The 144,179-nt window shown below is 44.1% G+C and overlaps 3 protein-coding genes across 5 annotated transcripts; 1 reads left to right on the top strand and 2 right to left on the bottom strand.

The window, feature by feature from the left end:
• Positions 1-1,532: 1,532 nt before the first annotated feature.
• Positions 1,533-16,611, top strand: GM2A (ganglioside GM2 activator). Its single transcript, XM_012435320.2, has 4 exons — positions 1,533-1,870; positions 8,552-8,704; positions 15,798-15,980; positions 16,360-16,611. The coding sequence occupies exons 1-4, from the start codon at positions 1,790-1,792 to the stop codon at positions 16,513-16,515; spliced, it is 573 nt and encodes a 190-aa protein (XP_012290743.2). The 5' UTR covers positions 1,533-1,789; the 3' UTR covers positions 16,516-16,611.
• A 9,950-nt stretch (positions 16,612-26,561) lies between these two features.
• On the bottom strand, positions 26,562-54,226 carry SLC36A3 (solute carrier family 36 member 3). Its single transcript, XM_064366252.1, has 10 exons — positions 53,688-54,226; positions 49,537-49,627; positions 46,959-47,047; positions 44,149-44,244; positions 39,937-40,021; positions 38,790-39,008; positions 35,590-35,688; positions 35,020-35,186; positions 32,643-32,812; positions 26,562-27,858 (listed from the first exon to the last, which is right to left on the bottom strand). Exons 1-10 carry the CDS (start codon positions 53,813-53,815, stop codon positions 27,590-27,592), a joined length of 1,413 nt encoding a protein of 470 aa, XP_064222322.1. The 5' UTR covers positions 53,816-54,226; the 3' UTR covers positions 26,562-27,589.
• Positions 54,227-65,985: 11,759 nt separating this feature from the next.
• On the bottom strand, positions 65,986-108,460 carry SLC36A2 (solute carrier family 36 member 2). Of its 3 annotated transcripts, XR_010338792.1 has the most exons (11): positions 108,199-108,458; positions 104,415-104,505; positions 103,746-103,834; positions 103,138-103,233; positions 99,380-99,464; positions 94,886-95,104; positions 92,467-92,565; positions 84,525-84,691; positions 81,143-81,312; positions 67,384-68,094; positions 65,986-66,633 (listed from the first exon to the last, which is right to left on the bottom strand). XR_010338792.1 is itself a non-coding variant. In XM_012477309.3 (10 exons), the coding sequence occupies exons 1-10, from the start codon at positions 108,360-108,362 to the stop codon at positions 67,823-67,825; spliced, it is 1,452 nt and encodes a 483-aa protein (XP_012332732.2). In that variant the 5' UTR covers positions 108,363-108,460; the 3' UTR covers positions 65,986-67,822. The 3 variants fall into 3 exon arrangements, 2 of the variants coding, with proteins under 2 accessions (XP_012332732.2, XP_012289616.2); XM_012477309.3 differs by having other exon boundaries at positions 65,986-68,094; positions 108,199-108,460; XM_012434193.2 differs by lacking the exons at positions 65,986-66,633; positions 67,384-68,094 and adding an exon at positions 78,051-78,253.
• Between the last annotated feature and the right edge of the window lie 35,719 nt (positions 108,461-144,179).

Below are 144,179 nucleotides of genomic sequence, written 5' to 3' on the forward strand. Positions count from 1 at the left end.
CCACAGTGTGGGAGCAGGCCAAGCAGCAGCTCAAGGGCCCGGATACAAAATCTTCTTGGGTCTAAATACCCCCTAGAGCCTTCCCATTGGCCACTTGGTGCTCACCTCATGTAAATGAAGTGGTGGCCCACAATCAGGCTGAAGTGAAGTCGCAAAGGTCACACTCCTGTGCAAACATTTGATTGGTTGTGGAATGCAACCAATCAGGCTGAAGTTACAAAGTTGCAGTTCTATGCAATTTTAACATAGAAATTAAAATTTAGCATAGAAATTGAAATGTACTTTCAATTTCCGAATTGCTGCGCAGAAAAAGTGGGGGTTTGCAAAGAGAGTAGCCTCTGGTCCTTTTGTTACTTATGTGTGGAGGGGTAGGGTTTTCCTTTCAATTTTGTTCTAGGAAGTCAGAGTGAAACGGCCTTAGTTTCTCTGCCTCCAGACCTATTCTCCTACCTCAACTGGGCTAGATGAAAGGGAAGAGCTGATCAGAATGGAAGAGTCATTAGGTAAAGTGTGGAGCTTGGTTAATAATAGTGTACCAATGTCATGCTCTCAGCTTTTTTTAAAAAAAATTAATTTTTTATTCTTTTGCAACCTCCTTGTCGCTGGCAGTTGAAGGGGCCCCGGTGCACAAGCACAAGCTCTGTGCCTGCAGCCTGAACCCTGGGCAGGCTACGGGGAGTCTTACTCAACAATAGAGGAACGAAGAGAACTTTGTACTATTTTTGCAACTTTTCCGTAAAACGAAAATTAATTTAAAAATAAAAAGTTTACTTAAAAAAAGATGATCAGGTGAGTTTTAAATTCTACACATGCATTCATGTACTCAACAGATTGTCTATTATGTGTCAGGCACTGGGTATAAATGAGTGCCTAAGAGTCATGATCCCATCCCTTGTGGAGTTCACAATTTAGTGGTAAGTTGGCGGTACCGGTAACAACAGCCCTGTTATTTTCTAAAAGCAAATCTCCAACTCGTGTAGTAACCTGACAAAATCTTGGCTGATGGCGTGTCTAAAAAGAAGCCTTGCTCTATCCCTACCTAGCTGTGTGACCTTGGCAGAGCTATCCTCTCTGTGGATCAGTTTTCTCAGTGCTAAAATTGGGGAAGAAGAAAAAAGCATTCCCTCTTGAATCCTTAGCATGCTTCCAAGCACTTACTGTTAGTTTTTATAAAGGTTATAATTAATAAAGACACACAAATATGGGGAAGCGTAACATGGCAGAGAGTGACATTTTTGTCAAGAAGGACTTGTGGATTAAAACACACAATCCGCGGTTTCCCAAAGGTCCTTCCGGAGGTGACGGTCCAGGCAGGAGTTCAGAAACCACAGCTCCGCCCCATCACCCGCCCGGCCCCACCTCTCCCAGGAGCTCGGCTCCGCCCCGCCCCCGCACTCCGCTCGGCCCCTCTACGCGCCACGGCCCCGCCCCTCCCGCGCGTGCAGCTCCGCTTCGTCCTCGTGATCCGGCAACACCCTCGCGCTAAGCTCCATTCCGTTCCAGCCGCACTCAGCTCCGTCGCACTCAGCTCCGCTCTCTTTCTCCTCGCAGAGGGAAGGCCTTGACACGTACGTTAGAGAGACGGGTTCCAATGAAAACAGCGAGAGGGCGGAGCCGAAGTCTCTTGCGGGGGCGGGGCGAGGCGGGGCGAAATTGCCAGTGTCTGGACTCAGCTTTGCATAACAATACATAGCTTTGTGTAACCAATGCAGGAAGGCATTTAAAGGCTTAAAGGCGCCTCTGCCGCCACAGACCTTTCAGTTAACTCCACCCGGACCGACTCTTCTCAATGCAATCCCTGATGCAGGCTCCGCTCCTGATCGCCCTGGGCTTGTTTCTCGCGGCCCCTGCACAAGCCCACCCGAAAAAGGTGAGTGCACCCTCCTTTAAGAGGCTGTTTGCAGCCTCTTGGCCCAGATACGGGTGTGCGGGTCTGGGTGAGATATGGGGGTGGCCACTCAGTTCTCTAGAGTTAGTTCTTTCCAGTAGAGCCTTCCAAAGTAACTAATTATGGAATTCTGGTCTGTACAGTGAGGGTGGCCTCTAAGGACTTGTTCTGCTCCAGGCCCTTTTTGGAGAGATTAATCTGACGTCTGCATTCTCCCGCCTTCTCTCCAAGCGCCGGTGTGAAAATGCAGACAGCCTTAAAACTAAGGCGTTGCTCACAGAGATTCAGTCCTGTTACCCTGCTCCTGACTCCTGACCCCCACTCCTGATGTCCCCATGATAAGTCTTGCTGCCTTATCTCTTCCTCTACTCGAATGCCCTGAACTCTTCCTGAGAGGTGGGAGGGTTTGATAGCTTCTCCAGGCCAGAGGATCCAACTTTGCCCATCTGGTGACAACTACCGAGGCCTGTGACCCCACTGCCTGTGGTTGAGCCACTGAGACAGCAGTCCCCCTACCCTCTAAGCTTCCTCAATCACTTCTCATTCACACCATGCTGCAGATCCCTGGGACAGGGAAGTTCTGTAATCCCTAGACCTGAAAAAGCCTAGTTCCTGGCTTATTTCAACTAGCTCAATGTCTTCCAGATTTAGTCTATGCTGTTGCAAATGACAAGATTTTCCCCCTTTTAAAGGCTGAAATAGTATTCTGTTGTGTATCTATACCACATTTTCTTTATGCATTCAATTTGACAGATAATTTCTTTATCCATCAAGTGTCTGCTGATGGACACTTAGGTTATTTTCATATCTTAGCTATTGTGAGTAATGCTGCAATGAATATGGGAGTGCAGATATCCCTTAGAAATATTGATTTCAGTTCCTTTGGATATAAACCCAGAAGTGGGATTACTGGTTCATATGGTAGTTCTGTTTTATTATCTCACTTATATGTAGAGTTTAACCAAGTTGAACTTACAGCAGTTGAGAGTAAAGGTGGGGTCTCACTCTGTCACCCAGGCTGGAGTGCAGTGGGGCAATCATAGCTCACTGCCACCTTGAACTCCTGGGCTCAAGCAATCCTCCCACCTCAGCCTCCTGAGTAGCTGGGACTACAGGTGTGGACCACTGAGTTCTGCTAAGGAATAGGCTTTGAGATTTATTTTACACCAGGATGACTATAGTCAGTAATGTATTATATACAGAAGCTCTCTAATTTTTCATGGTTATGTTCTGATAAACCCATTGTAAGTTGAAAATACGATCAAATTGAAAATGCTTCTAATACAACTAACCTGAGCATTATAGCTTAGGCTAGCCTACCTTAAACATACTCAGAACAATTACATTAGTCTACATTTGGGCAACATCATCTAACACAAAACCCATCTCATAATAAAGTGTTGGATGTCTTATGTAATTTATTGAAGACTGTACTGAAAGTGAAAAACAGTATGGATACTCAAAGTACAGTTCTACTGAATATTTATCACGTAGGCACTATTGTAAAGTTGAAAAATTGTAGGCTGGGAATGGTGGCTCAAGCCTGTAATCTCAGCACTTTGGGAGGCCGAGGTGGGCAGATCGCCCGTGGTCAGGAGTTTGAGATCAGCCTGGCCAACATGGTGAAACCCTGTCTCTACTAAAAATACAAAAATTAGCAGGGCATGGTGGCCCCATGCCTGTAATCCCAGCTCGGGAGATTGAGGCAGGAGAAGCACTTGAACCGGGGAGGTGGAGGTTGCAGTGAGCTGAGATCGCACCACTGCACTCCAGCCTGGGTGGCAGAGAGAGACTCTGTCTCAAAAAAAAAAAAGAGAGAGAGAAAAGAATAGTTGTATGTCAAACCTATGTAAGTTGAGAACTGTGTGCATTTCAAAACAATTAAGAGAATACATTTCACATTGTACCCCATAAATGTATACAACTATGGTTTGTCAGTTTGAAAAAAAAAAAAAGCAAGACCAGGCGCAGTGGTGCACACCTGTAATCCCAACACTTTGGGAGGCTGAGGTGGGCAGATTGCTTGAGCTCAGGAGTTCAAGACCAGCCTGGCCAACATGGCGAAACCCTGTCTCTGCAAAAAATACAAAAATTAGCTGGGCTGAGGTGCAGAGATCGCTTGAGCCTGGGAGGTTGTGGCTTCAGCTGAGATTGTACCACTGCATTCCAGTCTGGGTGACAGAATGAGACCCTGTCTCACAAAAAAACCCCCAAAACAAAAACCCAATTCCATTGCAATTTGGCTGCTAGCTGTGGGTAAGACATCAAACATTTCTGGTAGCAAAGGGATAGGTCCACCCTAGATCCCCTCCCTTCTACCACCTTGCTAATGTTTGTCTGAGAGTGAGGGAAAGTGGGTGGAACTGAAAGCAGGGAGGCTTGGCTTCTGATCCTTCCCCTGTGTTAATCCATGGATTCCGTGAGTCTTGGTCTCCTCATCTGTAAGATGGATGTGATGGTGCCAACCTGCATCTCATCTTGGAGAGTTGCCAGTGAAGGGAAATACATTCATTGATGGAAAAGTTCTAAAATTGGAAACAAATAAAGCCATATAAATCTATAGGCTTGGCCTCACTCTGCCCCTGAGGCAGAAAGTCTATTTTGCTTGTCGAATGAAGGAACGTGGACCTTTTGACTTCATTTAACTGGAGAATTTATACCTTGCTCCTGAATGTTGACTGTGAATGTTTCTCTTGGCTCCAGGGCTGGCTGCTTCATAGCGGAGTAGTCTGGCTAGAGGCTGCTAGCTTACCCTACAAACTTGTTCTCCTATATGCTATGGGTATGGATGCCATCTCAAACTAGAAGGTCTTAGATTGGCAGTTTTGAAGAGGCCCTGAGACACCATAAAGGTCACTCAAAATCACACAGCATCTACATCTTCTCAGGGCTCATGTGATTCAGAGCCCTGACCTTAAATCCCTGGGCCAGATAAAGTCTAGGGGGTGGCAGTGAGTGTTTGAACATCAGGAAACCTGAATTTCTGTTCCTCTTCTAGCGTAACTGGTCTTGTGACTCCAGGCTGTGAGGAGTATTAGACAGGGAAGGATATCTAGCCCCATGCTAATCACAGAGTAGGTGCTTAATAGACTCTATGGTGCTGTATAGTGGCTGTCATTTGTTGTACACATACTATGTGGTATGTACCGAGTTACGTGCTTTTTTCCTAAAAAAATTTTTTTGGAATAATTTTAGGTTTATAGAAAAGTTGCAGCAAGGCGTGATGGCCCATGCCTATAATCCGGCACTATGGGAGGCCGAGGCAGGCAAATCACTTGAGGCCAGGAGTTCAAGACCAACCTGGCCAACATGGTGAAACCCTGCCTCTACGAAAAATACAAAAATTAGCCAATCATGGTGGCGTACACCTGTAGTCCCAGCTACTTGGGAGGCTGAGGCAGGAGAATCACTTGAACCCAGGAGGCAGAGGTTGCAGCGAGCCAAGATCTCGCCGCTACACTCTAGCCTAGGTGACAGAGTGAGACTCCGTCTCAAGAAAAAAAGAGTTTCAGAGATAATATAGAGTTTCCATATACTCCTGACTCAGTTTCCCCTGTTAGGATCTTATCATTGTACATATCTCAAAACTAAGAAAACGACATTAGTACATTACTGTTAACTGAATTCTAGACTTTATTTGGATTTCACCAGTTTTCCCATTAATGTCCTCTTTCTGAGCCAGGATCCAGTCCAGGGTACTGCCTAGCCATCGTTGTCATGACACATGTCGTTGTAGCTCCCACTCTCCTCTGGCCTACGACAGCTTCTTAGTCTTTCCTTGTTTGTTTACGAGCTTGACAGTCTCGAGGAGTTGTGCCCTGTGCTTTCTGTATACAAACATCATGCCCTAACAATAGCTCTGTGAGAAGAAATCATTATGTCCACGTAGTAGATGAGGAAATTTTGAACCTCTAGGGGGTTAACTTAGCCATGGTCTCAGCCAACAAGACTGGCTGAGCTGGGATTTTAATTCATACCTGTGGTGCCCATATCTCTGCCTCCAGACCTGTGCCTTTCCCCTCTGCCTTGTGCTGCCCCTTCCCACTTGTTGGCTTAGGCTGGGATGGCAGATATCTGGTGCCCAGCCTGGTCTTGGTAGGGATTACTAATCCATTACATCTCCCTTCCCCGATGATCCTGGACTCAGCAGCAGAATTTGTCACCATAGAGGCAGCTAGCCAGACATTGCCCCCAGGAAGCCATCTTGTTACGTCTCCCCCAGGGCCTGGGGAATGCGGAGCTTAGAAGAGGGGAGGGAATTCTTCTGCAGTGGGCACTCTGGATACCCTACCCCCACCCCCAGCCCGGAATCAATCCTCGGTGTGGATCAGGCTGCCTTAGAATCTATGAAAGCATCCCCACCCAGAAAACGGCTAGCCCTCCTCCTACATAGCCCTCCAGCCTGACTCTTAATTCCAGGTATTCTTTCCCTTGACCATTTTCAGTCTGTTCACATGCACAAATCACAGTGTAGTAGTGTCCTTCAGTGGGTTTCCACTGCACCTGTAGTTAATGCAACCTCCTGAGTATGGCTTGTGGGGACCTACATTAAATGACCCTGCCATCCCTCCAACCTCATCTGGGTCCCTCATCCATGACATTTGGCCCATGGCCTTCCCCGAGTGCCTACAGCAGCCAAGCTTCTTTGTGCCTCGGGGCCTTTGCCAGAGTTCCCTTGGCCTGAAACATTCTTTCTGCACTTACATGTCTGACTCCTCATCCTGTAAGAGTCCAGCTTAAGCATCACTTCCCCACCACCCTATGTAAGCGAGGCCTTTGTTGCTGTCAGCATTACCTTCTGCACATTTCCTTGTGGCACTCACAAATCATAGTGAGTGATATTTATTTGCATTAGACGGTAAGCTCTGCAAGGCAGGGCAGGAGCCGTGTCTGATTGTTTACCACTCTTGCCACAGTGCTTAGCCCAAGGCCTGTCATCATTGCTCCATAAATATTTGTGGAATGAATGTTGAAGGAAACATTTATTGGCAACTACCCTGTCCTGCCTTTCTTAGTCATGACATGAGCTTTCATTCCAAGGGGTAGGAACTCATTCCTAAAAGCTCAGGTAAAGGGGAAGTTTATTACAGAACTACAAGACATCTTATGGTGCTGCTTGCAGGAAGCGGAGGCTAGGATGCTAATGGCTCCCGTTTAGTGAGCCAGCTCTCGAGTTGTGTCTGGCATTGGGTTGTGAACTTTATATACACGCTCTCACCGTTGCAACATCCTGGAGAGGCGGGTAGAAATGCTTCCAGTTAAAAGATGTGGAAATTGAGACTCCAAAGGGGAAACTGGCCGGTAAAATCACATAGTAAGTGTGGCAGAGCTATGATTTCCACCCAGGGTTGTTTGGCTAAAGTCGTCCTTCACCCATGTGTCTCCAAAGCCATACCCTTCACTGCTACTCCGTGCTGCTTTTATAGACAGGGAAGTGGGACTTCATCTGTTCCCTTTTCCACAGGCCAACAGAGCTCTTAGTTCTTATCCCTTCATTAGCTTCCACTTGGTCATGGGTCACAGATCTCGATGGTCTGGCCTCAACCCAAAATTTAGGATCCAGTGACAGCACAAAGCCCCCATATCCCCAACCTTTTATGCCTTAATTCCAAAATTGGGCAGAGAGAATCCATCAGCTTAGCTGAGGCTAGGTAATCCCTCTGGATGTGGTCAGTGATGGGAGTGTTGAAGGTGGGGGTCAGCTTGGGGGTGTGGGACTGGCAGGTTTTCTCTCTGAGGCAGGGTGTGGATGGAGGGCATGCCAACAGTCTTTCATAGGTGGCCTCTAGGGGGCTGGGAGAGGTGAGAGTGGGTGGGCAGAGAGTCTGCACGGTGGGGGAGGTGTTCAAGATCGTCAGACAGGGTCCTGTTGGAGTGGGGAGTGGCGGTCACATGCAGTCACATGCAGATGTAATGTTGGCAGAATCAGGAGACCTGGGGGATGTGGAGGAAGAACAGGAGGAACAGCTCAGCAGAGTGGTGGTGGGTGACCCAACTGGGCATGTGGCATGAGAGGTGGGATGGGAAGAAGCATTGGTTAGGACTGGGGAAGTCCATTCAGTGGGGATTATTCATCAGCAAGTGATCCACTGGGGATCTTTTCGTGGGTGTACTATTCCTTCCTGAGTTAATCACCTTCCCCCTTGAGAGTGGGATTTCAGATACTGTTATCTGTGTTCTGTATTTTCCATTGTTCCTGGCTCTGGGTTGGGTGTGGGGTGTGACATGAACAAGGTCCTGGGTGTGGGCTGCAGAGGTGAATCCTCCAGGAGGCTGCCCTCTGCTGGGATCCCAAGGCTGGCTGGAGAGGAGCGGGCAGCAGGGAGGTGGGAAAGTAGAGAAGGCGCCCACCAAAGGCCAATTAGGTCAGTCTCCTGTTTTGAAGTTCCAGGTCTGTCATATTCTGCCTTATAATTTATAGTATGCTTTTGTGAGATAATGTCTTTTGAGTCTTTTAGTTTAGTCCTGTCTATAAAATGAGTAGGGCAAGTGTTATCCCAGGTTCATAGGTGCGAAACCTCATAGATGAGGCTCAAAGACAGAGGTGCTTCACCCCAGGTCACACTGCCAGGAGCTCGTTTTTCCTACGATCTGTGGTAGTTTCTTTTGTTAACCTTTTTTTCTCCTCCTTCCTTGCTGCCTGATTGTCCTTGGCCCTTCCAGCTAGGTAAGTTTTCCTGGGACAACTGTGATGAAGGGAAGGACCCTGCGGTGATCAGAAGCCTGACTCTGGAGCCTGACCCCATCATCATTCCTGGGAACGTAACCCTCAGTGTCGTGGGCAGCACCAATGTCCCCCTGAATTCTCCTTTGAAGGTGAGCCTGGGGGTGGGTGGGGAAGGGGAGGTGCCAGAGGCTGGCTAGCAGGGGCACTGGGGCACGTATGCTGGGGAAACTGAAGAATGTCAGAATCCTGGATTTCCAGAATAGTATAGGACGTGTAGATTCAGATACTCATTCACAGGTTCATGGAATCTCAGGATCATCAATTGAAAGGAATCTCTGATGTCAGCACCAGCAACTTCCTGGTAAGGGCAGGAGTGACAGATACCTTGAGCCTGGCAGGAGCATCCTGGCCTTCTCTGGGCCTGATGGCCAACTGCTGATTATTGTCTGACAGCTCTGGTTGGGCAATTTGGTTTTGTTGTTAATTATAAAATCAATACATCAATTAGCCAGTAATACATAGTCACTTTAGAAAACACAAGCAGTCAAAAAATAAATAAAATAGGCCAGGTGTGGTGGCTCATGCCTGTAATCCCAGCACTTTGGGAGACTGAAGTGGGAATCTCATTTGAGGTCAGGAGTTCAAGACCAGCCTGGCCAACATGGTAAAACCCCATCTTTACTAAAAATAGAAAAATTAGCTGGGTGTGGTGGCATGTGCCTGTAATCCCAGCTACTTGGGAGGCTGAGGTGGGAGAATCACTTGAACCCAACAGGCAAAGGTTGCAGTGAGCCAAGATCGCACCGGTGCACTCCAGCCTGGGTGGCAGAACAAAACTCTGTCTCAAAAATAAATAAATAAACAAATAAAATAAATCACTAGAAATCTCACTACCTAGTGATAAGGGATAAGCATTTTTAACATCGTATATGACATTCTTTGCAACTTTCCCCCATACAATTACATGTGTAACATACATACTTATTTTTAATGGATATGTATGATAATAGGCAGTGCTCATTATAAATATCCTCCAGCAACCTAAATCCTGGAGATAGCCAGTGTTTTCTCTTTATACATCGCGTCAGAATTTTTATGTGTTTGTAAATACAGACACACTTATACTCATGGGAGTATATGATATGTGCTATTATACTTGCTTTTTTTTGCACGATACTATATGTTCCATATCTCTTTCCAAGGATTAGGTGGCTCTACATAGTCATGTTTTTTACCCAATCATTATTTTATTTTATTATTTTAATTTATTATAATTTTAGAGACAAGGTCTCACTCTGTTGCTCAGGCTGGAGTGCAGTGGTATGATCATGGCTTACTGCAGCCTTGACTTCGTGGGCTTAAGTGATCCTCCCACCTCAGCCTCCTGAGTAGCTGGGACCACAGGCACATGTCACCATGCTTACCTAATTTTTTTATTTTTTATGGAGATGGAGCCTCCCTATGTTGCCCAGGCTGGTCTCGAACTCCTGGGCTCAAGCAATCCTCCTGCCTCAGACTCCCAAAATGTTGGGATTATAGGTGTGAGCCACCTTGCTCAGCCCATCCCATCATTTTTAATAGCAGAAATATTCGGATATGGATCTTTCATAATTTATATGACAAGTCTATTGGTGAACATTTAGTTTATTTCCAGGGTAGTGTTTGGTTGGTTGGTTGTTTTTTTTTTTTGAGACAGGGTCTTACTCTGTTGCCTAGGCTGGAGTGCAGTGGCGCCATCTTGGCTCCCTGAAACCTCCGCCTCCCGGGTTCAAGCAGTTCTTCTGCCTCAGCCTCCCAAGTAGCAGTGGCACCTGCTACTGTGCCCTGCTAATTTTTGTGTCTGTATTGGAGATGGGGTTTCACCATGTTGGCCAGGCTGGTCTTGAACCCCTGACCTCAGGCAATCTTCCTGCCTCGGCCTTCCGAAGAGCTGAGATTATAGGCTTGAGTCACTGCACCCAGCCAGTGGTTTTTGTTGTTTTTTTTTGTTTGTTTGTTTGTTTTTGCTGTAATAACCACCTTTGTGGAAATGATTATTATAGTACATCTTTTTATAATTTTCTGATTATCTAGATAGACACTTTCTAGGTCTTTTGACACATACTATCTAAGTGCCTCCCAATGTTTGAACCAACTTGCATCATTCCTAGTTAGCACAGATGTCTATTCATACGTTTATTTGCCTTTTGTATTTACTTTGGGAATAACCTGTTTGTTTCCATCCATTGACTATTTTAGGGGCAGATGTTTTTATATTTTCTTACAGAATAATGAAGACTTTTCATATATCCATTGCAAAACCATTTATTATGGTCCTTTACTCTCTTGCTAAAATTGCTACGTTTATATGATGTTCCTCTATGCCCTTCAGTCTGTTCCTGATCCAGATCTATTCTGGTACCAGTTTTGGGTTAATCATTTAAAAGAGTACTGATTTGCAATCTGTGTTTCTATCATTACCCTTAGACCTGGCTTAATCACAGCTCCTACCTTATGGGCTTTCCTTGAGCAATACCTGAGTTAGTAAATAATGCACAGGGCCTGGCAGCCAGGACATGCTCAGTACTTGTTAGGTCTTGTGAACATTTCAATGAGTATCTGTCTTATCCTGCAGCCTCTTGACCCAGACAGAGGTCCTGGATATGTGGCAGCTTTCAGCTCCCCTGCACCTCATACTAAGTCTTTTCCTAGCTGAGTCATTATGTTCCTTTACTGTTCCTCAAGTGGTAGGGGATCAAGCCCTGTACCCTTGGATTTGGGCCAAGGGATGGAATTATTTCCTCTATATGGACACGGGACTGTTTCTCTGCCAGGGTCACACACATTTATTTGTGTGACCCCTCTGCTGAATCTGGAGTGTGGGCTCTCCCAGCAGACCTGCCACTGTGCTCCCTCTCCCGCCATCACTGTGCAACCACTGGTGTTTCTAGGGAGGGCCTGTGTAGCTGACTTGGAAACAAGAAGCTGACAAACCCCCTCTTCTGCCCTCACCCTGCTTTTCCTGGCTCCTTCACAGACCATTGAAATGGATTTTACCCCCTACCCTCTTTTTCCATTGTTTTATTACCTGTCATAAATTTGGGCCTAAATAATCTCCTCAGTCTTGACTGTCACTTGTGCTTAGTTAAAATTGGCCTCAGATCCCCTCTGCTCCTTCTCTTTCCCCAATTTTTTTTTTTTTTTTTTTTTTTTTTTTGAGACGGAGTTTCGCTCTTGATACCCAGGCTGGAGCGCAATGGCGCGATCTCGGCTCACCGCAATCTCCGCCTCCTGGGTTCAGGCAATTCTCCTGCCTCAGCTTCCTGAGTAGCTGGGATTACAGGCACGCGCCACTATGCCCAGCTAATTTTTTGTATTAGTAGAGACGGGGTTTCACCATGTTGACCAGGATGGTCTCGATCTCTTGACCTCGTGATCCACCCGCCTCGGCCTCCCAAAGTGCTGGGATTACAGGCTTGAGCCACCGCGCCCGGCCCCCAATTTTTTTTTGAGATGGAGTTTCACTCTGTTGTCTAGACTGGAGTATAGGGGTGCAATCTTGGCTCATTGCAACCTCTGCCTCCCAGGTTCAAGGGATTCTCCTGTCTCAGCTTCTGGAGTAGCTGGGATTACAGGTGTGCTCCACTACGTCCAGCTAATTTTTGTATTTTTAGTAGAGATGAGGTTTCACCATGTTGGCCAGGCTGGTCTCGATCTCCTGACCTCCCAAAGTGCTGGGATTACAGGCATCAGACACCGTGCCTGGCTGCTAGTATTTCTCGTGTGTGTGTGTGTGTGTGTGTGTGTGTGTGTGTGTGTGTGTGTATTCAGTTCTTTTCTCTTTTTAGGGTATATGCATATCAACTATTAGATGAAAGCTCTTCTGATCACTTGCTAGGGAGAAGAGATGATGAGGGACAGAGGCTCTCAGGGAAGGTTGCAGCTTGCCCCAGGTCATAAAGCTAGTTGTTAGCATGGACAAGGCTGGTGTGTTTATCTTGGGACTTGGTTCCTGAGCTTTTACTGGCAGGGAGGTAGACTTAGTGCTTGGTGTATTTGCAGGGGAGGGGAGAGGAGTGCTGCAGATTCAGTTCCAGACCTCTCCCCTTGCCCAGCAGACTCGCTTATGACAGCTGCCCAGAACTAAGCTCTAGATGAGCCTGGAGCACTCTTGAGGCCACAGGGCTTCAACCCCTTGTTACATTAAGGCCCAAAGGAGAGTGACTGCCCAAACCCAAGAAAGCAAGTGCCATCCTCTCTTCCCCTGACCTCGCTGTAGTGAAATATCTTTAATCAAAAGTCAAATCTGGGATCTGGATAGATTTGACCTTAGCTGCAATTTTTAAAAGTTGAATGCCCCAGGTTTCCATGGCCATGGGTAAGATTGGGGCCTGCTCAGGAGCTCCCTTTTCTCTTTTGACTTGCTCCATGAGATCTGGCAAAGTTAATAACTCCCACTGCCCAGCCTCGCCTCAAGTTTCAGCCTGTGGGACTCTGGTTTCACCATCCTCGAGAATTGTAAATTGTCATTGTATTTGTCATATATACTTATTCCAGCCTTTCAGGCCTGATAACTTGGTTCCCCAAGCCCCTAAAATCATATACGTGCCTGGGCTCATTACTCCGCCCTGCTTCCTTTTCTGAGTCATAGTAGCAAATAGATTGAGAATAAGAAATGAGCCATAGTTTGTAATTTCCAAATGGCAGGCATGGCTGCTGCCTTAGAACCCTCTGTTGACTACAGTTCAGTACACTTCTTGTGTCGTGCTTGTCCTGTGCTGGGGGTAGAAGCAGAGATCAGAGAGGCACTACCCCTTCTGTAGATGCACCCCTACAGGTTCCAGCCTGGTGGGAGGAGTGCTGGCAGGACTTGGCCCCTTACTGGCCTCCTCAGTTGGGTATTCTTGCTCAGGGCATAACTGGCTCAAACATTTTCATTAGGGTATTGGAGACACAAGGAGACAGTATTGGCAGAGGAAAAAGGTAGGGCAGAAGTCATGGAGGAGGCAGCTTTTGATTTCAGGCACTATACGAAGTGCTGGTATTTCTCTCTCAATGGGACCTGAGAGAGAGGTAGACACTCTAAAATATCCTACTTTTGAAGATGAAGTGAGGCCAGGTGCAGTGGTGCACTCCTGTAATCCCAGCACCCTGGGAGGCTGAGGCAGGTGGATGGTTTGAAGTCAGGAGTTCGAGACCAGCCTGACCAACATGGTGAAACCCCATCTCTACTAAAAATACGGAAACATTAGCCAGGAATGGTGGCGCATGCCTGTCATCTTAGCTACTCAGGAGGGTGAGACAGGAGAATCACTTGAACCTGGGAGGTGGAGTTTTCAGTGAGCCGAAATCACACCACTACACTGCAGCCTGGGTGACAGAGTGAGACTCCATCTCAAAAAAAAAAAAGGAACGTGAGGGAATGGCCACTGAGAGAGATTAAGTAACTTCCCCAAGGGCACGGTAATACTAGGAAGTGGCAGAACCAGCATTCTAACCTAGGCCCTCTGACTTTTCCTAGGCGGCAGGGTAGAAGCAGTTTTGATAAGAGAGAGGAGGGCTGAGAGGGTGCTATGTGGCCAGTGGTGGAGACAATGGATATATGTCTCAGCAGCAGATGAGGCCAGTGAGAGGAGCAATTTGAATTTGTCCACTTAGAACACATGGATGTGCTGATTTCTTTTTTCTTTCTGGGCCTGGAGGAAGGCAGCTAATATCTTGACATCTGGACATCTGGAAGACTTGAGTCCATGGCCTGGGAACCAGCATGAGCCCAGGTGGCTCTGAAGACATACGTGCCTATCCAGGGTTTATCTCTTAGAAACAGAGCCCCAAATAAAATGCTAGAATGTCAGAGCTGAAAGGAATCCTAAAAACGTGATTTCCTGCCGTCACACCCGCAAGGAATCAGATATTTGAGAAAGCTAATTTCCTATTGCACTTCCCTTAGAGTTTTCCCTTGATACTTTTGGTGGGTGACGGACATGGTTCTAAGGGACACCTCATTTGACTCTAGAGGCAATTAATAAATGGCGACTATTCAGCACATGCCCAGGACAACAACTGGGACTGTCCACTGTGAAATTCTGGCCACTTCCTCCTGGTCAGCTTCGACCTCCAAAATAGGAGCAGAGTCATGACAGCATGGAGGTGTGAAGTGTATTCTAGATCTTCTCACCCAGCTCTACTCCAAGCACAAGAGTCTTTGCAGCTTTCCCAGCTGAGTCAGGGAGCCCACTACTCCTTGAGGTAGTTGTAACCTAGCTGTGATTTTATTCCAGTCCCAAGGTGATCTTTCTGTACATTCCTATTGTTCTTAATTCTGTCTTCTGTGGCTGTACAGAGAAAATGTGACCCAAGAACAACCAGTTGGGTTCATTTTGGTAACCAGTTCATCAGTTGGTAGTAACTACCTGAAGTCCTATGCAGAAGAGGATTCTGGGGCCAAGACTGGGCTCAGAAGGAAAGCCTAGGAAGCAATGCCACAGTTGACCAATTAGCAGTTAGACCACAAGTGCATTTCCGTGCACATGTTAGAACCAATCAATTGGTAGTGAGTACCTACAGAATTCCAAGACTATGGGCTGGGCATGATGGCTCACGCCTGTAATCCCAGCACTTTGGGAGGATTGCTAGAGCCCAGGAGCTCGAGCCCAGCTTGGATAACAAAGTGAGACTCTGTCGCTACAAAAAATACAAAATTAGCTGAGTGTGGTGGCATGTACCTGCCTGTGTTTCCCAACTACATAGGAAGTTGAGGCAGGAGGACCATCTGAGCTCAGGAGGTTGAGGCTACAGTGAGTGCAATAAGCCATGACAAAAAAGAAAGAAAGAAAGAAAAAAAAAATTCGAAGTTTATGTATAGTTTAATGTAGGGAAAAAATTCACGTTTGATTATTAATGCCTGCCATGGGCACAAGTGTGGGGATTCACTCAGGGCGGTGGCAAAAATATTAAGGGAAACATATTAGAGAAAGTTATAGAATATCAGCTGAAACCCTTTTGGAAGGCCTAAGGGTTTTTTCTGTAGTTCTTGGCTGAAGGCAGCCAGAGTCTCTTTGCAGGAGCCAGAGAGATTAGGGCACAAATACAAAGGAATATGAGTAGTTTACCTAGCTAGCTTGTTAAAAATTTTATGATTAAAATATATTGCAGCTTTTTTGAAGACACAGAAGAGCTGGTATATTTGCCCTGGAATTTATACTTATAACCTTTTTCAAAACTCCCCCCCATGTTTTTTTTGTTGTTTTTTTTTTCTACTAGGTGGATTTACTTTTGGAGAAGGAAGTGGCTGGCCTCTGGATCAAGATTCCATGCACAGACCAGATTGGCAGCTGTACCTTCGAAGACTTCTGTGATGTGCTTGATATGTTATTTCCTACTGGGGAGCCCTGCCCAGAGCCCCTACATACCTATGGGCTTCCTTGCCACTGTCCTTTCAAAGAAGTAAGTACTTAGGGAGGAGACAGCAGTACCCCTGTGGCTAAAGAGACGGGGTTTGGAGAGAAGGGTCTTTGCATTCTCCTCTTGCAGGTCTGGATGTCTCTGGATCTGTAAGCCAGTGTGACCTATCTGGAATCACTTATCTTTTGGGAGCCTCAGTTATCATCTACGAAGTGGGAGACTTGAACTTAGATGTGATCTTCAGGGCCCTTTATCTATAATAATCTATGCTCTACAGTGCTTGGCAGTCTGTCATCTTGTGTGGCCAGTTTGAGAATGGGAAGAGGGGTAGTAGTTCATGGCTACAATCCTAGCAGTGGCTCAGGAGAGAGAGCCCATCAGTAGACTCCCACTGACTGGCGGTCCTCTGGCTTTCCCACAGGGAACCTACTCACTGCCCAAGAGCGAATTCACTGTGCCTTCCCTGGAGTTGCCCAGTTGGCTCACCACTGGGAACTACCGCATACAGAGCGTGCTGAGCAGCAGCGAGAAGCGTCTGGGCTGCATCAAGATCGCTGCCTCTCTAAAGGGCATATAACATGACATCTGCTACAGCGGAATGGAGGGGTATGAGGAAGGCTCCTTTTCCTCTGTCTTGTGTTTGCCAAGGCCAAATTCCTACTCTCTGCCCTCCTTTAATCCCCTTTCTGCAATGAGTCCCCTACCCTAACTGAAAATCGTTTTGTGCCACTTACATTTTAGGCTGGGGTAAGCAGCCCTGACCTAAGGGAGGATGAGTTGGACAGTTCTTGATAGCCCAGGGCACCTGGGCTGACCACGTGACCCATCCCCATTAACATTCTCTCTAAGGAGCCTCGTTCAGTCAAGGAATGGGAACCAGCGTGTTTTAGGAGCTGAAGAGTCTCTATGACTTTCTCTCTCACTCTTTTTTTTTGTCACTAAGTTAAAAGCAAAGTGACAGTATTAACATTTTTGTTCTATTCCAGCCCCTGTTAGAATGAAGGGGTGAAATGAAAGTAGTTGCTCTTAGTCTGTTCCTTCCCTAACTTCTGTGACTAATTTTGATTTCCTTTTTAGATTTGCCCCGTTAATACTAGGGTGCAGTGTATCCTGGAGAGGCAGGGTGTGTTGGGGAGGGATCCCTTGGGGGAGATACTAGGAGTGCTCTGTTGTTTACAAACTCAGGTACCCGCAGGGCCTAGCAAGAGACTTAGATGAGTGACAAGGACCATGAGAAACATGTTGTTTCCATGCTCGATTTCGATTTTTCCTTTTTGATTAAAGATAATACTACAGTGTAAATATTTCTTATACTAGACAGAAAGTCACAGCACACGTGCATTGATACAAGGCCGCTGAGGCCTGGTCTTCAGTTGGAAATATAATTAAGGGCGGCAAGGACTGGAGTAGGTTGGAGAGTGCGTAGCCAGTCTGTGAAGACAACCGCTACCTAGCTGTGATCAGTCAGTGCCACATAAGAATGGTGTGGGCCCAGTATTGCCAGATAGTTTCAATGTTTGCTCCTAGGGAAGCCAAAAATCCAGATTTGTATATGAAATCTTACCATTTTAAAAGATCGGCAACTAATTATTATTTTTTAAAACGCTGTGCAGTGTGATGTGTCTCAAATGGACATATCAGTGGGGCAGGCTGGCTCTTGGTGGCCACTTCGCAACCTCTGATCTCACACCGTGCATACCTTGTCCTCTTTTTTTTTCTGAGACAGAATTTTACCTAGTCACCCAGACTGGAGTGCAGTGGCACGATCTCGGCTCACTGAAACCTCCGCCTCCTGGGTTCAAGCAATCCTCCTGCCTCAGCCTCCCAAGTAACTGGGATTACAGGTACCTGCCACCATGCCTAGCTAATTTTTTGTATTTTTAGTAGAGACAGGGTTTCACCCTGTTGGCCAGGCTGGTCTTGAACTCCTGACCTCTGGTGATCTGCCCACCTCGGCCTCCCAAAGTGATGAGACTACAGGCGTGAGCCACCATGCCTGGCCACCTTGTCCTCTTAAGACAACTCCTGTGGCACTGCTTCTCCCTCCACAGGGCCAAAGCAATAGTGTCTGGTCCCAAGGAAAAGGCTCTTCCAGTGCTAGGAGAGGTCTGGGCAGCCTCTTAGCTGTGAACTGTGGGGATCACAAGGCTGCCTGCCCCAGTCTTGAAGTCCTGTTGACTGAATGAGGCAGATGGGAAAGAGTTGGCACCACCAGCAGTTGCTTTTGGAGCAGGGGTCCAAGGAAGAGAGGGTGGCCTCAACATCAGACTGCCCAGATTTGTCCACCACCCTGTTATGCCATGACAACTTCTGAACCACACACCAGCCCTGAGTTCTGGGCTCATTTGAAGCCTGGAATAGCAATAAATCTTTTTAACTTGTTGACAGTTTCTCCTTTGCCTTGACTGCAGATTTCACTGATCACATCTTGGGATTTCAAAAGCGTGTTTGGGATGGGGCTCTTCTGGTTGCAAGTGTTTGTTCGAATGGTACAGGTGAGCCAAGGCGATTCCAGGGATGGGCCCTCTGCTTCTGTCGCAGGAGCTGCTTGTCATCTCTGGTTCATCGCCATCCAGCTCCCTTGTTTGCTATTTTGCTTTCTATCACCTCATGACCTAGAAGAGTGAAAATTGCCTGGTGACCATTGAACAGGTCCCAGAGGCAAAATCTTATCTGAGGAATTTAGAAGGGAGCAAAGACAACCTGGTGACTATCAAACAGGCCATCAGAGGCAGAGGCAAAATTCCTTATCTGGGGAAAATTAGAAGTAATTAGACTTTCCTATTATCTAAAGCAGGCATTTGGTTCCAGATTTCTTTCCCCCCATAAAAAACTTATAAGTAACCAAAATTTCTATACATCTCTGGAATGCCATGCCAAAACTCACTGTGCAACCCTAACATCCTGCTTTAAGGTCCATAAATATCCCTAAGGAAAAATCCACCATGGTACGCTCAGTCCTCTCACCAAGGCGCCCCACCACACTCTGCTGCAGCATTCTTCCTTTCTCATACCTTTCCTTTTTTAAACCTATGCTGTTGTTGGTTAATTATTTTTACCAACCCGTGAGTTGACCACTTCCCAGTGCCGGGGGTCTGACACTTCCGGCAATAACATCCATAGCTGTTTCCCTCTGTTGGATCTGCCACCCTTGTTCTCAGCAGTTGCTTTTTAGTTCACATTCCTGAATGAATCTCAGTAGCTCAGTGTTAGAAATAAAGCTCAGATAAGGAAAAATGAGCACCGAGGTAAAGGATTTCTCAGCAAAGCAAATTTACTTCTGTGCAGAAGGGTGCCTCTCATAGGGCTGGTTGCCACGAGAGCACCCCAAACAAAGGACAGTAGGAGCTTTTATTCCTAACGTGACTCCTGCCTCTGTGTCCTTTCCCCATTGGCTGGGGTCGGGCCATACAATCTAAACTAGACCCGATTGGCTGAACATTTAAACTTTCTTAGATAAGGTGGACACGTGATGGGAGAGAGGGGAGAGGAGGAAGGGGTCATCTGTGGCAGACTAGAGAGCCAGTCCTTTCCCAAATCAGGAAAGGAATATGAGCTGGTGCTGTGACATGCCTGGGCATGTAGTAAAATCAAAGAGAAGAAAAGGAGAAGAGAAGTGGGGGGTACTTGAAATTAAAGAATAAAAAGTTGAGCAGGCTGTTGAAGAGAAACCTTGCCATATTTCACACTCAGTTAATCTTTTTATGCCTGCTCTGCTCTTGGGTCATATGTTCCTTGAGGTTTCTTAGGGGTGGGGGATGAGGAGTTAAAGGTGGTATCTCCAGTCGCAGGTCAAAGCAGACTTTTTAATAAATGGTGCTGAGCCAACTGGAAAGCCACCTGGAAAAATTTGAAATTAGATCTGTACTTCACACTATATGCAAGAATGAATTCCAAGTGCATCCAGGATCCAAATATAAGAAAATGAAGCCATGTAAATATAGAAGGAAATGTGGTGGAAATATCCAGAGGCAATAAAATATTGACACATTTGACTACATAAAGAGAAAAAAAATGCTTGATAAAAACACAATAAAGTCAAATGACTGGGAGAAAAATTTACCCAGCATATATCACAGACAAAAAATTAATGTTCTTACTCTATGAAGAATTAAAAATTTAAAGACAAAGAACCAAAAACTTGATAGAAAAACTGGGAAAAGACATGAACATCCACACTCATGTAAAGACACAAAAATGGTGGCCAGGCGCCGTGGCTCCCGCCTGCAATCCCAGCACTTTGGGAGGCCGAGGCGGGCAGATCACGAGCTCAAGAGATCAAGACCATCCTGGCCAACATGGTGAAACCCCGTCTCTACTAAAAAACACAAAAATTAGCTGGGCGTGGTGGTGCGCGCCTGTAATCCCAGCTACTTGGGAGGCTGAGGCAGGAGAATTGCTTGAACACAGGAGGCGGAGGTTGCAGTGAGCCAAGATTGTGCCACTGCACTCCAGCCTGGCGCCTGGTGACAGAGCAAGATTCTGTCTCAATAAAAAAATATATATATTAAAAAAAGATATAAAAATGGCTCTTTAAAATGAAATGTTCAAACTAACTCAGAGGAATGTAAATTGAGATAATACTGAGATGCCATTTATCATCTCTCAGATTGATGAAAGAAAGGACAACACATTCTGTTAGGCAAGGCTATAGGGAAACACACCGCCATCGCTGTTGGTGGGAATGCAAACTAGTATGATTTTTCTGGAGGGGAGTTTTTCAGTACTTAACAAATTGCGGAAGCATTTACCCTGTGACAACCATTTCCGCTTGCGGGAATTTCCCTTGAAGATGCACCTCCAACAGTACAAACATGCAGATGCACAAGATTTTTCATTGCAGCACTGTGACTGCAAATATTGGAAGCAAAGTCATGTTCATATACAAAAGAAAGGCTGAGTAAACTATGGCATACCCACATGATGGAATATTATTGAGCTGTAAAAAAAAAATGAGGAAGATCTCTATGAATCGGTGTAGAGTTATTTTCAAGGCATATTAAATGCAAAAAGCAAAGTATGAAAAGTAGAATGTGGTACTTTTTAGGTAAGAAAGAAGGAGATATAAGAAAGTACATGTATCTGCTTGTTTATGCAAAGTAAGGAAGGAAAGATTGCCCAGAAAGTAATGAGATCTCTCTGGATAGTGGAAAGAAGGGAGAAATGATGACGGTGTAAAGGAGGTAGGGATGGGACACTGCCGGATGTATCTGAGTATATTTTGTATAACTGTGACTCTTAGAGCCATAGTAATGTTTCTCAAATCCTCCAAAACAATTAAAGTCAGTAATAAAACAACCACATTGAAGAAGGTGGGCAAGAAAAATAAAGCATTTTGATGGGCTACTAGAGCAAGAAAAGGAGCTGTGCCAAATCCCGGAGTCTAGTTAGCCAGTTTTTCACAGGAGCAGAAATTAGCAATTCTAGAAAGTATTTTATGTGTGTACGTTGGAAAATAAATATATTGTAGGTTACGAGAACATGGGGGCATATTGAAAGGGCACAGGAACCAAATTGAAGGTCCCTCAGTGGCCAAATCTTGGGCAATTTGAGCAACAAAATAATGACAATAATGGGTTATAATCCATTGAATAAAAATACACTATAGAATCCCATACACAATGGAATCATAAATGTAGAAGGAATGATAGAAATAGAAAAAAGGTCAGGCATGGTGGCTCATGCCTGTAATCCCATCCCAGCACTTTAGGAGGCCAAGGCAGGTGGATCATCTGAGGTCAGGAGTTGGAGACCAGCCTGGCCAACATGACAAAACCCTGTCTCTACTAAAATACAAAAATTAGCTGGGCGTCTTGGCAGGCACTTGTAATCCTAACTACTTGGGAGGCTGAGGCAGGAGAATGGCTTGAATCTGGGAGGTGGAGGTTGCAGTGAGCTGAGACTGTGCCACTGCATTCCAGCCTGAGTGACAGGCAGTGAGACTCCATCTCCAAAAAAAAAAAAAAAAAAAATCACCATTAGGCAAACACCATAGGAATAGTTGTTGCAGACAAAAAACACATATGAATGCCGAATGAGTGAATAGAAGTATGATGGGAAACAGGATTTTGCCTGGTTTTAAGATCCCTTCACAAGATACTAATTACAAAGGGAAAAAACTGTCACTACAGTAAAGAAACCTGACAGAAACCACCTTAACCAAGTGACCAAGTTAACATCACCTCTAATAAGACACACTGATACCAGGTACCTTCCAATACGATTCACTGAGAAGGGCACAGCGTCATTTCTCTGGTATTGTCAGAAATGTGCAATCTCAGTGCAATCATGAGAAAAGATCAGACAAGCCCAATCTGAGAGACACTCTGCAATATAATTGGCCGGTACATTTTGAAAGTGTGAAGGCCGTGAACAATAAGGAAAGACTGATGAACAGTCATAGACTGGAAGAGAATAAAGAAATATGATGACCAAATGCATGTGAGATCCCAATTTGGATGCTGGATTGGAAAAAGGACCAGAAATAGGATTACACCAATGTCAATTATTTGGTTTTGGATAATTGTACTGTGGTTATGTAAGATGTTAACGTTAGTAAGAGCTGAGTGAAAGGTACTTGGAAATGCTATTATTTTTGCCACCCTTTGAAAGTCTAACAATTTTCAAAATAAAAAGTTTAAAAAATATGTTGCTGAAGTTTTCATTTTGAGAAAAAAAGATATGAACCTTGTATTAGGGTTCTGTAAAGGGACAGAACAACGGAACTGATGCATATGTATATAAAAGGGAGTTTATTAAAGATTAACTCACTTGATCACAAGGTCCTACAATAGGCTGTCTGCAGGCTGAAGAGCAAGGAGAGCCAGTCTGAGTTCCAAAACTGAAGATGTTCAAGTTCCAAAACGAGTCCGATGTTCGAGGGCAGGAGGCATCCAGCACGGGAGAAATATTCTTGCATATATCTTCTCTGCTCCCACATTGTGAGCTTTCCTGAAAGACTGATGCTGAGTTTTCTCTGTAAGCAGTTTATTAAACACCGGATGAAGGAAAGCTGGGGACCCCCCATCGGAGGCGAGATGAACTCCTAGCCATGAGAGACTATGAGTCTCTCTCATGCTCTGATTGGATGTGTCAGAGCAATTTCAGAAAGAGATATTTTTTTAAAGATCCAGCAAGCTTGTACGGATGCTTCCCAGAACAGACTTTCTCTATTTTGCTCATAGGAAAATTATATGATTGGAATATTGAAGTAATGGATATCCCAAGTACAATGATTTGATCTTTAATAATTATATGAGCATACTGAATTATCACATGTACCCCAAAACTATGTACATATATTATACATCAACCTAATAATTGTTTTAAAATAAGAAATTTGTATAAAATTAAGTCATATAAATTATATATTTACTCATTCAAACATTATTGAAATTGGACTCCCTTGGAAAATTGATGATACTATATGTTTACAGTATCCTAAATGTGTATAAGAGATGAAAATTCAGGAGTGTGAAGAGCAAGGAAGAATGGGGGTTGGATAGCCAGTCTCTCTTTTCACATTTTTCAGCCTGCTTATATTCTAGCCTCGCTGGCAGCTGATTAGATGGTGCCCACCCAGATTAAGGGAGGGTCTGTCTTTTCCAGCCCACTGACTCAAATGTTGATCTCCTTTGGCAGCACCCTCACAGACATACCCAGGATCAATACTTTGTATCCAATCAAGTTGACACTCAGTATTAACCATCTCAAACCATCACATCATGTAACTGCAGTACACGAGGAGAGGGTGAACATTTATGCAGAATCTGGGTTAATGGCTGAGGTCAGAAAGGGTTTTCCTGAGGAAGTGATAGCTGAGATCTGGAAAATGAGGAGGAATTAAGCAGGTGAAGAGAGGGGAGAAGAGCATAGATGGAGGCCCAGCAGCAACAGGGAAGTGTGGTGCATTTGGGGAACTAGACAAAGGCTGGCTGTTGTGCCTGGAAGGAGAAGATGTAATTGGGGCAGGAAGAAGCTGGAGAGGCGAGGAGAAGCCTTTTGGTTCGCCTACATCTCCCTGACCAGGAAGCCAGCTTCCTAAGTTTCCATCCTCCTGAGAATTTCCCCTTGAGAGAGTCTATCACCAAAGCAGTTTCACTTCCAAATGGGGTTGGCATGCCAGGGAGATGTTCTGCTCTCCAGCCCCTTTTTTCCCCTTTTGAACTCAGATCCGGAAATTGCTTAAGGGGCTCCTTTGTGGGTTTGAGTCAGGCACAGCCTGGACATGGCAGATAACAAGTCTTGCAAATCCTTAGAGAGCTGCTTGTCAGGGCACTGTGGCTTATAAACCACTGCTCTTGTGCACTGACTTATGTCACTTGGTAGCCAACTCTTAATGCTTCACTTTCACGTGGGTGACTTCCCCAGCCCCTTACATACAGAGTTTATGTGCTTTGCAATCTCAGTTTGTGTTCCTTAGCAATCTCAACTCCTCAACTCTTCCATTTCTGTTTTGTCAATGGCCTGGTTTTTTTTTTACTCTTTCTTTCTTTTTTTTTTTTTTGAGACAGAGTCTCACTCTTTTGCTTAGGTTGGAGTGCAGTGGCATGATCTTGGCTCACTGCACCCTCTGCCTCCTGGGTTCAAGCGATTCTCCTGCCTCAGCCTCCCGACTAGCTGGGATTACAGGTGCCTGCCACCATGCCTGGCTCATATTTGTATTTTTAGTAGAGATGGGGTCTCACCATGTTGGCCAGGCTGGTCTCAAACTCCTGACCTCAGGTGATCTGCCTGCCTCAGCCATTCAAAGTGCTTGGATTACAGGTGTGAGCCACTGCGCCCAGCCTCCAATGGCCTTGTTGAAGATCTGATTTCAGCTTCCTCTTAAACTGATTGATTGATTTTTGTATCATTCCCTTTTATGCCCCAACTATTGTCCAGCTCATTCATGTTAAGATAAATCACCTTTGTCCAGTAGAGAAGTACAGTGGGAAATGATTCTGAAGGTCCTGGGGGGACTTTCCCACATTCTTTGTATCCTTCTAGATCTCTCTGTTCCAACTACTAGGTACTAGTTTTTGCTAAAGAAGCACGTGGCAGCAGAGAATTCAACCTATGTTATCACAAGTGGAATGACCAATTTGGGTCCTATCAGCGCTGGCTGCCATCAGAAAGTGTTTTCTATACAAGTTACATGGTAGCCTGAGTTTCCTTATCTGATAGCTTACCTCCCATATCTGATTTTTGTATATTGCCCTATTCTGCATCCAAACCTTAGTTCCAGGGTTGGCTATCTGTCATCTGCAGATAATTTCATGTATGAGAAGCAGAAATCCTTGCATTCCTTTTTTTCCCAGAGGTTCTTTTGCAACCCAGTTTCTATTCACTCATGAGGTTTGTGATTGTTTCTGAAATTGCATGCCAAACTTATGCATATATATATGAATTTTATACAAGGAGGAGCCACAGCTTTTATTAAAATGTCAGTAAGCTGCATGAGTCCCCTGAAGTCATAAACCACTGCCTTACCTCCATTTCATTGCTCCATATTCTATAGTAAGTTTTCCATATGCTCCTCAAAGCCTTTACTTCTCCAGGTTCATGATATGGATCCCAAAAGAGCAAAGACTTTATTATTAGCTGATATCTTTCTATCTAATCATAGGATGTTCTTCCCTACCTCTCCCTCAGGGTACCACAGCTACCTCACATCTCCTCTGAGAGGTTGTTGTTTGGCATCTGACCAATGAATGATATGTTACAGAGGGGGGAATGCTGCTAACTCCAGCTGGAATGCCTGTTATTCAAGACATAGTATCAATCATCTAATAGAAGATGAAGTTGAAAATTGATATTCTCTGCAAATATTCATTACATTGTAGATTTATACTTTCATTGGTGTTATAGTTCACCATAAAAAGCTTTTTAAAGGTGGCATTTCTTCCTCTTTAAATTTGTCTCTAAAAATAAAATAAAGGTGACATTTCTACTAGAGTGAAACGAATCATCATTAATACTTTCCCCTTCAAATGAATTTTCTTTAGTTATAAAATCAATACATTCTTTTTTTAAAAAATGCAACAACACAGGTGAGCAAAAATAAAAGTATAAAATTATGGCTGGGCATGGTGGCTCACGCCTGTAATCCCAGCACTTCGGGAGGATGAAGTAGGTGGATCACTTGAGCCCAGGGGCTTGAGACCAGCCTGGACAGCATAGTGAGACCCTGTCTCTCTTTTAAAAAATATATAAATAAATAAAAGAAAAAGTGTAAAATTTTACTCATAATTCAACCCATTTGGTGGACATTCCTATGACAATATGCTGAATATTCTAAAATTATTTGACTGTATGCATGTAACTGATTTTAAAAAATAAAAAAGGAATCGTATTTTATATTCTATTTTTAACAGCTTTATTGAGGTATAATTGGTATGTAATAAACAACACATACTTGAAGTATCTAATTGATAAGTTTTGACATATGTACCCTCCTGTGAAACCATCTTCACAATCAAGATAGTGAACATGTTATCCATCACTTCCAAAAATTCCTCATGCCCCTTTGCAATACCTCCCTCTCACCCTCCTCATCCTCCACCAACCACTGAGCCTTTGTTACTACAGATTAGCTTTCATTTTCAAGGCTTTCCTATGAGTAGAATCATACGGTGCATATTCTTTTTTTGGTCTGGATTTTGTCATTCAGCATAGTTAAGATTCATACATTTTATTGTGTATTTCAACAGTTTGTTTCCGTTTCTTGCTGAGAAATATTCCATTGTATGGATACATCACAATTTGTTTATCCATTCTCCTGTTTATAGACATTTAGAGTATTTCCCACTTTTTTGCTTTTACAAGTAAAGTTACCATGAATATTTTTGTACACATATTTTTATGGATATATGTTTCTTTTTCTGGAGTGTAATAGTTGGATCATATGGTAGGTATATGTCTAAGTTTTAAAGAAACTACAAGATGTTTATCAAACTGATTGTACTACTTTCTATCCACAATATCAGGGTCTGGAGTTTCAGTTACTCCACCTCCTCGCCAACACTAGCACAGTCAGTGTTTGTGGTTGGTGGATAAGTTAATTTCTTTTTTTCACTTTCAGAATATCAGAGTTGACAGAGTCCTTAATAATCAATTAGTTCAAGCCTTCACTTCATAGACTGAGAGATGGGGAGGAACTTGCCAGACAGCAAGTAGGAAATCAGTGGCAGAGCCAGCGGTGGGAGAAAATCACTGCTAAGTGCTGTTTTTGTTCTCTCTGTGACTATTCTACTTGGAATAGCTAAATAGAAAACTCCCTTCACCCAACATACACTTTTCTAAATCTGATGCTTTGAGGGCAGCTACTGCAGTGCAGAGAAAACAATCCCTTTTGTATTTGTGCTTGGTCTCTATTTCAAGGGCTGTTGGGATAAGTGGCATCCCTTTTCCATTAGATGAGGCTGATAATAAGAATAGTTGAATGTAATTTTGGTTCAGAGGTACAAAATGTCATCCAAAAAGTATAAAACCAAAAAAAATGTAGCCTGAGACATCAGTGCTAACTTTTCTCATCTGCATTTCTCTTGGAAAGATAAAGAAGCCACTAATTAATATAGAGATGTTGGGCTTCAATTAATGTATATAACATCCACATGGAAGTCAAATTAGGGATGGGAGGAAGGGAAAGCTATTAGAATAAAAACAGATAATTATGCATAGACGCCTGTGGAATTGGCCATGGAATGGTTGATGGGTTGGGTCAACTCATACAGGGCTTGGTATGTCCCAAATATACATCCTAAGAGGCCCAGGATGCTGATCATGATGTCCTTGGCAATGGTGACATAGCTCATGTCCTCAGAGTAAAGGATGACGATCTCCAGGAGGGGTGGGATGATGAGGGCCAGGGCGCTGCTGCTCACGGAGCCTACCAGGGAGATGACCAGCTCCAGGCGGGGGATGAGGATGGCTGAGACACCTGCAACAAAAGGAGAAATTTAGAATCACTGAACGTGCCTGCAAAAGGGAGCTCAGAAACAAGCCATTGTGTTGGAGCCCTGGAATTTCACAGATACCTGAGAGACTTCTTTGGACAGGTGAGAGGGAGCCCACTGCAGGCTTGGGAAGGGAAGGGAAGGTCAGGCAACTCCCACCCGTCTTAGCTACCAATACAGATGCTCTCCTTTTATATTTTATCTCTTGGATTTTTTACATATAATCTTTATTGGAAGGGCTTCTCTACCACTTATCTGTTATAACCTCTTCACTGTAGAGATGGGGAAATCTAGAGCTCTAGAGGGAACAGAACTTGTTCAAGGTTACACAGAGCTGAGACGAGAGACTGGGATGCCCGATCTAAGGTCCTTTTCACTCTACTATGCTGCCTTTCATGTGTAAGAAAGAACTTGGTACACAGTAGGTGCTCAATAAATTCTTGACTCTTGCCTAGGCTGAGAACCAATGTTTGTACTATCTATGTAAGATAGCCTTTGTCTAGAAGCAAGGATGGATAAAAAAATGGGAGTTGCAGATGCTGGAGAGCATGTGGAGAAATAGGAACACTTTTATGTTGTGGTCCGTGAGATCGGCACGTCTGCTGGGGGTCTCTTGACCAGCAAGAGGGTCCCAATACCTGGAAGAGAGAGTGTGCGGAAGAGAAAGAATGAAGTCTGGAGGGCTGAATCAGGCCAGGCCCAAGACAGCAGTTTATTTCTGGTGCACAGGAGCTTATATATGTTTTTTCATACAGTGACTGACGTAGGTCCCATTACAAAAGTTTTATCAGGAGGGAACAGAAAATTACAAAGTAAGCAGGGGAGGGGGTAGCATACAGGTTTATCTAAAGGTCGCTGAACCCAAAACAAACAAAAGATTCTTATCCTATAAAGATTCTTATCCTCTTATCAATGACTACAGTTACGGTAAGTAACATCAAGGCGAGCGATAATTTGAGGGGTAGCATTTTTCTAGTAACATGTAGTGATCACAGGATTTAGTGAATGCAGGTAAACAGAGTCATAAAACCAGCCCAGAACGGGAACTTCGAGAGACAATAGTCTCGTAAATACTCACGCAGGCCTCACCCAGACATGCCATTAGCTCAGTGGATCAAGAATAGGCTTCTGCAAACTCAGGCCTCTATCACTTCCTTCTTTTTTCCTCAGCTCGACTACCCTCAGCGGAGGGAGAATATGTCCGGGCTCTAACTCCGTAATGGCGGAGACATGGAGGGGTCTCTACGCTGGTGGAGTGATCCCCATACTTTTACACTGTTTTTGGGAGTGTAAATTAGTTCAACCATTGTGGAAGACAGTGTAGCGATTCCTCAAGGACCTAGAAATAGAAATTCCATATGACTTAGCAATCCCATTACTGGGTATATATCCAAAGGATTATAAATCGTTCTATTATAAAGACACATGCACACGTGTGTTAATTTCAGCACTGTTTACAATAGCAAAGACTTGGAACCGACCCAAATGCCCATCGATGATAGACTGAACAAGGAAAATGTGGCACATATACACCACAGAATATTATGCAGCCATAAAAAATGATGAGTTCATGTCCTTTGTAGGGACATGGATGAACCTGGAAACCGTCATTCTCAGCAAACTGACAGAAGAACAGAAAATCAAACACCACATGGTCTCGCTCATAGGCAGGTGTTGAACAATGAGAGCACATGGACACAGGGAGGGGAGCATCACACACTGAAGTCTGTTGAGGGGGACTAGGGGAGGGACAGTGGGGGGTAGGGAGTTGGGGAGGGATAACATGGGGAGAAATGCCAGATATAGGTGATGGGGATGGAGGCAGCAAACCACATCACTATGTATGTACCTATGCAACAATCCTGCATGTTCTTCACATGTACCCCAGAACCTAAAGTGCAATAAAATAGATATTTAAAAAAGGGGAGTTGCTTATGTTGCTGTACGAATATCAACCACTTATTTTTCTATTCTTAATAGGATCTTAGTAATGAAGCAGGCCATCAAGCATGAAGACAGTATTAAGCTATCCAAACCCATTCTTCTCTTCGCACTCCTAAATTTTCATTTCTTATACATATTTAGGATACTATATACATACAGTATCATAGATTTTCCAAGGGAGCCCAATTTCAATAATGTTTGAATGAGTAAATATATAATTTATATGATTTAATTTTATGCCAATTTCTTATTTTAAAACAATTATTACATTGATGTATAATATATGTGCATAGTTTTGGGGTACATGTGATAATCCAATATATTCATATCATTATTAAAGATCAAATCATTGTACTTGGGATATCCATTACTTTAAATACTCTAATCATGTGATTTTCCTATGAACAAAATAGAGAAAGCCTGTTCTGGAAAGCATCCATACCAGCTTGCTGTATCTTTAAAAAAATGCCTCTTTCTGAAATTGCTCTGACACATCCAATCAGAGCATGAGAGAGACTCATAGACTCATGGCTAGGAGTTCATCTCCCCTCCGATGGGGGGGTCCTTGTCCACAGCTTTCCTTTATCTGATGTTTAATAAACTGCTTACAGAGAAAACCCAGCATCAGTCTTCCAGGAAAGCTCACAACGAGGGGGCAGAAAAGATATATGCAAGAAAAGCTATAATGCAAAGTGGACTGGAGGATTTCCTTACATTCCATTCTGGTCGTGCCAATCCTCTGCTCAGTGCCTTTCCATGGCTCCCCATTGCCCGAACTCCTCAGCACAGTGACCCTTAGGACTTGGCCCCGAAAAAGCTCTGACCTTGTCTCTCCGCACTCTCCTCTTCTCCAAAAGGGCCATAGGCAATACTTGTCTAAGGTCTGTGCACAGCCTGTTCCCTTCCCATCATACATTCTTCCCTTCTCCATCTATTTCCTACTTGTCCTTTAGGTCTTCACTGAAGTGTCACTCCACTGGAGAGGACTCCCTGGCCCAGCCAGGCTGAGTTATAGGACCTCTTATGTGTAGAGAGTGTCTTCTACTTACGATCTTAACCGTCATATGTTGCATCATCATGTCCTATCTTAACAGTCATAAAAATGAACTGTAATTATTTCCTTGCATATATTTGCCACTCAACTGTAAGTCCTGTGAAGGCAGAAGCTACATCTTCTTCATTATTCATCATTGCATCCCTTGTGTCTAGCACAATGCCAGGCATGTAGTAGGTGCTCAACAAATGATTGTTGACTTAATAAAGGGTAATAGAATTGATGGATGAATAAGGAGGAAGAATGGGACATTCAGTGTATATCAAAAGCAGGACATGTCGTTATAAGGACAGCTGTAGTCACGCATTCCCTGATACTCAGAGGCTCTTCAGTCTTTCTTGTCAATTTATACCCTTCCTAGTAGGAATGATCACAAACAATACCATTTTCAGGTTCCTAATGTCTCGGCACAGACTGAGAACTCTAACACCTCAAACCAAGTAGGTTTGCTGTTTCTGCTCATGGAATGCCAGTCTTTTCAAGCTTATTATCTGATGATAGTGTGTTCTGCTGGACAGCTCCAAGGGTTGCATAGTTTCTCCTGACCCCGTACTGAGACTTGATTCCCTTAACAACTTTAAATTTTGACTCCTGGAGCCCTGAAGACTAAATTTGTTCTTTCACTTTTACAATAATCCCACAGGTGTTTAAGGACAAATATGGAAATTTCCTGAGCCTTTTATTCTCTAGGCAAAAATCCCTTGCTGTTTTGCTCATTCCTCTTGGGTCATCATTTGTGATCCTCTGTCTAGACATGTTCCAAAGAAAGGATTTCCCAGCCCTGTTCAGGATGTTTCCCAAACACTACAGCAGTGTTCATGAATAAATGAATGAATGAATGGAAAGGAACATGAAGAAAGGAAGGTGGGGGAGGAATGGATGAGAGAAGAATATACCCAAAAAACAATCTCCGGTTGGATGTGGTGGCTCACATCTGTAATCCCAGCACTTTGGAAGGCCGAGGTGGACAGATCACTTGAGGTCAGGAGTTTGAGACCAACCTGGCCAACATGGCAAAACCCTGTCATTACTACAATACAAAAATTAGCTGGGCATGGTGGCAGGTGCCTGTAATCCCAGCTACTCCCTCAGGAGGCTGAGGCAGGAGAATTACTTGAACCTGGGAGGCAGACGTTGCTGTGAGCTGAGATCACACCACTACACTCCACCCTGGGGGACAGAGCAAGACTGTCTCAAAAAAAAAAAAAAATCTCTAAGACTCTGACAAATCAGCCCCATTGGGATTTTTTCCTACAATTAAACCTCATTTCATTATAGGGAATGTGTTCATAATTTATGGTAAGAAGAAATACGGCACCATGAAAAACAGGTGCTTTGGTGTTACACAATCTGTGTTCAGATCCCAGCTTTGTCACTTAGTGTGTATGACTCAGGGATGTTACTTAATTTATCTGGGCCAAAGTTCCCTCTATTGGTAACACATTGTTAGGCTATCATCAGTATTGGATAATGTCAGCACAGTGCCTGACATATGTCCTATATAGGAGGATGATTGAATGAATGATACTTCTACAAACCAGCCAGCATATATTTTCTATATGTAGGCAGTAGAGATGACTGTAACATTTACCGTGTAGTAATTCTGTTAAGCCCATTTTTTTCAGGTGGAAAAATTGAGGTGCAGGGAGGTGAAGTATCTTGCCCTATATCACAAAGAAGGCAAGTAGCAGGTCCAACGATGGTGGGGTGGACACCAGTGTGGCTCTCTGCCATAGCTTTGGGTAAAGAGTGCCCTTTTATGCTACTCACAGGTTAGACAGACCAAGGCTGAGCGGACAGACAGGTCTACAAATAGTGTCCAGCTCTCTGACACCTGGGAGATGGCGAACGGGATGATGATCTCAGCTGGGATGTAGAACTGGAGGGCATAGGTGAAGAAGATGCCAATAGAGTACATCAGCTTGACTGACTGGTACAACCTGCAGACAGATGGATAGGATGTGAAATGCGATGTGGCTCCCTGGAAGGGCTATTGAGGACTCACTTATTGCTTAGAAGTTGGTGCGGATTGAGTATCCCTAATCCAAAAATCCAAAATCTGAAATGCTTCAAAATCCAAAACACTTCTTGTCCCAAGCATTTTAGATAAAGGACACTTGATCTGTACTTGTCTTCTGAGTGATTGAACTGGCTGATATAGGATGACTCAGGCCAGACTAGCCATCAGGGCCATCCAGGAAGCTTATTAAAAGTGCATGTTGCTGAAGATTCTGAGTCAACAGGCCCGCAGCTCAGGAATCTAGGTCTTTGCTCTTTAAAATTTTTAAAAGACAATATATGCATACAGTAACATTCATGGTACAAAAGTCATACAGTGAAAAGCATCCCTCCTACCCTTAAGTCCTAGCTTCTAGTTTCCCTTTCCATAGGCAACCACCCAAGGTTTACTTGTGACCCTTCTAGAAATGATCTGTGTTTGTACAAGCTCATACAGAATATAGGAACATCCATGCACATCCATGCACACACACATGCACATACGTGTGCATATACACATGTGTGGCAGTGCTCTTCCAGACATTCCTCCAGCATTCCTCCATTCCTTGTCTTTTTTCACCCAATATTTCTTGAAGATTGTTCCCTATCAGTACTCATAGATCTGGATCTTCTATTTAATAGCTGGTTGGTATACCAACTGCATGGATATGTAATAATTTAAAAAATCAGTTACCAATTAATGAATGTTTAGATTAGACTTTTCCCAAGGAAACAATGCTGCATAGACTATCCTTGTACATGTATTGATGCACATATAATATACATGCTTAGAAGTAAAAATGTGGGGTAAAAGTCAACTTGATTTAAAATTTTAATAGCTGTTGACATATTGCCCATTTGCTGTCTTAGAGTATAAAAAGACCTGTTTTTCCACATCCTTGACTAAACAGTGTGTCCATGCATGTTGGCCTTTGCCCTTGTATTTATTTTTTAACTGTCATTTCTACTTTCTTTCTGTTTCTTTCTTTCCTTTCCTTTCTCTCTCTCTCTCTCTCTCTTTTTGGTGGAGTCTTGCTCTTGTCACTCAGGCTGGAGTGCAATGGTGTGATCTCAGCTCACTGCAACCTTCGCCTCACAGGTTTAATCAATTCTCCTGCCTCAGCCTCCTGAGTAGCTGGGATTACAGGTGCATGCCACCATGCCCGGCTTTGGCCTCCTGAGTGGCTGGGATTACAGGCATGTGCCTGGCTAACTTTTTTATTTTTGGTAGAGACACGGTATCACCATGTTGGCCAGGCTGGTCTCGAACTCCTGACCTCCGTGATCCACCTGCCTCCACCTTCCAAAGTGCTGGTATTACAGGCATGAGCATCTCTTTGCCCATCTGGCCTTTTATTTTTTGCCTGTGAAATGCCTGTTCTGCCCTTCAGCCATTTCTCCTTGGGTTGTTGGTCTTTTCTTATTGGAAAGGGATATTTGTTTAAGGCTTCCCTGGAAAATCTGATGACTAGGTATAAAGTCCTGATGGAGCTCAATGCCCATGTTTTCTAGCTGAGGTCCCAGGAATGAAAGTGCCCTGTCCAAGGTAGCTAGTGGCAGCCCAAATTGCCCAGAACAAGAATAGCATATTAGGATGATATCTTGCATAAAATAAGGCGCAACTTCAAAGAAATTCCACATTTATTATCTCATCTAGTCACTACCATCACACAGCAAGGTGGGTGGGGATGGTTACATTTTTCTCATTCTACAGCTCTGGCTTTGTGGGAAATAAATGCACCATCATCCTACTCAACTTGGAAAGATGAAGGCTGTGGGGATGCATAACAACGATAATAGCTAACACTAGTGAACGCTTAACACGTGCTAAGCACTTGTCTATGCATTATCTGTGTATTAATTCAATTAATTCCCACTGTCACTGCATCAGGTAGAGCAGCAGTTATTTGTGCTGTTCACCAAATACTTCCAGGCACATGGCAGAACTGCACTTCTCTGCTCCCTTGGTGTGAGGTGTGGCCATGTGACTTGCTTTGACTGAGCAGTGTGAGCAGGAGACATGCATGCCACTTCCAGTAATGCATTGCCAGCTTCATGGCTCAGTGCATGACTTGCTGTGCTCTCTGCTAGGACAACCAGAACAGATCCCATGTCTCTCCCTATCTCACCTGAGGTGGGCAGGACATACCAGCAATTGGGCAAGTTGAGAGTGATGCTGGCCTGGGTGTCTGACCCAAACTTCATGTAGCCCAATGTCCCCAGGCACATATAGAGGATGATGACAATGGACATCCCCAAGTACAGAACAAAAGAAAACTGCTGTGGATGCTTCATCTGGTTTTTGAGAGGCAGAACCTGGAAGTGAAAAAAAAAAGGTTTGGGAAAGGAAAGGTGGAAAGAGATGAGGTCCATTGTGAAGGAGAGGGTCCCCCACAAGCACAGATGTCCTTCCCCAGGTGGGCCCAGAATCAGAAAGGGGCTTCTCCACGTGGCCACACTCCTTCAATTTTCTCTCATGCTTTCTATTGCCAGGAATGCCCTACTTAGTCTTGGCTGATTAGTAAATTCTCAGTCTTCAAGGCTTAGCATGGTGTACTAGAGCAGTAGGCACCCTGTATGTGGCTACGGACCTTCCCTTCACCAGGAGAAGATCGTATTCTGCACTTTTCATAAATACTATTTATTTAGACATCTGGAACTACAATTGGCCACTGTAAAGAGCACTAGGGACCATTCGCTCAGATCCCATCCGTCTTACCATACCAACACCTTCAAATGTGAAGATAGCTGTACCAAAGAACAGCAAGAAGGTCTTCCAGTTTGCCATCAAGGGTAGGTTTCTGGGATATGGAATCCCCTGAAAGAAAGTGGGAGAAGTGAATTGGTGGTGTTATGGTGTCGAAGTCATCCCAAATCTTTGCCTGGTAGAAAGCTGGGTCACACTTGACCTCGACAGAGAAAATCAGAAGATATCTAGATCTCAGCTCACCTTCTAATCTTTTAAATATGGTTATTTCTTCATTTATGTTGTGCTAAAATACACACAACATAAAACTTACCATTTTAACTATTTTTTTTTTTTTTTGAGATGGGTTCTCGCCCAGGCTGGAGTGCAGTGGCATGATCTCAGGTCACTGCAACCTCCGCCTCCCGAGTTTAAGCAATCCCCTGCCTCAGCCTCCCAAGTAGCTGGGATTACAGGCACGTGCCACCACATCCGGCTAAGTTTTGTATTTTTAGTAGAGACAGGGTTTCACTATGTTGGTCAGGCTGGTCTAGAACTCCTGACCTCATGATCCACCCGCCTTGGCCTCCCAAAGTGCTGGGATTACAGGCATGAGCCATCACACCCAGCCTCCATTTTAACTATTTTAAGTGTACAGTCGAGTAACATGAAGAACATTCACACTGTTGTGAATCCATCACCCCTATCCAGAACATTTTCGTCACCCCAAACTGAAACTCTTTATCTTTCAAATAATAATGCCCCACTACCCAACCTCCTGACAACCCCTACTCTATTATCTGTCTCTATGAATTTGACTATTCTAGGTACCTCAGATAACTGGAATCCTATAATATTTGTTTTTTTGTGCCGGGCTTATTTCACTTAGCTTCAGTGTCCTCAAGATTCATCCACATTGTAGTATGTGCCAGTGTCTCCTCACTTTTGGAGGCTGAATAATATTCACTGTATGTATAGACGCCAAATTGTGTTCATCCATTCATCACTTACTTGGACACTTGGATTGTTCTCATCCTTTGGCTACTGGGAGCCTGCTCATCTGTACATGTGGGGAAAGCGGAGCACAGGGAGGAGACGGGAATTGCCCAAGGCCACTCTGTGAGTTAGTGGTACATCCCAGATAAGAATTCAGGTCTCCTGTTTCCCTGTCCTCTAACATCTCTCTCCCACACTTATTTCAGGGCTGTGCAGTCTGTTAGTTAGTATAGCAGCTCTCATGAATCTAGAGGGAATGATTATCATAATAGATTTCTATGGTGGGTAGAATAATCGTTCCCCAAAGATGTTCACATCCTAATCCCCAAAACCTGTGACTGTTATGTTACAATGGCAAGGGAGAAAGAAGTTTTCAGATTGGATTAAGGTTTCAAATCAGCTGACCCTAAAACAAGGAGATGACCCTGTACTATTCAGTTGGGACAAGTGTCCTTAAAAGTGGAAGAGGTGTAATCCCAGCACTTTGGGAGGCCGAGGCGGGTGGATCATGAGGTCAAGAGATCGAGACCATCCTGGTCAACATGGTGAAACCCCGTCTCTACTAAAAATACAAAAAATTAGCTGGGCATGGTGATGCATGCCTGTAATCCCAGCTACTCAGGAGGCTGAGGCAGGAGAATTGCCTGAACCCAGGAGGCGGAGGTTGCAGTGAGCCGAGATCGCGCCATTGCACTCCAGCTTGGGTAACAACAGCAAAACTCTGTCTCAAAAAAAAAAAAAAAGTGGAAGAGGGAGTCAGAAGGAAGACCAGAGGGAAGGCAGCATGAGAAAGACTCTGCCTGAGGCTGCTAGCCTTGGAGATGGAAGGGGGCCTGAGCCAAGGCACATGGACACCTTCTAGAAAGCTGGAGAAGACAAGAGAACAGATTCTCCCCTAAATCCTCCAGAAAGGAATGCCACTCTGCCGCACGCTGATTTCAACCCAGTGAGACTCAAGCACTGGAAAATAAATTTGCATTGTTTCAAGCCACTAGATTCGTGGTATTTGTCACAGCAGCAATAGGAAATGAATATGCCATATATTTTCAGACTCAAGGAAATGAAAGTATAGTGGTGGGATTTCATGGTCTGTGATTAATAGAGTATGGGCATGGGAGGCAGTCTGAAATTCATGAAAAATTACTTTATCGGTTTCCTTGTCTGTAAAGTGTAGATACAGATAGTATAGTTGTTCATTAGTTCCAGGACCTTCCTTGGATACAAGAATCTGCAGATGCTCAAGTCCCTGATATAAAATGGTGTAGTATTTGCATATAACCTATGCCCATCCTCCCATATACTCTTTTTTTTTTGAGACAGTCTTACTCCGTCACCCAGGCTGGAATGCAGTGGTGTGATCATAGCTTACTGCAACCTTGACCTTATGGGCTCAGGTGACCCATCTACCTCAGCTTCCCAAGTAGCCAGGACTACAGGTGCAAGCCACCATGCTCTGCTACTTTTAAATTTTTCTGTAGAGACGGGATTTCGCCATGTTGTCCAGCTGGTCTTGACTCCTGGGCTCAAGCGATCTTCCTGTCTCAGCCTCCTAAAGTGCTGGAGTTACAGGTGTGATCCACTGTGCCTGGCCAATAGTTGTTAGACTGAATTGTTTCTTAATTTGTATGATTTTTATTGTTGTATATTTTTAGTGTTTTTCCCCCAGTAGTTTCCATTTGTGATTGTTTGGATCCACGGATGTGGAAATCGTGGATACAGAGTGCCGGCTTTTCTTCCAAACTAGTATTATTATAAAGGTTCAATAAGTTAATATATATAAATAATGTTGCACCAAGTAAATAAAATTCCTTTATCATCTGTATTTCCCTTGTCCACCTACTACTTATATAATTTTTTTCGTTATTTGATTGATGTTTACCTCTCAAAGTAAATGCAGCCTCCATGAGAGCAGGCACCCTATTTATTTTTACTTACCACTGAGTCCCCAGCCCTTTACACAATGCTTGGATTGCAGAAGGTATTCGGTAATTATTTGTTCAGTGACTCATTGTTATCCAACTGATGACGATGATGATGAAGAGGATGTTGTTGATGTTGATGATGATGATGATAATGAGCTTTTACAGCTTATGGAACAGAAGTGTTCCTAGATATCATGTTGGCAGGGGCTGCCAGAGCAGAGAATCGCCTTCCTCACCTGCCCACCATGATAACAAACCCTCCCTAGGTGTTTCAGAGAACCTGGACCCTGATCCCTTCTTCCCTGTGGCACAGACCTGCATGATATACTCAAAGATCAGAGCCATGCTCCCCAGGGTGGTGATGTTGGCCAGTGTCGAGAAGATGGACAGCACCTTGAGGTTCTGGATAAACACCAACAAGATCAGGAAGGGCAGGATTGTCAGCATGTAGACACGAATGTCCAGGATGGGGGTCAGCACCAGAATCTCCCTGGGCTGGCAGATGTTGGAGGTCACGTGGGCTTCTTCCACCATCTGACATAAAACACAATGACAGGCAGTGTGGTTGCCACATAAAACATAGGACACCAATTACATTTGAATTTCAGGTAATTAACATAACTTTTTAGTATAAATATGAGCCAAATATTGCATAAGATACGCTCATAGTAAAAAATAAATCATTACTTATCTGAAATTCCATTGTAACTAGGTGTCATTTATTCTCATTTGCCAAATTGGGCAGCCCTAACTGTTGTGCCCATGATTGTGACAACCAGAAACTCTTAGAATCAGAAAATCTCAAAGCTTTGAGGTTATCTACCCAAACCTTTCTTTCCCACAAAATGGGTTTCTTTCATGCATCCAGAAAAAGGGAATTCATTCAAAAGAATATCCTTTTCAAATTTAGATAGCCCTAAAACCTGGGAAGCTCTGAATATCAGTCAGTATCCATCTGCTTGAATATTCCATCTACAATACTTGTCACAGTTCTTGCTGGCTGTTTGGGTGTACAAAAACAAGGATGCTCCCTCTAATCCACAGAGCCAAGAAAGAAGGCTGTGGTTGATTTGTAATGTCTGATAGGAATGCAATGAGGGGAAGGTGGCAGCTTGTTGGCCTTGTATATTCAGGCATCTTCTCCATGAAAACTCTGAGATACTCAAAGCAAATGTCACCAGTGCTTTTCAGGCTAACAATTATCAATGATTTCTAATTGGACATGATTGCAAGCCTCTCTTTCCACCCTGGTTACACTTTTCAGAAGTGACTTTGGCTCCTCTATGAGTCTTTTAAAATGTGATTCCCAGGACTAAGAGAACTTCCAAGCGTGGTCCGATTTAGGAGTATAAATGAAGCTCTCTCCTCCTTTGACCCTAACACACACAATACTTTTGCTAATGTAGCCTCAGCAGCAGAAGGTCTGCTTTTCTCCCACTCTGCCCAGAAGAGGCCTCTTTACCTGTTGTAAATTTTCTGCCATAAACATAAAATAAACACTGCAGAAGCCCAGCTGAGTGATGATTAATAAGAAGCTGACAGTGTACCTGGGAAGGAAAGGAAGAGGCAGACAGAAGGAGAAAACGCACATTAAAATTATTTCTTAAGATTGTGTTTATTATTTGAAACAATTATTTTTGTTATTATTTTAAAAAATTATCCTACTTTTTTTATTTTGAAAATTTTTAAGCCAAAACATTGAAAGAATCGTATAATAAACAGCCATATACCCTTTAACTAAATATACCAGTTGTTAATTTTGGGTCCCAAATTGCATTGTCATATATATGTATGTATTCATTCATCTATACACACACATACACTCACACACACACACACACACACACACACCCTCATACACACACACACAGATGCAATTTTTTTCAGAATCATTTGAAAGTCAATTGAAGGTCACTTTGGGAGGCCAAAGCAGGTGGATTATTGAGGTCAGGAGTTCGAGACTAACCTGACCAACATGGTGAAACCTCGTCTCTATAAAAATACAAAAAGTAGCCCGGTGTGGTGGCGGGCACCTGTAAATCCTAGCTACTCGGGAGGCTTGGGCAGGAGAATTGCTTGAATCCTGAATGTGGGGGTTACAGTGAGCTGAGATCCTGCCACTGCACACTGCACTCCAGCCTGGGCGACAGAGCCAGACTCCATATCAAAAAAAAAAAAAAAAAAAAAAAGAAAAAGAACAGAAAAGAAAGTCAATTGCAGGTTTCCTAACACTTAAACCCTAAATACTTCAACATACCTCTCTTAAGACTGTAATAGCCAGAAAATCAACTTCGGTATCTTCATATATACAGTTTCTATTTTAAATACAGTCATTCTTTGGTATCCAGGACCCCCCAACAAATTCAAAATCTGCAGATGCTCAAGTCTCTTATATAAAAATGGCTTAGTATTACCCCAATTCTTTCTGAAGTATCTTTTGTAGCTGTTTTATTTTTAAAATTCAGGATCTGATGAAGGTTTGTATACTGCATTTGACTATGTCTCTAGTCTTTTTTTTTCATGCAGAACAGTCCCATATACATTCACCTTTTTGTGTTTTCATCACACTGGCTTTGTTTGAAGAGTCCAGGCCCATTGTCTTATAGAATGCCCCAAATCGTGGGCTTGTATGACTGCTTCCTCATGATTAAATTCAGGTGAGCACTTTTGGCAAGAATATACAGAGGTGATAGTTTTGCACCTCTATTTTATCATATTGGGAGGCACATGATATCCTGTTGTTCTGCTATGTTGGTGACTGCCAGATCTCCCACTGGAAATGTACATTTTCCCTTTGTAATCTGGGGGGTACAACTTTGAGATGACATGATTAACCCATTCCGCAAACCACAGGTTTTACCATTCATTGATGTTTCTTGCCCGAATCGATTATTTCATTGGTGGTTGCAAAGTGGTGGTTTTCTAATTATCTATTATATCTTCTAAATTTATTAGCTGGTTTTTAAGAGAGATATGTTATTTCATCCTCTTTTTTTTTGGCATCACAACAGACTCATGTTAATTATTTTGAAATTTAACATCTTATACTCTGTTATTGTCTTTATTCTTTTGGGTTCTTAAATTATTCCAAATTTGGAGATGCATTTTTTAAGGGAACAAAAATATGTTTCTTTACTTAGATTATAATGTTTAGGTAAGGGTTTTTCAAAATTGGCTTGTAGTAGCAACCAATTTATTGGTTGAGGCATATGTTAAAAATACGGACTCCTGGTTCTCACATCAGCCTACTGTGTCAGAATCTTGGCAGTGTCACATGTGACTTCAGAATGATATCTTTTTCTGTCTCTCTTATGAAGATTTTCAAACATATACCAAAGCGATGAATAATTTAAAGAATATAATGAGAATTTAACGAGAATAATTTAATGAATTTGCATGTGCTCCTCCCAGCTTCAACAATGAACTTTTTGTCACTCGTTCTCTATCTTTTCATCCTCATCAAACACATGATTTGTTCGTATATTTGCAACAAACCAGAGATCCCAAGTTATTTCACCTGTAAATAATTCAGTATGCAGCTCTAATAGATATGAACTTAAAAAAGTATAATCATCATACCATCATCATCTCTTACAAAATTACAATAATTTCTTCCTTTTTTTTTTTTTTTTTTTGGAGACAGAGTCTCACTCTGTTGCCCAAGCTAGAGTGTAGTGGTGCCATCACGGCTCACTGCAGCCTCGACCTCCTGGGCTCAAGTGATCCTCCCACCTCAGCCTCCTGAGTATCTGGGTCCACAGGCGTGTGTCACCAGGCCTGGCTATTTAAAAAAAATTTTTGTAGAGATGGGGGTCCTACTGTGTTGCCTAGGCTGTTTTGAGTCCTGGTCTCAAGAGATCCTCCTGCCTTTACCTCTCAAAGTGTTGGGATGACAGGCATGAGCCACTGTGCCTGGCCAATAATTTCTTTATATAATCTAATATTCAGTCCATATTCAGAGTTCTCCAGTTGTCTTAAAAACATCTATCTTACAGTTGGTTTCCAAACAAGTCTGCACATTGTATTTTGTTAAGTTTCTTAAGTTTTTAAAACTGCTATATTCCCCTTGCCCTGTTTATTTTTTTCTCCCAACTTTTCCTTTTTTGTTTGCTGCTGAAGATACCAGATTATTTGTCCTGTAGTATATCCTATTTTTCCTGTTTGGTTGGTGACTTCCTCATGGTGTTATTTATCTTGATCCTCTATTCCCTGTGCTTCCTATAAATGGATATTAGATCTAGTGGCTTGATTAAATGGAGGTTTCCAATTTATTTCTTGAAAATGTCTCAGAGGTGGTACTACTCTGTACTCCCTACTGTATGCTAGCTATTATGAGACACACCATAGCTAGCTCTCATGTATACACACATGCGATGCTAAGATGAGTACATGGGGTCAGGTGGCATCAATGCATTCGCCCTTTATGAAGTTTCCCAGTGACCATTCCCCTAACAGCTTGAGCATCCATTAATGACCATTGCCTCCATGGAATGGGCAGTTTTTAATAAAGCTCCTCAGGTATCTCTTAGTAAATTAAAGATGACAAATTATTACTTTAAGTATTTTTCCAAATGTTTCCAACTTTCTCATGTCCTCACCTAATCATGACCTTATATAATCATTAGAGTTGCTCCTCATCAGGAGGATATCAACAACCTACTGAGAATCCCAAGAGAGGAGCTGCAAAGGAATCTTAGCAGCCACAATGTGACTCACCTCCTGAGGAACTTTGCTAGGGAGAGCTGCAGTGTTAGGTTCTTGGTCAAATCTCTGCTCACCCATATCAATGTACATAACTTTGGATTTGTTATTTTATCTTTATGAGCATCACATTTCCAGGACAATAAACACCAACCATGCCTACCTCACAAGGCTGTTGAGATGAACAGAGGAGCTAAGACATAGAAAACCATTTTGTACACTGTTAATTTTTTATCACGATGGAATGACCTGAATGTTCACCTTAGGGGAATAAACAAACGAAAGAGATATACATCCACACTAGCCTTAAAAAGTAATGAGGTCGGCTGGGCGCAGTGGCTCACGTCCCTAATCCCAGCACTTTGGGAGGCTGAGGCAGGTGGATCACCTGAGGTCAGGAGTTCAAGACCAGCCTGGCCAACATGGTGAAACTTTGTCTCTACTAAAAATTAGCCAGGTGTGGTGGCAGGTGCCTGTAATCCCAGCTACTCAGGAGGCTGAGGCAAGAGGATCACTTAAACCCAGGAGTAGGAGGTTGCGGTGAGTTGAGATCAAGCCATTGCACTCCAGCCTGGGCAACAAGAGCGAAACTCTGTCTTCCTCACTCCCCAAAAATGAGGCCCATGTATATGCTCTAACATGAAAAAAAAGGACAAACTGTTAGATGAAAAATCAAATTTCCAAAAATGTACATCAATATATGTGTGTGAATGGAAGTACATAATTTGCTTTCTATTTTCTATACAAATGTACATGTATAGAAAAAAATCTAAAGGAGTATTTACTAACTAGATTTCAACGATTACCTTATGGGTAGACAGTGGAGTGGGGGATGGGACTATTGAGGTGATTCTCTATATTGTTTGATAGTTTACAATAAGAGCATATTCATTTAAAACTTGTGTGAGGAGAAATAAAGAAAAGTGATGATGATTATTACTGTTGTTACTACTACGACATCGGTGACGACTACCTTCCCCACACCGCGTGGGTCCTCAGCCAGGTGTTTGGGCAGGTTTCAAGGCTGTACATTGTGGCCTCTCCATAGTTCACGAAGGTCTTATGCAGTCTAGGGAGAAAGAACAAACAATGCATAATTTAAAATGTTTTTGTTAAAGGTACAGTTTACTCTCAAAGTGAGTGATTTTTACGTATTTGTGTGTGAGCCTGAAGTGTTCTGTCAATTTTCTAACAGTAATCTACTTTATACTTTAACAACTTTCAGGAGTTTGCCTTTTTTTTTTTTTTTTTGCAGTTATCCCTGCAACTTTAATATTTAACTGAATATCATTGGATTTGTTCTTCTTGAGTAAAAGGTAGCTGTGCATTGATGTAGGTCTGTAAAGTAGGAAAGGGGATATGGAGGAGGAGGGAGGGGAAGAGGTGGCATGGGTGTGGCCAGGCCTGTGATTCCCTCCTTTCCATTGCTGAGGGTGTCAGAACATTTGAGATGCCTGTCCTGGACCAGACCCCTTGCAAAGGTGATATGCAGGATCCTGCCCAGCACCCCTATAGGGTGTGATGTCCAAGTTCCAGCCTATTCCTCTTCCCATGTCCCTCTTCCTCAACCCTTTTAGGGGTGGGGCAGACCCTGCTGCAGAAACGTCTTTGGGTTGAGCAAGTGGGAACAGCAGCAGGTTGCCCAGATCCCGGAAGCACAGCGTAAATTGCAGGACTGAGGGGAACAGGTAGGAGAGAGGAAGGGCTCTAGCCTTCTACGGAAGCCAGAGTTGAAATCCCAACATGCCCCTCGCATAGCCAGACATGTGGAGCCAGTCTCTTGAGATCTCTGGGCCTCAGTTTTCTTCATATGCAGTCTGGATTTTGCGGGGAGGATACTGTGAGAGATGGATATGGAGATGTGCTGGAACATGGTATTTTTATTACTGCTCACTGTGACAGGTGTTTTCAATACAAATGAGGCCACTCTGCATAGAACTGGCAAGGAGATGAATCTGAGAGTGGCAAATTCAAATGCTATGGGATCAGACATATGGGATCAGGTATCAGTGATCTGGTGGGTGACGGGATGGGTATAAGACACAGTAGGAAGCAGTGGAGACTGTGGCAAACCGGAACACATGTCCTATTCTAAAAGGGATTGCTTAGGACTTGCCTCTAGAAGAACATTGAAAAAATGAAGGCTCAAGGCAGTCGGTTGTCTAATTGACTAAGAAGGCAGAGATTTTGTGAATGTGAGATCTCCAGGTTTTAAATGTTGGCTAAAAAATAAAATTGTGGAAGTCCCCCAAAACATAACTGAAGGCCATAGCCAACTCTTAGGCCACCACTCTTTTATTATAAAAAAATAAAAGACATGTCATCAGACAAAAAAAAAATCAGAGAAAGACTTTCAGGAATGGCCTGATGTCAGAAACTTATCTGGTGATATAATAATCCCAGAAAGTTTGAGGGAAGAGAAGATTTGCAAAATGGTTAACAGTGGAGTCATGTAGGTCTTTGAATACTGGCTCTGCCACTTCCCAGCTCTATGACCCTGGACAACGCATTTAAACCTCAGGTTACTCATCTGTAAAATGGGAACAAAAATAGTGCCTACCATAGAGGCTTACTGTGAGGAGTAAACACGACTTGCAAGGCTCTTGGAATGGTAATCACAGTGTAATTGCACAATACAATTGATACAATTGTAAGGGATAACTTACAATACACAGTGTAATTGCACAATACATTCCACAATACTGTGGAATGAGAAAATGCTTTTTTTTTTTGAGACAGTTTTGCTCTGTTGCCCAGGCTGGAGTGCAGTGGCTTGATCTTGGCTCACTGCAACCTCAGTCTCCTGGATTCAAGTGATTCTCCTGCCTTAGCTTCTTAAGTAGCTGGGACAACAGGTGTGTGCCACCATGCCCGGCTAATTTTTTGTAGTTTTAGTAGAGATGGGGTTTCACTGTGTTAGCCAGGATGGTCTTGATCACCTGACCTTGTGATCCGCCCATCTCGGCCTCCCAAAGTGCTTGGATTATAGGCCTGAGCCACCACGCCAGCCCGAGTGAATGCTTTTAAAAGCATTTTGTGAGCTGGAAAGTGCTCTGAGAGTTAGGTGTGACTGACATTATGCCAGGTACACCTATTTGGGTTATGATAATTTGGCTTTACTGTCCCTACTTTGACTGTTGAGGCCTTTCTTCACATTTACGAGGACCTATTGAGAGTAGCTGAGCGCTGTGGATCTCCACATTCTTTGTTTTTACTGCATTTGTCTTTTCTTTCTGAGATTGTTTTTGCATTAAAGTTTCAAATACATAAACATCGAGTATCATATATATGCTTTGATAATGACTGAAATCATTGTGAATGCTTCTTTTTAGTAAGTATGCTTTTTACTTTGACTAACTTGTTCTGAAAGGAGATTGCATGGAACAAATTACCCTGACAAGGTTTGGGTATTGGAGTGGGAGAAGGTTGGGGATGGGGAGGCTAAAAAGAAAAGAAGAACATCTCTAAGTGTCTCAAATAATAGGGTCATTTATAGAGTTCTTTTGTGTTTTTTATCACTTCGATGCTTTCAGGTAAGGAGATTTGAGCTCAGAGGGATGCAGGGACTTGACAGTCATCCAGCTTGTTAGCAGCAGTGTTGGATCTGCACCTAGAGTCTCTAACTGGGACTCTTTGTCGCTCTCTCCTTGCCTTCATAGAATCCAGAGTGGCAGGAAGGTGGCCTGGAGCAGTGGCCGAGTTAATTGGGTCAGTGGTCAAAAGAAACGCAATACACCCTCAGAGGAGCCTAGTGTTTGGATGAGAGAGAAGCATGCCTCTGACCTCTGACTGAGGTGGTGAGCACAGTTCAACAAGATGACCATGCAGTGCACGGTGAGGACCCCAATGGCCAGCAGGCTGACGGGACCGACCTGGAGGGAAGAGGAGACGGGGAACTGAGCCACAAACGATCATTCCGTTCCCTGGCCCTCTCAGCCTGGGTGCTGGGGCCCCTTGCATAATAAAACTGTCTTTGGGGTGAGAGACCCTGCCTGAATGTCCTCGTGCTCCCAGACGCTAGAGTTTGAATGCTCTTCTTAGCATCCCTGTAGAGTGGCTGCCCAACTTCTGCTAGGATACTTCCAGTGACAGAGAACTCATTGCCTTCCCACATAGCCCATGCATTTTCTCATTTTCCTCGAGTTCTACCCATTTAGAGTCCCTCGTGGTAAATTGATTTCTTTTGACACACTCTAGCCCTCACTTCCTCCAGGAGGATTGAGGACCAAGGTGTTCTTATGACTTAGGTCTCTTTCTTTAGTACAGAGTTTATCAACAGGTGCACTATTGACATTTTGGGGCAGATAATTATTTGTTGTCAGGAGCTGTCTTGTGTATTGTAGGATGTTTAGCAGCTTCCCTGAGCCTCTACCCACTAGGTGTCAGAGACTCTTCCCCCCAGATTATGGCAACCAAAAATGTCTGTAGACATTGTAAAGGTTTTTGACTGGTGTAGAAGTGGCTGGCATAGAATGATCCCAAGTTGAGAATCACTGCTGTAGTGCATCTAATTTGTCAAATTCCTTTAAAAAGTGGGGCTGAGGGCCGGGCGCGGTGGCTCACGCCTGTAATCCCAGCTACTCAGGAGGCTGAGGCAGGAGAATTGCCTGAACCCAGGAGGCGGAGGTTGCGGTGAGCCGAGATCGCGCCATTGCACTCCAGCCTGGGTAACAAGAGCGAAACTCCGTCTCGGAAAAAAAAAAAAAAAAAAAGTGGGGCTGATTACTAATCATAATCTTCCAGATGTGATCAGAAGGGCATAAAGAGGAACTCTCTCACATCCTTTGTTCTGAATACTTGTGTCTTTATAGATATGACCTATCACAAAGATACAAATGAGGGATCAAGAGCACCACCAGACTCCACTGGAATGCAGACTTCATGCAGCAGAGACTCTCATGTCTTGTTTGCTTCTATATTCCCAGGGGCTGCAAACGCACAGGGTAGGTAGGTACTCAATAAATATTTCTCAAATGAATCGTGGCCAGAGGTTCTGGTGGGAGTTGAAGGGTAAAGAAATCATCTAATGACTCTGAGGAAGCAAACATCAAAGAATAAAAGCATTGTCTTAAAAAGCAAATTCCACCCTGGGAAAGATTGCTTGGCTAAAGACCATGCTTTTTGCAGAAGCTCTGGAACCCAGAGGATTCCAAAGGGGAGAGTCCCATCTCTGGGTTGGAACCACTGAAGATCGGAAGTCATGTCAGAGGAAGCGAGGGTCTCACCTTCTTTAGATATGGGAGCCACTTACCAGGTCTGGAGATAAGATTCACTGCAACTAAATGAAAATTATATATTTGGTATCAATTCCATTCTATAGATGTTAATGGAAAGTTGCTATGCGCCAGTCTCTACAGAGGCCACCGTGGGGAGGTATAAAGGGAAATCAGACAGTTGTTGCCCACAGAGCTTTCAATTAAGTGAGGAAGCTGAGTCTATTAAAAAATAAACATGTTGGCCAGGTGAGATGGCTCATGCCTGTCATCCCAGCACTTTGGGAGGCCAAGATGGGCAGATCACCAGAGGTCAAGAGTTCGGTATCAGTCTGGCCAACATGATGAAAACCTGTCTCTACAAAAAATACAAAAATTAGCCGGGTATGGTGGCCTACACCTGTAATCCCAGCTACTCAGGAGGCTGAGGCAGAAGGATCGCTTGAACCCAGGAGTTAGAGGTTGCAGTGAGCCAAGATCGAGCCATTGCACTCCAGCCTGGGCAACAGAGCAAGACTCCATTTCAATAAATAAGAAATTAAGTAAGTAAGTAAATAAATAAAGTTTTATCTTCGTAAGTGCTTTAAGAATCCCAGGTAAGGTAGATAAAAACGGTAGAAAAACACAAAGTGAGGATGGCATTAATGATCATAGGACAGAGTAAAGTTTTAGAGGGGAGGTAAATTTCAAAAGACAGAAACAAAGGGGCAGGAACAGCACAGGAAAAGAGACAGAGGCAGGCTGGCGTGGGGAGAGAGGATTGGTGGGATTGATGGAAGCGTCTGTCCTCATGTTTAAGGCACTTTCTCATGTGGTATCATGTGGTTTGAAATGGAGTCACACGTTCAAATATCTGCAGGGATTGGGCTGTTAATGCAAATGAGTGAAGTAGGCTGCATGTGATCCTAGGGAGTGGGGAGAATTGTGGCAAAGTGGAGTCAGATGAGCGTGGCGAGTCTTTAAGAGTAATGGTGTGCCCCCTCCATGATGTTCAGGTTGGTCCAGGTTGGCTCCAGGGGATTGATGCCAATAGGCACATTTCCTATTGTAGAGGATTGCCCATTGATAACAGTATGAAGGCTTTCAGGACCTATCACCTCCTTCCCCAAATGAGCAAATCTAGTTCCCATCCCACAGATGCCTCTTACCAATAAGCCGGCATTCTTTATGGCCAGGGGAAGCCCCAGGAGCCCTGTGCCAATGTTGCATTTCAACAAGTGGATCAAAGTTTGCATCATCCTGTGGTGGGGAGAATAGGGAGACAGAGGATACCATCAGTGGAAGGGGAGCGTAGCCAGAAGCTCAGGCTCCTTCTGGCACCTCCAGAGTGCCTGATGGGAAGAGGGACAAAACCTCATGAGGTGGACTCGGAGACAGCTCTCAGTTCTAGGGGACTGTCCTGGAACACCTGATCCGGGGATGGTGCTAGTTCAAGCTACTCAACAAATATTTGTTTAATTTAATTTCCACTAGGCTCTAAAGGAAATAAAAATTGCTACTATTCTGAATAACACCCTAGTACTGGTTGGTTCATTAATTCATCCAGTGATTTCTTTCATGAATTATTCTCTCAAATAACATTTATTGTGATCTAATACAAGTCTATCAGTTAGATAGACAATGGGAAAAATTAGTAATAGTTGCCTCAATCTACAGTGAGGCATCAGGTTATTTATTAACTTGCTAGGAAAAAAATCTACCATATATGGAATATTTACTGGTTTTAGTTTACTCCTTCATCCATTTGTTCAACTGGTATTCATTGTGAATATAAATTGCTCTCTCTCTCTCTCTCTCCCCCTCCCTTCCTCTCCATGAATTGCTATATAATATATCCACGTTAGGCACTGGGTAAACTTTAATAATTTAATAACAATTGTTACTGTGCATATAGAGTATTATGTTTCCAGCAGGGTGCTAGTGCCTAGGGTTCTAAATATTCTTCACACCTGTGCTGGCAGCTCCTGCCCAGGCAGCGCCAATCCTGATGTGAATTGGGGAGGAAGGGTGGGAACAGGATCATGAGAACAGAATCAAAAAGGAACTTAGATAAAAAGTACATGCACAAGCATTGAACCCAGAGGAGGAGCACTTGATTCTGAGTTCTAGCTCTGCTGCTAACGTACTGTGTTTGGTTACTACTTTGGGAAGCCCTTAGCTGCTTAGATCCTGTTTCCCTGCCAAAAAAGGGAGAATAATTTTAGTCTTGTCTATGTCTCAGGAAAGCTGTAAGTCTCAAAAGAAGTAACATGATGAATCCTGGAATTATGAAGTGCTTCACAGATGTGAGCATCATCATCATCATCATCATCATCACTGCCACCTTTGGTTTCACCTTCACGGTGCTCACCTGTTAGAAAGGGCCTCCTTCAAGAGGAAGAAGAATTGGGATAATAGGGAAAAGGCAAGTATGGACTGGTTTCAGCAAGTAGAAGTGCCCTCTCCACTCAGAACAAAAGAGTGTCTTGAAGACGCCATTGGGAGATACAGACTAAGTCTCAGGCTAGGACAGAGATGCTTTAAATTGTCTGCAGGTGGCCAGGAGAGCCAAAACCAATGCCCGAGTGAGTCCAGCAGAGACAGTGCTCACGTCTCCTTGTCTTATCCATTAGGGAATCATGGCAAGGGGCTTTGAAGAAGCTGTACCAGGTCTTTGCTATTTCAATGCTGACCTGAGAGTGGGTTGGGTTGAGAGAACAGGTGGATTGTTGGGGACTTCTGTGACTTCAGTCTATTGATCCAACTTCTGTTAGGTCAGTCTATTTACCTAAGGATGGAGGGCACCCATTGTCCATTTACTTCCAAGAGATAACTTTTATTCCTTGATAAATGTAATTTGTCAGTTCTTTAGTAGTAATTTCTCCAGAAGATGTGGTCTCATTTCCCACCCTCTGCCCTCCTTTCCTTTCTCTCTCACTTCTTTCCCACAACAGCACCAATGCCTTGCTCCTACTTGAATCAGGTCTTGTGGGAAAGGTGAGAAAGGTTTTGGAGAAACCACTGCGCCTTAGCTGACAGCATTACTCATCCGAGCCTTGAAGCATAAATAGATGTTGCGAACTCCCCAGTGACTTAGCCAATTAGATTTATATTTTTCTTGAAAACTATACAATTGTTATCATAAAAGGAAATTTCAAAATCCCACCAACTACACATTATAATTAGCACTCCTCTGGGCATCTTTATTTGCTTCTAAATGCACAGAAATTTTACATTAGGAGAACTGTTATACATGCTGGATCATCAACTAGTTTTCTGCATAAATAAATGTGCTACACATTTTTCATATCCATAGATTTCCTCCATCACTTGTAATGACTGTATCACATTATACTGTATTTTATACCATATGTTAACCTTTCTCTTAATGTTTCCAAGGTTTTAATATTATTTAAACTGCCTTTGCAAAATTATAACTAAGGAAATTATGACAGGGAAAGGAATTAGACCTAACCGACTCCATCTTCCTTCTAACTGTTAAGCTGTCATTGTTTATTCCTGGGCATAGGCTGAACTAACTTTGGGAAGAAATTCAGTTCATGGTTTGACTCTTGGTAACAGCCCTTTCCCAAAAGACCCCCTTCTTGTCTGGGGACCATTCTGCCTTTGCAGGACTAACAGACTAACGAATTAGCTGTAAGATTAGAAATTGCAGTTTAGGGGTCATCCAGCCTCTGGCTCCAAGAGTCTGAACCTCCCCAAATTGCTTCTGGGGATAACATCACTATTGTGACACCTAAGATCAGTGCTTGAGATATTTTGTAGACCCTGCACTCCGATGGATCAGCTGAAACCAACCAGACCGGTAATCTGGCTCAACCAGTTCTGCCATCCCACCCAAGAACAGAAAACAGCAAGAAAAACTCACTTCGACCCCCTATCAATTCCCCTGTATTGGTAAATCGTCTCTGTCTAGGAAGGGGGCAAGGTGAATCCATTGGGTGGTTACATTATAGCAAGTGTTTTGGTAAAAAAATTATGCATACTGTGTTATTAATTCATTAGAAAAAAATTCCTAGAAGTGGTATTATTGATCAAAGGATTTATTTATATTTAATTATACTTTAAAAACCTGGATTGTAATACTCACAGCACAAAATTCAAAACACAGTAATCAAAATCTTTATGAAATGAATATAAACTCCTTCTCTGTCTCTCCGTCTCCCAGTTTTCTTCCCCAGAGGCAGCCACTGCTGTCAGTTTTGTGTGTGGGTGCACGAGTTGTGTACTTTCAGACAGCATTTGCCAAATAAATATTTGTATGTTTTACACAAATGACATTTTAGGTTTTGACATGCAACATTGCCATCTAGAAAGATACCAATTTAATTCTTCCCAAAAAGATGAGAGAGAGCATTTCCTGGTATCCTTATCAACACTGGGGATTGTCATTGATAATCTCTTTGCGCCCACAGTTATTACTGATCTGATTACCAGATAGCAGTCTGATTGACAGTAAGTCCCAGAAGAATAGTTCTGTCGAGATCATGTCCTTTGCAGGGACATGGATGGAGCTGGAAGCCATTATACTCAGCAACCTAACACAGGAACAGAAGACCAAACATAGCATGTTCTCACTTGTAAATGGGAGCTGAACAATGAGAACACATGGACACAGGGAGGGGAACAAGAAACCCTCTGGGATTTGTTGGGGATGGGGGCAGGGGAAGGGAGAGCATCAGGATAAACAGCTAATGCATGTGGGGCTTGATACCTAGGTGATGGGTTGATAGGTGCAGCAAACCACCATGGCACACGTTACCTATGTACCAAACCTGCACGTCCTGTACATGTGTCCTGGAACTTAAAATTAAATTAAATTTTTTAAAAAAGAGAGAAGAATTCCATGTGTCTGAGTTTGGGGCAGTAAAGGTGGAGACATGGAGTTAGCACTTTTTGTTTTCTGGACGGAAGGCATGGGGGGTTGGGGAGAAGAAGGAGAGAAAATAATGGCAGATGTATGGGGAGAAGAAGAAGGCAGCCTGAGACTGTGGAAGAAAGAAAGGGAGGAAGGAAAGGGCAACCAGCCTGAGACAGGAAACTGTTCCTGGAGACAAGGAACACCCTCACGTTGAGGGTGGCTGCTCTAGCTGGGTTCTTTGTAAAAACTGGGAAACAGGGCTAGTAAGCAGAGCCATAGGGACTGACTCCTTAGATTCTGAAGGTTTTATCTTTCATTTATGCATCTCCTGTTAATGAAATAAGAGTGTTAAGGAAACAGACAAAAGAAGACATAGTCCAGAGCTGCAAAAACAGCAGTGCTTGACCTCAGGCCTGGAAGGGCGGTGCGGCCACTTACGACAGTCCAGCTTCCCCAGCAGCATGGACATTCTCTGAAGTAGTGCTGCTGCTGCTCTCCGAGGGTGACTGAGATCCGTGGTCCAAGGAGTTCAGCTCCTTATTGTAGTCCCTTCCAAGCAATGACATCTTCAACACGGTGGGTAGGTGGCGGAAGCTCAAGGTTAAGGTTCTGAATAAGCCTCTGTTGGGTCCTTCTCCAGAGAAACCATGGCTGCAGACCTGAGATGCTGGCTCCTAATACTAAGGATGCCTGCGGCTGGCTGAAGCCTGAAGTGCATGAATCAGTGAAGCAGTGGTGGCAGGAGAAGCTGATGTTGATGATGCGTCACCTGGTTCTTGGGGGACTTAAGAAAGACCTGTCTCAGGATGGTCCTCAGTTTCCCTCGGAATTGCTTGCCCACCCACGAGGACTTGCCTGGGCTTTTGGTCTCTCCTAGTTTAGCCTTTGCTGGTATAGGGCAAAGTGAGCAGTGTGACTGGGAGGAAGAAGGCAGCATTGGATTGGGGGTCCTGGTGCCTGGATGTGGGGCCAGGCTCAGTGCTTGTCTGTCTTTGGCAAGGAAGAAACCAGAGCTACCTCACAATGGAGGCTGCCCAGCCAATGAGCTGCTGTGGAATCCTGGGATGCAGGTGTGGTCCAACAGAGCATAATCCAGCTATCATGTTTCCTGGGTAGGGTGGAGACTGGCTTGTAAGGCCCAGTTTAAATGCCACCTGCACAGAATTTCTATACAGGAGGCATGTATGGCCTGCCAGTGATTTGGAAGGGAGTGCAAGTCATCTTTTAAAGAATCATTTGTTCAGAAAATATTTATTGAGCACCTGATATATGCTAGAAACTGTTCTCCATGCTGGGACTACATTAGGGTAGAAAACGTACTACAATCTCTGTTCTCATGGAATTTACGGTCTGGAGGGGCTGGGGGAGACAGACAATAAGCAAAACAAATGTATCATGTATCTGTTAGTAAAGAATGCTATAGAGAAAATGCAGGCAATGGTAATAGAAAGTGCCAGCTGGGGGAGGGTGCAATTTTAGATTGGGTGATTAGAGAGGACCTCACTGAGAAAGTGACATTTGGGCAAAGGTCTGAACAAGGTGAGGGAGCCCAACTCATGTAGGTCTTGGGTAAGAAACTGAGCAGAGGGGCAAGAAGCGCAAAGGTCCTGAGGCAGGGGAGTGCCTGAGGTGTTTTAGAAATGGAAATGAGGACATATGGCTGTCTAGGAGTGCACAAAGGAGAAGGGATGCTCCTGGTTTGTGCCTGTTGCCCTGGTATAATTACTAATGATGCCTCCCTTCATTATAAGGAGTATCCGGCAGCTGAGTGAGGTGGCGTACACTTGTAGACCCAACTACTCAGGAGGCTGAGATGGGAAGATCAATTGAGGCCAGCAAATGACTCTAAAAATAAAATTAAACAGGCTGGACATGGTGGCTCAGGCCTGTAATCCCAGCACTTTGGGAGGTCAAGGTAGGCGGATCACCTGAGGTCAGGAGTTAGAGACCAGCCTGGCCAACATGGTGAAACTCCATCTCTACTAAAATACAAAAAAATTAGCCATGCTTTGTGGCACATGTATATAGTCCCAGCTACTTGGGAGGCTGAGGCAGGAGAACAGCTTGAACCTGGGAAGTGGAGGTTGCAGTGAGCCAAGATTGCAGCCTGGGTGACAAGAGTGGAAACGCCAACTCAAAAAAAAAAAAAAAAAAAAGAATAAAATAAAAAGATATTTTGGAAGAGATATTTTGGTTTGGATGATAAATTACATGGTCACCCTAGAGATGTGGTTAAAGAGATCATGAAAATGGGATGGAGTGGGGGGGCAGGACCTTGTAGGCTATTGTAACACCTTTGGATTTTATTTTAAGAGAGATGAGAAATCATGGAGGGTTCTGAGCAGAGAAGTGACATGACTTACATTTTGACAGGACATCTCTGACTATTTTTTTTTGCAAGCAGATTGAAGGGGTTCAAGGGATATCAAATAGGAGGCTATAACAATAATCCAGAAGGGTGTTGCAATGACCCAGGTGTCGGTCTGTAGCAGCTTAAACCAGGGTGGTAGTGAAAGAGATGGTGAGTAATGACTGATTTCTGGATACTTTCAAACATAAAATCAGGAGGATGTGCTGATTAACTTCAGGTGGGATGTAAAAGAGAGAGGAATCAAGGACGACTCCAATATTTTTGACCTGAGTAACAGAAAGAATGGATTGGTATTAACAAAATCGCGTTCTGAAGCTGCTTTTATAGAGCGAGCACCAGCACTGAACTTTGATTACGTGTTTGTTTGGGATGACTGCACATGTTGCTTATGAAGCTCATGGGGCCAAGGTACTCCCCACACCACCTCTTAGTACTGCTGCAAAATCGGCACTGGGAGTTTCTCTCTTCCTCTGAATATCAAATGAAGTCTCTCTCTCCTCTGATGCCCAAAAGACTTTTTCTCAAGTTGAAAATAATTCCTCCTCCCCTATTGCAAAATTATTTCATTTTTATTTTTTGAGACAGGGTCTCACTCTGTCACCCAGGCTGAAGTGCAGTGGCATAATCACAGCTCACTACAACCTCCTCCTCTGGGGTTCAAGCAATCCTCCCACCTCAGCCTCCTGAGTAGCTGGGACTACAGGCATACACCACCATGCCCAGCTAATTTTTGTATGTTTTTTTGTACAGATGGGGTTTTGCCATGTCATTTATTCATTGTTTTAATACTTACCTAATGTATGCCTATTCTATATAAAGTGCTGTAGATTTAACAATAAATAGGATGGCCAGTGGTTCCAGAGTCTGCACTTTAGCAGGAAGACAGACAATAAACAAGTAAATAAACAAGACAGTGATGGATTATAATAAATGCTATGCTCATTTTAAAACAAGGCAAAGCAAAACTCACAACTACAAAAGAGAGACTGTGGAAATCACCACCACCCAGAGCCAGCAGCCTTGGTCATGCACACATGAGCACCAGCACACCTCCCACCACTGCCGCCAACAACACAATTGGAGAATAAAGCTTTTGGAAAAAATGTGCTAAAAATGCACCTAACATAAAACTTGCAAATGGCATTTTAACTGATTCAAAGTGTGCAGTTCACTAATGTGAACAAGGTATCCACGTTGTTGTGCATCCAATCCCCAGAACAGTTTGCATCTTGCAAAACTGAAACTCTGCACCCATTGAGAAACTACACCCTAGCTGGGCGAGGTGTTGGGCACCTGTAATCTCAGCTACTCGCGAGGCTGAGGCAGGAGAATCGCTCGAACCTGGGGGACAGAGATCGCACCACTGCAGTCCAGCCTGGACGACAGAGTGAGACTCAGTCTCAAAACAAAGCAATTCAAAGAAACTACACCCTATTCCCACCCCCACCTCCTTGCCCCTGACAACCACGGTTCCACTGCCTGCCTCTGTGAATCTGACTACTCCAGGTACCACATCTCAGGAGAATCGTAACAGCGTTTGTCCTTTTTGGCTGGCTTCTTTCACTTAGCACAATGTCCTCAAGGTTTGTCCGTGTGGTAGTATGTGTCAAAATTTCTGTCTTTTTTGAGGCTAAATAATATTTCATTGTATGGATACACCGCATTTTGTTTGTTCATTCATCAGTTGATGGATATTTGGGATTGTTTTCACCTTTTGGCTATTGTGAGTAATGCTGTTATGAACATGGATATAAAAGTATATCTTCAAAAGATGATACTAATGTTCCTGCTTAATATATTCTGGACATATTTTCATTTCAACAAACTTAAGAAGAAATAATGTTTAGTGGTTGGAGAGTGTCTTGTTTCTAAGGTTGGGTTTATTGAGGTAAAATTCACATCCAGAAAAACTCACCCTTTTAAAGCATACAGTATAATGAGTTTTGACAAATGTCTGCAGTCTTATAACACCACAACCTACATAAGCTTTCCATCCCTCCAAAACGTTTCCATCCCTCCAAACGCCTGAGACCGGATTCCAGGGCATGGGGGAAGCTCAGCTCCCCGATAGAATGCGTTCTTCTAGGTCCTTGGTCCCTCACTCACCCAAGACTGGGAGGGAGGACCCCGCCGGGTGCAGTGGGCTTGTTTAAGTAAATATTGGACCCCAAAGTGTTTTGCAGAAAGTGATTTATTTAGGCAGAGAGAGAGAGAAAAAAAAAGGAGAAAGAAATAGAGAGAGAGAGAGCAGCTTCCATGAGGTCATGGAAGGGTATCCAGAAATGGAGTCTGCCTGGATGTGGGAAGAGGGGACTTTTAACCTGGGAGTAGTTCCTGCCTCATTCAAATTTTCTGTTCTATGAAAGGAGTTCCTTTAAACTTCTGCTAGAGTTATTGATCTTTGATTTTTTCTCCCGTGAGCGCGAAAGTCAAACAAAAACCTTTAAGCTCCGGGATGCAGACAAGGGTGGGGGTATGGCTCTGGGAAGTTCTTGCCTTTGAAACTATGCCCCTATGCCCCCTTGTGGACCCGGGAAGAGAATACATTCCCTCATGCCCATTTGTAGTGCGTCTTCTCCCACAGCGTCCACCCCCTGGCAACCACTGTGTTCCATCCCTATACCATTTAGCGTTTTTCAGAATGTTATCATGTAATACATAAGCTTTTATGTCTGGGATCTTTCACTCAGCATAATGCTTTTGAGATTCCCTCACATTGCTGAGTGCAACAGTAGTTTCTTCCTTTTTATAGCTGACTAGTATTCCATTGCATGATGTATCACAATGTGCTTGTTCATTCACCTGTTGATGGACTTTAGGATTATTCATAGTTTTGAGTGATTATGAATAAAGCCTCTAAAAACCTTCATGTACAGGACCTTGTGTGATCAAATGTTTTATCTGGTAATAATTTAGGAGTGGGATTGCATAGTCACATGGTGAATAACCACCACTACCTGTTTTTCCAAAATTGCTGTACTATTTTGCATTCCTGCCAGCAATATTTGAAAGTTCCAGTTGCTTCCTTGCGTAGTCTTTTCTTGTGCCTTATTTTGCTTAATAAAACTCTTACTATTGGTTATGTAGGACATTTCCAGTTTTTTGTCTGTTTCATAGACAATACTGTGATGAGCAGTCACGTAAATATACCTTTGAGCATTTACGTGGTTATTGCCAGAATGAAGTCTTAGAATTGTTGGGTCAAATAATATTATTTTTAATTCTGATTCATATCGCCCTCCAGAAAAGTTGTACCAAATACATAACCATTAATTTCTACACACTCTGCCAATGACAATTTTTATTAATCTTTAAAATGTTTAACAATGTGATAAGTAAAAATGACATTAATTTTGAGTTATTTGGTTACTACTGAGAATGAGCATTTTGAGTTAATTGAGTTCCTTGGTTACTACTGAGGGCCTTACATAATTTGGGCATCCCTATTTGTTCTCTTGTAAATTGCCTGCTTATAATTTTGCGTATTATTCTATTGGTTTGTTTGTAAAGGGAAGAGAGGTTATTAAGGAGCGTATAGGTGTGTATATTTGCATATGAGTATTTACCCCTTGTCTTCATACAGTCAGCAAATATTTATTACGAGTTGGAAATCATTATATACTTTTTTTTTTTTTAAGACGGAGTTTCGCTCTTGTTACCCAGGCTGGAGTGCAATGGCGCGATCTCGGCTCACCGCAACCTCCGCCTCCTGGGTTCAGGCAATTCTCCTGCCTCAGCCTCCTGAGTAGCTGGGATTACAGGCACGCGCCACCATGCCCAGCTAATTTTTTTGTATTTTTAGTAGAGACGGGGTTTCACCATGTTGACCAGGATGGTCTCGATCTCTTGACCTCGTGATCCACCCACCTCAGCCTCCCAAAGTGCTGGGATTACAGGCGTGAGCCACTGTGCCCGGCGGAAATCGTTATATACTTTTATCTATGCTTTTTTAAATGAAAAATTTTATATATGTTTAAGAGTTAGACTTCTGAGTCTTTTTCATTTTAGTTTTTAGTTTCACATTGAACAGCTTTTACTACTTCAAGATTATAAAATATTGTCTTAAAGTATATCTTTTTAAAAAAATAGCTATTTTGTGTGTGTGTGTGTGTGTGTGTGTGTGTGTGTGTTTCAGTCTTTAATTCTTAATAGAATCTGGGGCCTACCACTTATTAGCTGTGTAGTTTGGTCAAATCGCTCAACTTTTCTGTGCCTTGTTTTCCTCATCTGTGTAATGGGTATCACAGTAATACCAATGTCAGAGGATTGCTAGGAGGATAGAGTGAGCTAATGTATGTACAGCATCTAGGATGGTGCTCAGTGTCTGGTAAGCTTCCAAACTACTATTGTTGTTGTTAACCCATTTTCCAAATGGCTAACTAGTTTTCCCGACACCATTATTAAATAATCTGTCTGTTTCTCAGTTTACTTGAAAGACTCTTGTGATTTCTGTCTAATTTGAAGTCTCTCTCTTGAGAGTGTCCATAATCCAAGGCAGTTACTCTCTAGGAGAGCCCTGACTAGGAGGAGAGTTAGGTTCAAGTGTGTCTGTTGGGTGAGACACAGAGGAGGTGGCACAACAAAACCCACAAAATAAGCAGTTTTATTACAGATCCCAGCGAGAAGAGGGCAGGAAATGCACACTCAACCAGTGGGCAAGGTTGGGGGGGGTGTTGGGGGAGAGAGAGAAAGAGAGAGAACCTGTGGGACTAAAGCATTTATGGGGGCGTTGCCCACTCAAGCAGGTTTCCTGAGGGGAGTTCCAGTCTGTGGACTTAAGGTAAGCAGGCGTGATTTCCAAGGAGGTCATGCTGGGTCAGAGAGGTGGTCACTGTTGCGTATCTGCACTGTCCACGCAGGGTGTAGGGGTCATTGAGGTGAGACAAGTAGGTTGGATTTAGCTGTCTTGAAAGGAGGTAGGCACCCCAGGAGGTGGCTGGGTAGGGCAGATATCCGGATCAAAGACCTTGAGGAACTGAGAGGTAGGAAACTAAACCATCGAAGGGGAATAAGGCTGGGTGCGGTGGCTCATCCCTGTAATCGTGAGTCGAGGCGGGTGGATTGCTTGAGGCCCAGAGTTGTAGACTAGCCTGGCCAACATGGAGAAACCCTGTCTCTACTAAAACACACACACACACACACACACACACACACACACTAACCAGGTGTGGTGGTGGGTGGCTGTAATCCCAGCTACTTGGGAGGCTGAGACATGAGATTCACCTGAGCCTGAGAGGCGGGGGTTGCAGTGAGCCAAGATCATGCCACTGTACTCCAGCCTGGGAGACAGAGCAAGGATCCATCTAAAAAACAAACAAACAAACAAAAACCAAACCACACACCCAAAAAAACACAAAAACACAATAACAACAACAACAACAACAACAAACAGGGAGGTGGGGGGAGAGGAATAAGCCCTGTTTTTGGTATAAGAAAGTCCAATTTACTTTCAAAATGGATGCTGAGTCAACAAAAATCATAAGAATTCATTACAGTTTCTTTCATCATCACATAATACAGTTTCTCTGCATTCTTGGGTCGGTATTTGTACTCTCCTCTCATTGAGTAGGCCTTTTTGATGCTAGCACCAAACTTTTAATTACGATACTGTGCAATGTACTTAATATCTGATAGAGAAGATCCACTCTCCTTCCTCATCTTTTTCATAATTTCCCTTCCCACCCCACCTACATTAATTCTTCCAGATGAATTTGCCAAGTTCCTCCCCCCTCCCAGGAACTCTAGTTGGGCATTTTATTGAGGTAACATTAAATCGATTAATTAAATTGCTCAAAATGACCATATTTACAGTACTGAGGTTTACCATCTAAAGTATGTTATGACCTATGTTTATGCAAGTCTTGATTTATGCCTCGGAGTTTAATTTTTTTCACAAAAATAGAGCACATTAATATGTATGTTTCTAGATACTTTTGTTTTCTTTTGCTACTATGTATGTGACTTCGACCCCTCCCTTCCAATTTTACTTCTTGATGATTATTAGCATGCAGGAAAGACAATAACTTTACAGATTTCGTTTTGTCACTGTCCATTGATTCCTTTTGCTGCTAACAGCATACGACTGATTCGCTAGTGCTTTCCAGGCAATGACGTAGTGACACCAAACCCTTTTCTACTCTCACGCTTTATTTTTCAACCCCTCTCAGTATTTTCTTGTTAACTACAATGCTTACATTGAGATCACTTTCTTCCTCCTTGCAATTTTATAATATTGAGGCTTCTTTGAAAATTTGGACTGTATCATGAAATTTCATTAAAGCTTTTTCTCAGAATCTATAAGTGACCATTCCCCACGCCCACCTGAATCTTAAATGTTTTCTATGGTAATGGATTTGTTAGTATTAAATCATTTTGGGATTTGGGAAAGCTCCATGGCATCCTGTTCTTTTAAAATACATTATCAGGTTCTGATTGCTATTGTTCTAAGATGCTTGTATTCATTGATAGCACAATAATCTACAATAAATAAATAAGGAAGATGCTTGTATTCATATTTAATTTGGTCATAATTTTTGTGTGTGCTTTGTTCAATTTTGGTATTAGAATAAGGACCCTTTTGTGTGTGTGTGTGTGTGTGTGTGTGTGTGTGTGTATAAATAGGCCAGACTTTCTTCTCTCTCTACCTCTACACTCTGGGAGAGTTTAAATAGCATCAGGGAGTAAGGTGGGGGTCAGGGCAGCCTGCTTTGCCCCTGATTCACCACACAGCCTCCAGACTCCCTCCTCATTTCATGCTGATTTCTTATTTGTAGAGGGGTTGTTGGATTTCAAATTTCAAAAAAAATTTGTAATTCACTGGTCACATTTTTTTCTATTTTCTATTTTGGGTTTTTTCATGTTTTAATTTATTTTTTCATTTTTGATTTTTGGAGGTACATAGTAGTTATAGATATTTATGGGGTACATGAGACATTTTGATACAGGCATACAACGTGAAATAGGCATATCATGGAGAGTGGTGTATCCATCCCCTTAAGCATTTATCCCTTGTGTTACAAACAATCCAATTATGCTCTTTTAGTTACTTTAAAATGTACTATTACATTATTATTGGCTATAGTCACTCTGTTTTGCTATCAAATAGTATGTCTTCTTCATTCTATTTCCTTGTATCCATTAACCATGCCCACTCCCACCACTACCCTTTCCATCCTTCTATTCTTTATGTCCATGAGTTCAATTGTTTTGATTTTTAGATCCCACAAATAAATTAGAACATGTGATGTTCGTCTTTCTGTGCCTGACTTATTTCACCTGACATATTGATCTCCAGTTCCATCTATGATATTGTTAATGATAGGAACTCATTCTTTTCTATGGCTGAGTAGTACTCCATGGCACACACTCCAAATGTGTATATGTACCACATTTTCCTTATCCATCGATCTACTGATGGACACTTAGGTTGTTTCCAAACGCTGGCTATTGTAAAACATGGGAGTGCAGATATCTCTTCAATATACTGAATTCCTTTTTTTTGAGTATATACCTAGCAGTAAGATTGCTGGACCATAGGGTAGCTCAATTTTCAATTTTTTGAGGAACATTCAAACTTTTCTCCATAGTGGCTGTACTAACTTACATTCCCACCAATACTTATATGACAGTTCCCTTTTCTCCACATCCTTGCCTATATTTTGGATATAAGCCATTTTAACTAAGGTATTAAAATAAAATCTCATTGTAGTTTTGATTTGCATTTCTCTGATGATCAATGATGTTGAACACCTTTTCCTATGTCTATTTGCCATTTGTATGTCTTCTTTTGAGAAATGTCTATTCAAATATTTTGCCCATTTTTTGATTGAATTATTGTATTTTTCTTTTTTTCTTTCTTGTTTTTTTTTTTGAGATGGAATCTTACTCTTGTTACCCAGACTGGAATACAATGGCGCGATCTCGGCTCACTGCAACCTCCACCTCCCAGGTTGAAGTGATTCTCCTGCCTCAGCCTCCTGAGTAGCTGGGATTACAGGTGTGCACCACCAAACCAGGCTAGTTTTTGTATTTTTAGTTGAGACAGAGTTTCACCGTGTTGCCCAGGCTGGTCTTCAACTCTGACTTCAGGTGATCCATCCACCTTGGCCTCCCAAAGTGCTGGGATTACAGGCGTGAGCCACCGTGCCTGGCTGATTTGTTTGCTCCTTATATATTTGGGTCATTAATCCCTTTTCAGATGAATAGTTTGCAAATATTTTCTCTCATTCTGTGGGTTGTCTCTTTACTTTGTTGATTGCTTCCCTCACTGTGCAGAAGATTCTTTTTATTTTATTTTTTGAGACGGGATCTCACTGTCACCCAGGCTGGAGTGTAGTGGCATAATCATGGCTCACTGTAGCCTTGACCTCCCCAGGCTCAGGTGATCCTCCCACTACAGACTCCGGAGTAGCTGATACTATAGGCACACACCAGCACAACAAGCTAATTTTTCTCTCTTTTGTAGAGATGGGGATTTACCATGTTGCTCAGGCTTGTCTCAAACTGCTGGGCTCAAGTGATCTGCCCACCTCAGCCTCCCAAAGTGCTGGGATTAAAGGCCTGAGCCACCATACATGGCCGCAGAAGTTAACCTGATGTGATCTCATTTGTCCTTTTTGTTTTGGTTACCTGTGCTTGTGGGGTATTACTCAAGATATTTTTGCCCAGACCAATGTTTTTGAGATTTTCTCCAATGTTTTCTTATAGTAGTTTCATAGGTGGACATCTTAGATGTAAGTCTTTAATCCATTTTGATATGATTTTTGTATATGGTGAGAGATGGGGGTCTAGTTTCATTCTTTGGCATATGGATGTCCAGTTTTCCCAGCAGCGTTTATTGAAAAGACTCTCTTTTTCCCAGTGTATGTTCTTGGGAAAAAATGAGTTTGTCAAAAATGAGTTCACTGTAAGTGTGTGGATTTGTTTCTGGCTTCTCTATTCTGTTCTGTTATTCTATATGTCTGTTTTTATGTTAGTATCAGGCAGTTTTAGTTACTATATCTCTGTAGTATAATTTGAAATCAGGTAATCGAATTTAATAGTTACAATGACCCTGTGAGACTATCATAGTGAGACCTCATCTCTACAAAACTTAAAAAATTAACCAAGCATGATGGCACATGCCTATAGTGCTGTAACTGCCAATTGCCTCACCCCCTGCTAGCCCTCCCCTACCCCCCTACCCCCCAACAGGTCCTGGTGTGTGATTTTCCCCTCCCGGTGTCCATGTGTTCTCATTGTTCAACACCCACTTATGAGTGAGAACATGCCGTGTTTGTTTTTCTGTTCTTGTGTCAGTTTGCTGAGAATGATGGTTTCCAATTTCATTCATGTCCCTGCAAAGGACATGAACTCATCCTTTTTCTTTTTTTTAATAACAGAGGAGATAACCTTAAACTTCAAGGATGAGTGGAGTGATTGATAGTGGAGCAGGGTGGGAGAGACATGTTTCCAGAGAGGATGATCATGTTGCCAACACTTAGAACAGATCAGTGGGAGTCGTTTGGGTTTGCTGATGAAACAATGCTCAAGGTGGAAATCACAACCCATCCTCTGGCAAAGTGGACTGTGGACCCCAGCACAGGTTCTGGGTGTCCTATTGCCCAACAGGGACTCTAAAGGCTATGGGATCTGGGTGTGGACCACCAGCCTTTCCTCCATCTGAGTGGACTTGTGCTCATGAAGTAGCTTTTGGAAGTCCAGCAGATGGAAAGTAACACACAGAAAGAGCAGACCAGAACTTGGGAACTTGAGGGCACAGGGAAGATGAAGGATGAAAATAAGCAGGACAGGGTTTTTCAAATGTTCTCTTAACACCGAGGCTGACACAGGTGTAGATCATTCCCATAAACCACAGAGAGTTTGTTGGGAAAATCTCCTCTCCCCGTCTTTTGGGGCTATAGATCTTCAACATCTGTTTAGTTATCTAGGTGCATTTTCTCAACTTTAGTAATTCTGCGGGGAGGGGAGAGAGCAGTCACCACCAGAAAGATTGAGGTGATGTCTCAGGTTGGCTTGCCCCTGGCTACCAGCCAAGATCAGACAGAAGCATAGGTGCTGTAATGTCCAGGCAGCAGAACAGAGTGGAAGGAGGTTCAGACTCAGTCCTAGAAGACTCAAGTTCTACTCAAAGCCCACTCAAATGGCATCACCTGTGGAAAGTCTTCCTTGGTGCTCCAGAGCAGGCAGTGTCCTTCACCCTGAGATGGACGTATGATGGTATTTACTTAGGTGGTTACCTGTTATTCTTCCCCAATGGACAGCAGACTGGCTGCTTGAGAGCAAGGATTCTTTTCTCATTAATCAGTGTATCCTCTTTAGAAAGATGTATTAGTTATCTTTTGCTGCATAAAATCTTCCACTCTCTATGGATTAAAATTAGAAACATCTTTATTATTTATCACAGTTCTGTGGATTATCTGTACAATTCTTATGGTCTGGGTCAGCCTGACTGGGGTTGGATATAGTCTAGGATGGCTATACTCATGTGTCTGGAAGTTGGCAGGCTGGCTGATCTGTGGACAGGGCTCAACTTGGATCATTCATTTGTGTTCCACATGGTTTCTGATCCTCTGGTAGGCTAGCCCAGGCTTCTTTACTTGGTGGCCTCAACTCCATAGAGCAGCAAGTGATGCAAGTCCTGATACGCAGACTATTACCAAACCTCTGACTGCATCACATTTACTAATGTCCCATTGGCCTAAGCAAGTTATAAGGTCAAGATCAAATTTAAAGGGGAGAGGCCAGACATGGTGGCTCACACCTGTAATCCCAACACTTTGGGAAGTCAAGGAGGGCAGATCATCTGAGGTCAGGAGTTCCAGACCAGCCTGGCCAACATGGTGAAACCCTGTCTCTACTAAAAATACAAAAATTATCTGGGCATAGTGGCAGGCACCTGTAATCCCAGCTACCTGGGAGGCTGAGGCAGGAGAATTGCTTGAACCCAGGAGGTGGAGGTTGCAGTGAGCTGAGATCATGCCATTGCACTCCAGCCTGGGCAACAGAGTAAGACTCCATTTAAAAAGAGAGAGAGAAAGAGAGAGAGAGAGAGAGAGAACAAAAACAAATTATTTAAGGCATAGAGATATAGACGTCATCTCTTCATAGGAGCAGCTGCAAAGTCACATTATCAAGAGGAATTTATGGTCATTTTTGCAATATTCTACAAAATCTTGTTTGGTACACAGTAGGTAATCAAGAACGCATGTTGCAAGAATTAAGAAGTAAAGTCTATTCAAATAATTTTCATGTTCACCTCTCGTCCCTCCCCATGAGCACATCTACTTCCATGCCTCCTACTCATGGTTGGGATCTTCAAATTGGGAGAAAATATTCTCTAATGGTTTGAAATGTTTGTTGCCTCTAACTTAATATGCATGGCTCCTTTCTGTCTGAGTTTCTTCACACTGGTCATCTCGGCCTTACCCATCTCAGCACTGGAGCCATGCACAGTGCACTGGCTTGTGGATTAGGTACCCACTCTTAGTGTTTGCTTTTTGAACAGACCCAGAAAAGGGCAAACCCATTGTCTGCCAAAGCGTGGACAGTCTTAGCTGGCTGCACTTCCTTCTGCCAGTTGCTGCCACTTGGGGCCCTCTGGTGGCTTCTTCTTGCATACCTCCATGCTAGGTATGAAATTCACTGTGCCAATTATCATAAGGTGGGATAGAGTCCAGAGCCTTCCAAGGGAAAGCTCACAATGTAGTGGAATGCCACAGGTGAAAAGAAGAAGAAATAAACAAAAAAGTTTAAAAAAATTACCATTTAGAGCTTGTAGCCGGTGAGTCCTTTCTTGTTTCATCACGACTTGGCCCAGAGAAAAGGTAAAGCAGTGACATAAGGATAATGCATATAAAAGAGATCCGGCTGGGCACAGTGGCTCATGCCTATAATCCCAGCACTTTGCGAGGCAGAGGCGGGAGGATCCCCTGAGGCTGGGAGTTCGAGATCAGCCTGACCAACATGGAGAAACCCCGTCTCTACTAAAAATTCAAAAAGTAGCCGGGCCTGGTGGCACATGCCTGTAAGCCCAGCTACTCAGGAGGCTGAGGCAGGAGAATCACTTGAACCTGGGAGGCGGAGGCTGGGGTGAGCTGAGACCTCACCATTGCCCAAGAGCAAAAATCCATCTTAAGAAAAAAAAAAAAGAGATCCGTTTCATTAAAAGTCGGGTGCTGGGGGGCAAGGAGCAGTGCCATGCTCACTGAATAAAAGTGGTGGAGTTGGAAACGGGGAGCGAGTCTCCTGACTTGAGCAGCTCATCCAGGGCCTGGTACGTCCCCACCACAAAGCCCACGAAGCCCAGGATGCTGATCAGGGCGTCCTTGAAGATGGTGAGGGGGCTCATGCCCTCTGAGTAGAAGGTGGTGACCTCCAGGAGGGGTGGGATGATGAGGGCCAGGGCACTGCTGCTCACGGAGCCCACCAGGGCGAGGACCAGGTCCAGGCGGGGGATGAGGATGGCCAGGAGGCCTGCATGGAGAGAATAGGGGACAGATGGAGAATTCCAGGCTTAGCCAAATTTTGAAAGTTTGTTCTTAAAATCCTCTTCTTGGCTGGGTGCAGTGATTCACACCTGTAATCTCAGCAGTTTGGGAGGCCAAGATGGGCAGATCACTGAAGGTTGGGAGTTCAAGACCAGCCTGTCCAACATAGTGAAATCTTGTTTCTACTAAAAATACAAAAATTAGCTGGATGTGGTGGTGGGTGCCTGTAATCTCAGCTACTCAGGAGGCTGAGACAGGAGAATCGCTTGAACCTAAGAAGCAGAGGTTACAGTGAGCCAAGATAGTGCCACTGCACTCCAGCCTGGGTGACAAAGTGAGGTCCTGTCTCATTAAAACAAAAAAAAGAAGAGGCAGAGAGGAAACAAGATGGCTGAATAGACACAACTCCAGTGCACAACACCTAGTGAGAGAGACGCAGAAGTCGAAAGATCTCCTAGCTCCAACCGAGGTGCCAGGTGCATTTCAACAGGTCTGGTCAGACAGTGAGCAAAGCCCAGAAAGGGCAGACCGAGGCGGGGAGGGGTGCTGCTTCACCCAGAAAGTGCATCTGACCAGTGAGTTGGAGGCTTCCCCTCCAGCACCCCGGTCCAGATACAGCATTTTCCCCAAAGCCTCAGAAATCCACAGAACAGGGGATCTTTGCCAGTCAAGCGCTGTGAATTACAAATGCAGAGTTGAATAATAATCCAGGACTGTGTCCTGGATTGTTACACAGATCTAAGCAAACACGTAAGCACATAACCCCCTCCCCCTGCCCGGAGAGAGAGGGAGATGAAAGAGGGGAGATAGACGGTGCAGCAGGGCGGATCCCTCCCCTCCCCCACAAACCCCAGAGGGCTGAAGCACTAACTCTAGCAGGTTACACAGCCAGTGGCTCAGTCTCAGCTGAACCCTGAATGATCCAGCTCTGCGGAGCAAAATCACAACCCACCATTAAAGAGGCGGGACTAGGCTTCATGTTTTAACAAAAAAATCAGGAAGCCTACATAGCAACAGGGCGGTGTTCTTGACCACCCAGCAGCACCTCCAGGTCAGCAGAAGAGGCAGGCCTAACCTCCCAGTGTGAACAAAAAAGACACAGGAAGCCTATCTAGTAACTGAAGGAGTCCCTGGAAACCTGCCTCGACAGGCAGACAAGTGACTTTATCAAGCAGCTCCCTGAGACCAGAGATAGATAAATCCATGAAGACGGGGAAAAAAAAAAAAGATGAAACCATCAAAGACCAGAACACCTCTTCTCCTTCAAGGGATCACAACTCCTCATCAATATGTGAAGGCAACATGACTGAGAAAGTGCGACGAATTGACAGAAACAGGCTACAGAAAGTGGGTAATAACAAACTTTTCTGAGCTAAAGGAACACTTTCTAACACAATGCAAAGAAACTAAAAACCTTGAAAAAAAGGTTAGACGAAATGCTAACTAGAATAACCACCTTAGAGAAGAACATAAATGACTTGATGGAGTTGAAAAACACAGCACGAGAACTACGTGAAGCAAACACAAGTTTTAATAGCCGAATCGATCAAGCAGAAGAAAGGAAATCAGAGCTTGAAGATCAACTCAATGTAATAAAGAGAAGACAAGAGAACAAAGAGTGAAAAAAAAAATGACCAAAGCCTCCAAGAAATACGGGATTATGTGAAAAGACATAATCTATGCTTGATAGGTGTACCTGAATATGACAGGGAGAATGAATCCAAGCTGGAAAATACACTCCAGAATATTATCCAGGAGAACTTCCCTAGCCTAGCAAGGCAGTCCAACATTCACATCCAAGAAATACAGAGAACTCCACAAAGATATTTCTCAAGAAGAGCAACCCCAAGGCACATAATTGTCAGATTCACCAGCGTTGAAAAGAAGGAAAAAATGCTAAGGGCAGCCAGAGAGAAAGGTCAGGTCACCCACAGAGGGAAGCCAATCAGACTCACAGCAGATCTCTCAGCAGAAACCCTATAAGCCAGAAGAGACTGGGGGCCAATATTCGACATCCTTAAAGAAAAGAACTTTCAACCTGGAATCTTATATCCAGCCAAACTAAGCTTTATAAGTGAAGGAGAAATAAAATCCTTTATAGACAAGCAATTACTGAGAGATTTCATCACCACCAGACCTGCCTTACAAAAGTTCCTGAAAGAAACACTAAACATGGAAAGGAACAAGTACCAGTCACTGCAAAAGCACACCAAATGGCAAAAACCAAATATGCAATGAAGAAACTGAGTCAACTAATGGGCAAGAAAATCAGCCAGTAACAAAATGGCAGGATCAAATTCACACATAACAATTTTAACATTGAATGTAAATGGCCTAAATGCCCCAATCAAAAGACATAGACTGGTAAACTGGAAAAAAAGTCAAGACCCATTGGTGTGCTATATTCAGGAAACCCATCTCACATACAAAGACACATATAGACTCAAAGGGATGGAAGAAGATTTGCCAAGCAAATGGAGAACAAAAAAAAGCAGGGGTTGCAATCCTAGTCTCTGATAAAATGGACTTCAAACCAACAAAGATCAAAAGAGACAAAGAAATGCATTACATAATGGTAAAAGGATCAATGCAACAAGAAGAACTAACAATCCTAAATATATACACACCCAACACAGGAGCACCCAGATACATAAAGCAAGTTCTTCATGACCTGAAAGGAGATTTAGTCTCCCACACAGTAATAGTGGGAGATTTCAACACTCACTGTCAATATTAGACAGATCAACGAGACAGAAAATTAACAACAACATCCAGGACTTGAATGCAGATCTGGACCAAGTGGACCTAATAGACATATACAGAACACTCCACCCCAAATACACAGAATATACATTCTTCTCAGCACCACATTGCACTTACTCTAAAATTGACCACATAATTGGAGGCAAATCACTCTTCAGCAAATGCGAAAGAATGGAAATCATAACAAACAGTCTATCGGACCACAGCACAATCAGATTAGAACTCAGGATTAAGAAACTCACTCAAATCTGCACAACTACTTGGAAACTGAACAACTTGCTTCTGAGTGTCCACTGGATAAACAATGAAATGAAGGCAGAAATAAAGATGTTCTTCGAAACCAATCAGAATGAAAACACAACTTACCAGAACCTCTGGGACACCTTTAAAGCAGTGTCAAGAGGGAAATTTATAGCAATAAATGCTCACATGAGAAACAAGGAAAAGATCTAAAATCAATGCCCTATCATCAAAATTGTAAGAGCTAGAGGAGCAAGATCAAAAAAACTCAAAAGCTAGCAGAAGACAAGAAATAACTAAGATCAGAACCAAACTGAAGGAGATAGAGACACAAAAACCCTTGAAAAAATCAATAAATTCAGGAACTGTTTTTTTTTTTTTTTTTTTTTTTTTTTTTTTAGAAAGAGAGAGAGAGAATAGGAAGGAGGAAAAAGGAAGAGAAGGAGAGAGAGAGAATGGGGAGGAGGGAGAAGGAAAAGAAAGAGGGAGAGAGAATGGGAGTATTGCTTTCTTGCCCAGGCTAGAATGCAATTTAGTAATGGGTATTGAAAACCTCTTTTATACTGATAATTATACTTAATGATGTAGTCAGGAAGGAATAAGGGAAGAAGATAACAAACAAACAGCCAACCAATATTTAATTTAAACCTATGAAATGCTATCACTCAGTAAGGAGTGATTTACTTCCAATTATATAGTCACCTTTGGAATAGGTGTGAGGTGGTAATGTATGTTTTGTGTATTTGAAGTGGAGAGTTCTATAAATGTTTATTAAGTTTACTTGTTCCGGGTCTGAGTTCAAGTTCTGAATATCCTTGTTAATTTTCTATCTCGTTGATCTATAGAATCGTTAGCTCTTCTTGTTGCATTGATCCTTTTGCCATTATGTAATGTCATTCCTCGCCTCTTTTGATCTTTGTTGCTTTAAAGTCTACTTTATCAGAGGCGAGAATTGCATCTCCTGCTTTTTGTTTATTAGTTTATTTTTACTCTCTGTTTGATTGGTAAATCTTCCTCCTTCTCTCTGAGTCTTTGTGTATTGTTGCATGTAAGATGGGCCCGGATGCAGCATACCGATGCGTTTTGGCTTTTTATCCAATTAAAATATATATAAGTTTAATACCGGCGTTTGATGCTAGCTGGCTGTTTTGCCCATTAGTTGATGTAAATTTTTTATTGTGTTAAAGTTCTTTGCTTTTTGATATATTTTTGGAAAGGCTGATATTGGTTGTTCCTTTATATGTATAGTACTTCTTTCAGAAGCTCTTGTAAAGCAGGCCTGGTGGTGGTGAACTCTCTAAGTACTTGTTTGTTCGCAAAAGATTTAATTTTTCCTTTGCTCATAAAGCTTAGTTTGGCTGGATAGGAAATTCTGGGTTGAAAGTTCTTTTCTTTAAGGATGTTAAATATTGGTCCCCACTCTTTTCTGGCTTGTAGGGTTTCTGCTGAGAGATCTGCTGTAAGTCTGATAGGTTTCCCTTTATGGGTAACCTGACCTTTCTCTCTGGCTGCCCTTAGTATTTTCTCCTTCATTTCAACCCTAATAAATCTGGCAATTATGTGCCTTGGGGTTGGTCTTCTTGAAGAATATCTTTGTGGTGTTCTCTGTATTACCTGGAGTTGAATATTACCCTGCCTTGCCAGGTTGGGAAAATTTTCCTGAATGATATCCTGAAGAGTATTTTCCAACTTGGATTCATTCTCTTCATCACATTCAGGTACACCTATCAAACGTAAATTAGGTCTTTTCACACAGTCCCATATTTCCTGGAGACTTTGCTCATTCCTTTTCATCCTTTTTTCTCCAATCTTGTCTTCTCGTTTCATTTCACTGAGCTGGTCCTCGACTTCTGATATCCTTCCTTCTGCTTGATCAATTCGACTGTTTAAACTTGTGCATGCTTCGCGAAGTTCTCGTGTTGTGTTTTTCAGCTCCATCAATTCACTTATATTCTTCTCTAAATTGTCCATTCTCGTTAACATTTCATCAAACCTTTTTTCAATGTTCTTAGTTTCTTTGCATTGGGTTAGAACAAGTTCTTTTAATTCACAGAAGTTTCTTATCATCTACGTTTTGAAGCCTGCTTCTGTTATTGGAATACACGTGTAATCTATTAAGCCTTGTTCCGTTACTGATGAGGAATTGCAATCCCCTGTAGAGGGAGAGGCATTCTGATTTTGAGTATTCTCTACCTTTTTACGCTGGTTTCTTCCCTTCATTATATATTTGTCCGTCTGTCGTCTTTAGAATTACCGACTTTCCAACTGGGTCTCTGACGTCCAACTTGTTGATTCCCTGCGCCGAAATCTGAGCAATCCACTGAGCCGGCCAAAACAGCGGTGTTAAGATTGATGGTGCTTTTCTGCCTGGGAATCTCCGGACTCTGCACCAAGAACTGGCGTGCTAAGGCACCAGCAAAACCGCCACGCCGGCCACAAGAGTCGCCCTGGCGACCCGTGGAGCTCCTCCACTGGGAATCTCCTGGTCCGTGAGCAGCTAATATTCGTCTGAAAGTGTGGCGTCCTCTCGTTCTTTGCGCTTTCACTGGGAGGTACGTGCCCGAGCTGCTAATCATCAGCCATCTTGGATCTCTCTCCCAGGAACTGGTTTTTTGAAAAGATAAACAAAATAGACTGCTAGCCAGACTAATAAAAAGGAAAAGAGAGAAGAATCAATTAGATGCAATAAAAAATGATAAAGGGGATATCACCACTGATTCCCCAAAAGTACAAACTACCATCAGAGATTACTACAAACGACTCTATGCACACAAACCAGTAAACCTGGAAGAAATGAATAAATTCCTGGACACTTCTACCTACCAAGACTAAACCAGGAAGAAGTTGAAACCCTGAATAGACCAATAACAGAGGCTGAAGTTGAGGCAGCAATCAATAGCCTACCAACCAAAAAAAGTCCAGGTCCAGATGGGTTCACAGACAAATTCTACCAGACGTACAAAGAGGAGCTGGTTCCATTCCTTCTGAAACTATACCAAATGATACAAAAACAGGGAATCCTCCCTAACTCATTTTATAAGACCAACATCATCCTGATACCAAAACCTGGCAGAGACTCAACAAAAAAAGAAAACTTCAGGCCAATATCCATGATGAACATAGATGCAAAAATCTTCAATAAAATACTGGTAAACTGAATGCAACAACACATCAAAAAGATCATTCATCACGATCAAGTAGGCTTCATCCCAGGGACGCAAGGCTGGTTCAACATACACAAGTCCATAAACATAATCCATCATATAAACAGAACCAAAGACAAAAACCACATTATTATCTCAATAGATTCAGAGAAGGCCTTCGACAAAATTCAACAGTCCTTCATGCTAAAAACTATCAATAAACTAGGTATCAATGGAACATATCATAAAATAATAAAAGCTATTTATGACAAACTCACAGCCAATATCATACTGAATGGGCAAAAGCTGGAAGCATTCTCTTTGAAATCAGGCACTAAACAAGGATGCCCTCTCTCACCACTCCTATTCAATATAGTATTGGAAGTTCTAGCCAGAGCAATCAGGCAAGAAAAAGAAATAAAGGTATTCAATTAGGAAAGGAGGAAGTCAAATTGTCTCTATTTGCAGATGACATAATTGTATATCTAGGGGACACCATCGTCTCAGCCCAAAATCTCCTGAAACTGATAAGTAACTTCAGCAAAGTCTCAGGATACAAAATCAATGTGCAGAAATCACAAGCATTCCTATACACCAATAACAGACAAAAAGAGAGCCAAATCAAGAGTGAACTCCCATTCACAATTGCTACAAAGAGAATAAAATACCTAGGAATACAACTAACAAAGGACGTAAAGGACCCCTTCAAGGGAAACTACAAACCACTGCTCAACAAAATAAGAGAGGACACAAACAGATGGAAAAACATTCCATGCTCATGGTTAGGAAGAAACAATATAGTGAAAATAGCCATATTGCCCAAAGTAATTTATAGATTCAACACTATCCCCATCAAGCTACCAATGACCTTCTTCACAGAACTGGAAAAAAATACTTTAAACTTCATGTGGAACCACAAGAGAGCCCATATAGCCAAGACAATCCTAAGCAAAAAGAATAAAGCTGGAGGCATACTGCCAGACTTCAAACTATACTACAAGTCTACAGTAATCAAAACAGCATGGTACTAGTACCAAAACAGAGACATAGACCAATGGAACAGAATAGAGGCCTCAGAAGCAACACTACCTATCTACAACCATCTGATCTTTGACAAACCTCAGAAAAACAAGCAATGGGGAAAGGACTCCATGTTTAATAAATGGTATTGGGAAAACTGGCTAGCCATGTGCAGAAAGCAGAAACTGAACCCCTTCCTGTAACCTTACACTAAAATTAACTCCAGGTGGTTTAAAGATTTAAACATAAAACCTAGCACCATAAAAACTCTAGAAGAAAACATAGGCAGACCATCCAGGACATAGGCATAGGCAAGGACTTCATGACTAAAACACCAAAAGCAATGGCAACAAAAGCCAAGATAGACAAATGGGATCTAATTAGACTTGAGAGCTTCTGTACAGCAAAAGAAGCAATCATTAGAGTGAACTGGCAGCCAACAGAATGGGAAAACATTTTTGCAATCTACCCATCTGACAAAGGGCTAATATCCAGAATCTACAAAGAACTAAAACAGATATATGAGAAAACAAACAAACCCATTCAAAAGTGGGAAAGGATATGAACAGACACTTCTCAAAAGAAGACATATATGAGGCCAACAAACATATGAAAAAATGCTCATCATCACTGGTCATTAGAGAATGCAAATCAAAACCATATTGAGGTATCATCTCATGCCAGTTAGAATGGCGATCATTAAAAAATCTGGAGACAACAGATGCTGGAGAGGATGTGAAGAAATAGGAACACTCTTACACAGTTGGGAGTGTAAATTAGTTCAACCATTGTGGAAGACAGTGTGGCAATCCTCGAGGACCTAGAAATAGAAATCCCATTTGACCCAGCAATCCCATTACTGGGTATATATCCAAAGGACTATAAATCATTCTATTATAAAGACACATGCATACGTATGTTCACTGCGGCCCTGTGTACAATAGCAAAGACCTGGAACCAACCCAGATGCCTATCAGTGACAGACTGGACAAAGAAAATGTGGCACATATACACCATGGAATACTGTGCAGCCATAAAAAATGATGAGTTCGTGTCCTTTGTAGGGACTTGGATGAATCTGGAAACCATCATTTCTCAGCAAACTGACACAAGAACAGAAAACCAAACACTGCATGTTCTCACTCATAGGCGGGTATTGAACAATGAGAACACGTGGTCTCAGGGAGAAGAGCATCATCACATACTGGGGGCAGTTGGAGGGGGTAGAGGAGGGACAGCAGGGGGTGGGGAAGGTGGGGAGGGATCACATGGGGAGAAATGCTGGATATAGATGAAGGGGGACTAGAGGCAGCAAACCACCTGGTTATGTATGCACCTATGCAACAACCCTGCATGACCTGCACATGTACTCCAGAACCTAAAGGAAAAAAAAGAAAAGAAGAAGAAGAAAAATTCTCTTCTTAAAAAGTAAACCAGTTGTTTCTCAGAAATTCAATGACAAAAAGTAAAAGTTGAAAGTCCTCCAATTTCCCTAATCATATTCCCTAGAAGTTACACACTAAAAATTCAGCCAGGCACAGTGGCACATTCCTATAGCATAAACTATGTGGGAGACTGAGGCAGGAGGATCTGGGAGTTCAGGAACAGCCTCGGTAACATAGTGAGACCCCATCTCAAAATAACAACAACAATAACAACAAAATTTGGCGTCTCTGTCTAATTGTATTCATTCATATTGTTCATTCATATTGTTAGGAGGAAAAACTTTTCCTCTACCAACTTGGGGTCAGTGGTTGGGGGCCTGTGAGTTTAACTGACAATAGGTAAGATTAACAAGAGAAAAGACAAATCGAATTTATAAGCTTCAGAGCCTTGAGATGAATTGGCTTCCAGAACAGCCAAAGATACCCTCTTAATAAGGGGAAAAGGAGGCAGGAGGAAGGGCTTTTATGGAAGAACAAAGGGAAGCTATGACAGTTTCAGATAAAATTTGTTAAGCAGTTAGTAATTCCAATGATAATGCTAAGTTTCTTTTCTGGCTCTAAACCTCCCAGAGAAGAAATTTATGGCGGCTGTATTTTTCAGGAGGTCCTACTTATATCAGTAAAAGAAATATAAAGATTTTTTTTTTCCCCGCAGCTTCTTTTGTTCAAATGTTTTTAGCTTAAAATAATCTTTATGCTACTGAGTTACATTTTGGATCCTTACATAGTCAACAAAACTTAAGCTCTTACTTAATAAATAACACTAAATAAAAGTACTGAGACCCATTCAAGCTGTTTGGAATATATCAATGTACAAACTATCAATGTTTGGACTATCAAAGTTTGTATCAATGTACAAATTATTTTATTTTATTTTATTTTTAAGATGGGGTTTCACCATGATGGCCAGGCTGGTCTTGAACTCCTGACCTCAGGTGATCCACCCACCTCGGCCTCCCAAAGTGATAGGATTACAGGCGTGAGCCACCGCACCCGACCCAATGTACAAATTTTTTAAAAGTCTTGTCTTTTTTAAAATGCTTAACATTTTAATAAATAAAATAATATAAATAAAATAATATAAATAAATAAATAATTTAAAAAATGCCTAGTGTTTTAATAAATAATTAACATGTGCATAAGAACCTCTTACTTGCAAACAATTAGAATGTGAAATCATTTATAGTACAAAGAAGTCTTCAGCTGGAAGAAAACCCACGAGGTAGATACCTTAAAGAAGTGTCTTCTCCAGGTTTTACATACGTGTCAGAAAACATCTAACAAAGAAACACGAAAAGCTAAAAATTTTGAAATTATATTTTTTTAGCAGGATGTTTTCCAGACATGGGCTTTTACATTTTTTATTGCATTTGATGAAAAATGTTCCTGGTCACCAGGAAATCCCAGGAGTCTTGACCAGGCCTCCTTTGGAGGAGGAGTGTAATAGAACAGAACAGGTCTGGAAGGCAGGAGTCTGGTTCTTCCTTGTGTGGCCTTGACTGAGTCCCACCCTTTCCTCAGCTTGTTTCCTCTGCTGCAAAACAGAGATGAATGCTACTATCCTTTTAGGTATTATGATTCATTCTGCACAGGATATAAAAGTCTTCAATGAGATTATTCATGTAAAGCACTCAGAAGAGTTATCTTTGCTATTACTCCAAGTTATTTAATCATACATGCTAATTGAGACAATGCATGAAATGTAGTTTAGGCTTAAGGGATTGTTATCTTTATACAGCAAATTCCTTGATCTGTCTGGAATCTGTAAGATACTAGATGGTTCCTGCCTTCAAGGTCAAACTGGGAATGAATCACTTCAAAAGAAGAAAATCAGTGTCGAATAAATGCTGTGGGCTGGCCTAGAAATGTGAGAATCAAGAGCCGCTTCAGCCAGTCAGTCTCAGGGGATTCAGCAGCTGCTGCAGGCCAAGATGCAGCCACTGAGAAGGTGTCCAAGTGTGAGCAAAAAACCTAGAGGCTGAAGCAGGCCAAGGAAGCAGCTGAGGCTGAAACTGGCACTGCCTGCGGAGGGAGAAAGAGTTCAAGACCAGGGAAGTCGTTCCCTGGAATCCCACAGCAGCTGCAGCGCTGAAGTGGCGCAGGAGGCTCAGAGGAAGAAGACCAGACTCCAGACCTACTTCCAGCAGAATGGGGGTGAAGCCTTGGATAGCCTCCTGGCTTTTGTCTGTGACACCTGGACAGAAATCCATGAAAACTGCCGCATAAATGAAGAGGAGCAAGAAAAAGAAGCGCCTGTACCATGGATTGGCATTTTAGATACCCTCAGGGAATATGAAGCTCGAGTTATATTCTTATGAAAAGGCATTAAATGATTTCTGTATATTATATAGCAGGTTCCTTCACTTCTTGGAGGATATAAAATATAGCTTCTTTGTACAGAGTTAGAACTTATCTATAAATTTTCTGTTTACATTGAATTTCTGGCAAATTTAATGGGTATATGTTATCTGTTTTCCTATGCCTTTTAGTTCAAGTAACATATGTATCAATGTTGACTTTTTCTTTCTTATATCCAGTAAAAAAAAAAGTTCTTTGAAGAAAAAAAGAGATTAATAATTTTTTTCCCCTTGTAGCACTTTCTTGAATGTCAGGGACTCTATCTATGAAAAAATAGTAACTAGTTATCTGTAATCTGCGTGAAGCAGCAGCCAGCCTTAAATTAGTCCATTCCTGCTAATGGTTAGAATAATGAATGCTAGTGTAACTGTTTGAGCTGCTTTTAGTTTCTCTTAATCAAAATTACTAGATGGTAGAATTCAAGAACTTGTTACATGTTATTACTTGGTGTTCTGATAATCATCTAAAAGTAACATTTTGTCATGCAAAAAGGAAAAAAGGAGTTTTCTAAATGTCCCTGGACTGATGAATGGATACAGAAATTGTACATACAGTAGAATACAATTCAGCCTTATAAAGACACTTTTGCAATGACAACCAAAAGGCATCTTAGGGACAGTGGGCCACCTCTAGTCTATAAAGGAATCTCTAGCCATCTCGTTCAGCCTCTGGTGGAATAGTTGCAGAAAGGGGCACTCCAGGTCATGGGGGCTGCTGTGAGCCAGGGAGTGGGACTGTCCTCAGCCAATCGGCAAGCACAGGGCCGTCCAGGAGTCAAGGAGCCCCAGCCAATTCTTGCCGATGGGGAATGTGATTCCAGGTTTGCCCGATCGTTTGATATTACCCCCACCAAAAATTTTAAAAATCTGCATTTGTATGGAAGTTTGCCCACATTTTAAATGTTGGCCCAAATTTATACAACATTGTGAGGTTCAAACAACACCTGTTGCCAGATTAGAGTCCCATTTTCAATGTCTGCCCTGGAGGTAAAGGGCACTGGCTCTAGATTTATGTGACTTGAATTCAAATCCTACCTCTGATACTTTCTGGTCAATTATTAATCACTCACTGACTCAATTTTCTCTTTCATAAAGTAGGGTTTATTAGAATTTTACCTCATGAAAAATCTTGTGAGGACTGAATAAAATATCATGAAATCTAGATTAGAAAGAGCTGAACACAGTGCCTGGCACAAAGTAAGTGTTCAATGCATGTCAGTTCTTATGATTTATTTATTTGAGACAGGGTCTGACTTTTTTGTCTAGGCTGGAGTGCTGTAGTGCAATCTCAGCTCATTGCAGCCTCCATCTCCTGGGCTCAAGCAATCCTCCCACCCCAGACTCCCAAGTAGCTGGGACTAAAGACATGGGCCACCATGCCTGGCTAATTTTTTTTGTAGGGATGGGGTTTCGCCATGTTGCCCGGGCTGGTCTCAAAACTTCTGAACTCAAGCAATCTGCCTGCCTTGGCCTCTCAAAGTGCTGGGATCACAGGCATGGGTCACCATGCCCAGAAAGTTCTTATGATTATTGTTTGATGAGCTCTGTCAATCCCTTAGGCTGGACACCAACAAATCTGTCTAATTAGGTACGTGTAAGAACGGGGTTGTCCCTGAGGCTTAGATGACTGAATACTTGTAAAGCTTTAGAATGGTCCCTGGAATACAGCAAGGTCTCAGTAAATGCTGGTTGTCATCACTCCCCTCCACCATCTGGCTGATTCTTTTTTTTTTGAGATGGATTGTGTTCTGTCACCCAGGCTGGAGTGCAGTGGCATGATCTCAGCTCACTGCAACCTCCATCCCCACCGTTTTCAAGTGATTCTCCTGCCTTGGCCTCCCGAGTAGCTGGATTACAGGCACATGCCTGGCTAATTTTTATAGTTTTAGTAGAGACAGGGTTTGGTCATGCTGGTCTGGAACTCCTGACTTCAGGTGATCCACCCGCCTCGGCCTCCCAAAATGCCAGGATTAGAGGCGTGAGCCAATGCGTCCGGCCCATCTGGGTGATTCTTGATAGCCCTCAATAAAGATCAGCAGGAACACTGCGCTTTCCTTTCTACTCACATGTCAGGCAGGCCATGGCGATGCGAATGGACAGATCCAGAGGCAGTGCCCAGCGTGTTGACACCCGGGAGATGGCGAAGGGGATGATGATTTCTGCAGGGACATAGAACTGCAGAGCATAGGTGCACAGGATGCCGGCAATGTAGAGAAGCTTGACAGACTGATACAACCTGCAAGACAAACCACAGCGCTGCTCTCCACCGCCACTGTGTTCTGACACTGGCCTCCTTGGAACATTAACCTCTGAACTTGGGACAATGCCTTGGGCTTTTGTTTCCCTTTCTGAAAATGACGGAGAGGGACCTTCTAAGAGTCAAGAGGGAGAGCATGCAGTGAAAACATGGGGAAGCTTTCCAGATTCAGTGGAAACAATTGAAAGAGTCATTTCTAAATGAAATAAAATCAATCTTAAGCTTGGGTATAGATATATTTTTTTCTTTCTTTTTTTTTTTTTTTTTTTTTTTGAGTCTCACTCACCTATTGCCCAGGCTGGAGTGCAATGGCTTGATCTCGGCTAACTGCAACCTCTGCCTCCCGGGCTCAAGGGATTCTCCTGCCTCAGCCTTCTAAGTAGCTGGGATTACAGGCACCTACCACCATGCCTGACTAATATTTTGTATTGTTAGTAGAGATGTGGTCTTACCATGTTGGCCAGGTTGGTCTCGAACTCCTGACTTCGTGATCCTCTGGCCTCAGCCTCCCAAAGTGCTGGGACTACAGGCATGAGCCACTGCTCCCAGCTGAGCTTGGGTATATGTTGCACCTTCACAAATCACTACCATCTCATGCTCAATATTATGTTTTAGAAAAGAGGCTCAGGCCAGACACTTTGCCCAGGGAGACACAGATGATAAGTGGCTAAGACCAAAAGCCCTAGATCTAAAACACTCTAGTCTTTTGTGATCTGTCAGTTCTTAGAAATTCTCTGGATTTCCCAAAGCTCTTGGCACATAACAGATGCCTCTAGTTGGTTGAGAGAACTGCAGAACCCCAAATCCTTGGGGGAAGAGACAGTTTATAAATAGGACTGTGTGAAAGGTAGTGGGGGGTCAGAGTGGAATAAAAGGAGAAACAGGGTTACTTGCCAGCCTCAAGCTAGGGGCAGAGAGTGTATGAGGCTTCAGGGGTTTTTGAATTCTATCTAAGTTTTTTTCTTTTTGATCTATTGAGATAGGACTATTTTTATTCAGTCTACTAATGTGGTCGATGCATTTCCATGTTTAATAAATGTGTGTGTGAGCCTGGGTACAGTGGTTCACGCTGGTAATCCCAGCACTTTGGAAGGCCAAGGGGGGTGGATCACTTGAGGTCAGGAGTTCAAGACCAGCTTGGCTAACATGGCAAAATCCCATCTCTACCAAAAATACAAAAATTACCCAGGCGTGGTGGCACACACCTGTAATCCCAGCTACCTGGGAGGCTGAGGCAGGAAAATTGCTTGAACCCAAGAGGTGGAGGTTGCAGTGAGCCAAGATCACACCACTGCACTCCGGCCTGGGTGACAGAGTGAGACCCTGCCTCAATAAATAAATAAATAATAAGTAAAAAAATAAAAAAATTGTGTGTGTGTGTGTGTTTAGCCCATTCCTTAAAAAGGCTAACTTCCACATTTCTGTTTCTTGCTCACACTAGTCCTGCTGCCTGAGCACCTTCTTTACTCCATTTCCATCTGTTCAAACTCCACCAAGTGTTTGAAACTTCCCTCTTCTGAGCAGGTACCACAGCCAGGCTTTTAGACACTGCCCAACTTAATCCTCATGACAGCTCTGGTTTATTGATGAGGAAACACATGCAGAGAGGTGACGTAAATCAGCCACCACCACGAGCTAGTAGGTGGTACAACAGAGACCCAGAATGGTCCATGTTTGGATGGAGCTGACCTGCTGGGCGATGAGTTTCCCTGCTGTCTCCTTCTGACGTGCTTTCTTTCCTTGGAAATCCCCAAGGCCTCTTTGCTACTGGGGAGAGCTTCTTTTTCTATGTTACAGTGTGTGTATGTACACTATCTGTCCCTCCCCCATTCCCACTGAATCAGGAGCCGGTGATGATAGTGAAGCCTCAAGGTCATAGTCTGCTCACATCACTTCCATCCGCACTCCTGTGTGTCTAGCCTGGCATCTGCTTATAATTGGCATGAAGTAAATGCTTGGTGAGTGGCATTATCGTCTTTGGAAAGGAGCCCCATTTAGGCAAATTAGGGCTCCAAGTCACTGTGACTGTCCACTTGAGAAGACCGAAGTGTCCTATAATTAATGACATGACCTGGTGTGGGAGAAAATCCTGCACGATGGGATGTGGGTTCATGTGTCTGTTCAATAGGGCACTGTTGAAGTCTGTGGGGCTGCTAACCATTGCATGAGTTGGGTATATTAGAACCTAAGACTTTTACAGATTCCAATGGTCTTCCCAAATTGTTGTTTCATTTGTTTGTTGAGACAGTCTCACTCTGTTGCCCAGGCTGGAGTGCAGTGGTGCCATCTTGGCTCACTGCAACCTCCACCTCCCAGTTTCAAGCAATTCTCCTGCCTCAGCCTCCCTAGTAGCTGGGACTATAGGTGTGCACCACCATGCCTGACTAAGTTTTTTATTTTTAGTAGAAACAGGATTTTACTGTGTTGGCCAGGCTGGTCTTGAACTCCTGACCTCAAGTGATCCACCCACCTCGGCCTCCCAAAGTGCTAGGATTACATGAATCAGTCACCACACTAACCTGTTTGTTTGTTTTTACGAGACAGGGGTCTCACTGTGTCACTCAGGCTGGAGTGGAGTGCAGTGGTGCAATGATAGCCTTCGGTAACCTCAAACTCCTGGGCTCAAGTGATCTTCCCACCTCACCTTCCCTGGGACTACAGGTGTGAGACATCATGCTCAGCTAAGTTTTAGGAATCTTTTTGTAGAAACGAGGTCTCACCATGTTGCCCAGGATGGCACAATTGGTTTTTGTTTTCCACTTTTTTATCTTGTTACTCTGACTTGGGGAAAGTGAACCATTGGCTGTGGCAAGCAAGACTTGGTGGTGAGCCTTAGTAAACATAATGGGAAGTGTGACCACCCGCTGACTCCTCTCTCTGTCTCTTGCCTTCTCCCAGTGCCCCTCCCTTCTCCCCTTAGGAGACCAAGGACTCTCACTTGTGTTCTCTCTTCTTAAGTCAGGTCCTCCTTCACATTAAGATGTCAATGCTTAACTCAATTTGGGAGGCTGTTGTTGAAGGAGGAACTCCCCGGACAGAGATTCTGGAGACTATGGTTCCAATGACAACTTTGCTTCTTCCGTGGGAGGCTCTCTAGACCTTGGTTTCCCAGATGTGGAAGGGAGGAGGAAGTGACCTACATGTTTCCACCCAGCCCTTAGTCCCCACCACCTGACAGCCCATGAAGGTACCAGCAGTTAGGCAGGTTAAGGCTTATGCTGGCCTTGATGTCATCTCCAAACCGCAGGTAGCCCAGAGTCCCAACGCTGGTATACAGGACAGTGATGATGGATATTCCCAAAGACAGCATGGTTGGGAAGTGGCGGGCATCTTTCATCTTGTTTTCCAGAGGCAGAACCTACAGAAACATCACAGTGTAAAGAGTAAGAAGGAGAAAGAGAAACATGAACATAAAAAAAAAAAAAAATGGCATCCCACTTCTGGATGTCTACCCAAAAGAACTGAAAGCAGGGCCTCAAAGAGATATTTGCACATTTATGTTCATAGTAGTGTTATTCCTAATAGCCAAAATGTGGAAGCAACCCAAGTGTCTAGCAACAGAAAAGGGATACACAAAATGTGGTGTATCCATGCAATGGAATGTGATTTAGCCCATAAGAAGAAGGACGTTTTGACACATGCTACCATGCAGATGGATCTTGAGTACACTATGCTCAGTGAAAAAAGCCAGTCACAAAACGACAAGGACTGCCTGATTCCACTTATACATGGCACCTAAGGTAGGCAGGTTCAAAGAGGCAGAATGCTAGTTGGGAAGGACTGGCATGAGGAGGGTATGGGAGTTATTTTTAAACGAGTACAGAGTTTGTTTTGCAAGATGGAGAGTTCTGCAGATGGAAGGCAGTGATGGTTGTGTAATAAACTGAATTTAATGTATATGTATGCTTGAAAATGGTTAAGATAGCAAATTTTATGTTAGGTGTGTTTCATCATGATTAAAGAAAAAAGGAAATAAAAGGAGGAAAAAAGGTCGGAAGATGAGGGTAAGGAGGAAGAAAAAGATAAAAAGAAAAAACTGGAGTCACGTGATGAGCCCTGGATGGTTAAGAGCTGGAAGGGCCCCTGAAGTTATCCAGACCAAAGATCTCAAGACTCTGGGGCAGTTAGATCTGGCCAGCAGATGCATTTTGTTTTAACAGCACAGTGTTTCAGACAATTGAATATGATTGCCTTTAGGTACAACATTCTTTTTCCATTCACCAGGCCCACCTCCTTTCACCCCCACCCACCAGTGAATTATATCTGGCTTTCCAAAGGCATTTACATTTGCAACTCCTAATTCCAGAGCAGCCTTCCCCATCACCCATTACTATACAGTGGGGAGGCTGAGACTCCAGGAACACAGGGCGCTGGTGACAGCTGGGACCAGAAAGCGCTTCCTGGTTCCACCAGCAGTGCATTGCCCCACACCCCAGATTCTCACTCTTCTGTTCTCAGAATCCTTCCTCCCCTAAATACATACCTGATTCTAAGAGAATCCAAGTTGAGGCCAGTCTGCCTCTTGTCAGTTGGGCATTTGAAGTTCTCTTCTGTCTTTAAAACCAATCTTCCTGTTCCTCATCCCATAATTTCCTTCTCAGGCTCTTAGTGTCCCCGAGACCACCCCCACCTTCTCCTACTCCTTGTTCAGACTGTGTGCTGAGCACTCTCTACATGCGCTATTTAGCTGATGTGTTCCTTATCTGAAAACGAGCTCAAATGAATTTTGCTTTTTTTTTCTTTTTCAGAGAGTGTCACTCTGTCACCCAGGCTGGGGTGCAGTAGTATAATCAAAGTTCACTGCAACCTCCAGCTCCCAAGCTCAAGAGAGCCCTCCCACCTCAGCCTCCCGAATAGCTGGGACTATAGGCATGTGCTGCCATGCCCAGCTAATTTTTGTATTTTTTGTAGAGATGGGGTTTTGTCATGTTGTCTTGAACTCTTGGGCTCAAGCGATCCTCCCATCTCGGCCTCCCAAAGTGCTGGGATTACAGGTGAGAGATATCACACCTGGCTGAATTTTGCAAATTTTGTGGAGAATTACACAAGCACCATAATGGCACAGTCAAGGGCTTAGTAAATATCAGCCGTTATTATTTTTTAATACTATGAAGACCATAACTCTATGAAGTTGGTACCTGCCTAATTCCTGTTTTAATAGATGAGAAAAACAAGACTCTGAAAATGAGATAACATCCCAAGTTACAGAACCAGAAAGTGGCAGATTCAGGTTGTAAACCAGGGCTGTCATCCAAAGTCCAAGTATCTGCTTCTCCTCCTATAGCAATGGGCATATTTGTTACTAAATAGGAATTTAGCATCTTTTCCCTTGTACTGTTGAATGCTTTTTTGTTGTGTATGCAAACTTCCAGCCCTGCAATCCCTAACCCTTCCTCTACTCCAGGAATTTGGAAGATGCTTGAGGGGAGTGTCATGTTGGGTCATCCCTGTGCCTTTGCACTTTCTTCTGGATTAGGTCTAGTTGCAACAGGTGCTTAGGAGGATGTTTGACAATTATACAATAGTTACATGAAGAGCAGACGATCCACCCGAGCTCTTGCATCCTGTGATACAATTTTGCTGCATATATTCTCAAGACCAAAAATGATATTTTCACAAGGCTGATCAGACTGAGTAGCTGGCTTCCTCTCTCTCTGTCTCTCTCTCTCTCTCTGTCTACAATTAATCAGTCAAAGAGAAAAATGGCTGTTGACATAGAGTGGAAAGGTCCCTGGACTGAGTGTCAGATGTACTAGGTTTTAATCACATCTGCACAGTTCCTAGCTGGTGACCTAACTGAAGTCCCTTTCTCTCTCTGGGACTGTCCCTCTTCTGCAAAACTGGAGACTGGGCTAGAAGAGTTCTTCTTAAGATTATTTCAGTTAGAGAATCACCAGCATACAGGAGGTGTTCAAGAAATACTTACTGAACAAATATTGTCATTATTTTATAGTTGGAGAATTAGAGTCCAGGGAGTAGCCCCACCCAAAGCAAGATTCCAGCACATTCTGCCTCCAAAGTCACTTGCTCAACTACCACACTCTGCTTTTGTCCTTGACTATTCCAAATTCTAAAAACAAAGTGCTTCCAGTTCCATATAGAGGAAGCAAGCACACTTCACAATATCTCTTTCACTGATTACAACTAAAAATCCTGGACGAAACACATAAAGCAATTGTGCACGGATTCTGAAGAGTAAATAGTAGCAGGCAGAATGGGGAGGGAAAGCAAAAAGAAAAAACGGTCATCATGGTGGTGAGTTTCCTGATTTTTTTCTTCCCGCATGTCCTAGTTTAACCTCAAGGGACACCCAAATCCTAGAACTATGCAGTGCATACAGACAGAAACTAACATCAAGAGAAACTTCTTTTTGGCCAGATGACTTAAAATAGGGCCCCCTGTGGGATGAAGAGCATGGAGAGAATCTCTATTTTTCTGTTTCTTTGTTTTATCTCCAGGCCATGACCTTAAGGCAAGTCCCAGTCACTAAGCAGCATTCTGGTATATCGGTGGCTGCAGTGGCCATGCAGGCATGTAGAAATCTGAGATAAAAATCCTTCTCTCTACACAGAAGTACTAGGAAAGTGAGTTTTAGGAGACTGAAGAATGTGGGAAATCAGGACTGGCTACATAATTTATAGGCCCCAGTGCAAAATGAAAATGCAGGGTTCCTTGGTGAAAGATGATCCCAGCAGAGTGTTAAAGTAAGTGTGAGATCCTTCTGAAGGTTGGACCCTATGTGGCTGCATGATTTGCCTGCTCATGAAACTGGCCTTGGAAAGAATCACTACTATGCTTTTTCTTTCTCTTTTCACTCATTGCTCAATCCCAGAGGCAGACCTGGTCACAGGAAGTACATGACAGTGAAGGAGACTAAAATCCTGGTTTTCCAGCCAGAGGATGGGAAAAAGAAGCCACTGTGAGCTGGCTAGTGTGGATCTGTGAATAACGTCCTGGGCCCAGCCCTGAGCTGTACATGTGTGGAACTGATGGGAAGCGTCAAGGCAAAGGCTTTGAGAACCGAACTACTGTGTAGAATCCCATCTGCAGATTGGCACTGAGTGGCACATGAGCAGGGTAGAGCCAAATATCACTTCAAGGGCTTTGAAAACTAATTGGATATTGAAACCATAGCCCACAGAGGGTGAGCAAGGACTTATGATCTGAATCTAACCAGGTAGATGGTTTGCTAAAGCAAAAAAAATCAACATTCTGAACAGGATTTTAACAGGATCTGGAGTCTCCTAAAATAATATTCAAAATGCATAGGTCTAAAATTATTCATCCTACAAAGAACCAGAAAAATCTCACCAGCTTTTGAGAGAAAACACAACAGATGCCAACCTTAAGATGACTCAAATGTTGGAAATATCAGGCAAAGACTTTAAAGCAGGTATTATAACCATACTTCAAAAAGTAAGGGAGAATACTATTACAATAAATGGACAGATACAAGTTCTTAGCAAAGTAGAAGCAATGTGAAAGAAACAAATGGAAATATTAAAACTGGAAAATAAAATTAGAAAATTTAAATACTTTACTGTAGGGGCCAGATAGCAGAATGTAGATAACAGAAAACAAAGTCAGGAAATTTGAGGATAAACAGGAATGATAAAATCTGAACAACAAAGGGCAAAAATTTTTTTTTAAAAATGAATAAAGCCTCAGAAACCTGTGGAATATATAGGCAACTCTTGAACAACATGGGTTTGAATCATGCAGGTCCACTAACATATGGATATTTTCAACCAAATGCACATCGAAGCTGCAGAATTCCTGGGCTGCAAAACCTGTATGCATGTATGGAGGGCTGACTTTTCATATACTCGGGTTCTGCAAGGCCAACTGGAGGACTTGAGTAGGTGCAGATTGTTTATACACTGGGTGTGTCTGGGTTGGGCGGGGTCTTGGAACCAATCTCCTGCATATACTAAGGGATGACTATATATCAAAAACTCTAACATTCAGGTTATTGGGATCTCTGATGGAGAAGAAAAAGATTGGTGAAGAAAAAAAAATTGAAAAAATAATGGCTGAAAACTTCCCAAATTAGGTAAAAGACAAACATTTACAGATTCAAGAGATCCCAGACAGGACAAACTCAAAGAAACTATATTAAATATAATACGGTATGACTGCTGATTTAAAAATACTTTTTAAAATTATGAAAGCAACCGGAGAAAAACACATAGGAGAACAATGATTCAAACATTTGCAGGTTTTTCATCAGAAACCACTGAGGGCAAAATGAAAGGAAATCGTATTTTCAAAATGATGAAAAAAAAGAATTGTTCACCTAGAATTCTGTATTGTGCAAAAATATCCTTTAGAAACAAAGGCAAAGACAATCTCAGATCAAGAAAATGAAGATAATTTGTTACTAGCAGACCTGCTCTGAAAGAAATGCTAATGAAGGTTCATGCTGAAGGGAAATGATGCCAGAAGGAAATGGTATTTCAGGAATAAAGAAAGAGCAACAGAAATGGTAAATATCTGAGTAGATATAATGGCCTATTTTTTCTCCTAGTAAGTTTATTACAAGGACTATGTATGAGTATTGAAAGCAAAAATGATAACATTGTTGGTGTTTCAGTGTATTTAGATACATATGGCAATACAACGTAAGGGGGGAAGTGCCCTAAATGATTGCAAAATTTTGACAGTTTACTAGCAATGATAAAATATTAACTCAAAGTAAACTGTGAAAACATATATTATAATCCCTAGATAAACTACTAAAAGTATTATGGAAAAAGATATCAAAAAGTCAATAGGCCAATTAAAGTGTTAAAGTGGAATACTATAGAACTATAATAATCAAATCTGTGTGGTTCTGGCATAATGGTAGACATACAGACCAATGGAATAGAATTGAGAGTATAGAAATAAACCCTTACATCGATGGTCAGTTGATTTTTGACAAGTGTGTCTAAACTACACAACATGGAAAGAATAGTCTTGTCAACAAATTGTGCTGGGACAACTGTATAACCACATACAAAAACATGAAGTTTGACTCTTACCTCACACCACATACAAAAATTAACTCGAAATGGATTAAAGACCTACATGTAGCAGTGAAAACCATAAAACTCTTAGAACAAAATTCTGAGGTAAATCTCCATGACCTTTGATTTCTTTTTCTTTTCCTTTTTTTTGAGGCAGGGACTTGCACTGTCTCCTAGGCTGGAGTGCAATGACACAATCATAGCTCACTGCAGCCTTGAACTCCTGGGCTCAAGTGATTCTCCTGCCTTGGCTTCCTGAGTAGCTGGGACTACAGGTGTGTGCCTCCACACCCAGCTAATTTCTAAATTTTTTGTGCAGAGACAGGGTTTCTGTATGTTGCCCAGGCTGGTCTCAAAGTTTTGCCCTCAAGTGATCCTTCTGCCTCAGCCTCCCGATGTGCTGGATTAAAGGTGTAAGACACCACATCTAGCCATGACCCTAGATTTTGCAATAGATTCTTAGACATAACACAAAAGCACAAGCAGAAAGAGAGAGGATGAATTGGACTTCATCAAAATTAAAAATTTTTGTACATCATGGTTCACTATCAAGAAAGTCAGAAGCCAGGCACGATGAACTATGGTTGTGCAACTATAATCCCAGCTACCTGGGAGGCTGAGGCAGGTGGATCACTTGAACCCAGGGACTAAAAGCCAGCTTGGGCAACATAGCAAGATCCCATCCCTTTTTTTTTTTTTTTTTGGATACAGAGTCTCTCTCTGTCACCCAAGCTGGAGTGCAGTGACCTGATCTTAGCTCACGGCAACCTCCACCTCGTGGGTTCAAGAAATTCTCCTGCCTCAGCCTGCTGAGTAGCTGGGATTACAGGCACATGCCATCACGCCTGGCTAAATTTTGTATTTTTAGTAGACATGGGGTTTCACCATGTTAGCCAGGCTGTTCTCGAGCTCCTGACCTCAAGTGATCTGCCTGCCTCAGCCTCCCAAAATCCTGGGATTACAGGTATGAGCCACCATGTTCAGCCCCATCTCATTTTTTAATAAGGAAAAATTTAAAAGAAAAAAAGAAGGGGAGAAGACAAGAATAAGAAAAAATATTTGCAAATCATTCTTCTGATAAGGATTTAGTATCCAGAATATATAAAGAATTCTTAAAACTCAACAACAAAAAGACAAACACCTAACTAAAAATAAACAAAGGACTTGACTAGACATTTCACCAAAGAAGATGTACAAATTGCCAGCAAGCAAATGAAAAGATGTTCAATGTCAAAAACCTGTACACAAATGCTTACAGCAGTATCATTCATGATTGCCAAAAACTAGAAATAACCCAAATGCTCTTTGACAGGTGCGTTGATAAGCTGTGGTACTGCCCAGACAGTAGACGCTCTGCAATAGAAAGCAAGGTGTTATTGATGTGTCCAACAGCATGGATGAATTTAAAATGCGTTAGGCTAAGTGAAAGAAGCCAGTCTCAGAATCTCATACATACTGTTTGATCCCATATAGGTGACCTTTTGGAAAAGAGAAGACAGTACAGGCAGAGAACGGAAGGTGGTTGTGAGGGGTTAGTGGTAGGTAGGGAAGCTGACTACAAAGGGCCAGCATGAGGGAGTTTTTGTAGTGAAGACTTGTTCTGAATCCTGATTTTGGTGTATTTATTCTTCTACGTGTTTCTCTAAACTTACAGGAATGTACACCAAAAAAGTGAATGTTACTGTATGTACACTAAAAGTAAATTTAAAAAATATATAAACAGCACTACCCTTCCACAAGTGTGGAAGTAGAGGCTATAGACTGTAAATACACAGAACTTTCCAGGTTAAAACTCCATTATGTTTAATCAAATCCTTTAAACTGGACACCATGGTTCATCTTGATTTTAAAAGATTAGGAAATTCATGTTGACAGGAGGATAAATGTTTACTAGGAATATGGGGACAAAAATAAAACTGTCTCCTGGCTGCTTCTCTGTTGTAAACAACTATTCTCCTGCTGGTGACAACTGTCCCAAGTGAGGCCAGAGGTTACTTTCTCCCATGGGCATTTTCTAGCAGGCCCAAATCATGGTCAGTGGGACACAGAAACCCAGAGCTCACAGCTCCTTTCCAGAAGGTCACTCACAGCACCAGGGATAAGGCCACCCCAATTCAAACCTTACCACACCAATGCTTTCAAAAGAAAAAATGGCTGTTCCGAAGAAGAGAGGGTAGGTCTTCCAGCTTGCTACCAGTGGCAACCGACTGGGGTCTGGGATTTCCTAAAGGAGAAAGAAACGCTATGAGACAATCACTTTAAAAGCACATTTCAGCTCCTTTAAGAGAGGGTAATCTAAAATGAGACCTGCATTTTTAAAAATTGAATATCAAGAAGTTTAGAAAACTTCAAAGGGTTGTAGGCCATGTTCAAAGTTGATTTCAACCAAACAGCCAGAGGATGGTATTGTCAAAGTACTGAAGGATTAGCCTCTCATGGAGGGAGTTTGTTTTATCAAAAACCTCTGAAAGGGCCAGGCGCGGTGGCTCACAACTATAAGCCCAACACTTTGGGAGGCTGAGGTGGTCGAATCACAAGGTCAGGAATTTGAGACCAGCCTGGCCAACAAGGTGAAACCCCGACTCTACTAAAAATACAAAAATTAGACGAGTGTGGTGGTGCACGCCTGTAATCCCAGCTACTTGGGAGGTTGAGGCAGGAGAATCGCTTGAACCCGGGAGGCAGAGGGTGCAGTGAGCTGAGGTTGTGCCACTGCACTCCAGTCTGGGTAAAAGAGCAAAACTCCATCTCAAAAAACAAACAAACAAAAAAACCTTCAAAAGAAAACCTTACACACCACAGATTAGTGCCAACCTAATGCACTCCTGAACTGTCCTTTGAATGGACAATGGTCATAGGTGTTGGAAATTGCTGTGACTGCAGTCATAGTAGTAATCTAGGAAGCCAAAGACATGAGTTAAGTATGAAAGAACCCTTTTCTTCTTTAATGAGCTGTAAACTGAAGGGGAGAAGACTGTGTAGAATAAATATTCTATGTACCTTGTGACCCAGAATGTGAAAATGATGACAGAACCATTTTTCTAATTGGGCAATCTTTGAAATTGTCCAAAAATGTATCAAAGATAGCTATCTCATTAAGAAATTTAATTTTATAGAATTCATCAATATCTTCTAAGGAATGTAAGATTGATCTGCAGTTATTCCAAAATGTTTGACTATTATTTTTACTAAATTTCACAGACAATGTAACTTTTTTCTCTTTTGGCTTCCTAAAGAGAAGAACACCTGGAAGTTATTAAATATGCCAAGAGACTTCTGTGACTTAACTTTCTATGTAGTGTTGTCCACTATAAAAGAAGAATTAGGTCGGGCACAGTGGCTCACGCCTGTAATCCCAGCACTTTGGCAGGCCAAGGTGGTGAGATCACTCGAGGTCAGGAGTTGGAGACCAGCCTGGACAACATGGTAAAACCCCGTCTATACTAAAAATACAAAAATTAGCTGGGCATGGTTGGTGGTGCCTGTAGTCTCAGCTACCCAGGAGGCTGAGGGAGGAGAATCACTTGAAATCGGAGGCAGAGCTGCAGTGAGCTGAGATCGTACCACTGCACTCGAGCCTGGGTGACAGATTGAGACTCCATCTCAAATAAATAAATAAAAATTAGAAAGGATAGCAGATTAGGAAACTGACAGAAAATCAATATCCATAATTCAACCTCAAAGACATCATAACTAACATTATAATAGATTTGCTTACAGTTTTGTTTGTTTGGCTTTTTTTTTTTTTTTTTGTAACAAGACACTTATTGAAAGCTTATGGTTTTTGAGACTCTACATATACCTCTGTGACTAAATATATATATTTTTTCTCTTGTCTTCCTTAGGGGTAATACTGGGTACCTGAAATTGTAGCCTACGGGTAATTCAATAAGTTTTAGCTGTAGCACAAGAACCTCTTTTCACCTGCCTTTTGCTGCCAGTCAACCATTATAGGAATGGTGTATAGTTCACCAATCAACATGTTTTCCTTGCAAGCACACTTAAAAAAAAAAGCCAGAATTTGACATAAAAGTAGGTATGTAAGTCTGGGCATGGTGGCTCACGCCTGTAATCCCAGCACTTTGGGATGCCAAGGCATGTGGATCACAAAGTGAAGGGATCGAGACCATCCTGGCCACCATGGTGAAACCCCGTCTCTACTAAAAATACAAAAATTAGCCGGGCGTTTGACATGCGCCTGTAGTCCCAGCTACTTGGGAGGCTGAGGCGGAAGAATCTCTTGAACCCGGAAGGCGGAGGTTGAAGTGAGCCGAAACTGCGCCACTGAGCTCCATCCTGGCAACAGAGCAAGACTCCGTCTCAAAAAAAAAAAGTAGGTATTTAGAGAAAGAACATGAACAAGGAGACAACCAGAAGAATGGGATTGCCCGGAGACATCTTTGTAGAAGAAATGCTACAGTGAAGTGCGTGTCTCTCATAACGCTCTTACCACCTACAGGGTTGGCTCCAGGTATCTAAAGCTCAGTCTGTCTGATACGAAAACGCTGCCCAGTGGAGTGGGCAGCTGTGTGGTGTGTACTCACCTGGGCGATGTACTGAGTGATGATGACCAAGCTGACCAGCATGCTGATGTTGGCCAGCATGGAGAAGATGGTCAAGATCCTGAGGTTCCGGATGAGGACCAGCAGCACCAGGAAGGGCAGGAAGGAGAGCATATAGAGTCGTGAGTCCATGGTGGGGGTCAGAATCACGGTCTCATTGGAATGACAGTTGCTGGTTGTGCTGTTAACAGCTTCCACTACCTGAGGAAGGAATGGGAGAAACAAGAGGAGGAGATGATGACTCTTCTAGCCTCATGGTTGGCTCAGTGTCTTGCCCCTAATCAAACTCCCTCACAATGAATTAGAGTGTCTCATGGTACTAACTCTCACGGTGAGTTAGGGTGAATTTAGAACTCATTCTAAACCCTCTGCACCATACTACCTCAGAAGAGGCTGTACAGGCTGGTCGTGGTGGCTCACACTTCTAATCCCAGCACTTTGGGAGGCCGAGGTGGGTGGATCATTTGAGATCAGAAGTTCGAGATTAGCCTGGCCAACATGGTGAAACCCTATCTCTACTAAAATACAAAAATTAGCCAGGCATGGTGGCGAATGCCTGTAATCCCAGCTACTCAGGAGGCTGACGCACGAGAATCGCTTTAACCTGGGAAGTAGAGGTTGCAGTGAGCTGAGATCATGCCACCACACTCATGGCTGGGCAACAGAGTGAGGCCCTGTATATATGTGTGTGTGTGTGTGTGTGTATACATTATATTATTATACAATATATACAATATATATATTATATTAATATATATATTACATATATATAAATATATGTAATATATGTGTGTATATATAAATATAACATATATGTTTTATACATTATAAATATATATAACATAATATATAATAATATATATGTAATATATATGTTATATATATAAAGCGATTCTCACTTTAATCTGAGAGGTAGAGGTATAAAATATACATATATATACATATGTATATATATGTGTATATATATAAAATATATGTATATATGTTATATATATACACATATATGTGTATATGTTATATATATGCATAATTATACATATGTTATATATATGCTATATATAACATGTATTATATATATAACATATGTATTATATATATACATATACATATAAAAGGTTGTACAAATAGTTAAAAATAAATGTAATACAAAATAAATAACTGGATTCACAGTGGCTATTTGTTAGCTTTTGGCAACTAGTATCCACGTCTCCTGATACTGGTTTGATTTTAGTGAGTTCTCTCTTGCCACTGAATGCAGCATTGGAGGACTGTAAATCACAATGTGGCAGAGCTAGGGGATTGGCCTTTAACTCAAGCTGGGGCAGGCAGATCCTCTTCCAGGAATCTGAGTGTCAATCTAAGCATAGGGACCTAAGAATGGACTAGAAAAGGGCAAAGATTAATAGTGGATGCCTGAGGAGGCCGCTCATTAGTTCTACCATCCACATCCTCCTTGCTACCCTGGCTCCTGTTCTTCCCTCAGACCTGCTTTTTAATTTAGCGAAAGGTAATATCCTCCACGAAACTTATTTTCTGCTTAAATTCCCCCAGAATCTGTTTTTTTTTGATAACCTAAAAAGCTTCGTCACTTATTGTTTCCTAATTAACACATACACTTACTGACTCCTAATTGGCACAATACTGGCATTTTAAATAAGAAAACTCGTTCCTGTGTGGATTGGACCATTCATTGCAGAAGGTTTAGTAGCCCTGGACCCCACCCAATGAAAGCCGTGAGATCCCCAATCACTGTGATAAACAAGAAACCATCCTCCAGCCCCCACACAATATAAACACCCCCTTGTAAAGTCAGTAGGTAGGTGAATGCCACCACCCTCCATTTAAAGTCAGCATGACCTAACTGATACAGTCTTATTGGACAAGCAATACAAACCACTGCAGAACAATTAGGAACTAGAGTTGAGCAGGAGAAAAACATAAATGCATTGATAATCTCAGTACCAAGATGCTAACATCTTGGGAGATATTCATCTATATATTTTCTATACAATATCACAAATTACATGTATTATCCATATTCTTTTTATTTTATAAGACTTCAATCATAGCGTTCACTCTTTTCTTTTGTTAAATGTCCCTTGCATTTAACAATACACTGTGGATACATAAATGAATCACCTAAGTATTATTTTATTCTGATTCCTTACTCTAATAGGAAAAATAACTGGAACATTAGCCAGGCACTCAAGGCCCTCCATAAATGGGCGCTATCAAACTTTCAAGGTTTCTTCCTCTCCCATGACCTACTCTTCCTCCTGTAGCCAATTATATTGCATCTCCTGGGCAAGTCTCATAAGTTCCTGCCTCCAGGTTTTCACTGATTTCTTCTCTCACCTTGGCTGCCACCACTTTTTCTCCAACCTGTCAATACCCAGCTCAGATGCACCACCCCCCTGGAGGACACTTTCCCTGCTCCAGTGATCTCTGCAATGTAGTTTGCACCCTGACCTCACGTTGTTTTTGTTAGTGGTATCCTGGCCTGGCACCAAAGTATCATATGATATTTAACTTACTGGGTTTTAGAACACACCCTACTTGGCCTATAAACTCCTTGTTACAGTGTCTGCCTTGAAAATAATGCAGATGATAAATAAATGTAGATAATAATAAATGCAGATGATAAGTATAGGTCTGTACATGTCAGATTGCTTTCTAAAGAGAAATCTGACAATGTCTTAAGAACCTTCAAAACAAACTCTTTGACTCAGTAATTTTACTTTAAAAAACATTCAGGAAATGAAGTGCACAAAGACGTTTGTGCCAACAGATTATAGTAGAGAAACAAAGGAAAATAAGGGAAATGTTCAGCAATAGAAGATTGATGAGGTTATGATCAATCTATGTGATGGAATATTATGAAACTATTGAAAATTACATGACAAAATGTAAGGATATTGCAAAATGCTGACCAGTTAAGGTTACATTAAATCATAACCATGAATAGTTGGATTAAGAATAATTTATTTCATTTTGTTTTCTTTGCAGAAATACAACATAGGTTTAAGAACTTGAGCTCTGGTGCCAGAAGGCATGAGTTTTTGTTTGTTTGTTTGATTTTTGTTTTGTTTTGTTTTTGAGATGGAGTCTTGCTTTGTTGCCCAGGCTGGAGTGCAATGGAGCAATCTCAGCTCTCTGCAACCTCCACCTCCTGGGTTGAAGCAATTCTCCTGCCTCAGCCTCCTGAGTAGCTGGGATTACAGATGCGCGCCACCATGCCTGGCTAATTTTTGTATTTTTAGTAGAGATGGGGTTTCACTATGTTGGCCAGGCTGGTCTTGAACTCCTGACCTAGTGATCTGCCAGCCTTGACCTCCCAAAGTGCTGGGATTACAGCTGTGAGCCACCATGCCCAGCCAGGCCTGGGTTTTTAACTCTGGCTCTGTGACCTTACATACATTATAGAGTTTATAATCTCAGTTTTCTCATCTGCGAAATGGGAATAACCACAGTACCTACCCTAATAAAGTCATGGAGATAATCAAATGAAGGAAAACATGTAAAATGCTCAGCACTGTACCTGACATAATAACTCTGAATGCTTACTATTTTTTTCTTCTAACTAGTTTACATTTTTGAATTTCTGGTATTACTACTACAAGCAGAAAAAGAGCCCTAAAGCATAGTTTTCTTTATAAACTTATGGATTAAGGATGGCCTCTGCTATTACCCATATTATTTTGCTTAAATTGCTCTAAGATAACATCTAGGTTAGATCAGAAAGACTCCCTAGGGACAACAACTATTAAGCCACATACTAAGTTGCTAAAGGTAGATATAGATGGCCCAAGGCCGGACGTGGTGGCTCATGCCTATAATCCCAGCTCTTTGGGAGATAGTGGGAAGATCACCTGAGCCCTCAAGTTGGAGACCAGCCTGGGAAACATTGCAAGGCCTCAGCTCTACAAATAATAAAAAAAAATTAGCCAGACATGGTGGCACATGCTTGTGGTCCCATCTACTTGGGAGACTGAGGTGGGAGAATCACTTGAGCCTGGAAGTTTGAGGCTGCAGTGAGCTAGCTGTGTTCTCACCACTGCACTCTAGCCTGGGTGACAGCGGAATATCCCGTCTCAAAAAAAAAAAAAAAAAAAAAAAAGATGACCCAAAGCAGATTAGGAATCATCAAAAGAAGACTCCTATCTATTTTAGAAGCAGCAAGAATAATTAAGCTTCCAGGCAGGAGGATTGACAAAATCCAAGGATCTTTCCAGCTCAGTAGAGATCAACTCTGAGGACAGGTCTAAGATACTGGACAAAGGGTACTGTGGCAAAAGTAACTACACAGAAATGTGCAGCTATGTGAACTAGGGGAGGCAAGTTTGACAACTTTGTAGTTTAACTTCCTTTTTTTGTATCGATGAAGACCCAGAGAGAAGAAGCGGTTTTTTAAACAGCCAGCAGTGGCATGCCCTTGACCATATCTTTTCCTCTCCTGTTTTCTCTAGAATATTCTACCTGTTTTAAATTATCGGCCAAAAACACAATGTACACACAGCAGAAGCCAAGTTGGGTGACAATAAGGAAGAAGCTCACGATATGCCTAGAAGGAAGAAGAGAGGGAAAAAGAAAACTTATTATAAAATAAATCAATTTGTCAGTTTCATTTCTTGCCATTCTGCCCTCTGTCCCCAGGGGTTGGTGGCCCTGTACCAGCACATTTGGTCCTTCCACCACAATCAACAATGGGGCAAAGAAGTGAGGTAACAATAGTTCTTCTTTAAAAATAGTTTTTAAACACCCTCACACTCTCAGCTCAGTAAGTGGTAAAATTCTTCCTGGTCACAAGCCTCCCCTCATACCTGGCTTGGTGGCATTCCTCATCATTGATACTAATTAGTGCAGGGCAGCAGGCACAATGTTTTTATTAGCTATCATGCAGATTTGAATTTTTTTTCTACCATGTGCCAGACACTATGCTGGGCACTGAGAATACAAAGACAAATAACATACAGTCCCTTCTTCTTGTGGTTTATGACTAATGGATTAGGTGGACAAAAATTCTTATGATATGGCATTAAGGGCCATAGTGAAAAGGGCACTTCATCCAAATTATGGGCAGACAGGAAGCCTTATTAGAAAGCCCTATACCTAAGAGAGAGCCCCTTGGGAAAGGGAAGAAAGAGAGTTGGGGGAAGGAAGAGGGAGGGAGAAAGAAAGAGGGAGAAAGAAAGAAAGAGGAAGAAGGAGAAAGAAAGAAAGAGGAAGAAGAAGAAAGAGAAGGAGAAAAGGAGGAGAAAGAGGAAGAAGGAGAAGGAAGAAAAAGAGGAAGAGGAGGAAGAAGAAAGGAGGAGGAAGAAGAAGGAGGAAGAGGAGGAGAAGGAGGAGGAGAAAGGGGGAAGAAGAGGAGGAGGAAGAAAAAGAAGAAAGAAGAGGAGGAGGAGGAAAGAGAAGAAAGAGGAGGAGGAGAAGTGAGGAAAATCATCTCTACAGAGGGAGGAGGCAGTTTCTCCAACTGCCGTGTGGTGAGTCCATTAGAGGGGCAAGACTGAGGGTAGGGGAAATAGATAGGAGATTATTTCAATAATGGAGGTGAAAGTTGGCAGCAGCCTGGATAGATATATGACCATTCAGATGAAAGAACTGAAGCATTTCAAGACATAACTAGGGATCTATAATTTACACAATATGGTAATTCCCCACATCTTGGGGGAAAAGGGAAAGGAGATAGTCTAGGGTGATTTATAGACTTTTGGCTTGGACAACAAAATGAACTGGAAGACTCCGAAGAAAGAAGTTTTAGGAGAAGGGGAAGAAATGACAAATTCAGAATCTGAATCATTGAGCTTGAGGTTTCTATAGGAGACATTTGGGACACAACTAGATATTAGGGTCTGGAACTGTTGCATTGTAGCAGTGGATAAAGCCTTGCAAAGGCAGAGCAGTGTTAGAAAGTGCAGAATGAGAAGAGGAGAAGGCAGTGTTCAAACTCTGGAGAACATCAACATTTAACAGAAACAAAAAAGGCTACAGCAAATGCAAAGGAGTGGCTAGAAATGTAGGAGGGAAACCAGGGGGAAAGAGGTTTGATAGTAGCCAAGTGGGGAGAGAATGTTGAAAGAAGAGAACGGTCAATTGTACCCATTACTGCTGAAAGGTTCTCTAGGACAAAAAAGATGCAACCAGAAGGTCTTTCAGGATATTGCTTGAAAGAACTTCAGTAGCATTATAAGGACAGCAAAGCCAGGTGGTCTGTGAAAGAGGTGTGGATGGGATGTAAGACAATAAAGTCAGAGTGGTCCAGTGTTGATGGCACCCATTTGCTCATTACTGTACATCCATTGTCTAAAGCACTTTGTGTGACACATTGTAGGTATTTAGTAGACATTTGTTGAATAATATATTGAATGTAAAATAGGATGATGGCTACAATGGTAAGGTTCACGAAGTTTTATTATTTTATTATTTGCTTTATTATTTTTAAGATGGAGATACATGAACACATTAAATGCTGAGAGGAAGAGCCCATACTAATGGAGTTCCAGTTATAGGAGAGGCAGTAATTCATGAAACAAGGTCTCTAAATGGAGCAGGGAAATCTTCTTTATATGCCCAACAATGAGTAGAAGGATTTGAGGGTCTGCAACAGGCAAGTCTCTTTGTGGGTCACACAATTGGGGAAATTCTGGTCATTATCCAGTAGTCTTCCTTGTCTGTTTACAGACTGAAGTTATGGATTACTCTTGTGAGTATGGGCGTTGAGTGAAGGGTGGTGCCAGGCCCATGATACTACACAGACTACCTGCCATGGGCAGGGGCACACCGTGAGTACTGCAGCAGTTTAGAAAACACAGTTCAAAAGAGACTTTGACAGTCTAGATGGTGTTCAACAAGAGGAGACAGGCAGGGTGGGGACAGGTCTGAAACAAAGACAAAGGAGTAGATTTAGTCCCAAGTACCAGAGCACAAAGGGTGTTGAACTGTTCTGTGTCACCCCTGAGAGCTAAAAGCTGGGAGTTTTCAGGGAGGATGACTTCCTACAGCTCAACAAAGGGTTCTTAAAATCTTGGTCTTTTCCTCTGTTTTCTTCTCACTATATAACCTCTCCCTAAGAGAGCTGGCTTCAAGGCTGATGACTTCAATTCTGGATAGGTGCATGAAGATAGGCTTAAACCCATACATCCCCACTAGACATCTCCACTTGAATGTTTCTCAGGCACCTCAAACTCAACTTGTCCAAAATAAAGTCATCAGAAATCTGAGTCAGCCTTGACTCTTCCTTGTCTCCCAATCCCACCATCCAGTTCATGACCAAGTCAACTCTTCGTCATCCCACTGCCACCAGCTTGGTCCAGGCCACCATTGTGACCTGGCTGGACACTGTCGACAGCCTCCTCAGGGATCCGACTCAATCTGCTCTTGCTCCCTTACAATCTGTTTTCCTTACAGAAGCCAGACAGAACTTTAGACAATACAAATATGATGACTTCCCTGATTAAAACCCTCCAATGGCTTCCTGGATGCTTTTAAGAAATAAACAAATAGAGTCTTTGTTTCAGAGGGTCTAAAATGTACCACTTGATTGGGTGCCTGGCTCCTTCTTCAGTTCCACCTCCCTGACTCTCTGACCTCAGGCTACCTGGTCTCGTTGTACCTTGAAGCTGTCACCTATACCTTCTTGCTTCAGGGGCCTTCACACCCTCTCTTCCTTCTTTGGGGCCCATCCTCCAGGCCCCTGTCCACCTTCCCCGAGGTGATTCCTCATTCTTCAGGACTCCTTCCTACAGAACTCATCTCACCTGTTTCATCCTAGAAAGCCCTCCTCTCCCGCAAGCCGACACACATCTCCTAACCTGTCTGGTGGCAACCAGCACTTCTTTCCTTCTTCGTACATATCCAAGCAGCTATTAAATAACCCTATTATAGGCTGTTGAGTGTCTGCCTTTCCCAAGGGACTATGGGTTCTGTGAGGGCAAAGCCTTGCTTTTCTTGGTCCCTGTGGCATTTCCAGGGCCATAACAGTAACTGGATAAATGTGATTTAATAAAAGAGTGGATAACATTAAACCTGCATAGCAAAGGAATGAGCACCCTGTCACTGGAGATATACAAGAAGTGGGGCTGGATCAGGGATGTTGCCAATGAACCCCTTCCATGTATAAAGTCTAACACAGAAGGGCCAAACCAACCACCTTTCCGGGGAAGAAGTCATCCCTGATAGCAGCATTTTCTCCTCCTGTGTCCTACCCCACTACAGGCAAAGCAAGAACAAGTTACCTTCCCCAGTGAGCGTGATTCTGGAGCCAGGCACTGGGGTTGGCTTCTAGTCCGTGCATCACCGTGTCCCCATAGTCCATAAAGGGCTTGTTAAGCCTGCAGAAAAGAGTGCATAGGCAGTTTCCAAGAAATAGTTTAGTCTAAAATCACATGGTCAAAAGTCAGGAGACAAAGAACAAGGCAGGACACCGCTAAAGAGCAGAAAGAACACAGGGGCAGAGACCTCAGGCTTTGACACTCAGCAGTAATTCCTCAGTGGCTTGCTGATTTTACCTGTTAAATGAGGCGGAGACTACTCAGCAAGAGTATAATGTACACCTTGCCTGGGGATGGTAGTTTTCAAATCATGATCCTCATGACAATTCTCTGCATAGTTTATGCCCAATTTCCAGAGGAGCCAACAAGATAAGCACAATGACCTGACTGAGATCTTCTAAGCAGCCATGTAGCAGAGCCTCACCTGAGCTCCCTGCCCCTGAATGCTCTTCTCTCTTTCTTGGCCTCATTGGAGAAAATTAAGAAGTAAGCTTTTATTACGCATAGGATGTTTCTGGGCTGTCCCTGAGAACCACGTATCAAAGGAATTGACACAAGGAGTCTGTTCTCACCTCTTACAGAAGCGCCGGGCACACTTGACCAAGATGTGCATACAGTGGCAGGCGACGAATCCCATCACCAGCAGACTGAGTGGACCCATCTGGAGGAAGGGGAGGCAAGGGGTGAGGGAGGAGAGAAGGTAATGCATTTTTAAAGTATACTGCGAGGTGGGACTGGTAGTGAGGATATCATGCTGGACTCAAAGTACTCTCTAGCAAACTGGGTTTAAAGCCCTCTTGTAGCAGCAACAGCTATTCTTTCAAATATGACCCCAAGTACTATTACAATAAAGCACATAAAGCAATTACAATGGGGTATACTGATGAACGTAGGGGACACAGAATCCTGACCATGCGTGCCCTTTGTGGCCCCTGAAACATCCCCAAGGAGACCTGGTGCTCTATAGAGCATATTGGGAAAACTGGGCATAGTCCAATCCTTGCATTCTACAAGAGAGGAAACTAAGGTCCAGAGAGCAGGCAAATGACTTGCCAAGGGTAGGAAAGTCTGTGGGAGAGCCAGAACTCAAGCCCAGGTTAGATGTCTAGACTCTAGCCCCGCACCACGCTGCCTCCTGGAAAGACTGCTCCCCACAGGTTGTAAACTGCTAGAGCCTCTCCTCTCATTTCCCTTCCACAACTGACCATAAATGAAGGCCCCACCTATGGCACCTTTCTTACCAGGATGCCCGCATTCTTCACAGCCAGGGGTAGTCCCAGGATCCCTGTGCCCATGTTGCCTTTCACCAGGTGAACCAAGGCCTGGAACCCTCTAAAGGAGAGGAAGGGGATGTGAAGCTATGGGTATGTGGAGGTGAGAAGATCCATCAGTCATTCCCTCGCAGTGTGCCAGCACCTGACAGGCGGGCCCCTAGCCATCTCTCAGTCCATGTGTCCTTGCCTGGCACATCTGGGTCTCCTGCAGGGTCACCAACCATCCCAGTTTGCACAGAGCTGTCCTGGTTTGAACAGCTAACACTCAATATATGCTGCAACACTTACTACATGAGACATTGTGCTAAGTGCTTTAAATGAGTATTATTTCATTTAATCTTCTCGTCAAGGCTCTGATGAAGATATGATTGCCATCTTGCTGGTGAAGAAACTGAGGTACAGAGATTTGTTAATGACATATCCAGGATATATCGGGGAGCCAAGATCTGAGCACAGGGCTGCTTCAGAGTCCCTGTTCTTCACCCCACTTCTGCTGAGCTGCATCCCAGAGATAGACCCAGACAGCATAAGTAAAGAAACAACCCCATTTCGTAACTGGGGAAATGGAGGCTCAGAGAGGGGCAGAAACTAGCTCAATGCTATAAAACTAGTAGTAGAGACAGGCTTGAACTCAGAGAAAAGGGGAAAGGGCAGGGAGAAACAAGAAATTATTGTGACTTCTGAATAAATAGGTCAGATGACTGGGTCTCCAGATGGGGTCTGGCGGGGTATAATCATTCAGGGATTGAGCTCCAGAGGGGTTTCTTTACTCAGCCCAGGGCACTGAGACTGGAGAATGCATGCTTCCCCTCCCCCAAAGAAAAACTCAGACTCTTCCTTTAAGACAGATGTGAAGGTTGGCCCAGAGGACAAGGTCTAAACCATCAGCAGAAAAAATGTTCCGGGAGGGTACCCTCTCTATTAGTGAACTACAAAACAACCTATTTCTTTCCTTTCTTTCTTTCTTTTTTTTTTTGAGATGGAGTCTCACTCTTGTTGCCCAAATGGAGTGCAATGGTGCAATCTCAGCTCACCGAAACCTCCGCCTCCAGGGTTCAAGCGATTCTCCTGCCTCAGCCTACCAAGCAGCTGGGATTACAGGCATGGACAATCATGCCTGGCTAATTTTCTGTATTTTTAGTAGAGATGGGGTTTCACCATGTTGGTCAGGCTGGTCTTAAACTCCTGACCTCGTGATCCACCCGCCTTGGCCTCCCAAAGTGCTGGGATTAAGGTGTGAGCCACTGGGCCCGGCCAAAACAACCTATTTCTACATGTCTTTGTACCTGGACCCCTGGACCAGGTTAAGTCAAGGGAAGCCTGGGGTTTACATGTGCAACTTTAGAAACCTCGGGCGGCGTGCAGTGGCTCACACCTGTAATGCCAGCACTTTGGGAGGCCAAGATGGGCAGATTGCCTGAGGTCAGGAGTTTGAGACCAGCCTGGCCCACATGGTGAAACCTTGTTTCTACTAAAAATATAAAAATTCGCTGGGTGTGGTGGCACGTGCCAGTAGTCCCAGCTACTCGGGAGGCTGAGGCAGAAGAATTGCTTGAACCTGGAAGGCGGAGGTTGCAATAAGCAGAAATCATGACACTGCACTCCAGCCTGGGCAACAGAGCAAGACTCTGTCTCAAAAAAAAAGGAAACGAGAAAAGAAACCTTGGAAATTCCCCATGAGAGCCTTCTGGTTAGAAGACTTATTCATTGTAAAGCAGCAGAGGTACTCTGGAAGGAGCCCAGTCTCTAGGATTTGACAAACCAGGGATGAAACCTCAAGGCCACGACTTAACTAGCTGTGTCATCTTGGGCAATGTGTTCAACTTTGTTGGCCCTCTGTAAATGTCAGGAGTGATGCTATTTTTAAAAGATGCTATTTAAAAAGAATCTATGGGCAGAGGCTCAGGAAGCTAGAGGGTTTAGAGCTTAAAGATCTAAACCCTGTAGCTTCCTGAGCCTCTGTCCACAGATTCGTCAAGAGTTAAAGAGAACAATCAAGGGAGAAAGGGGGTGGAGAGTCCCCACATGCCTTTCTCCCTGTGGGTGTCAACATCGCTGACTGAGCACTACACCCTACTCGCCAGGCCAGCGATGGGCTTGTTTTGCAACTAGGAGAGGGTCAGCGGGTTACTTTGGAAATTTCTAACTAAAGGACTTAGGAAATCAGAATTTAACTTTGGGCCACTCAACCAACTTGAAAACGTAGTGCAGTAAGTCATGCAAAGCACCGAACTGGGAGTCGGGAGATGTGGGTTCCAATCCTAACTCCTTTCTTTGGTCAGCTTGGACTGTCATCTTGTTCACAGCAGCCAGCGCTTACAGACACTGTGTCTGGGGGATTTCTGCTCAAATCTCCCTGGAGGAGGGAACTATCATTGACAGAGGAGAAACTGGGCACAGAGAAGTTTCATCACTTGCTCAAGCTGGTAAGCAGCTAAGTGGGAATTTGAGCCCGGGTGAGCTGACCCCATAGTTGCCACACTTACGTAGCCCATTATTTGGCTTCTGTCCAAGCCATGAGTTTCCCTCTAGCTCTCACTTGCTTTATTCCTTTGATCCTTAAGTTGCTGAAATTGCCACCAAACCTTGTATCAGTTCAGGACACAATAGATAGGTGATTCCCTCAAGGCCTCTGACTGAGAAAGGCCTCTGCTTAAGAGTGGCTGGCCCCAGCCTATAGACAGCTCACTCTCAGGATCACTAATACCCAGCAACTCCCAGGACTAGCCCTGGGGCGACAGCATGGGCAGCAGGGCCAGTCATTGTGTCTGTCCCTAAATTGTCCTGCTGGATGGCTGTGGGGAGGGGCTTTGCCTGCCCCTTACAGTCCCTCCCTACAGTGCACCCTCCAAAAAAACACATCCTCCGATTTTGTTTCCGTGCACCCTCCTTTAGTTCACACGGCCACCTGTTTTGCATATCAGAAAACTGAGACTTAGAGAAGGAGCAGAGCCACTGACCTCAGGGGCTTCTGATTCTTTGCCCGGTGCTTTTTCTACTATACTAGCAGTGCAAAAACTTTCTTCTTAAAGCAGCAGAACCTCTTCACCACCACGCCCCACACCTTTTTTCCCTAAGTGAACTAGTGAGTCTAGTTGGGTGGTGGGGTCAGGTGTGGGGAAGGGAGCTGCAGCCTGTAGCTTGGCTTCTCTCTTTTTTATGTTTTATGAAAGCCTTGTGAATAACTCCCCCTCCCTATCCCCTGGAAAGTGGAAAAAACTAGAACCTTCCACAAAGTGTGCTCTTTAGTGTCATCTGCACTTTTCAATTGAAGTAGAGGCCAGGCTTACTTCAGGAAAGAGGCGAGGGGAGGCAATACTTAGTGGTCAGTGAGGCCACTGTGGTTTTAAGCTCAGCATTCACCTTCTCTTCTAAGAAGTTAGGGATTCTACCCCTCTCCCCAACATTAACATCGCTGGCCAGGAACAAAAATGTGACTTTAGGGCCAGCACTGAATTCTAGCCCCTATCCTGCCAATGACTCAGTGTGTGGCCCAGGGTAATTGAGCCTCAGTTTCCCCACCTGTACCTATTAGGGGCTGGATCACTATGTCCCTAAGGGCTTTTCTGACAGTCTTCACTCTTGCCCCTTTAAGCTCTCAGTTTGACTCAGCCTGTGACTACACCTTTTGCAACCTGGGCTTCTCATCTGCACAATGGATTTAGGGTCAGACACAACCAACTCAGGGTTTTTGCCAATGCAAGCTTCAGGCTGGAGAGCAGAAATAGGGACGGCAGAAAACAGCACTCACGTTATGCCTTTGGTCTTCTTCGAGCCTGGTGACTCTGAAGGACTTTCATCCAAGAATGTAGAGTCTTTGTTCTCCAACTTCTTGGCACTTTCAGGAGGCGACATAAGGTCCAGTTTGATGGCAATGGCTCCCTGGGGACCCTCGGTACTTTTTGTCACAGACATGACTGCTTAAGAAACAGGAGGTCAGGGTGACAAAGAGGTCTGCTCTGGAAGGAGGGAAGCAGGAAGGTGTCTAGTGTAGGTGTACACTCCAGCACAGTGGTGTGTGCCTGGACTGGCTCTGGCCAAGCCGGAACGAGGCTCCACCCATCTCCCTGGAGGACACCTCCCCCTGCCTGGCGAAGCCAGTGGAAGAGGACTCCTAGGAGGAGGAGGAGAGAAAGGAGGGATTTGGAAAAGGCATCACCCATCCTTATTGGTATTATTTAATAATAATCATAATGATAACAACAATTATACTGATAATTTTCATAACAAATATCTATTAAGCACTTTCCTAAGGGATAAACAATCCTCTAAGTGTTTCATCTACATTTTCTCATTTAATCCTATCAATTAAATAAGGAGAAAAATGAAGTTTCTTGAAGTAAAGGGATCTGCCCAAAGTCAGATAGCTAGAAAGTGACAGAGTTGGGACCAAGTCCAATTTGTCAAGGTTTTCAATCAGTAACCTATTTCCGCCTCCAAGAAAATACTTACAAATCCCTCTCCTTTTACCCATCTCAGGGTAGAGGTTTCCATATCTCACTGGCTCTACAATCTGCTGTAAGACATCCCTTCTGGGAGCTCCTCATTCTTAAATTGGAACAGAAAAAGGGACAGTCACTCACTCGTCTCTAATTGATTCTTAGCTTTTGTGAGGTTCCATGGAGTGAGTCAAGGGTGTTCTTCTGGAAATGGGGAAGAGGCTGGGATTGTATGACTCCCAGCCACATTTTGCTGGGCAAGACACTGGTGCCAGGAGGTGGTGAGATTTGCCTAAGGTCACACATGACACTTTGGACAGAACTCTGCAGCTAAAGACGGTCTTGGGCGTTTCTCTAGTATCCCACTCTCTGTCATTATCTCTGCTTCAGTGCAGAACAGGCCAAAATTTCCTCCTCCCTCAAAATTATAGCCTTTGACTCAAGCCATACCACTCTCTCCTCTATCATCTCATCCCCAAAACTAACATTTCTTAAGGTCTTACTACATGCCACGAGTTTTCCTTAGCTGATGTCACTGCTAATGGTAGCATCCAAGACAGATTTGTCAGGCCCCTCCCTTACATGGGGCTCTTTCCAAGGCCCTGTATGCAATTTCCAATGTATAATTGTGTATTGCTTTTCACTTAAAGAGGTCCTCCTTACCACTACTTCCCCCTTCTCAATGGGATAAGCTTCAAGTTCCACAAAGCCTGGCTAATTCTCTGGGTAACTTTGTTAGTTTGTTTTTACAGATGTGGAAATTGAGGCTCAGAGAGGTCAAGAATAACTTGCTGGAGGTCACAGCCAGAACTTGGTAGATCTGAACTCCCCATTAGCCAGAAGTTTTTTTTTTTTGTCTGAAGCCTGCAGCTTTGACTACTGTACTACCTATCCTGAAAGTTTCTTAATGCTGGTCCTATCCTGAAAATTTCTTGTCCTGAATCAACTGAAACACTCGCTGTGATTTGAGAAGCGTTATTCTCTTGTCTGGCACCATTACATGGCAGTATTCCTGGTCTGTGAAGTAGCAGGCTGCATCCGTGACCTGCTCGTTCACAGCCTGAAATTCCACAATTTAAATTTATAATCTCAGATTTGAAGTCACAGGTGGAGCTCTGTGTTCCTGCTAGAACATGATCAGTAAATAAGACTGTCGAGGAGCTTGCTATGTTTAGATATGAGCTAGTTCTTGCCTTCCTCTCCAGATTGTGAGAACTCTGAGTTACCTTCAGACCTTTTGGAAAGGGGTAACTGGAATATCAGTGTTTGGCCGGAGCTCTTCCCAGGCATCGTCAGTGAAAAGAAAGCTTGTAGGGTGGGACTCTAGACCCTAACTCATTGCACCACCTGTCAGCAGGCAAGAGATCTTCTCCCAGGGTGGAGATATCCAAAATAAGCCCTTCTAACATGAGCAGCCCAGGCACCTGAAGCTCTGGGTTCCACCGTGGCTCTAACCATGAAGCTGTGGCAACCCTTGGAAAGATATTTTTCCCCTTTGCGACATGGATACTGGTTTGTTGATGACTTTCAAAAGCATGAGGACCCCTAGGGCTTGGGTGGGGTGTTCGGTAATGCTGAGTTGCAGGCCGGCTTTTCTTGAGTGGGGCAGGAAACCTGTGAAAGGACAGCCTGCTCACTGGACAGCTCCAAAAAGGGCGGAGCACATGGGATGTAAATAATGATGATAATCTCCTATGATCCTTTAGAGTAAACACAGAGCCTTGTTCCTTTCATGGCTTTATGGCAGTTTTGAAACGTGGTGTGTAGCAAAGCATCTGAAGAGATAATAAAGAACAGAGACGCAGACTTGTTGAAGCAAAATAGAATCTGTGCCGTGGTATTTTTACGTTCCTTAGGTGATTCCGATACAGGCTGAAGTTTGAGTCCACTGTTCTATGGAGTGGGAATAATTGCTTCCTTTTTAATAGATTAGAGGACCAAGGCAGAGAGCTGGGAAATGATTTGCCTGAGGTCGTATAATCTGGTAGAAATGATCACTAGTACTCTTTTGGGCTAGAAGTCGGAGACTCCAGAGACAGAGTGAAACCTCTACCCAGATGAAAATTCATCACCCTATCCTCGCTCCCCCAGGTATCTCCTCATAGTCTGTGGCTGATGACTGTGACTCCTCTTACCCCCACCTAAACAATAATGATAATAGCGACTCACATGTATTGAGTCTATTCTATGTGCCAAGCTCTAGATGAAGTGTGTTACATGAGGTAGGCACTATGATTACCTCCATTTTACAGATGAGGAAACTGAGGCTCAGAGGGGTTACCTCACTTGCCTCAGGTGACCCAGTGAGTACTAGAGGCATAGCTTTGATTGGATTCCAGGCCTCTTGGAATGTGCTCTGAAGCTGTAGATGAGTTATCCCTGTGTTCCTCTGCTATGACTAGTGCGTAGTAGAAACTCTGAAATAGTTGAAACCCCTTTCCTGTGCATAGTTTGTGTCATTCAAGACTGGGACTTTATGCATCAATCAAATTTCTAAATAAATGTTAGGGACCTGTATAGATGGGCAAATTCTCATTTCTCTCTATAAAAACCTTTAAAATATCACCATTACAAAAAAAGAGAATATTTCAACCCCCTAAAGCTGGAATAACATAGTATCAGGATAAAGGACAATAGGGTTTTTTTGTGTGCATGTTTTTTGAGACAGAGTCTCACTCCATTGCCCAGGCTGGAGTGCAAGGTGCGATCTTGGCTTACTGCAACCTCCACCTCCCAGGCTCAAGTGATCCTCCCACTTCAGTCCCCCAAGTAGCTGGGACTACAACTGCATGACACCATGCCTGGATAACTTTTGTAGTGATGAAGTTTTGTCACGTTGCTCAAGCTGGTCTTGAATTCCGGAGCCTGCCTTGGCCTCCCAAAGTGCTAGGATTAAAAGACAACGTTTTTAATGCTAACAATACTGCTCCCTTTTTGATGGCCACTACCCTGTGCCTTGGTGTTTTTCAACTGTAAAATACTAATGAAGGTGTCTTTAGACAGTAGTGACAATTACATGAGAAAAGAAACAAGTACAGTGCCTGGGTCACAGTCACTGCCCCAGAGAGGAAAGCCATTTTTATTATATCATTTTATTGCTGGAGGGAACTTGAAAGGTCATTTTGTTGACTCATACTGTCTCACCAATTGGGGAACTGAGGCCCAAATAGGAGAAGGAATACAGTGAGTAAACAGGGATTCAGCGACGAGATAGGGACTTTAACCCAGCCCAGGTTTCTTTTTTTTTTTTTTTTTTTTAGACAGAGTCTTGCTCTGTCGCCAGGCTGGAGTGCAGTGGTGTAATCTCGGCTCACTGCAACCTCTGCCTCCTGTGTTCAAGTGAGTCTTCAGCCTCAGCCTCCCGAGTAGCTGAGACCACAGGCGTGTGCCACCACGCCCGGCTAATTTTTAGTAGAGACAGGGTTTCACTATGTTGGCCATGATGGTCTTGATCTCTTGACCTTGTGATCTGCCCACCTTGGTCTCCCAAAGTGCTGGGATTACAGGCGTGAGCCATGGCACCCGGCCCAGCCCAGCCCAGCCCAGGTTTCTTGATTTCCAAGTTCTGTTGCTTTCATCACTTCCTAAGTGCCTAGAAATGCAGTACAAATGGGAAGATTCACTAATTCAGGTAACAAACATTTACCAAATCCCTGTTGTGCGCTGAGTGCCATAGCCAGAAGTGGGGAGGAGGTGGTGAACAAACAAGTACCTGTGGCCCTGCCTGGTCTGCTAGATCTGCGTAACAAAATGCCGGGGGATGGGTGGCTGAGATGAGATATTTATTTTCCCATCGTTCTGGAGGCTGAAAGTTCCAGATTAAGAGCTGGTGGGGTCAGTTTCTAGCTGTACCTGGCTTGTGCATGGGGTAGACCGGGAGGAGAATGCTCTGCTGTCTCCTACAAGGACACTAATCCTATTTCAGGGCCTCGCCCTTATGTCCTCATTTAACACTAATTACTTCCTTAGCAGCCGCATCTCTAAATACAGCCACACTGGGAGGTTAAGGTTGCAATTCAGGGATCTTGGGGAGAACACAGACATTCACTGATGACCTTTCATTTGGCTCATAGTCTAGTGGGGGAGACAGCAGATGCCTAGTGGAGAACACAGCTTTGTAGAGAAAACTGACAATAAAAGAGAAACAGATAACTGCAAATTGTGATAAATACTGTTGAAGTCAAATAAGATAAAGAGATGACTCTAAATTTAAAGCGTTTATTTGGGAAGGAAGAATTGCAGTTTGAGGCATACACACAAACTGGGTGGTCTTCTGTGTGTAAAGAGAACAAAGAGAAGGTTGGAGGTTTTATAAAAAGGAGAAAAGTTATACATAGTTCTAAAAAAAAAGCTCATTGGTACTAGTAGACTTCTGGGGCACTGGAAAGCTCTGACTGGTGAGTGACTGCAGTGGGTAAAACTATTCAGAGTTGTGCAGGTTGTTTCAGTAGCTATTAGATAAACTGGTTTCAGTTTACAGCATGCAGTTTCAGCAGCCAGGCTTGCAGAGAATTACATTCTTGGAGCAATGCTATCTGCCCTGAGTGCTTTTGCCCCCGATTCTTCAACATTGATTTAATTGGTGATATGGTTTGGCTGTGTCCCCACCCAAATCTCATCTTCCCATAACCCTACGTGTTGTGGAAGGAACACAGCGGGAAGTAATTGAATCATGGGGGTTGTTACCCTCATGCTGTTCTCATGATAGTGAATTCTTACAAGATCTAATGGTTTTATAAGGGGCTTTTCCCACTTTGCTCGGCACTTCTCGCTGCCGCCATGTGAAAAAGGACATGTTTACTTCCTCTTCTGCCATGATTGTAGTTTCGTGAGGCCTCCTTAGCCCTGCAGAATTGTGAGTCAATTAAATTTCTTGCCTTTATGAATTACCCAGTCTAGGGTATTTCTTTATAGCAGCATGAGAATGGACTAATACAGTTGGGTAGGACCTAATTTGTCTGATCAACTTTCACGAACATGATGCAATAATAGAAAATGATGGAGGTGAGAGGGAAGAGGTGATTTAGATAAATTTATCGGGGAAGAACTTTGAGGAAGTCTCTCCCCTTCAATTCTTGGTTCAGGAGCCAGCTGTGGGAATATTGATGGATGTGGGTGGGGGTGAGGAGTGAGCAGCATATCCCAGAAGGCAGAGTGGTGGAGAATTTCAGGAGCTGAAAGAGGCCAGGGTGTCCTGAGGAGTTAAGTTAGTGTAGGGAACAGAGCCCAGATGAGGGCAGAAGCAGGCCAGGGCTGTGCAGGTCATGGGAAAGAGTTGGGCTGTGATTTGACATGTACTGAGAAGTCACTGAGTGGCTTTGGAAGGATCTGTGTGAAGAATGGATGACAGAAGGGCAAGAGAGGAGGCAGGGTGGCCAGTGAGGAGGCAATGGCTGACAAAGTGACAAATGGGGGCTTTGGTTGTTTAGGTGCTGGTAATGACAGAGAGAAGTGTATGTGTGTCTGCATGCATCTGTGTGCAGGTGTATATGTGCATTCACTCATGTATGTGTTTGGGTGTGCAGCCAGTGCACATGTGCACATGCATGTGTTTCTCTGTGCATTCATGCAGGCACATGTCTATGTGTGTGCATGCAGGTATTTATGAATGTGTACCTGTGCACACATATGTGTACATGCATGTGTCTGTGTGCCTGCATGTTTGTATATGCAGGTATGTGTGGGTGGGTGTAGCCAGGTGCACACATGTGTGCATGTGTGTGTGCAAGCACACATGTATGAGAGAAACAATGACAGAGATAGACACAGACAGAGAGCAACAGAGAGAGAAAGGCCCAGTCAATGATCTCTTAAGGAGTTTGCATGCAAATACTACATTAGATCTCATCTCCAAAGATACATCTGGCCTACCACAGCTTTGTAAAATTAAAAGCTATTTCTCAGAACCCCTAAGTGGTCTAATCACATATTCATGTATGTAGATATAGGCTGTGACCCATTTCTAGGTTTCTGAACTTATTGGGGAGAGTGGATTGGGGATGAGGAGTGGTCAGTGGTATCACCAAGTGGCTTCTTCTGGTGAACGAGAATGGGGCCTCTCACTTGTTGCAGGTGTCACCTCAGGTCTTATGACCCAACTGAGTTTCATTTATCTGTTTTTTTTTTTTCAGCAGAAGCTAATAATGATAATGACAGTCATCATCATCATCATCATCATACCATAATGAGAGCTACCATTTATTAAGCATTTCATGTTATACAATGCTCATAGCAATCCTTCATCCTCACCACCTCCATTCTCATCCAAGCCAGCATCATCTCTCACTTGGAAAACTAGCTTCCTAACTAGTTTTCTGGACTCTCCACTTCCCTGTTTAATATCTATTTCCTCACAATAGCAAGTGATGATGTAACTTCCCTTCCTGAAATCTGCTCCTGCTCCAAATCGCCCTGAGAACATATCAGGATTCCTCACCACAACCCACAAGGTCCTGCATGATCCAGCTCCTGCCTGTCTTACAGCTCATCTTGTTCACCCCTCTCCCTAGAGTCACGTGGACCTTTTTTCCTGCAATAAACTTTGTCCTTTCCCTCCTTGGATATTGTATTTGCTGCTCTCTATGCCTGCACTTTTTATCCTCTGCTTTTTGTTAAGCTGGTCTTAGGTCAAGATTTTTCTGCTCCAGCGACCTCCCTTGACCACCCTGTCTAAAGGAAGCCCCTCTGCTTGCCTAGTTATGCTCAGTCATATCCCTGCTTTTTTTCATGTTGCTTTTCACAATTCGTATTTGTCTTGATTATGTGTGTGTCCCTCCATCGTTGTTTATCTCTTCCCACTAGGATTTAAGCTCCGTGAAAGTGGGAAGTACTTGGTCACCTTCCCAATTCTTAGGCCTGGCTCTTGGTAGGCTCTCAAAAAATATTCAATGAATGAATATGTTATTGCTCCCACTTGATAGATGTGGAGTAAGCCTCAGAGGTCAAGTCCTTTCCTTTGCCTGTATTGGATTTGTTTGGGTACTCTAACAAATTGCCACAAAGTTAGTGCCATAAAAACAACATACAAATTTTTTCTTATAGTTCTGAAGACCAGAAGCCCTAAATCAGTTTCAATGAACCAAAGTCAAGATGCCAGCAGGGCTATGCTTCCTCCAAAGGCATAGGGAGAATCTGCTTCCTTTGTTGTTGTTGTTCTTCTTCCCAGCTTCTAGAGCACTCTGTGCATCCCTTGGCTCATGGCTTCTTCCTTGATATTCCCATAGTGTCTGCTCTCTCTGACTCTACTTCTATCCCATGGTCTTCTTATTTCTTGTCTGTAGTCAAATCTCCCTTTGTTTCCATCCTATAAGGATACTTGAGATTAAACATAAGGACAATCCAGGATAAAACTCCCTTCTCAAGATCCTTTACTCAACCACATCTGCAAAGTTCCGTGTAAGGTAATATTTGCAGTTTCTGGGGATTAAGATGTGGATGTATTTGGGAATCATTATTCATCTTTCACAGTCTTTTTTCTTACCCTTAGTGATTCATATCCATCCCACATGTGAGATACATTGACCTCATGCTATAATAACATCTGCAAAAGTCTCAATCCATTGTATAATCAGTTCAAGTCCCAAATCTTATGTAAATACTATCAGCTAAAAAGTCCCAGATCCCAGCATCTAAATTACCTAAATCAAGTATGGATGAAACCAGAAATATAATTCATTTGAAAAAAAAATCTACTTCATGTGTTGATCTGTAAACTAGAACACAAGTTTCTTTCTCTAAAATACAACAGTGGTACAGGCATAGGATAACAGTTATAAATGTTCTCATTCCAAAACGGAAAAAATAGAGGAAAGGATTCATCAGCCTCACGCAATTTAAAAACGCAACCAGACAACCTCATTAGGTTTCCAGGCCTGGGAATAATCCTCTGTGTCTTGAGGCTTCCTCTGGGCTCCAGGTTCTATTTTCAGATTCATCTTCCTTTTTCCTTGAAGGATGGCATGTATTTGGAGCTGAGTAGCTTTATCCACCCATTTGTGTCTGTAGAATTCTGAGGAATCCAACAATCTTCATTCATTTTGTCCTCTCTCTGTCCCTTTCAGTCCAAACTGAAAGTGTTTCTGCTGGTAAAACATTTCTCAAACCCTTGTGGGTCTCTCATGTATATCACATGGATTCACTTCATTGGATAAGAGGGTCCCACACAGATGCTTCCTGGAAAAGTCCATCTCTATTTCTGGTTTCTGCTGAGATGGTTGAAGGGATCCATGAGTCATACACTGGATCTCTTCAAAGAGCTCTCTGTGTGAGTCAGTAGTTTGGTCTTTTGCTCCTTCCAACGTACTAGCAAAAGTTCATTCAGCTGCAACCTTGGCTTTCTCTCCAGAGCACACTTTCCTGACAATGAACCTCATGATTTTAGTGTCTTTGGCAATATGGATAGGCTGAGAATTTCCCAAATCATCAAGCCCTGGTTTCTTTTTCTTTTTCTTTCTTTTTTCTTTTTTACACACAAATGATACGGAAGCCCTGGTTTCTTTTTAAGAGATCTCTCAGTTGATCTTCTTCCTCTCACATTTTACTATAGGTAACAAGAAGAAACCAGGCTATAACTTCAACACTTTGCTTAGAAATCACCTCATCTAAATATCCAAGCTCATCACTTACAAGTTCTGCTTTCTACAGAATTACGGGACACAATTTAGCTAAGTATATAGGTATGTGGGCATGTGAGAGAAAGATGTGTGTGGGCATGTGAGATAAAGAGAAAGACAAAACAAGCTATATTTCCATTTTAAAAATATCATTGCAAATGTGTAAATCCAGTAAATGAAACTTTACACATTTGAAATTTTCTATCAGTACGTTGTACCATAAAAATAAGTACATTTTTCCCAGCCATACATAAAGTCAAATAGATATTCCTAGTTTTAAGACATTCCAATTATACCTATAATCTAACGAGGCACAAATAATCACATTTCTGCAATATGCCTTTTGACCAATTATCAATTAGCTGTCGTTTCTCTCATCTGAACATGCTACTTTAAAAGGTGTGTATTGAGAACAGTGTAAGATGTACGTTTCCTATGGCTAAATACTGTCATTATAGCAATGCAACATTTTCTGGCAAAGTACAGAAATGAATTGTTCACAAATTTAAAAATAAAGAAGTTTTCACAGCAAAGCCTTGAGGCTATGATAGAACAGGGGTTGAGCGAAAGAAAAGTCAGAGACAATGATGAAAAGCAAATAAGGTGAAGGGACGTGAAGAGAAGTTAATTCGGTGGAAACACATCTGTGGGAGGGGAGACTTAAGAAGAAAACTGTCCAAGTATATTTAGAAAATTAGGCACACTGACTGCTAAAGGGAATTTCCATCACTCAACTCTTCAGTTAGAGGGCAATCCCGGCCCACAGCCTATTTAACATCATTTTTCATGCAGGGCTACTGAAAGCCAGTTCTCAACGTGTGATTGGTCTTCACAGAGCCAAATTCTTCAGGGGCATGTGATGATAGAGATTTCTTCTCTAGACATTACCAAAGGCATGTGATAGCAGGACAGTTTCCCCAAACAGAAGAAAATAAAATGCACAGGGAATATACCAAAACTAAATGTTAATGAGATGTAAATGAAATTAGATGTTAATGGAAATATCAGAATAAAAGCTTCGGGTGATATTAGTATGCATTATCAAACTTACTAAATTGCTTTGCGGGCAATTATGCCTGGCCTGGTTGAAGAAATAAAATACTTTCTGCCATCAGGTTAAATAATTAAAAGACGTAATTACTGTTTTTATAGAACAAATGCAAAATTCCCTAAAACACTAATACAGTATGAAGATCATGAGGGAGGTGAATCCATCATTGTCTCTAAGCACGTATTTTTAAGTAGTTGAAACTCATTTTCTTTGACATCTCCTTAATATCATAAAGTTTTTGTCTTTTGAATTCAACTCAGAAATACAGAAAGTGTAAGCCTTGGTTTATTGTTCATGTACCTTACAGGTAAAATTTGTGTCTAATTCTGGCTTACATTTCTGCCAGAGTCCTTTTTTTAAAAAATTGCAGCAAATTTGGAACATATGGAAAATTAAGAAGGAAAAAAAACTTACTTATAAGCCATCACTCAGAGATGAGAGTCTTACTTTCCAATCTTTACATATTTTTAAAAACATTATTAATGGTTGCTCCTTAATATTTTGTTGAATTAAAAAAACAGAATTTATCTAATACACATCTTAAAAATGTTTTGTAGCATTTTAACATCACCTTTGCAATGTAAGTATGCCCATCTCTGATGATTGTCACAAAAGAAATTCTTACAATTGAATTTACAGAGTCAAAGCTGTGCATGTTTGAAAATATATTCCAAATTGCTCTCCAGAAAATGTGTACTAATTTACATGGTCTCCAGCAACATTTGAGCATGTTCTTTTTAACACCTTACTAGTTTGCTTAATAAGATATTTTATATACTTATAGCTGCTATAGCTCCAAACTAAATATATTTACATCTACGCTTGGAATAGCAAATGAATCGCATGTGCCACCCCACGCCTCACAGAAGGAGATGTTTCTAATCAAGCACAAACAAAATCATTTGCTGTTGACATGAGCTCACCTTCCAAATCCTTCCCAAGATGGTGGATTCCCTAGGCAGCCACTCGCAATCAGTATGAGTTGGTGCTAGGATGAAACCCTTCGCCATTCCTGGGATTTGAGTCCTCAGCACTTCTCATGTGAGCTGCTTGCTCTCCAGTCAGAGATGAAGCTGTGAGTTGATGCAGCATGAACTGAGCTGCGTTCACCTGCTGCCTGAACAAACTTCTCCCAATAGACACCCCTTCCTTCACCTGAAAACCCAGACCTTCATGGGATTTCAGGTTTTTCACTGTGCCATCCATTCAGACCTGACCTCCTTGGCTGGCACTCCATGCCCAGATCTGTTTGTTTAGCTGACATTCCCCTGGCTCAGTTGCTGTCACTACCGGCACTTGACCTTTTAGATAGCAATTAACTCTACCAGTTCACACTAAATATTATCTAGGGTGAATGGCCTGATGTATTGATGCTTTAGAAAAGGATTCTAAGAACTCCCAGAAATAATAACTAATTACCAGTTCTCTAATGTTTAGCTCCTTCTTGTGTGGGTCTGGGAGATGCGAATACGGTAAATGCCTAAGCTGTCCCTCATCTGTCTTAAGAATGGTCCTCTGCAGGGCTGCTCTCTATCCAGTCAGTCTGCCCTCTCTGGAACTGATTGTAAGGCCTGTTTGTGTCTTCCTGCTTGAGGTATATCTCCTGGTTGAGACAGACAGACAGACACACATACAGGTACATATAGGCATATGACCACATTATATGTGTTATACTAACTAAATGCATCTAACATATATTTGTAAGTGCTTATACACATGCATGCATAATTACCCAGTTATGAAGCATCTGTAATGAACACCCTGATATTAACTTGCAGTTCTTTCTTGTGAAAATAGAAGAAAAAAAAACCTGCAACTGTGAGGGCTTAGGGATTATGGCCCAGGTCCTCTTTCTCTCAGATGCTTGTGGTTCCACACCATCCTTTGGCTTCTCATCAGCTGTGAATCCCTTGAGCCTTCGCATGTCAGATAGTACTGCTAGCTGGTTCATGCCAGTCCAAGACAGGTCACTTTCCTGTGTCGGTGGGAATACAGCTCTAGAAAGCATGTGACCTTTGTCCTTTGGCACCTGTCACTCTGCAACCTTGAGTATCTACACAGTAACGTCTCTCTCAACTTTTTCACTGAATTCCTCAAGACTCTGGCTTTCTTAACTGCAAAATGTTTGGAAGCTTCTGCTTCGGCCATACCTCTTTCCCTTGTCCTAGAACTCTAGGAACCAGAGGGCGTGGAGGGGAGGTGTTTTCTTATACAGCCTCACACTACTCAGGGGGAGGCTGAGGCAGGAGAATCACTGTCTTTGCACTGCTAATGCCACTGCTTCCTGAGGTTGAAGTTGGATCTGATGTTATCCACACACTTGTCAGCCCAGGATGACCCTACCAGACCATGTGGTCTCTCCAGGGAGGAAAGCCCCATCTCTTAAGATGTTCACCCTGAGGTCTCAACAGTTAAGCCCAGTTTCCTGGTCCTGGCAGCAGCTCCTTCTGGTTCCATGTAGAGCATTTCTCAGGGCAAAAGCGAGCCCTGGAAGGAGAGGCAGCATCAGACACCATGCCCCCACCACACAGTGGTAATGCCAGCTTCTCTTTCCTCTCTAGTGACCATCCTCCAAGAAGTAGAACATCTACTCTTTTAAATCCTCAAAAACTAAAGTAGTTGGCTGCACACTTGTTCACAGTCAATTGAAACTACTTGTCTTACTCTTCCCTCCTAAGAAAAATCTATTCTCATGTCTAATAGAGGGTTTCAGTCTAGGTTACATATCAAGGATCTGGCATTCTCTCTGTAAATATAAGAAAAGTAAAAATTTAACCTTTGGGAGGGTGTCCCTTAGGTCAGGCATCCCACTACATTAACATGGTTAAAATTCAGTCTTTTGCATGCAAATGTAATGGTTTTTATTTTCTGTTGTTTTAGATAATTGACTTCTTATTTGTTGCCCCAAAATTTGTAAAATATGCATTGTTGGAAGGTCTGTAAAGATCTGTAGAGAAAACACACCCTGAAGAATTTCTTCTACACATCACTGTGATGCTCTTCCAAGAAGTGGTGTCTTTTAGTCTGTAACCTGTCTGACCTGCAGTGACATAAATAACTTCTTAGTTGCATAGCAGTTTTTCTCACTGGGTGTTTCTGAAAGCCACGTGCTATCAGATACCCACTTCTTGGCTGCAGGAACTGAGGTTAAAAGTTGGAGCTTGGCCGGAATTGGTGTCTCATACCTGTAATCCCAATACTCTGGGAGGCCGAGGCGAGTAGATCACCTGAAGTCAGGACTTCGAGACCAGCCTGGCCAACCTGGTGGTAGGCACCTGTAATCCCAGCTACTCGGGAGGCTGAGGCAGGAGAATCACTTGAACCTGGGAGGCGGAGGTTGCAGTGAGCCAAGATTGTGACCCTGTACTACAGCCTGGGTGACAGAGCAAGACTCCGTCTCAAAAATAAATAGATAAATAAAAAGTTGCAGCTCATCACTTTATTTTTTGTTTGTCTTTGTTGTGTGTTGTTGCTGTTTGCTCTTTAAACACGCCCTTCCCTCTTGCATATGGGCAGGAGATGAATAACCTATAACCAGGCAGTCGTTTCTGGGGTGGAGGAAGCACTGGCTGGCAGAGAGTAGACAGGCTGCAGAGCTGGGCTGCAGTTAGTTGCTCTTTGTTCCAGAGCCAGCAGGAGGAATAAGGCCCTACTATCTTCCTTCTGTCTTTCCACTGCCCTCCCCGCTCCTTGTGGGTGGCAGCAGGTGTGAGGGAAAGAGCTTTGGGAACAGCAAGCCAGTGATCCACACATTCCAAAACAGTTTCCATTAGAATGCAGCCTCCTGACACAGGCACTGGAGTCGTAGGAATGACAGAAGCTTACTGTCTATTGAATAAAGTCATAATTGCATGCATCCCAAGGATTCTCATTTTACAAACAAACAAAAGTGTCTGTTGAGGCCTGCCTTTCTCTACACAGATGCTTCCTGGGGAATTCGCTTGGTGTTTGAGGTGAAAAAAAAATAGGAATCCCATAGAAGCTCTCTGTGCACAGATCTAACGAACAAGGCATGGCCAGGAGCCTGGGTAGAATGGGAGGCCTGCTCCTTCAGATGCCAGGACACAGTGAAGTGTGCCAGCCAAGATGTCAAATAATTGCTGTTAGGATCATAACAATATTCTAATATTGTTAGGATCTAGAGTGGGAGATTTCTAAGTAGTATAAAGCAGGCTGCCCTGCCATCTTGTGGCTAACACAGAGAGGAATTTCCTGTTCAAAATGGTTACAAACCTGATCTTTATGGTTTGAGTGTCAGTATTTCAAATGAAATTTCCAAAGAATCACAAGAGAGTGACAGAGGCCTTTCACTTGGCCCAATTCAACCACCCTCACAGTGCTCATTGGACACTCACCTGGAACTCGCAGTAAAAATTCATGAGACACATTCCCTTCATCAGATTAGTTGATTCACATATTGCCAGTGCATGTAGTGCAAAAGGTTCTGAAAAATGCAAACAAAAATGTGACCCCACTGTAAATAACAATTTCCTTCACCTCAAAAACTCCCCTCATGCCTTTGGCCATAAACTCCCACCCACCCCATGACAACACCCCTAACTACTGACACATTTTGTTTCCTGTATGACTCCTCTAGAATTTTCTATGAGTTGAATCATACAATATTTTCTCTTCACTTCCTGACTTCCTTCACTCAGCATGACATCTGTAAGATTTATCCATGTCGTTGTATCATGACTTAAACATTTTTACTGCCAAGTAATATTTCCTTGTATAGATATATCACAATTAACCCTCATCAACTGAGGACATTTGAGTTGTTACAATTTGGGGCAAATATGAAAAAATCGTTCTGAAGATTTGCATATGAGTCTTTGTGAGGACATAGTTTTTTCTTTCAGTTATGTTGGTAAATACCTATGGGGAAATTCACATGGTCATCTGAACATACACATGTGTGATAACTTTTAACAAAGCTGTCACATCTTTTTTCCAAGTGGTTATCTTATTTTATATTCTACCAGCAATGTGCAACTATTCCTGTTCCACCTTATCCATGCCAACACTTGGTACTATCAGTCCAAATCATTTTAGCTGATAAGTACGTGTGCTTTAATGTCTCACTGTCATTTTAATTTGGATTTCCCTGGTTAATAATGAGAAGCATCTTTTCATATGTGCATTGGCTGTATGTATATACTGTATGTATATATATACGTAATTTATATATACAATATATGTACCTGCAATATTACCTTTTATGAGATTTGTTCAAATCCTTTGCCCATTATTGAATTTACTAAATTTTCTTGTTATTATTGATTTGTTGGAGTTGTTTACATATTGCGAATATTAGTCCTTTGCGAGATATCTGTGTCGAGACTCTTCTCCTCTAAGTCTATAGATTGTCATTTTCTTTTAAAGATTTAGGACTGTTATGTCATCTTGGGAACGGAATCCTTCATCGTTAAGAAATGCTTGTTATTAACTCCAGCAACAATCCTTCTTTAAAAGTCTATTTTATCTTATATTAACATGGACACTCGTAGCTTTCTTTTTATAGTGTTTGCATGGCATGTCGTCTTCCCATGCCTGTGTATTTGAAGGGAGTCACTGGTAGATGACATTCGGTTGAGTCTTGTCTCTACTTTATGTCTTTCAGTTGGAATGTTTGGGTCATATACATTTATTGTAATTTCCTTTTCAGTGTAGTCAGGTTTATACCTACTATTCTGCTATTGGTTTTATAATTGTCCCATATGTTCTTTGTCGCTGTCTTGCTATTTTCTGTGCCTTTATGGGATTTGTATTTTTTACCTTTATGTTTTACATTTTTAGTGATGTCTGTATGGAATATAATACACACCTTTCATAATCGCAGTCTACCTTCAGATAATATGATGCCACTTCACTCACGGTGTAAAAGCGCCTTAATGCAATGTGCTTCCATTTCCCTCCTATTTTCTGGGCTCTTGTGCTTTTGAACTTCTGCAAATGTGATAAACTCCACAATATATTGCTATTATTTTTGCTTTAAACAGTCAGTTATCTCTTAAAGTGGAAAATACAAGAGAAAATAAAATATTTTTTACTTAACCAAACCATCACCATTTCCAGGGTTCTTTGTTCCATTATGTAGAAGCGATTTCCATCTTGTGTCACTTTCTTGACCCAAAGAACTTCCTTCCACATTTCATGTGGTGCAGCTGAGCGATAATAAGTACTGTTGTTTTTGTTTTTCTGCAAAGTCTTTACTTGAAAATATTTTTACTTCATATAGAATACTAGATTGGCGGGGTTATTTTTTCCCAGCATTATCAGCGCTTTTAAGATGCTCATTGTCTCCAGCTTGCATGCTTTCTGCAGATAAGTCTGTAATGCTTCATATATTTGGTCCTCTGTCTATGTCTTTTTTCCACCAGCTCCTCATAAGATTTTCTCTTCCTCATTTATGTCAGACAATGTTTTTAGCTTCATAAATCTGTGGATTAACAGATTTTCCTCATATTTTAATAAATTATTATCATTATTTCTTTGACTATCTTTTTTCCCCTCATTTCCTCTGATCCTTCAATATTATGAATGTTAGACGCTCACTACAATCGTCCCACACTAAGGTTCTATTAAGATTTTTCATTTTAGGTTTTTTCTGTGTGTGCTTCTATTTCAATATTTTCTATTGCTTGCCATCAAGTTAACTAGTGTTTCATTTTGTCTACTATGCTGTCATTTAATCCACTTTAGAAATAACATAGGGTTCCTTTTTATGCTTTTTATTTCTCTCCTCAATGTTTTGCTTTAATTTTATGAACATGTTTGTAATATTTATAATACCTATTTTAAGGTCCTTGTCATTTCTGGACCTGTGTTAACTGGTTTTCTTCTTTTAGTTCACTGTTTGCTGTTTCTTTACATGCTGATGACTTTCTACAGGATGCTGGACACCGACATTGTGAATGTGACATTATCATGTGTTTGGATTGTGTTTCTTCTCTTTTGGGTGTGTTTTGTTTCCTCATTTGTTTGTTGTTATATTTTGTTCTGTTTTGTTTTATTTTAACAGACGATTGTAAATCCAGTTGATCCTCTGAAATTATATGATTCAGGAAAGGAGGTCTAGAGTAGTCTCTACTTTTGGGCAATTTAGCCCTACTTCTAGGGTGTCACTGCTGTTTAAGTGGTTGCCAAAGGATTCAAAAGTGATTTACTCAAGCTGAGTGAGGTTTAGCTGTCTCCCGGCCCCGTCCCTGTGTGGAATATGAGAACCACTCCCCTTTCAGCTCCCCAGCTGCTGCTCTTCATGTGGCTCCACAGAATCCCACACTACCCACGTGGGCAGATTGGCATTCAGCACAGGCTCAAAGAGTCCCTGAGGTGCGTTCCTGGAGCTGGTTCTCTGCATAGCTCCCAACAATTCTGTACTGTATCCTGCAAATTTTGGCAACTTTTATCTCCCCACCAGTCACTGTGTCTTCAGCTCGGTAAAGTTACTGACCTGTGACCACCCTCTCTGCTCTGAGGAGCATCTTGCTGGTTTCTTTCTCTCAGGGGACATCATACCACACTGTTGTTGAATATCTGAAAGTAGTTATTTCATAATTCTGTCCAATTTTTTATAGCACAGAGATAAATCTAACTTCAGATTATCCACCAATTGATAAAAATAGAATTTCCCCAGAAGTTAGCTTTTAATATTCAGTGAAAATCACTGTGTATTGGCTCCCTGTGGCACTGCCACAAATTTCCACAACCTTGGTTTAAAATAACAGAAAATTACTACCTTCTGGTTCTGGAAGCCAGAGTCTGACATGAAGAAGCTGGCAAGTCTGTATTCCCAGCAGAGGCTTCAAGAGGGATTCTGTTATTTGCCCCTTTGAGCTTCTGGGGCATATTGGCCTTCCTTGACTTGTACCTACGTCACATGGGGAAAGTTCTGAAAATAAGAACTTTCCAGTTAGATTCCAGTCTAATGTCCTAATTTAAAAATATATGAATAGAAGCCCAAAAATATGAAGAAGACATTCTCACCCATACCCTCCTCAGAGAGCCTTGCTCCATCCAGTGCGGAGCAAACCATCCTTCCCCGAGTCAACTGAGGCGGCCTAATACTAGAGCCAATGCCCTCAGCAGAGGGATGCCAGAGAATTGTCCTGAGGGCCAGGCGCAGGGGCTCACACCTATAATCCCAGCACCTTGGGAGACCGAAGTGGGTGGATCACAAGGTCAAGAGATGGAGACCTGGTGACCATCGTGGCCAACATGATGAAACCCCATCTCTGGAAAAAAAAACAAAAAAACAAGAGAGAATCAAATCGCCCTGTGGATCAACTTAGTCCTTCAGAGCAGCCACTTAGGAAATGATTTAATAGAACAAATTCTCCAAGACAACAATTATTGTCATTCATAAAAAGCAATTCATAAATTACTATAATTCATAAAAAACTAACTCCATGGAAGATGGATGAAGGAGGCAACTTCATTGCTGCTGTGTTATCCTTTCTTTTATTTCCAAGAAGGATTTGAAACCACCAGCAAGTCAATTGGTACAATCATTTCCCCACTTCAAATGCTTTTTCTTTCTATTGTAATAAGACCTGCTCCAGATTCCACTTTTGTCTGCCACATTCTTATAATATATGCCATGAATCCCCATCATGGAAATAAATATTTTAATTATTTTCCTATCTGAAAACATTGTTGGGGTGTGTGTGTGTGGGTGTGTGGGTGTGCATCCTGCCATCTCAACCTGAGAAAGAAAACAAACAAAAAATGAAAGTCTTAAGAATTTATTAGAAAATGTGATTATTTTACAAATGATCTGCAAACAAATTTGCTTTAAGTAAAACCAAATCAACTTTTGAATGTGTATTGAATAGGAAGATGTAGTAATAGGTCTTTAGACTAGTTTGGAATAAAGATTGCTAAATGTTAGTATTAAACTGTTTTTTTTAGCTGGAGTCTCACTCTGCTGCCCAGGCTGGGGTGAAGTGCAGTGGCGTGAAATCTGCTCACTGCAACTTCTGCCTCCTGGGTTCAAGCAATTTTCCTGCCTCAGACTCCGCTACCACACCCGGCTACTTTTTGTATTTTTAGTAGAGACGGGGTTTCACCATGTTGGCCAATAGGTCTTTAACTTCAAAATTATTACAAATCAGGCCAGGTGCTGTCGCTCATGCCTGTAATCCCAGCACTTTGGGAGGCCGAGGTGGATGGATCACTTGAAGTCAGGAATTTGAGCTAAGTGACCTGAAGCATAGATTAACCTGTGAGCCTCAGTATCTTCACCTCAGAATGGGAATAAGAACAACATCCAGACCTTAGAACTCTTGAAGATTAAATGAGGAGAGCAGCATAAAGGACTTAGAGCAGTGCCTGGTGTGTACTGAGTGTTGAGTGTGTGTTAGGTGTTGTGGTGTGGCGTGTGGTGTGTAGTGAGTGTTGAGTGTGTGAGCTGCTATGGTGTGGTGGTGCGTGGTGTGTAGTGGGTGCTGAGTCTGTGTCAGCTGCTATGGTGTGGTGGTGCATGGTGTGTAGTAGGCGCTGAGTCTGTGTCAGCTGCTGTGGTGCGGTGGTGCGTGGTGTGTAGTGGGTGCTGAGTCTGTGTCAGCTGCTGTGGTGCGGTGGTGCTGGGGGTGCAGGGTGTATCTGGGAGCTACTGTACCTTCTGGCTTAATTGAACACTCCTGGCATCCTCACTGTCACTGGAGGGCTCATCAGTCAGTTGGTAACTTTGTGCAAAGGAGTTGATGATCGCATTTATCTCACACCCTTTGCACACAAAATCTCACTGCATCCTCAGCTTCACTGAGATAGGAACTGAAGCCCAGAGAGGTTGAGCAGCTTGCTCAAGATCACACAGTCCTCCGGACACCCCTCACCCATCACAAGGGAGATCATCTGTGTAAACATCACAAAGTCCTGCCCAGATGTAGCCCCTGTTCATGTTCCTGTTCTGAGAAACGTAGGTCACCTTCCCTGGAGAGAAGAAATACAGAGTAAAGAGGGTCCTGGCAGCCGGGTGCAGTGGCTCACGCCTGTAGCCCCAGCACTCTGGGAGACTGAGGCAGGCGGATCGCAAGGTTAGGAGATCGAGATCATCCTGGCCAACATGGTGAAATACGTCTCTACTAGAAAAAACAAAATACAAAAATTAGCCAGGTGTGGTGGCACACACTTGTAGTTCCAGCTACTCGGGAGGCTGAGGCAGGAGAATTGCTTGAACCAGGAGGCAGAGGTTGCAGTGAGCCAAGATCGCACCACTGCAGTCCAGCCTGGCGATACAGCAAGACTCATGATCAGGTTCCTCATGATCACTCAGGGTACTCCTCGGAGAGCCAGTTTAAGTTTGGGCTGGCCAGATACAGTGGCTCACAGCTGTAATCCCAGCACTGTGGGAGGCTGAGGCGGGAGGATCGCCTGAGCCCAGGAGTTCAAGACAAGCCTGGGCAACATAGCGAGACCCTGTCACTACAATAATAATAATAATGATAATAATAATAATAATAATAATAAGCATTAGATTTGGGTTGCATGTCAGTGCCTCCTCTTCTCCCCTCGGTACAGAAATGCGCCCACACTGGTTCCAGCTGGACCAGATCCCCTTCAAGGACATGTGGCCAGATGACAGCTATTGGTTTCCACTCCTGCTTCAGAAGAAGAAATTCCACGGGTACTTCAAGTTCCAGGGTCAAGACACCATCCTGGACTACACGCTCCGAGAGGTGGACGCGGTCTAGCGGGAGCCCGGGGAGCCCCTGGGCAGGAGACTTGGCTGCTCAACAGCTGCAAACCATCTGTTCACCTGGGCGCAGCAAGTGGATCAGAGCTGGGTTTTGTCTGTAGTGTGATTGGGATGGAAAGGAAAATAAAGATCTTCAACCTTTTTTTTTTGGAGATGGGAGTCTCGTTCTATTGCCTCTGTTGCCCAGGCTGGAGTGCAGTGATGTGATCCTGGCTCACTTCAACCTCCACCTCCCAGGTTCAAGTGATCCTCCCATCCATCTCGGCCTCTCAATTAGGTGGGATTGCAGGTGCACACTGCCACGCGCGACTAGTACTTGTATTTTTCGTAGATACGGGGTTTCACCATGTTGACCTGACTGGTCTTGAACTCCTGACCTCACGTGATCTGCCCGCCTCAGCCTCCCAAAGTGCTGGGATTACAGGCATGAGCCACCACGCCCCGCCGGTCTATTTTTAAACTTCCTTCTCCAGATACCAGCACAGCCTGCCAGGTCCTGTCCACAGGAAGCTGCCAGATGTGCTGAGCTGTGACCCGCGCTGCTGCACAGAGGTGGGAGAGGACAGAGACTGTCCCGGAGGTGGGCAGCTGGCGGAGCGCAGGACACACATGCTCAGTGCCACTAGCTGGAGCTGTGTCCTCTCAAAACCCCTCTGCACAGCGTCGGAAACTGAGGCTAAAGCCCAGGCTGAACGCCTCATAGGCTTGTCCCCCTCCCCTGCCCAACGTTCATACACGTTTAATGAAAGTTGTTTGCACACAGTTATCCATAAACCGTCCAAAATGTAGGTTGTGTGTAAACAATTCCAGTTTATTGGGTGTATTGGGTATTGATCCCGTCAGCCTCGTAAAGTGCTCTGGACATGAACTGACCCCCAAAGCAAGAGCAAAGCCCTCAGGTGCACAGAGCCACCCTGGCATTCCTCAGCTCGGAATCCCCGTGCCCGTCAGAGCCCTACACCTGTCTCCCCTGCCTGCGCTGCCTCTATGGCAGACAGAGGGCAGCTGTCTGCATGATGATCCCGAGTCCACAGGACAGGAGGATCCAGTGAGAATGTTCCCTTTCACTGTGATCTGCAGCCCCCCTTCCGTGGCCCTGCCAGCCGCCTGTCCTCCCAGGGCAGGCAGCATCTGGCATCTTCACCCACATCACGTGCAGCTGTCCCTGCCAGCTGGGCAAGGCTGCAACGCCCAGCACAGGCTTGGGATTGGGGCGTGGGCAGCAAGAGGGCTGGAGAGATGTGGGGAACCCCATCTCCCAGCATGGGGCCTCCACCTGCAGCAGGAAGCAGCCTCTCATCCCCCAGGTCAGCCTCTGGGCCTGGGTACTTGCCAAGGCAGCACAGGGCCAGGGCCAGGGCCAAGAAGTAATTGTAAGAAGGAAGCGGCCTCTGCCATCCCCTGCCTTACAGGCCTCTACTGCCCTTGAGAAGGCACTGGGTGGCAGAAGGAGGGAGGGAGGGAAGTGTTCCAAAGCCAGTGTCCACCCCTCCACAGAGCCAACGCCAGGGCATGCAGGAAGCGGCCACAGTCACACGTAGGAGACAGGCTGCCCTCCTCACCCCTACCTCCCCTCACCCGTGCCCTCCTCCTCCCTCCTTACCCCTACCCTCCTGCTCCCCCTCACCCATTCTCCTGTCCTCACTCACCCCTGCCCTCCTGCTCCCTACTCACTCCTGCCCTCCTGATCCTTCCTTATCCCGGCCCTCCTGATCCCTCCTTATCCTGACCCTCCTGATTCCCCCTCACCCCTGCCCTCTTGATCCCTCCTCACCCCTGCCCTGTCCCCTCACTCTGCCCTCCTGTTTCTTCTTCACCCCTGCCTTCCTACTACCCCCACTCCTGCCCTCCTGATCCCTCACCACTGCCCTCCTGCTCCCCCCTCACCCCTACCCTCCTGTTTCCTCTCACCCTCACTCCTTGCCCCTGCCCTCCTCCTTTCTACCTCCATCCTCAGCCTCTGGACACAAGGACTCTAAGACCCTGGTCCTGAAATTTCCACCACAGGGAAACGCTGCCAGGCATGTGGCCTCCTATCATACTCACTGACCCCAGAGTCCCTGCCAGGAACGCTCCTTCAGAAAGGCTCATTTTGAGTCTTGCTCTCTCCTTGGAGGGCTGTATTGGGAGTGCATGCCTTGCCTACCCTGGAGACACAAGGCCCCAGCGCCTGATGCCCACCACAACTCTGCCCACAGCCTCTATGGTCCTGCAGCTGGACAGGCCCCAGGCAGGTGCAAGCAGATGGCGAGGCCTTGAAGTGCTCTGCCCACACAGGGTCACGCTGCATGGCTTAGCTGTCACAGCACCACTCATGGAAACTGAGAATCTGTCTCAGCAGAGGGGGTCAGATTCGCAGCACAACCCAAGACTTGGGTGGGCTGGGGACTCACAGGATAGCCCACCCATCGGGCTCCAAAGGGAATGCTGCCCTCTGCTTCTCTGGCCAGAAGGGAGCAGCTCACCCCACAGCAGAAAGGCACCGGCAGAACCCACAGGGCAGGGCAGGGTCCGAGGACCATAGCCACCGAGTCGGCACAGCCCACAGGGCCAGAAGGCGCAGCTACTCCCTCTGGCCGGCTCACAGTGAATGATGGATCACCTGCTTGTGGGGCACAAACAGGAGTCTCCTTCTCCATCCTAGGGCCATGAGATCCCCGTGGGTGCGGGCAGAAGGGAGCGCCAGGAGGCCAAAGAGCATCCGGAGAACGGAGGGACCTCGGAAACCCTGGGGCCCGGGATCCTCTTCCAGCACCTCTCCCCACAGGGAGGGCCTCAGGCTCTGGAGAAGCGCAGGGGTCCGGGAGACCCCCAAGCTCCATGTGCCTTCCGCAAAAGGGATTTGGGGCAGGAGCAGACCCAGGCCTGAGGCAGACATTCCAGCCCAACAGAGCTCAGGAGAATGGCTTCTTAAGCCAGAGAAGGGAAGGGTCCCCTCTGTGTGTGGGTGGCTGGGCCGGCAAGTGCATGGCGGGAGGCTGAGGGAGGACTCTAGTTGCCTCAGAGAAGGAAATCCGTCTAAAAGGGGGCTGTCCCTCCTCTAAAGTCCCCGCTGGAATGGAACACATCCCCCATGCTCCCACCTGTCCTCTGCTGGCCCATCCAGCCTCAGTGCCACATGGTGAAGACCCCAACACTGGCCACCAGAAATGAAGGGAGTCCAGGGGACAGGAACAGAGCCACTGTAGCGCCCACTCTCAGAGCCCTAGCTCTCCGTCATGCCTTTGTCTTCCAGGCCTGAGACCACAGGCACACACAGGGTCATGGTGTGGGCACAGGGCACACACGGGGTCATGGTGTGAGCAGGGGGACATGGGACCACTGGATCCTGGAGGCCACTCCCAGACCAGAGCTCCTGGTGTTCACTGCAGCGAGTCCCCTAGAAAATTCACAGTGCACGCCCCATGCCCGATGGCCAGCCCTCCCGGCCTTGCCACCACAAAGAGCCATGACAGCGTCCACACCATCGGCTCACTGGCTGTCCCCTTGCTGTCCATGGTCAGTCCCATGCCTGGCTGCAGGGCGGCCCTGCCCTCCCTCTCTCCTCCACTGACCAGCACCATGAGGCTGCCCCTCCTGACTGTTACAGCATCTGGAGGCCCCACTCCCATGCTCCCCTAGGCACAATCTCTGTGAGATGAGAGATCCCTGCCTTCCTCCATGGCTCTGGGTGTCAGGAGGAACCCCACCAACCCTCTCCACCAGGCTAGCAGGCCACGGGGTGGAGGACAGCGTGGCACAGCTGCCCTGTGGTCCATGGGTGACCTCCCAGCCCGCAGGCTGAGTGCATCTGCTCTGGCTACAGCACTGGCGGGAAGGGGAGCTGCCATCCAAAGAGAATTACACGGGACACACCGTTTGTAAGGAGGGTTTAGTGTGGCCACAGGGAGCAGCGCCTTAGCCTCGCGCTAGTGAGGACACAGGCCATCCTCCGGCGGGGACTGCGGCGGGGAATGCGGTGGGGAATGCGGTGGGGTCAGGGCACTGTGTGGTACACAAAGAGGCAGCTGAACCTGAGTCTCAGGTCATTCCACATCTTGCTCATCTGAAAGGGAACACGAAGAGAACAAGATCAGCAGGCGGGGCCCAGGCTCCCCACCATGCTCTAATCCCAACTCCTTCCCCTCCCTCCTTCCCCTGCCAGTGACAGGGACAGAGGGGCACACGGGTGCATCAGCTCCTCAAACCTCCGACAGAGCCAGTGCTGCCCATCCTGCACAGAGGAAGTCCAAATGAGGAGTGGACCAGTGGCCTCATGTGACCTGTGGTCACAGATGCCCACGCCTCGGACCCTGCACCCAGGACCAAGGGCGGCAAAGCTGCCTGCCGTGGAATCACGAGAAGCGTTACTGTCGGGTCACTGCCAGTACGTGCTCTAGCTACCGTGTAGGCACTGGCTTCGTGGAAGCTTTGGCAGGTCAAACACCAAGGCCAGCCTGGGCCACAGAGGGACACCCGGTCTCCACAAAAAAATCAGAAATCTTGGCTGGGTGTGGTGGCGCATGCCTGTGGTCCCAAATTCTCAGGAGGTTGACGCTGCAGTGAGCTGCAATTGCACCACTACACTCCAGGCTGGGTGACAGAGCAAGACTCCATCTCAAAACAAAAAAGCGACCCAAAAACACAAAAACCAAATCAATAACACACAAACCGGAATGCAAACAGTGGCCCCACTCACCAACACTTTTGGAACCAGGGCAATGAATGGATGCTGTGGACTTGAGAAGGGGAGCGTGGCAGCAAGGCGGGGGTCAGGACAAGACCTGCCGTGCAGGGGCTTAGGTGGCCAGAGATGGGCAGGGCGCAGCCCTGGGGCCTGCAGGGGAGGCTGAGTCACTGGAGCACAGCACACTCATCTCAGCATCACAGGACTAGGAATTCCTCATCACCACAATAAAGGAACTGGTAGGACTGGGGTGATGGCATCATGCCCCAGGCAGGACAGGGCCCCACCTGTTGGTCACGTTCCTTCACTGAGGACATGCCCAGCCACTCAGATGTCCAAGCCCAACTCGGTCCCCTGAGACCCTGGCCATCTCGAAGTGATGCTCCTAAGGGCAGCTGTCTCCGCCTCTCCGGCCCCACCACTGCTACCTCCGGCCTGCCATTCCCCAACTGCCAGACGGCACCCAAGGCACCAAGCACCTCCCGGGGAGAGCGTGAAACCTTATGACCATCCCAGACACTAGGCACCATTCAACACATGCCACAGACCACGGCTTCAAAGCCACTTGCAGCTACTTAATAAACTCAATCTCAACCAGGTGCAGTGGCTCACGCCTGTAATCCCAGCACTCTCTGGGGGGCCTGTCTCAGGACTGCGAGAGCATTTCTTCTCAAAGGCTGAAGGAAGCACCATCTGGAGAAAGCTGGCCAGTGCTCTTTGGACAAACACCCCACCTACAGTGCTACCAAGCACTCAGAACCCTTGTCTCAGCCACAGGGTGCGGGAGCTCTGCAGCCTTTACCTCTGACATCTCAAATCCCTCCGGAAGGCAAACTGTCCCTGTCTCTTCCTCCCTCCGCCCCCAGGAATCACAGGGACACCCTCATGATTCTGACCTTGGCTACAAAGGAGACTAGAAGATCTGGGTGAGCACCATGTTCCATGTGGACCCCAACTCCACTAAAGAACCTCTCGAGGGCGGCCGGCCACCGCACTGCCAGGCTTGAGGGAAGGGCGTCAGGGAAAAAAGGAAGGCTGTGGCCAAGACAGCGTCCTGAGCAAGGGGGGACTCACATCCTTGTGCCCTTGAATCTGGGAGTTCACGAAGGCATGGAGGATGTGGGAGGTGAGGGGCAGGTAGACGTGGATGAGCTGCGTCTCCTGGTGCAGGCAGTACAGGGAGAAGTACTTCCGCAGCTCCATGGTCTGAATCGCATTCTCCTCCTGCAAATTCAACAGCCACCTTCGCACCCGGCTCAGCCAGCGGCTGGAGGAGCATCAAGGCCTGAACACCAGCGTGCTCCCTGAGCCAGGGCGGCCCCTCCTCCTTCAGCCTTCACCAGGCATTTGGAAGGTGGCAACGTAAGAGAGGGCCAGGGAGGTAGCACCGGTCAGGGAGCCACATCACTCTGGGTACCCCGGGCAGCTCCCAGCCTCCATCGCACCCCCAGCTCTGTTCCAGATGCATGGGGCTAACCCAGGACAGCCCACCGGGACAGCTCCGGGGCCCACCAAGCCTGGGAGGGGAAAGGCTCCCACGGGCCTGCCTGGCCATCCCAGCCAATCACCTCCACAATGCGGGACTCTAGCTGCTCCACAGACTCCGGCTCGCGGTTCTGCACGGCGGCGCTCATCATCTGCCTCTTCATCAGGCTGTATTTGTGCCAGGCCCGCTTGTGCTTCTGCAGCACACCCTTCTCGTGCCGCTCACACAGGCCCTGCAGGGTCAGGGGAGGCATTCAGCCTTGGCTTCCGAAGCCCGCGCCAGGGCCCTGCGGAGCCAGCCGAGGGCAGCACACCCGAGAGACAGAAGGTCCCATCTCCCGCTGCAGCCCTGGCTTCTCAGCTCCTCCCATCCCCCAGGAGTTACACCCTTGAAAGATCCTAAGATCATTCCCGAAAGCTCTGCCCCCAACCAAGGAGCAGCCAAGACTCACCTTATACGACTGCAGCAGATACAAGAAGAGGTTCAGCTTCTCCACCACGTCATTCTCCTCCTGCTTGCCCTAGAAGGTGAGGCGGGGAGAGGGAGCTTACCCACGAGGACCCACACAGGACCGGGAACCCTGCCCGGGAACTCAGACCTAAGCCTGGCCTGGGCCGGTTCCTTCCTCCCTGAGTCAGAGGGGCTCCCCAGGACCACCAGCCAGGTCTGCAGGGGGCTCCCTTCCCCACCGGCCCACTCAAGACCGGGCGGAGACACCTCTGAGCCCAGCAGTACTGATGGGCACAAGGCCTGCGATCCAGCAGGACAGCTGCCCGGCCTCCTGCTGATCAGCCCATCCAGCCTTCGTCTGGGCTTCAAAGAGCTGGTGTCTCTCCCGACACACATGCTGGGAGAGCCAGGCACCCCGGACCCCCCAATCCCCGGCAGCTCCATCAAGCACCGCAGAAAACCTGAGCTCCCCCATCTGACACTGTGAGCTGTGTCAAAAACAGGCACGCCTGGGAGGGATACGGAGGAGAATGAGGGCATCATCTCCGCATCAGTAAAAGAGAGAGAAATGCAGGCCTAGGAAGGGGTGCAGGGTAGGAGGGACAGCAGCTGCAGGAAGGAAGTGCTGTGAAGCCACAACGGAGGAGACAGCAGAGGCGTTTGGTGCCCGGGTTGAGGAACCAGGAAGGGAGGCGGCCGCCTGGGACTGCACACAGAAGCGTCACACTGGAAGGCAGGGACAGCGGTGGGCGCAGGCTGCTCTCTGGCCTCACACGTGGTTTTGTGCAGGCAGCACAGCCACAGACACAGCCCAACAGGGCAGTGAATGCATAGCAAATGGCAGGCAGCCGTGTAGTGGAACAGGGGCCCCATCATGGCAGAGGGATGACCAGCCCCTAGAGTCACACAGCACCTGGGGACACCGGGCAGCACCTACGGCCCAAACCCCATGCAGAGACTGCCTTGGCTGCTCCGCTCACACCGGTAGCAGCTCTCGGTGGGGGCACAGGCCAGGCCATGGCACACACAGCCTGACCCCACAGTCAGAGGCACCTGCAGTATGAAGGATCAGCCCAAAGGCCTGGGCTCTGGCTGCCACTGAGGGGAGCATCTGAGTTCTGGAGACAGCAGGGGAATGGGGATGACAGCGGAAGGGGCAGCTCGTCCACCCCTGACCTGCACAGCTCACCACAGAACCGGCAGCCACAATGGCAATGAAGCCAGCCAGATGGCAGGAATCCTGGGGAAACCCCTGACACTGACGCCTTCAGTCACACCGCGGCCCTGAAAGGCTCCGGCACAGCTCACTGAGCACCTCGGGGACACGAGGCTCCCTCCACAATCCCTCGGGCTCCACACGCAGCAGGGGGTGAAAAGCTCACAACACAAAACGCACGTCAAGCTCAGCAAGAGACAGCACAGACAGAAGTGACTGGAAGGAGTTTTGTGGGACACAGCGCTGGAATGGGAGCTGGGGATGCTGCCCAGGCTCTGCTGCACCCTGGGGCACCCTAAGATGCCCTTTCCACCCTCCAGACTTCAGGCCAACTGAACAAGGAGGCTCCCCGGCCACCAAGCCCACACCCACAGCAGCTGGGATTCCAGCCAGTAAAACGTGCCAGGAGAAGAGATGTGCTAAGAATTTCTAACACTCTAGAGGGAAAATGCCAGCTGACTGCAGGTGCCCAGCTCCCACCTGACCAGGCAGGGGCTCAGGAAAATGGAGGCTTATTCCCTGACCCAGCAGAAGACGAGGAGCTCGGGGCCCTGCTCGTATCATTTGCCACCGAGTCCCGTCTGTGGTTCAGTGCTGCACAAAACCCTAAACCAGGGGTGTCTAACGTTTTGGCTTCCCTGGGCCACGCTGGAAGAATCGTCTTGGGCCACACATAAAATACACTAACATGAATGACAGCTGATGAGCTGAAAAAAAAGAAGAAAGAAAGAAAAAAGGTCCGCGCATAAATCTCATAATGTTTTTAGAAAGTTTACAGGTTTTTGTTTGTTTTGAGACACAGTCTCGCTCTGTCACCCAGGCTGGAGTGCAGTGGCACGATTTGAGTTCACTGCAACCTCCGCCTCCCTGGGTCAAGCAATTCTCCTGCCTCAGCCTCCTGAGTAGATGGGAATACAGGCGTGTGACACCACGCTCGGCTAAATTTTGTATTTTTGGTAGAGATGGGGATTCACCATGTTGGCCAGGCTGGTCTTCAAGTCCTGACCTCAGGTGATCCGCCCACCCTGGTCTCCCAAAGTGCTGGTTGGACAAATGTGCCCTAAGCCATCAATGCATGTGCCTTTAACCAAGGCGAAGGCCCCGTCATCATGGAAAACACAGACCAGTCTCGTGTGTCTTGCTGGAATATGGCTTCCTAAAGCTCCTAAGAGGTCTGGGGAGAATAAAACTAGTGTAAATACAAGCAGAATTAGGAAAAACAGTCCTCGCTCTCTCTGACTGTACAGCAAGGGTGAGATGAAACTTTTGCTGTATCAAATGAAAGGCCTTGAGGTTTGTTTCATGTAAAAGCTCAATTTCACTACAACCAAGGACAGTGAGAGGTATTCAGGAAACAGCACTTCTCCAGACATCACAGTCCCAACACAGAACTCATGAAATGTCAGTCACAGAGCTGGGCAAAACCTCAGACCACAAACTCCTACCACATCAGAAGCCTGAATCTTCTCTCCCTCTTCAAGGTGGAAATGCAGCATCATCCAGGGCTAACTCAGTAAAAAACCCTGGAAATCACATGAGTATGTCCATCCTGTGCTCTACAGAGCCTAGGGGCAATCGGGGCACCCCGCTGGCCACCACCTGCTGCAGAGGAAGTGGGCTGTGGCAAGGGTCTGGGTCCCTGTGACAGCAACGGTTTTTACGTTTTGCACACCAAGCTTGGAGGAAAGGGTTAGCAGGTTAAAGAAACAGCTCTTTTTTTTTTTTTTTTTTTGAGACGGAGTTTCCCTCTTGTTACCCAGGCTGGGGTGCAATGGCGCGATCTCGGCTCACCGCAACCTCCGCCTCCTGAGTTCAGGCAATTCTCCTGCCTCAGCCTCCTGAGTAGCTGGGATTACAGGCACGCGCCACCGTGCCCAGCTAATTTTTTGTATTTTTAGTAGAGACGGGGTTTCACCTTGTTGACCAGGGTGGTCTCGATCTCTTGACCTCGTGATCCACCCGCCTCGGCCTCCCAAAGTGCTGGGATTACAGGCGTGAGCCACTGCGCCCGGCCTAAGAAACAGCTCTTTTGGCCGAGTGCAGTGACTCTTGCCTGTATGCCCAGCACTTTGGGAGGCCGAGGCAGGCGGATCACCTGAGGTCAGGAGTTCGAGACCAGCCTGGCCAACATAGTGAAACCCCATCTCTACCAAAAATACAAAAATTAGTCAGGCGTGGTGGTGCATACCTGTAATTCCAGCTACTGGGGAGGCTGAGGCAGGAGAATCGCTTGAACCCAGGTGGCAGAGGTTGCAGAGAGCCAAGATACCACTACTGCACTCCTGCCTGGGGGACAGAGTGAGATTTTGTCTCAAAAAAAAAAAAAAAAAGACATAACTCTTTCAATAATCTAGTTCAACCCCCTTGTATTTAATTGATGGAGAAACTGAGCCCCAGAGACCAAAGTGGCTTGAGCACGGTCACGACACAGACACACAATGTGAGGGCAGGCAGCCCTGAGCTCCTCTGCCTCTATCCTGACAAGCCCCCAGCCCCACGTTCTCGGTCCTCTTCACCTGGGGGGAGTGGGCACACAGACCTGGAGATGGCATGGACCCAGCCACAATCCACAGACACCAAGAGTGCCCTTCCTCCATTTCTAAAGGGAACACACAGGCACGGGGGTGGAAGAGGAAGAAAACCTAGGACTTTCCACACCAGCAAAGACATCAAATTTCCTCTTCAGCACGAAAAACGTCATGGGCACCTGAGTGCCCTGTTTCCAACTTGAAAAGCCCCAACTCCACAATAGGTGGATTCACAACTCACCAAGCCATTCAGGAGCTCTGGGGCTCGGTGGGGAGCACAGCCCTCATGGGCACTCTGATCACTCAACTTCAAATTAATAGGAGTAGCCTGGAGGCCACTTCCCCAAGAAATAGAAATTAGGCAGCAAGCTCTCACCTTCACACCTATGGAAGCTTTTTGTTTTTGAGACAGGGTCTCACTCTGTCGCCCAGGCTGAAGTGCAGTGGCACCATTGAGGCTCACTGAAGCCTCTGCCTTCTGGACTCAGGTGATCCTCCCACCTCAGCCGCTTGAGTAGCTGGGACTACAGGCATGCACCACGACCCCTGGCTAATTTATTTATTTATTTATTTTTGAGACAAAGTCTCCCACTGTTGCCCAGGCTGTAGTGCAGTGACACGATTTCGGCTGCTCGCTGCAATCTCCGTCTCCCGGGTTCAAGTGATTCTCCTGCCTTAGCCTCCCAAGTAGCTGGGGCCACGAGCATGCACCACCATGCCCAGCTAATTTTTTTTTTATATTTTTAGTAGAGGGGGGGTTTCACTACGTTGGCCAGGATGGTCTCAATCTCCTAACCTCGTGATCTGCCCACCTTGGCCTCCCAAAGTGCTGGGATCACAGGCATGAGCCATCACACCCGGCCAATTTTAAAATTTTTTATAGAGACGAAATTTTGCTCTGTTGTCTAGGCTGGTCTCAAACTCCTGGGCTCAAGCAGTCCTTCTGCCTCAGCCTCCCAAAGCACTGGGATGAGAGGTGTGAGCCGCCATGCCCGGCCACATAATAGTTTTTTAACATAAAATCCCCCAGATGAGCCTTTCAGTTTGACAGTAAACACTTACCTTCAAACTGACCCCAAATGACCCCAAGATCTTGGCGGATTTCTAAGAACAGCTTCTGCCCATGCAGCAGAAGCACTTCCTGAGGTTGTGTGTGGAGCGGGAGGTGGGAGTCTCCTGGGTGCTGGGGTTTGGTGATTATTCTGATGAGTTAAGTCTCAGTGCCAAATCCTAGCGGACTCAGACAGCAAAGTGGTAACTATCTGGTCCACCCAGAAGTATGCCTGGAAATCCAAGACTATCTTTCTAAAAGCAGAGTCTATCTTCCAACCTCAGCAAAATCAACACTCAAGACTAGAGCCCAATCTGTTTTGTCGCTGGAAACCCCCTCTCGAAAGTGTAAACGCTCCTAGGGAGCAACCAGGAACAGATCGGGATGGGCAGCTCCCAGCTAGGGCACAGCTGCTCATTCACTCGGCTCAGAACTATGAAGCCAGCCAGGCGCAGCGGCTCACGGCTGCAATCCCAGGACTTTCGGAGGTCGAGGCGGGTGGATCACCTGAGGTCAGGAGTTTGAGACCAGCCTGGCCACCATGGTGAAAACTTGTCTCTACTAAAAATACAAAAATTACTTGCGCGTGGTGGTGGGCACCTATAATCCCAGCTACTCAGAAGGCTAAGGCAGGAAAATCGCTTGAACCCAAGAGGCAGAGGTTGCAGTGAGCCAAGATCAAGCCACTGCACTCCAGCCTGGGCAGCGACAGAGCGAGACTCTGCTTCAAAAAAAAAAAAAAAAAAGAACTGTGAAGCCCATCTGAGGAGGAGGTGGTCCCCCATGCCAGGGCCGAGAGTGTTCTCTGGAGCAGGTGCCTGGGAGGACTGATCCACTCACCTGTTGTGCAGCCTTGTCAGCGAGCAGCGCGAATTCCACAGACAGGCCTTTCAGAGCCTGCTTCAGGTACCCCCATGTGCTGCTGTTCAGAGCGGCCCAGCGGGGTTGTGTCAGACCCTATGGCACTGAGGGAGCAAGCACACAGGAGAGGAGACATTCGAGGACCTGGAGCTCACCCCATGGTTGAGTCTGGCATCCTTCAAGACCAGCCTGGGCAACACAGCAAGACCCCATATCTTAAAAAAAAAATTAAAAATTAGCTGGGCATGGTGGTGCATGCCTGTAGTCCCAGTTACTTGGGAGGCTGAGGTGGGAGGATTGCTTAAGTCCAGGAGTTTGAGGCTGCAGTATGCCACTACACTCAAGTCTGGGTGACAGAATGAGACTCCATACTCAAGTCTGGGTGACAGAATGAGACTCCATCTCAAAAAAGAAGAAGAAAAAAAATAGACGAAAGACCTGAACAGAAGCCTCACCAAAGAAGATGGCAAATAAGCATACGAAAAGATGCTCCATGTCATATGTCATCAGGGAATTGCAAATCCATACTACAATGAGCTACCACTACAAACCTATGAGAACAATCAAAATCCAACATACTGATGACACCAAATGCTGATGAGAATGTAAAGCAGCAGGAACTGCAAAGTGGTACGGCCGCTTTGGAAGGCAGTTTGGCAGTTGCTTAGAAAAGAAATATACTCTTACCATATGATCTAGCGATTTCATTCCTTGGTATTTACCCAAATGAGTTGAAAACTTACATCCACAAAAAAACTGCATATTAATGTTTATAGCAGCTTTATTCATAATTGTTAAAACTTGGAAGCAAAGTGTCCTTCAGTAGGTGAATGAATAAATAAACAATGATACAACCGAACAAGAGAGTATTATTCAGCACTAAGAAGAAATGAGCTATCAAGTCATAGAAAGACATGGAGGAGCTTTAAATGCATACTGCTAAGTGAAAGAAACCAATCTGAAAAGGCTGCGTATTGTATATTTTAACTACATGACACTCCAGAAAAGTCAAAATTATGGAGACAGTAAAGAAAACCCGCGGTTGCTGGGGGTTGTGGGAGGGAGAGATGAATAGATGAAGCACAGAGGATTTTTAGGGCAGTGAAACTACTTCGTGTGATACTATCATGGAGGACACATGCCATTGTATGGCATTTCCAAAAAACATAGAATATACAACACCAGATTGAACCCTAATGTAAACTAAGGACTTTGGGTGATAATGGTGTGTCAAGGTAGTTTCCTTGATGTAAAAAATGTACTACTCTGGTAGTGGATGTTGATAATGAGGGCGGCAGTGAGCGTGTGTGGGGAGAGGGTATATGGGAAATCTCCATACCTTCCTCTTAATTTCGCTGTGAACCTAAAACTACTAGAAAAAAATACAATGTATTAAAAAACAAATGAAACAAAAACCTTGAATATTTAAGAAATGCAGATGGAAAGACTAAGAACTCTGCCATTTGATAATATTGGTGCAAGTGCACAAGTCGCCTCACGTGGAGGGCAATAAGACATCAAGGAGAGCAGCCAGGGCTGGCTACGCCACCCTCCCCCTCAACCACTCTGCAGAAAGAGCCTCTCATTGTCTGGGTTTGGAGAGTGGCAAGTGTGGCAATAAAAGTACATTATGTTGGACGGAGCATGGGTTTGAACAGGAAGACTCTCCCAGTCACCTCTAATATCACAGAGAACAATGATGGAACCCAAAGTGTGCAGCAACTTCAGAGAAGGGGAAGGGATGCGGGTGTCAGTGACACCGGAGGAAGAAAGGCAGAGGACAGGTTTTAGGGATGAAACTGATCTCACCAGGGAAGCTAAGAAGGTAAGGGGGGAAAACAACATGGGCTTTCAACAAGTCGAAAGAGAAGAAAAAAGTTATCACTCCGCAAGACTGTCCAAAGACATTTCTAACTTTTTCTTCTTTTTTTTTTTTTTTGTCACAGACTCCTTTTTCATGAAATAAATAGATCTCACCAAAAAAAAAAAAAAAGCAGATATTAGTCACTAGAATTTGGCTACAATTTCATGAGTGTTCTGGAATTCCTAAGACCCAGGCCTAGGGAATAAATGAGATGAGAATAATCATTAACAAATAACAATAATAATAGGAACCATTCGATTGTTGAGTAAAGTTTACAAAATAATCTTAAAAAATTATTTAATTTAATCTTTCTAATAGCTAAGCTTCAGTTCCCATTTTACAAGTGAGGAAATTGAGGCTCGAAAGAGCTAGGGAGGGAGTGACTGTAAATAAACAGAGTTTTTTTTGGGCAGCAATGCAATTTGTTCTGAAATTACATTGTGGTGATGGTTGCACAAATTTGTAATTTTACTGAAAATTTGTTGAGTTGTACACTAAAAATGAATAAATTCTATGATGTGTAAAGGATACCTCAATAAAGCTGTTAAAAAATAAACAACAACAAAAAAGGGCTAAGGCTCATATAAGCTCACCTGGCTTACAAGCAGCAGGGCTGGGGTGAACTCAGACTTTCTGATCCCAAGTTGTGCAGCAGAGTCAACCTGTTAAAGGGGACTCCTGAGAGAGAAATGGTCACAAGGACACTTGATGTCAAACTGTGTCCCATGTCACTCAAGTGAGGTTTGCTTTCAGGAAAATCTAAGAGCACCAAAGACATCCGCACCCCACATTCGCCCACAATCAGG

The sequence above is a fragment of the Aotus nancymaae genome, unplaced genomic scaffold (genome assembly GCF_030222135.1).
Source record: "Aotus nancymaae isolate 86718 unplaced genomic scaffold, 86718_ANA_hifiasm-v0.15.2.pri h1tg000064l_1, whole genome shotgun sequence".
Taxonomy (NCBI): domain Eukaryota; kingdom Metazoa; phylum Chordata; class Mammalia; order Primates; family Aotidae; genus Aotus; species Aotus nancymaae.

Coding starts and splice junctions, on each gene's coding strand:
- GM2A (XM_012435320.2), top strand. CDS start 1,790: ATGCAATCCCTGATGCAGGCTCCGCTCCTGATCGCCCTGGGCTTGTTT. Junction 1,871..8,551: donor CACAAGCCCACCCGAAAAAG/GTGAGTGCACCC, acceptor TGGCCCTTCCAG/CTAGGTAAGTTTTCCTGGGA. Junction 15,981..16,359: donor GCCACTGTCCTTTCAAAGAA/GTAAGTACTTAG, acceptor GCTTTCCCACAG/GGAACCTACTCACTGCCCAA.
- SLC36A3 (XM_064366252.1), bottom strand. CDS start 53,815: ATGTCATTGCTTGGAAGGGACTACAATAAGGAGCTGAACTCCTTGGAC. Junction 49,628..53,687: donor GCTGGGGAAGCTGGACTGTC/GTAAGTGGCCGC, acceptor TCCCCACCACAG/GATGATGCAAACTTTGATCC. Junction 44,245..46,958: donor GCTCACCACCTCAGTCAGAG/GTCAGAGGCATG, acceptor CTTTCTCCCTAG/ACTGCATAAGACCTTCGTGA.
- SLC36A2 (XM_012477309.3), bottom strand. CDS start 108,362: ATGTCTGTGACAAAAAGTACCGAGGGTCCCCAGGGAGCCATTGCCATC. Junction 99,465..103,137: donor AATCACGCTCACTGGGGAAG/GTAACTTGTTCT, acceptor TCTTCCTTCTAG/GCATATCGTGAGCTTCTTCC. Junction 92,566..94,885: donor TCACTCAGTACATCGCCCAG/GTGAGTACACAC, acceptor TTTCTCCTTTAG/GAAATCCCAGACCCCAGTCG.